Here is a 144,179-nt window from a genome sequence, read left to right as displayed (position 1 = left end):
GTCCCTGGAGCTGCCTGTGATAGCAGTCCCATACAAACCCTTAATCTTCTGGCTGCTACACAGTGGGAAACAGACTGGTATTGGGAGACAAACAAAACATCCATTTTAACCACCATCTATTGCCCCCATAAAACCGTGAGAGCCTGTAAGAGAGACAGTCTTGACATACCTCTGTGCCTTCAGATGTTACCTAGTGGCTGGCATAAAATCAAGATTGGATAGTTGCCTGAATGAATGAGCAAATAAAATAATAGTTGATTGCCTCAAACATGTATTTGTCACCAACCATTCCTGTAATTCTTAAAGCATAATGTAATTGTGACAGTATTTGCACAACACCTCATTTTCAACCCCATCCTGCATGATTGTAATTTTTACCTATTGCTTTCTGGGTCTTTCATTTGATTTCAACACATTGCCGATTATTTTTAGAGCTGCTATTAACACAGACTTCAATTGCTGTCCTGTTTTTCCCCTTGAGCAGTGAAGCAGTTGCTATGGAAACAGAATCCAATACCTCTGTCTCGAGCTTCACATCAATGCACTTTGATGAGAGAGATTCACACACCACCTCCTACCTCTTTTTTTTTTTAATAGATCTGAAGATATATTACCTCCGAAAGATGCAAATCATTACTGGGGTGAGGCACCCTTGATGAAGTGTGGGTTTGACAGCTTGTCCCAGAAGATGTATCAGAGCTCTCATCTGGAAATAATTCCCTAATCAGAATTAGAGAAAGGTTTGAATGCTTGACTTGTCAGAAAAAAAAAAAAAAATCCAAATCATGAGGTAGATTTTATATAAAGATGGGAGGAGGATCATTTTAATTGACAGCATGCAATCAGCACTAAGTCACAAAGTCACAGACCCACAACCTTTGCAGAGAACTATGTATGATGATTATACGACAGAAGCATCTTTCTTCTCAACTCCACCTAAGAGTGGAATGAGATTTGAAATCTGATCCAAGTGGGCTGCTAGGGGAGGGAGGAGTAAGGTCCTAAGCCTCTCTGGAAGGGTCAGGTTTTATCAGCCAAGGAAGGGTGAGGGCCATTCTCAGAGGGAAGCTGTAGTCTAGCTTGAGCTCCTCTACTCAAAGCAGCTGGGGGAGGGCACACCAGCTACAGGAACTCTGTGGGAACCAACAGCCTCAACTGCATACAAGCAGAAAAGATTCTTCACCAAGTCCTAAACTCTCAGCAGGAACAAATTTTCCAAGACAAAGCTTTGACCTTGTCAGCACTCCAGAATCTTTTATTTGATAGCTGGATGGGCTGTGATGGAATTTTCTATCCTGCAGTGAGATGTTTGCACAGAGTCTATCTCTGTGAATGTATCTCTGAGACAACCTGGATTAACCCAAGGACGTGATCTTGAAGAAACCAGGATGGGGTGGATGCGGGGGACAAAGGGGAGCAGGGGAAATGCAACAGGGGGGAAAGAGGCAGGGCACAACTTTTGAAAGAATGACATAGCCCCAGGACACAACATAAACCAATTAGAATCAAGTCAGCAAGTGAAATGACACACCCAGAGGTGACATGACAGTTCCGAGGTCTTCTGTTAAAAGACCAAGGAGTGGGTGGTGGCCCAAATCCTGGAAGTCTCCACCCCTTCCCCCAAATAGTTGGAATAGTCCTCCCACTCATTAGCATATGAAATTCCCCAGCCTATGAAGACCAACCATGCCACGTTCCGGGACTGCTATGCACTTACCCTCTGTGATGGCCCACACTGTCTGTGGAGTGCGCTTCTCTCTGAATCTGAATAAATCCCCTTTATACCTATCACTGTGTCTCTCACTGAATCCTTTCTGTGATAAGACATCAAGAACCTGAGCTTCACTAGGTCCTGAAACCAGGTACTGTGGATTTTGGCTGGGTTTGAGTCCCAGCCACATGGCTTCAAGTCCCAAACTGGGTTTTGGCTGGGTTTGAATCCAGCACATGGGTTCAAGTCCCAATCTGTGGTAAACGGTTTCAGAAGGATGACAACATGAGAGTCTCCTGTACCATTAGGTACCAAAAGCATAGGATCTAGCCAGCAGACAGACCACAGCCAAGTTATAATATGGGTATTGAGATATAGGCTAACAAGCAGCTCAGGGATCAGACACCGGCCAAAAAGGTGTGTGTCCAGACCAGAACAGAATCAATAGACCAGTACCAGAAAAGGAGAAAAGATAGAATATGAAGCCAGGCTGAGGACAACAGACAGGATCTCACCCTGATTCTTCTGTGAAATATGGTCGATTTTGTTGCAGGATCTTTTACTTAATACAGTGATGTTTTGGTTTGGGGGCTTTTCTAAGTTTCTTATTTTTTTTTAAGTCTTTATTGAATTTGTTACAGTATTGTTTTGTTTTATGTTTTGACTCTCTGGCCCCAAGGCATTCAAAATCTTAGCTCCTCTACCAGGGATTGAACCTGTACCTTATGCACTGGAAGGCAAAGTCTTGACCACTGGAACACCAGGGAAGTCCCAAGTGCAATGTTTTTAAACTGAACAAGCTAAATATCAGTTTTTATATTTGTTTTCTTTTTGATTATCTGCTTGTTTGGTTTGTAATCCCGACCTTATCAAGATGAGACTTTAAAGATAACAGTATATTTGCTCTTGGCCTGTGTTTTTTCTGCCTCAAGAAAAAGAAGATTATCCATGAGCTGGGCTGAGACTGATTCTCCCAAGTGCCTTTGTTTTGTTCTTTGCTGTGTTAACCCTCACCCTAACCCTAAACCCATCCCAGCGGCTCCCAAGGAACATTCAGTTCCTAGTTGCTTTTCTAGGAGAGAAGCAGGTCAATATTATTAGTGGAGCATGTTCTACATACCAACCGATTTGGAAATACTTTTTGTCCAGACGTGCACAGGCTTCCTAACTTTGAATACTCCACAACAAAGCCAGACCACACTTCGCCCACGCCTACCTAGGACTAAGGAGAATTGAAGGTTGCCAGGTTCTCTGCAGGTACTAGTTGGGGATATTTTCTTGCCTTCTTCATAGCAGGCCCATTTCCAAGGTACCCATTACAGATCATGCTTTCACTTGATTTGCTTTGGACAAAATACCAAATTCCAAAACTGGACCTGCTCCTCCTTTGCTTCTTACCACTTAAACCTGCCCACATGCCTGCATCCCCTGCATTCAGCCTCTCCATCTTCATTCTCACCTATTCTTGTTTTAACAGTTCTACTGTACTACCCACAGTCACTCCATTCTAGGCTGGCTAGGATGTTCAGTCTGGATTGACTGAGAGGAGAGCTCAGAACAAGGCCGAGCCACTATAAGAACACTGGCTTTTCCTCTAGAGAAATAGCCATTGAAGAGTTTTCAGCTGATAAGTGGACTTAGTCTAAAAATGATGGAAAAGGATCACTCTGGGGGTTGCTTTGGTTTTAATCTGCTAGATAAATGTTATTAGCATTCCCTTTTTATGAATGTGGAACTTGCTGTGCAGATCGCTTAAATGATGTGTGAATATGGTTGCCGTTAGCTGAGAGGGACCCATCTAGGAGGTGAACAGATCTGAAGCAATATGAGGGATTTACTTTTCTTCTTTCCAAGGCCTGGAGACCACTAACTGCCCACCTGTCTAGGCTCAGTACACCTGTTCTCTCATGGTACACACTTCTTTCTGCAAGAAACTTCAGGTTAACACCAGGACTCCCACTGCATGGTCTTGCTCTGAAAACAGGGGTATGCTGGAAAATGTTTCCCAGTCCCTTGGGGCTGGGGGGAAGAGCATTTTTTGAGTATTCGCTGATTTCTGTGGTTGGTATAAATATTCAAATTCAAGCTCAAACAATGTAATTTTACTGAATATGGAATTTGGGAGAGAAGTACAGTCTCCTGTCAGCTGAAGTTTACCTCTAACTTGAGCCTTTATGATAATTTTAAAGGGTTAGTGACAATCTGCGTATCTATCTAGTGTTTGCACCCCTGAGCTGTGCTTAGTCGCTCAGTCATGTCCGACTCTTTGGGACCCCTTGGACTGTAGCCTGCCAGGCTTCTCTGCTCGTGGGATTTTCCAAGGAAGAATACTAGAATGGGTTGCCATGCCCTCCTCCAGGGGATCTTCCTGACCCAAGGATCAAATGAAGATCTCCCGCATTACAGATGGATTCTTTACCATCTGACCCACCAGGATAGCCCAAGAATACTGGAGTGGGTAGCCTATCCCTTCTCTAGGGGAACTTCCTGACCCAGTAGTCGAACCGGGATCTCCTGCATTGCAAGTGAATTCTTTACCAGCTGAGCTATGAGGGAAGCCCATTTGGGCCCCTAAGTCAGAAGAAATTATGGCTGGAGATATGGCCAAAGGAGACAGGAAAAGTAACTTAGACATGAACTAGAGGTTGAAGGATGGATGATAAAGGAAAAATAGAATAAATCCAAGATTGTGGAATTATGACAGGCCACATAGCCAAAGGAGAGCTCAGTGGTTGAAATCACTGAGCCTTGGCTGATGGCTCTAGGGTCCAGAGCAGTGATGACTAGGATGTAAATCTGAAGAGATTTCAAAGTCAAGTCGGCCAGGCAGAGGTCTCAGGAGTAAGTAAAGGAGAAAAGCCAGTCAATGCAAAGAAGAGGCATCAGAGAACCGGACAGCAGGCAAAAGCAGACACTAAAGCATGGTGTTTGCCAAAGTCCTGCTTCTGCAAACCACCTGCTTCAGACTCTCCAGGAGTTCATTTCAAGAAATATTTCTGATGTAGAGTATCTGGGTTGAGTCAAGGAACTATGTGACTTTAAAAATCTTTCTAAGATTTTATAGAGAATATCATGCTTAGGAACATGGTAGATATCAAAGGCAGAAGGAGTCAGGTTATTGAGGAATCCCAAGAGTCAAAAAGAGATACTGGAAATCCCTACATGGTGATATTAGATTCTCATGATGAACAAAAAACCTTTTGTAAAATGAGTGCTTCATGTTGACAGTTATGGTGACCACGAAGGGACCCAGAGTGGACTTCCTTCCTTCAGCTGGACTCCATGAGGAACCAGAGCTTTGGTACCAGCAGTAGCCCCTTGCGCCCATCCACCTCCTCCAGGAATGCAGACAAATTTGGGACACTCTAGGGTTGTTTCTGAAGCTTTTCTCAGTAATCTGTCTTTGGATGAAGATCAGATGCTTCACATGTGACCTGCAACCAAGACTGGAAGACATAATTTAAGGAACTGTCTCCAACCTGGATGGAAGGATCTTTCTATCAGGTTCTCTTAACTAGCTCATGTCCAGTGAAATTGAAGGGAAATTGACTGTTGGGTTAAATCCCACTTCCAAAGGCCCCTAAGATGGGCTCGTCTATAGAGAGGGCTGCTGACCTCAAGCTCACCTTAAAACAATGCTCAAACAGAGGAAACTACACTACACTAGGACGAGAACACAACATCAGAAGTAGCTTGCTCAAGATGCCGATCTGACTTGTATTATCATTTATAACATTTTCTTGATTCCTTGGACCTATGTCTATCAATCAAATGTTTTCTATCATGGACATGATTCTATGCTAGTTTAAAACTCAATCCAATTGTTGGGTTGTCAATTACCTGTGTCTAGTACTTCTGGGTTACTTTGGTGGATTTCTGTTCTCTAGGGCTCTGATTTGATACCCCCTAGGAAATTTATTTTAGATGAATGTTCAGTCCTGTTCTATCTATTCATGATATTACTAGATGGGATCCTCTCACCTGGCCAATTAATAATACCTGCTTGGATGCTAGCCATAGATGTAAGTTTTCTCTTAGGGTCATTCAAACTCAGTTGGAGCGAAGAGCTAAGTCTCCATAAAAAAATTAACCTCTCATCTATTAAAAGGAAAAAAAAAAAAGAGATACTGAATTTTGAGATTAGAGTTTGGGGCCAAGGTAGTGATGCCTGAAAGGAATAAGACCAAGATAACAGGATAACACACCAGCCAAGGTACATATCTAGCTAGGAGCTGATGCTGAGACTTGAACACCAGGCCCATGTGAGGCATCCTCAATACAGGTTTATAGGGGTCCTGAATGTGTCACCAGGGAGTTTTTAACTTCTTGGCAATGGGTCCAAGAGAAAACTCTTTTCAGGAAGTGACATGATCATTTTACTTTCATAGTAAAATGGAGGATGGAAGGCAAAGAAACAAGATTAGAAGTAAAGAACTTCCCTAGTGGTCCAGTGGTTAAGACTCCACACTCCCAATGCAGGGGGCCCGGGTTAGATCCCGGGTCAGGGAAATAGATCCCACTGCCACAACTAAAAGAGTCCAGTGATGCAAGTAAGACCCAGTGCAGCCAAATAAATAAAAAATAAATTCACTATTTTTTTTTATTAAAAAGACTAGCAGTAAGGAAACCAATGAAAGGGGCAAATCTACTGAAAGATGATGAAGGCATGAACAGTAGCTGAGACTATAGGGATGGAACTTTGAGGTTAGTTTTAGAGACATTTAGAGAACTAGAAAGTTAGAGACATTTCAGAGCTAGAACTAATGTAGGATATTTGATTGAATATGGAGAGGGAAGGATAAGCAGAAATGGAGGATAATTCCCACATTTTTGGATAAAGGGAAGGAGGAATAGGAAGAAATGGAAGAAGATTCCCACATCTCCTGCTAGGGTGGCTTGGTAACAGCATCCTGCTGGGAGAGAGGCATGTGAGACGAAAAACAGGAGATCAGGATTCTTAATGGCAAATGAGATATCAACTGACTAAGACCCCCAAAAAAAGGCTTTTTCTGTTTAATGAAGTCAAAGAAAGCCTTGAACCAGCAATGGAGTAGTGGACAGTGGTACCTACAATTGTCTTCCCAGAATGCATTTTCATAACCCTTCTAATAAGTCTCCAGTTTTTAAGTACAGCAACATCTGATCTACTCACAGACACAGGAGCAGTGAAGGAGCCAGGGCTGGCCAGTCAGTGTGCCCACACTTTTTCCACAGTGATCAGTTCAGAGGTGGTCTGAAGACCTGAGCATGCCAATCAGGGCTTCATGCAACTCCTCCAGTACAGCCAGCAGGGACTTTCTCCTGGAGTTGTTGTCTTTGGGGAAATGTCCAGGAAGAAAAAACAACTACAGCAGCAAGCAACCTTCTTCCGCAACAACCGAGAAAAAAGGGTAATTGTATGAAGTTCAATTGAGACCAATTCAATTGCTGAGAGAAGCAGAGGTGCAAAATGAACAGTGTGAGTTCCAGGCATAAGCAGAGGTCTGGGTAATGAAGGTATTCCTTTGATCATATTAGCTCTTTCAACTCCCCTCCCAATCATATGAGGAAATAAAGGCCTTTTTCTCCCTTTGGCTAGTTAGCAATAAGACTCTGAAATAGAAAGACTGAGATTCTCCATGAATACTTGCTGAGAGGCCAGAGCTACAACTGGGCCTCAGGGAAAACTCAGTCCGGAGACTGGACTGTCACCGTCAGCAGAACCTGGCCCGCCTTTCCTCTGTGCGTCTCTGTGGATGCTGGTCTCCCTTTCTCTCGCTCCAGACTACTTTCCATCGTTGACAACGTGGCCCCCATACACTTCCCTGGGTTCACTCTTCATTGGTTCTGTCTCAATTTCTGAACAAGGTTCTGTCTCTATATTTGAACTTAAAAGTGCAGAGAGTAACAGGTAGGCAGTTTTACTCTCTCCTATTCTCTGTGCTTTTAAGTTCAAAGATTCCAAGGGAGGAATCTGATCTTGTGCCATACAATAGATCAAGCAGTCATTTCTAGAGTTTTGCAGTCCTACCCCTAGCTTAGGTTGGGCCAGGATGATACCCCTGAACCACCGAAATGAGGTCAGTGGGGCAGACTTGTGTAAGAGAACAGCCATGCTCACAGAAACCACAAGGTCAGAGAAGGGAGAGGAATAATTCCAAGAAGGACAGAAGCCCCCCCTAAAAAAAAAAAAAGTGAAGGTCACTCAGTTGTGTCCGACTCTTTGAGACCCCATGGATATAGTCCATGGAATTCTCTAGGCCAGAATACTGCAGTGGGTAGCCTTTCCCTTCTCCAGGGGATCTTCCCAACCAAGGCATAGAACCCAGGTCTCCCACATTGCAGGTGGATTATTTACCAGCTGAGCCACAAGGGAAGCCCAAGAATACTGGAGACGGTAGCCTATCTGAAGCCCCATGGATGATGCAAATGAGGCCACGGAAATGTGAACAGTTAACATTATTGCTCAGCATCTATAAGAGACAATTTATGCATGTTTTTGATTCTAATGAAACAGGTCATCTCAGCTGAAACTTCAAACTGTAAAGTGTGTGTAATTTTACCATGAGATTATCTAGAACTTTAGTTTTCAGAGGAATTTTTGCTCACTTTGAAATGGTTATGGGCTATAGTAGAGTAGGTGTTATAAGAGCAAAGAATGGGTCATAAGTCACAAAAAGGCAAGAGCTCAAGAGCAAAACATCCTGATTTGCATTTCTTCCTTCTGGGGCAGGAGATAAGGTCATGAGCTAGCAGAGTCTCAGAAGCCCAAGATTTTTGATCTGAGCAACTCGAACAATGGGGTTACCGCTGATGGAGAAGAGGAAGTTTATGAGCAGGTCAGGGCTAGGGTAAGTTTGAGCTTTCTCTCAGATACTTACAAGGAGAGGTCAAGGGAGCTATTAGCGGGACTTCCCTGGTTAAGTGGCTAAGATGTCGCCTTTCGATGCAGGAGGTGTGGATTCTATCCCTTGCCAGGGATCTTAATCCCACATGCCTCCTGGCCCCCAAAGCAAAACATAAAACAGGAGCAACATTGTAACAAATTTAATAAAAGACATTTTAAAAAAGGGTCCACATTAAAAAAAGTCTTGAAAAGAAAGGAAACTGTTGGAAATGTGGGACTGGATATCAGAAGAGCAATCTGGCCACTGCTGCATTTTTTTATTGAATTACTGGGGGTTTTTTGTGATTTCCTCTTTGCTTTTAATATTTGACTTTCAGGGTGGGTGGATTTCATGATTTCAACTTATATATCCTATTTACATTTCGGTGACTCTCCATTTTTGGTCATTTTTTTTTAATTGAAGTGTCTTTTGTTTACAAGTTTGTGCTAGTTTAAGGTGTACAGCAAATGATTTAGTTACATATACATTTATGTCTGTTCTTTTTCAGATTCTTTTCCCTTGTAGGTTATTACTCAGTGTTCGGTATAGTTCCCTGTGTTATTCAATGGGTCTGATATTAAGAGTTCAGGAATAAATGAGGAACCATCAAAGCATATTGAGGAAGCCTTCAGATTATGGGAGGAAAACCAGGAAGAGTGATGTTCTGAAGACATGTCAATGAAAAACATCAAAGAGAAGATCACTGTGACAGTACCGCTGAAGGGCCACAGAAAAAGTGACTAAGAATTAGTCATCCGATTTAGCAATGTGACTGACATCGGTGATGTTGACAGTTTCCATGAAGTGATGGCGCTCAAGGCAAAAGTCACATTTGAGCTGGGAGTGCCAGCACAGAAAACAGAGATTAAGTGGGACACTGTCCTGGAAACAGAGGATCCTCAGACACAACCCCTTAAGGCTCTGATTCCTCCAGGTCCCCAACATCTCATAAGCCGCACCTTCCCCCCAACCTCTGCATTGGAAGAAGAGGGGCTGGGAGGCTATTTGATAAACTGAGCACTGTTTGCACTGTTTTCTTATGTTATTAAGAGAATCTGAGCACTAAATAAAGCTTTTAACTTAAAAGAGCAGATCCCACTAAACCCTAAATCAAAGTTCATGTTCTCCCTTCTTACCAGCAGGTGGGGAGAAAGACCAAGTCAGAGACAGACAAAGCCAAAGGAACCACGTGGTGTCCTCGTCTTGGATTTGCCACCTCTGTTAATAAGTTTGTGCTCTAGTTGGAGTAGTTTCATGATAACTTTTTTCAACTTTATGAAGTTATAAAGAAAATCATACATATTTAAAGTCTACAATGTGGTGAGTTGATATACATACATTATGAAATGATCCACAATCAAGCTAATTAACACTTCATCACCTCCCACAGTTATATTTCTGTGTGTGGTAAGAATGATTAAGATCTACTCTTTCAGCAAATTTCAAATATACAATATTATAAGGATAGTCACGCTGCCATAATCAGATCTCAGAACTTATTCATCTTCAAACTGACACTACCAACCCTTTCACCAGCATCTCATTTCCCCCACCAACCCCCAGCCTCTAGCAACCACCACATTACTCTCTGCTTCGACTTTTTTAGATTTCACATAAAAGTGAGATTATGCCCTTTATTTCCTGCTGTGACTGGCCTATTTCAGTATGCATAATATCCTCCAGGTTCATCCCTGTTGCCTAATATTGCAAGATTTCCTTCTTTTTTATGGATAATAATATTCTAATATATGTATAGTAATGTTGTTATATCACATTTTCTTTCCCTATTCATCTGTTGATGGGCATGTAGGTTGTTTTCCTATCTTCACTACACTGAAGTGAACCCAAGTGGGCAGATATCTCTTTGTGATACAGATTTCATCTTCTAATACATGTCCAGAAATGGGCTTGCTATATCCATTATAAATTTCTTTTAATAAACTTCCCATATCAGTGAAAGTGTTAGCTGCTCAGTCGTGTGAGACTCTTTGTGACCCCATGGACTGCAGCCTGCCAGGATCCTCTGTCCATGGAATTCTCCAGGCAAGAATACTTGAGTGGGTTTCCATTCCCTTCTCTGGGACATCTTCCTGACCCAGGGATCAAACCCAGGTCTTCTGCACAGCAGGTGGATTCTTTACTGTCTGAGTTAGCAGACCCATAGCTTATTGTTGACAGTTCTTTTCAAATACATCTGGTCTCTTTCTTGTGATAATGTGAGCTGTAGAGCTGCCTCTTACTCTTGATTTTGGTCCCCAAAATTGAGTTATACCCAGATGAGATCCTACAGGGAGAAACTGATAAGTTTGAAAATAGGACATCCACCTGAAAAGTATAAAGACATTGGGAACAGAGTCAGATTAGCAGAGCTTTGAGGTCAGGAGCAAAGCAAATAAAGCTGTAGTCGATCAGCGGTGGATGAAGCCAGATTAGAGAATTTTTGTACATACATGTCAAGCTGTATAGATGCATTACAGTTTTTTACTTGCTCAGGTACTTAGATGCACGTTTCAGGTCTCTAGAGGTCAGAATGAGACATCCATGTCATAATATTTTAGAAAGCATATTAAGAATGAATAACCCAAGCAATGAAATCAGAGAGACTTTGACTTGAGAACTAGCACTGCCACTGATGCTCTGTGTGAATCTGAGTCCACTTTTCAAACTTTGCTCAGCATCCTCATCCATCAAATGGAGGCAGTAATGGCATCACCCAGTTGGTCTAAGAATTGAACAAGATAATGAAGAGAAGTGTCTATTGTAAACACCTATAGTAAATGCTCAGTACTTATTAGTTAGCATTAATGTAACTATCTACCATCCGGAAGGTTTCCTTTTAGGGCCCTTTAGTGACCTTCTCTGCTGCCTCCATATCTGACTCCATTTCTGCCACCCCCCACCCCCGCACCAGTTCTCACCAGCTGCCCCATGACCTTGCTCCTATGTCCTTCCACCACAGGTGTTGTTACCTCCTCTCACCCTGTGAATTTATCAACTGGAAACCATGTTGAGGAAAAATTACAGTCACACAGGACTTTGCTGGTGGTCCAGGGGTTAAGAATTTACCTTGCAATGCAGGGGAACTGGGTTTGATCCTTGGTCTGGGAACCAACATCCCGAGGGGCAACTAAAGCCTGCAAGCCACAGCTAGAGAGCTCATGCTCCACAACAAAAGATCCTGCATGACCCAGTGAAGATCCCGAGTGCTGCAACTAAGACCTGACACAGCCAAATAAATAAACATGAAAAAAAAATACGTTCACACTGACAAGCAAGCAAAAAGAGGCCATGTGGGTTCACCAGCAGCCAGTTAAAGATTACTCTATCCCAGATAAGATTGGACTCAGCAAACTTTATATTTTTGATGAGTAAAATCAAGTAAAAACTTTTAATTAAATGTGATACTAGAAGAAGATTTTGATCTCCAAACACAGAGTTTAAATTACCTGGACTGTGCCATTACCTTGTTTTTAGAAAGATCAGCAGACCAGCCCTTTGACTACACACTCAAGGCAAGTCCTTTGTTTCTGACAAAGATGAGGTGATCAGTAGGCTGAAGTTAGATGTTAAGGTTTGATCAGTCACCACGCAAGGTAGAATGAGCTGGATCTCTGGGAATATAGGCATCCTTTCTTTATCATTATTGTTGTAATTGGTTGATTTGTTCCTTTGATTTGTTTTATTTGCTTACTTGTTAAAAGCATTGAGGATTGTGGGCAGGTGATGAGGCCCAGAAGGCAGAAGCGGCTCGGCCAGGTGAATGAGATGGAGCAGAACTGCTTCAAGGCCCAGAGGACGTCCTGAGAGGAGGGACTTCCTCTGAGCTTCTTGAACCAACAGTGTCTTATGCCTGGGGACCTGCAGCTATGGGAGCACAGGTGTGGTGCCCATCCCATCTGTCACAGACACTGCAGGTCTTCCCCAGACAACTCGATGCTGGTAGCTGTTAGCCTGGGGAAACTGAACAAGAAAAGAAGATGAAAGTGTCACACGGGAGCTGTGACCACCTGGGAGGTCTCCTTTTAGGGACTGGCAGGTGCCGAGGGATGGTGTGGGAACTCAGATGCTGAGGGCTTGTAAACACACTGCAGGAGGCATCGTAACTTCAGTACTAAACATAAAAGGGGTCTAATTTCATAAACCAACTGGCAAGGAATTTCTTCAACCTCCTTATATTTCAAATTAAAAATATGAGATACAAACTCTAAGTGTCTTGACCAAGAGTATGCAGGGAGAATGACATTTGCACCAAGATTTTGAGCTTTACTTTACACATATTAATTCATTTAATCTGTGCAACAACCTTTACACATAGCGGAAGTGAAGCACATAAAGTTTTAATGGCTGCATAATATTTCATAACATAGATATAAAATTACTTAACCTTTTTCTATTGTTGAACATACAGGTTACTGCCATTTTTTATATCATTAAACTACATTTAACCATCAAAAAAAATTTTGAGATTAGGTAAATTATAATAATACAGAATATAGGGCTCCCCTGGCTGCTCAGATGGTAAAGAATCTGCCTGCAATGCAGGAGACCTGGGTTCCCTCCCTGGGTCAGGAAGATCCTCTGGAGAAAAGTAAAAATTGACTTTGACTAAGAATAAGCATCTTCCTTACAATTCACCAATCTAGGTTCTGAACTTCAGGTAAAGCCAGGTGCAAATTTATCAGAAAATGGTAATTCTACTACAGCCATAAAATGTTATAGCAACCCAATTCTTAAAGTGACCACAAATTTCATACTGAAAAATCTTACTTTCTGAAACCATGGACTATCAGGAACATTTCTGTTTGAAATTGTTTCAGTAAGATGAAATATCCAAGTCTGGTATGAAGAAGTTTAGTCATCGCATCATGGACTTTACTTGTAGTCCATGTGCAGAGTTTTGCATGGCAGTCTTGGACATAGCATTTGACATCTCTCTTAACTTCGTTTCCAAGGAAACAGATCCACAGGTCCATTTCACAGGCCATAACTGATGGTGACCCCTTTACACACAGCTCGACTTTGCTTGGAGCCATCAAAACAGTGCTTCAGGACTTCCCTGGAAGCCCAGTGGTTAAGACTCTGTGCTTCCACTGAATGAGTCTCAGATTTGATCCATTTGAAGAACTAAGATCCCATATGCTACACAGCACGGTCAAAGGAAAAGAAAATATACTGCTTCATTTACATCACACCTAAATGCCATTCTTGCAAAATCCCATAATTACTCTCTTTTTGTCTCATGAAATGTCCCCACAGGTTTATCTCTGGTGGTCTTAGGCTGATCAGGTAAGGAAAAGAATGTGTCTTAAATTTCAAATATCTACTTTTAATTATCTATGTTTACTCCATTCTGCAAGCAGGAATAACAAAATAATCTAATTTCACACCAAAGGATGTTTATAACTTAAAAGTTTCCATGCTATAAACATAGAAAATTCTTGAGATCAAAGAGGAAGAAAATTACTGTATTTAAAATGAAAAACAAATATGAAATGAAAACAAAAACCAATGAAAAAACTCCTTGGTTTTTCTTTTACTGTCCCCAAACCCAGCCCATTACTCATATAATACAACAATGATCAAAAATGGTGTTTTTCTTTCCTCCTTAGCAATATGACCAGGCAATGCTTAGTGACAACAACCACTGCATTGCTTGAGAGATACTGAAAAACTTGAGATACTGATGAATTTCCAAAACCTCCTTCCCAGTCCTCATTCTTGACGTATGACCTTGTTTTCTACTTCACTGAGAAGTAGGAAAAAAATCAGAAGTAGAATAACAACAATAACGACAAAAATAGCACATCTTCCCAACTTCTTGCAGCTGCACCTCTATGCTATCGCTGGTTGGGATGTTCCTGTTCACCCAACAGGGCTCCTCTCTCTCCTTCGTACTAGATCCCATTGTTTGGAAGGACATTGTTCCAGGAGTTCCCTCCTTTCTTTTCCCTGGTCATCCACCTCCAAGACAGTCCCTGATGAACCTCAGCCCTTGGTACCCACACTGTGCAGCAGTCCCCTCTCACACGGAGTCAGGGCTGAAGTATGTGATCAACAGAATTTGGCAGGTACCCCGTGTGTGACCTCAGATGCTAGGTCATAGAAGACAGTGGGGCTTCCACCCTCTTGGAGTTCTCACACTGGGGAAGCCACACTGCATCATGAGGACACTCAAACAGTCCTCTGATAAGGCCCATGAAGAGAAACTGAGGTCTCCCCCGAGAGACAGCCAGCGTGCCCATCCCATGATCAAGCCTCCTTGGAGGCGGAGTCTCAGGGCCCATCCACATCTTCAGATGCCAGGAACCGTAGCCAGCATCTCCATGCAGCTTCAGGAGAGACTCTGAGTGAGAACCCTACCCAAGATGCTCCCGAATTCCTGGCCCACAGAAACTGAGAGAGGACAAATGTCTAATGTTCCCCAAGATAATGTATTTGGGACAATTTGTTATGCAGCAATAAATAATTAATACATCTTCTGTGATCACAGGACTTGAACTTATCCCCACCTTCCCTAGAGGAAAAGCTGAGTCCTGTGGAGACCCCACAAGGACCCTCCTATCCTGCCTGTGTGCCAAGTCACTTCACTGTAACCAACTCTTTTCAACCCTATGGACTGTAGCCTGCCAGGCTCCTCTGCCCATAGGATTCTGCAGGCAAGTATACTGGAGTGGGTTGCCAAGCCCTCCTCCAGGGGATCTTCTCTACTCAGGGATTTAACCCACATCTCTTAAGGCTCTTGCATTGGCAGGCAGGTTCTTTACCACTAGTGCCACCTGGGAAGCCCCCTTCCTATGCTGCTTGCCTCCTATTTCCTCCCTGGCTCCACCCTCTTCTCACCACCCCAGGCCCACCCACAGTGACCCAGTTGCCTTCCTCAGGAGCATCAGGGCATCACTGTTCCCTCCCCTTTCCCCCTGTGAGCCCATCCCTCAGTGTTCCAATCCCTCAGTGTTCCACTCTCAGGGAGGCCTTCCCTGATGACCTTTCCAGAAACGCAGCTCCCCACGTAAACCCACACCCGCACACATTCTTCTTTCTGTTTCCTTTAGTTTTTCCTTCACACGCATTACTGTTTAGAAATGGCAACCCACTCCAGTGTTCTTGCCTGGAGAATCCCAGGGACGGGGGAGCCTGGTGGGCTGCCGTCTATGGGGTCGCACAGAGTCGGGGCACGACTGAAGTGACTTAGCAGCAGCAGCAGCAGACCTCATATATTATGGATGATGGGTTTTCCTGGTGGCTCAGACGGTAAAGCATCTGCCTGCAATGCAGGAGACCTGGGTTCAATCCCTGGGTCAGGAAGATCCCCTGGAGAAGGAAATGGCAACCCACTCCAGTACTCTTGCCTGGAAAATTCCATGGAGGGAGGAGCCTAGTGGGCTATAGTCCATGGGGTCGCAAAGGGTTGGACACGACTGAACAACTTCATTTTCACTTTCACTTTCATTATAGACGATGCCTCTGCACTGGGTAGTTGAGAGCTGAGTTGGTGCATGGATTGTTGTCTCGTCCCAATGCGGATACACTCTCCAGTTTATTGCATAACATTTCTTATGCAAATTGTGTACTTCTCTTTAGTTGAATCTTGGCACTTATATCTTTTCACGGATTGGGCCATTTAATCTAGGTTATCAAATGTATGGCCACAGGACTGTTTATAATATTTCTTTATTATCCTTTTAACATCCACAGGATAAGTAGTGATGTCCTCATTTTCCTTTCTAGTATCAGTAATTTGTGTATTTTTTTCTTTAGTTAGCTTAAGCTAGAGATTTATATATTTTATTTATCTTTTCAAATAAATAGTTGTTACCTTTATCTTCTCTAATGTTTTCCTGTTTTCAATTTCATTGATTTCTATTCTTCTTCTTCTTCTTACTTGGCACTTATTTTGCTCTTCTGTTTCTAGTTGCCTCTTATGGAAACTTAGATTGTTGATTTTAGATATTTCTTTTCTAATGTATGTATTCAGTTCAATTCAGTTCAGTCGCTCAGTCGTGTCCGACTCTTTGCGACCCCAGGTGCTATAAATTTTCTTCTATATATATTGCTTTCACTGCATCCCATAAGCTTGATAAGCAGCATTTTCATTTAGCTTGAAATGAATTTTATTTTGAGAGTACTTCTTTGATCTGTGAGTTATTTAGAACTGTGTTGTGCATTTTCCATATTTATTTGTAACTTAATTTTGTTGTGCTCTGAGAGCATACTGATAGCTTATGGTGAATGGTGCTGCTGGATTCATGGTCTCCGAAGGAGAAGATTTAACTCTGGGACCAAAGACGGGTCTCAGTCACTCAGAGCTTTGTGTGCGAAATTTTATTTAAAGTGACAGGGCAGAGAATTCTCTGACATAGACATCAGAAGGGGGCAGGAGCGCACCTGCCTCACTAGTTTAAGCACGACCTTATATACTTCTCAACTAGCTGCTGAGAATAGATAAAAAGAATACCTCAAGGTTCTAAGAGTTCCACCAGACCTTTTCCCAAGGCATACATCCTGAGATAACTTTGGCACAAGATTAGCCAGAGAGAACGGTTCTGGGCAACGTCTCTGGGTGAAATATACTATTGCTGTGCAATCAGGGGTACAAGTATCGAGAAACAGTTCCCAGGCAAGATCTGTTACAATTACAATCATTAACATAGAAAAGCATTTCCATGAATAAGACATTGTGTTGTGTGATCATTAGTTCCAGACCTAAAGAAAGGCCAGTACTCAGGCAAGATACCTTGTTGCACAAGGCTTAAGGAAAGCATGAGCAAGAATGTTCACCTCCTCCTTAAAGGGGCTTAAGCTTTAACTCTCTGGATACTTTGTGTGATACTTATTCTTTCAAATGTGTTGAGATGTGCTGTACAGCCTAGAATGTAGCCTATGCTGGTTAATGTTTTATGCGAGCTTGAAGAACTTTCTGTATAAAGTTAGTGTTTTATGCATCGTCTCGTCTGATTGGGTGAAATATACAACTGACAGTTAGACCCAGATGATGATGGCGGCATTCAATTCAACTATATCCTCATTGATTTTATGCCTGCTGAATCTGTCAATTACCGATAGAGGGGTTGCTGAAGACTCCACCTATAATAGTGCATTTAAGTCTGTTTCTCCCTGAGGTTTTTTCTGGCTTTGCCTCATAGACTTCAGTGCTGTCCTGTGAGATGCAGACACAGGATTGTCATGTCATCTTGGTGAGTTGACTCCGTATCATTATATATCCTTAAAAATTTCCTTGTTCTGAAGTCAGCTTTGTCAGAAATTAAAATGGTTAATCCAACTTTCTTCTGATCAGTGTTACCATGATGTATCTTTATCCTTTTTCATCTGTGTCTTTTAAGTTGGTTTCTTGTAAACAACATGCAATTGATTCCTATATTTTATTCACTCTGTCAGTCTTTAGTTTTTCATTGGTGTATTTAAACAATTCACATTTAAAGTGATTATTGATAGAGGTAGATTAATATCTACCATAAACTTTTTTTTTACTTATTGCCTTTCTGCTTTGTTTTCTTTTTTCTCCCCTCCCCCTTTCTGTTTTTTTCAGTTTTAATTAAGGATTTGTGTGATTCCATTTTCACTCCTCTCTTAGCATATTAATTATACTTTTTATAAAAGTAGGTTACCATTTCCTCCTCCAGGGGATCTTCCTGACCCAAGGACTGAACCCACATCTCTCAAGTTTTCTGCATTGGCAAGTGGGTACTTTACCACTAGTGCCACCTGGGAGGTCCATAAGGATTTATATGATTCCATTTTCTCTCCTCTCTTAGCATATTAATTATACTTTCTGCACAATTATTATAAGAATTATCTGAGTATACAGTACAATTATAACTAATCTAAATCCACTTTCAAATAACACTGTACCTCTTCACAGGTAATGCAATTTCTTTATTATAAACTATTTCCAGCTCCTCCTTCCTATCTGTTATAACACTCTGTCATTCATTTCACTTACCCATAAGCTATAATCACCCAATGTGTCATTTCAGGAGTGCTCCAAAGAACTTCGCTACCATAGTCCTTTATGGCTCAGTGTAAAGAATTCAGTGAGAGCAAAGTGGTAGATAAGAAGTGACATATTAGAATATGATGCTTATGAGGCTTACCAGCAGGTGGGCAAGAAATGCTATGCTCTGAGAACCTACTGGGCTACAATTTTATAATCAAAGGAAAAGTGGGGAGGGAGAAGAAGACCTTATTTGTCTCTCTTAAGTAGGCAGGTTCTCCTCCAGGTTGAGCAGGAAGTTTCCTTGCCCCTACATGGTCAAGCTAGTTCCAGAAATTATTGCTTTGTATGTGTGCAGAAAGCATGTCACAGAGATCATTAACTTACTGAGCACACTGGGCAGTGTGCAGTTCTCATGCACCATTGCTTTATTGTTTGGGGGCATGTCTCATGCTTCTACTGCATGGTTTTATTGCTAAGCAAATATGGTTGGTTTTGTGGTTTAGCAAACTTGTTTTCTTGAATAATCATTAACTTACAGAGGTCTTATATATATATATATATATATATTGTTGTTGTTGTTGTTGTTAAACTTACATCCCTCTAGTGGGATTAACAATATAGTCACCTATTTTGTCCCTTCACTATGTCCATATCAAATATATTGTTGCTATTATTATTTTGAAGTTATCTATTAGGGACGGGGGAGCCTGGTGGGCTTCTGTCTATGGGGTCACACAGAGTCGGACACGACTGAAGTGACTTAGCAGCAGCAGCAGCATTAGATCAATTAGGAATAAAAATCTTATTTTTACTTTTCTTTATTCTTTTTTTCACGTTCTACCTTTCTTCATGTAGATCAAAGTTTCCAACTATATCATTTTCCTGTCTATGAAGAACTTATTTTAACATTTCTTCCAAGGTAGATCTAGTAGGGAAAGATTCCTCCCTCCTTTTTTTTTTTTTTTGGTCTGAGAAAGTCTATTTCCTCTTCTCTTTAGAAGGATAATTAATTAACTGGATTCAGAGTTATGCGTTGGTGGGTTTTTCTTTCAGCACTCTAAATGTTCCATTCCACTCATTTGCCTGGTTTCTGAAGAGAGATATCTGATGAAATTCTATTCTTGATTTGCCATGGTAATTTTCTCCTCCAGCTTTTTTCAGTATTTTTTTTCTTTGTCTGACATTCTGAAATTTGAATATGATATACTGACATGTAGATAATTTTGTATTTATCCTATTTGGTGTTTTCTGAACTTCGTGAGTCTCTTGTTTGGTATCTGCCATCAATTCTGGAAAATTCTCAGGCATTATTACTTCAAATGTTTGTATCCTTTCTTTTCTGTTTGGTATTCACATTACCTATATTTTACACTTTTTGTGATTTTTCATAGTTCCTGAATATTGTTCCTTTTTTAAAAAAATCTGTTTTTATAATGAAATTTGAGATGTTTCTATTGACATATATTCAAGTTCATGGATTATTTCTCAGCTGTGAAAAGTGTTCTTCATTTCTGTTTCAGTGTTTTGTTTTCTAGCACTTTCTTCTGATTTTTAGAGTTTTCTATTTCTCTGCATATGTTACACATCTGTTCTTGTATGTTGTCTAATTTCTCCAGTAAACCTCTTAGCAAATTAACTGTAAGTATTTTCAGTTCCCACTCTGATAATTTCAAAACCTCTACCAGTTTCAAGTCTGCTTCTGATACTTGCTCTGGTTCTTCAGACTGCTCACCTTTCAGCATGTGTTGAAATTTTTTACAAGTCAGGCATAATGTATCAGGTAATAGGAACTGAGATAAGCAAGTCTTTAGTGTGAGCTTTTATGTTAAAATGGCCACGAGTTAAGCTGTGTTTAATATTTGCTGAGCAGAGGTTTCACTTTCCTTTAATGCCATTTGTCTTGTCTGCTCTTTTGTTTTCTTAGAAATTCCTTCCTGAACTGCGTCTGTGTCCTGCAGCTCTCAGTCATAATCCAGTGCTACTGTAACTGGAAAACTTTTAATACGATCATAAGGAATTGGGAAGGGGATGCTTTCTATAATCTTATGATTAAATCTCCATTTTTAGCAAGCTGGAAGCCCTGGGCTATGAATAGTTGTTCAGCTTTCTTGTGATGACAGGCATGACAACTTGCAAAATCTTCAAATAGCCAAGTGGGAACCAGCAGTTCTTTTTCTCCTCACGTGAGACAGGCTTGAAGGAGTAGAAGTTGTCTAATTATTCTCCCTCGAGGTCAGATAGAGCTCTGATACAAAAATGACCCTTGAGGACTAGCTTTGTTTCAACTTCCCAAGTGGTTCAGTGGTAAAGAATCCAGCTGCCACTGCAGGAGATGCAAGGGATGCCAGTTCGAGCCCTGGGTGGGGAAGATTCCCTGGAGAAGGAAATGGCAACCCACACCAGTATTCTTGCCTGGGAAATCCCACGGACAGAGGAGCCTGGTGGGCTACAGTTTATGGGGTCACAAAGAGTTGGACATGGCTGAGCGACTGAGTGTTCATGTAGCCTTTGTTTCAGGGACAGGAAGTTCGATGTGCATTTCAAAGCTATTGCTCCTCCTTCTTGCCAGACCCAAGAGGGAATTTCTCTCTTATCTTCACAGGAAAAACTGGTAGGGCTCCTCAAGGTAAAATCATGAAAGTGTGGGTGTTGACCTAAGCCTAAATCCTGCTGCCTCAGAGTTTTCCACTGTCATCAAGTACACACTTGCTGTCCTCCAATTACTGCCCCTATCCTTGACTGGCAATGGTGGCTTCTGCTCCTAGTCAGCTGGGATTGTCTGCTTCATTTCCAGAGAGGTGATTTGTCCGGTGACCTCAGTTCTCTGGTAGGTGTAAAAAGAATCCCTGATTTTCAGTTGGTTCAACTTTTTTCTTTTTGTGGTGGCAGTAGTGACAATTTTCAAGATCTTCATATGTCAGGGCAGAAACCAGAAGTCATAATAATAATATTTTTTATCCATTATATCTTTTGACCACACAAAAGGGTGTTGATGGAAAATCAATCAATCAAAGAAAGAAATGAAAATTTTTATTTGAGCCAAATTTGAGGATTATAACCAGGAAGAGCATCTCAGAAGTCAAGGCACAGTTATGTAATTTTTTTGAGACAGAGAGCTATATATCAAATAACATCTTATTGACAGTTTAGATAATCCAGACTAAACATCATCATAGTAGATTACGTGATCCTTTATAAATTCGAGAAGAATGTTATCTTTTACGGAGCTGTCTTATCAATGCTGGAAGAATGCTACTCTTTATGATTGAGCAAGTATTCCAAAGAATGCTCAAACTACTGCGCAACTACACTCATCTCACACGCTAGTAAAGTAATGCTCAAAATTCTCCAAGCCAGGCTTCAGCAGTACATGAACCGTGAACTTCCAGATGTTCAAGCTGGATTTAGAAAAGGCAGAGGAACCAGAGATCAAATTGCCAACATCCACTGGATCATCAAAAAAGCAAGAAAGTTTCAGAAAAACATCTGCTTTATTGACTACACCAACGCCTTTGACTGTGTGGATCACCACAAACTGTGGAAAATTCTGAAAGAGATGGGAATGCCAGACCACCTGACCTGCCTCTTGAGAAATCTGTATGCAGGCCAGGAAGCAACAGTTAGAACTGGACATGGAATAACAGACTGGTTCCAAATCGGGAAAGGAGTACATCAAGGCTGTATACTGTCACCCTGCTTATTTAACTTATATGCAGAGCACATCGTGAAAAACACTGGACTGGATGAAGCACAAGCTGGAATCAAGATTGCCAGGAGAAATATCAGTAACTTCAGACATGCAGATGACACCACCCTTATGGCAGAAAGAGAACTAAAGAAGCCTCTTGATGAAAGTGAAAGAGGAGAGTGAAAAGGGTGGCTTAAAACTCAATATACAGGAAAAGTAAAATCATGGCATCTGGTCCCATCACTTCATGGCAAATAGATGGGGAAACAGTGAAAAACTTTATTTTGGGGGGCTCCAAAATCACAGCAGATGGTGACTGCAGCCATGAAATTAAAAGATGCTTGCTTCTTGGAAGAAAAGTTACGACCAACCTAGATAGCTTATTAAAAAGCAGAGATATTACTCTGCCAACAAAAGTTTTTCTAGTCAAGGCTATGGTTTTTCCTGTAGTCATGTATGGGTGTGAAAGTTGGATTATAAAGAATGCTTAGTGCTAAAGAATTGATGCTTTTGAACTGTGGTGTTGGAGAAGACTCTTCAGAGTCCTTTGGACTGCAAGGATATCCAACCAGTCAATCCTAAAGGAAATCAGTTCTGAATACTAATTGGAAGGACTGATGCTGATGCTGAAGCTCCAATACTTTGGCCGCCTGATGCGAAGAACTGATTCATTTGAAAAGACCCTGATGCTGGGAAAGATTGAAGGTGGGAGGAGAAGGGGATGACAGTTGGATGGCATCACCAACTTGATGGACATGAGTCTGAGTGAACTCCAGGAGTTGGTGATGGACAGGGGGGCCTGGAGTGCTGCAGTCCATGGGGTCGCAAAGAGTTGGACACGACTGAGTGACTGAACTGAAGTATTCCTGCTGATTTGGGAAGTCTGGTCCATGCATAAATGCACATCCACAATGCAGAGTGCAGAGCAGTCAATGGTCAGAGGAGAAATTTTATGTTTAAATTTTTCTTGTCTTCCCATGTACATGTATGTGTGTGCAACTTAGTCATGTATGACTCTTTGTGACTTTATTGACTGTAGCCTGCTAGGTTCCTCAGTCCATGGGATTTTCCAGCAAGACTACTGGAGTGGGTTGCCATTTCCTTCTCCAGGGGATCTTCCTGGTCCAGGAATCGAACCCAGGTCTCCTGGGTCTCCTGCAATGGCAAGAGAATGGATTCTTTACCCCTAAGCTATCTGGGAATCCCTGTCTTGCCATAAAATATGAATTTTATTTCACAAGCGCAAAGTACACAGATCTTATTATTGGCATTTTACATACCAGAAAACTGAAGTTGAGAGAGAATGAATGACTTTGCCAAGATAAAGGGTCAGAAGGTGAAGATAACCCATATCTTCTAGAGGTTCCCAAGACTCCTTCAACACAAAACTTCATGCTCAGGCATTAATGCACATGGAACAACTTGAAAAAAAAACATTTGGCTTGTCCATGTTTCAGATGTCTCTGCAGCCTGACGTAAAAAGCCCTGGAGAGGGATATTCCATAATGTGTCCTCAAGCCTGACTCAGTCCCTAACTCATACTCAGATTTTAGGGAATTCACAATAATGGGAGTCTCAGTTTCTCAATGAATCTGGAGCAAGATCTAACCATGGATCATTCACTGAGGTCTTTTGTAATCACAAGAAGAAGCAATTCTAGGTTGTATTTAGGCTCTGTATTTTTGGAAGAGAGAGAGTTTGTGTATGTGTGTATCTGTGAGTATGGATATGTGGAAAGGGGAACTTATTTCTCCACAGTTTTTCTGAACTGTTAAATTTGTTCCTTCCCTGAAATGAAAAGCCTTAGCTTCTTTAAATGGGATGACGCTTTACCTTCCCATCTGCTTAATTACAATGATAGCTTATGAATGTGATTGATATTTAAAACAAGACTTCCTTCCAGGGTTTCCTTTGTCTTTGAACTGTCCTTAGGTTTTCTCATTGTAACTCCACAACCATTACCAGCCGTTGAAATGTCTCAGTGCAAAGTCACTTCCTCAGAGAGGCCTTCCTTAAACTTCCTCTTTCCGAATCTGTGTGTTCGTAACTCTGTCCCCTGCTATTCTGGAATCTTCACGAGGGTAGACTCTGCACAAGTCACGGCTGATCCCCAGGACAGGCAGTCCAGGATGGTGCTGTCTACTAGACCTTTCTGCAGGAATAGAAATGGTCTGTAATCCACACATGTGGCTACTTGTACTGAATTTTTTTATCTTAATTTAAATTTAAATAGCTAAATTCTCTTGACAGTGAGGGACAGGAGCTGTGTTTCTCAAAATCTAAATTAAGATGTCACTAAGGTGCTTAGTGACCCATTCTCTGAGTAATTCTTACCAGGAACAAAATTTCGCAACTATTGGTCTAGAATGGGATTCTCAATCCTGGCTTCACATTTGACTGACCTGAAGGAAGTTTTAGAAGAAAATATGTCCCAACCACACTTCTAAAGATTATATTTCAGTTGGCCTGGAGTGGGGTCCAGGTATTAGTGTTTTGTTGTGTTTTTTTTTAATTTGGCTGCCCTGGGTCTTTGTTGCTGCATGCAGCCTTTTTCTCTAGTTGCAGTGAGAGGGGGCTTCTTCTTGTAGTGGCTTCTCTTGTTGCAGAGTGCAGGCTGTAGGCTCAGGGCAGGCTTCAGTAGCTGCATCTCCCAGGCTTGAGAGTACAGGTTCAGTAGCTGTGGTGCACAGAATTAGCTGCTCCACGGCACGTGGGAGCTTCCCTCACCATGTCCCCTGCACTGGCAGGCGGACTCCTCTCCACTGAGCCACCAGGAAAACCCCCAGGTATTAGTCTTTCTAAAAAATGAAACCAAACAGAAAGTCTCCCCAGAGGACTGTGATGGGCAGCCCAGCTTGAGTCTAGAAGATTTGTTCTCACCTTCTCCTCAAAACAGACCAAATAAATATACAGATAAATGGTCCGGGAGCTTTTATAAAGGGTGGTGATGTCAAGTAAAATCTTGTGATGTTACAAAAGATATTAGTGACATTGGTGGTTCAGATGAATTTCTTCACATTCTGTAAAAAAGAAAACACAGCTTTAGATAATCTTTAACAGAAATTCCTTGCCCTTTTATCCATTAACAATACCAAGCATACCATGCTCTGGGAGATTTAGTGAGGGTGACACTTTGAGTTCCCTAAAACAATCACGTTTTAAAATACACAAAAGCCTTTCTAGTTTGCTGGTTGACTGACAAGGGGCCTGTTGACCGCACAACAAAGTCACGTGACCTGCACTGCCCGGCAGCTGGAGGAAGGTGTTTCCCAACCTGCCGCCCCGCAGGTCCGGGATCTGCTTTGTTAAGTTTTTCTCCGTCCTCTGCGGCTAGGTGGGCAGGTCATTACCTCCCGGGAAGGAAAGGAGCCCAAACGAGACTGGGAACGTGGGTGCAGGAGCCCTGTCCTCCCTTTCTTCAGGTGAACAGGTAAGGAAGGTCGCGCAGGAAATCCAGGCTGGTTGGGCGCCTGAAGAGTAAGGCGGTGCTGGTTCGGTGTCTGCGCTGGGGAGGCGGCTGAGCCGCTGCAGAGCGCCAGGGGGTTTCAGCCCAGCCCGGAGCACCGAGCAGCGTGGGGACAGCAACTTAAGGAAACCCGGGCAGCTGGGGAGGGGAGTGTCTGATGATTTTTCAGAACATGCTCCTGATTGAAATTTTAAAAAAATAAAAGTAAAAAACAAGTCTCAGAATAAGTAAATTCAAGAGTGCTAATGTTAGCCAAGAAACCTGCGCAGCCTGCCAGGAGATTTGAGGAAATTAACATGAAACTAAAACCGAAGTCTTAGGTGAAGTGCAGCAAGCAAAATTGATCAGAACGTACCAAAGACTAGCCAAAACAAAGGTCTCTATAGCGACTGAACTGAACTGAACTGATAGACGTTTAAATTGTTAGGAGAGAATTAAAGGAAAAGCTTTCAACTGCTAGGAGAGATTTAGAGGAAAAAGTTTCAATTACCACGAGAGATTTAAAGAAGTACTATTCAGTGAATCAAAAGTACTAGAACAAAAACAAATGAATATGGTTTAACAATATATCCGTAGCTAGTTAGCCATTTAAAAACTACTTTAGTCGAGAGTATGTTAATTTAAATATTTTCAGTTCTTTAAATTAAATTAAACGTTATAATTAAAAGTTTGAGCCTTGTTAACTCGATAGGTTTGCACCAAAAAAACCTGGGAGTAACGTGCTAGAGTGGCGTTTTCTTTTCCACAAAAATTTCATTTATTTAGAAAGAATAGAGTCTTCCTTAAAGATAATAAACATTGCCAACCCACGATGAAATTAGATCACATGCTTTCTGCAATGTACCAGAGGTGCAAGGAGTAAACTTCATTTGTCTGCATCTGCCTGTAATAACTAAGTAACTCCAGTTAATGTTCATCCAGCAGTCAAAATGCAGTGTATCCACTGTGATTAGCACACCAGGTTATTCTTTCAAAGAAATCTGAGAGGTTTTGGGCTTTCAATATTCTTCAATAGAATCATCTTTTTGCTCACTTTGCTATTTTTTAAGGGTGGGCATTATCTTTGCAATGTGCTTATCAAGGATTTTTTTTTTTTTTTTCCGCTTCCTTGAGTTTAGTTAAAATAGAAACAAAATTGCTTTCTTAGCTGAACCTAATCATGTGTCTTTAGTCCTGTGATATCCTTCCTGGATATCTCCTGTTTCTCTGAACTATTGCCTCTCTGAAATTTTAGCAACAATCCACCAACTTGATCTTTGAACAAAACTCATGTAAGCCACTGATGGAAGCCACGGGGCTGAAACTTTATTTGCATCTGACAATAAGATTTGTAGTATTTTTATTGAAGTTTTTTACTGTATCAGTGTTAAATATGTCAGCACCTTTTTCTCAACTACATCCTCATTGAGGATATTGTCTTACTGGCATTTTGTTTAATTTTAAGAAAGCACACAAAATTTCAAATAGCTTTCTTACTAAAATTTATTGATCAGTATTGAAGTTATCCCTGTTTGGGTTTAAACTATCTTTAATAATACCAAAGAAGATATATTGTAGATAGTTGTATATAAAATATTCTCTGCAAAGAGCATTGTTCTTTGACAATGAAAAAAATGAAACACCTTGAAAGTAAATGTTATTCAGTTCAGTTCAATCGCTCAGTCGTGTCCGACTCTTTACGACCCCAAGAATCGCAGCACACCAGGCCTCCCTGTCCATCACCAACTGCCAGAGTTCACTCAAACTCATGTCCACAGAGTCGGTGATGCCATCCAGCCATCTCATCCTCTGTCGTCCCCTTCTCCTCCTGCCCCCAATCCCTCCCAGCATCAGGGTCTTTTCCAATGAGTCAGCTTTTCGCATGAGGTGGCCAAAGTACTGGAATTTCAGCTTTAGCATCAGTCCTTCCAATGAACACCCAGGACTGATCTCCTTTAGAATGGACTGGTTGGACTTCCTTGTAGTCCAAGGGACTCTCAAGAGACTTTTCCAACACCGCAGTTCAAAAGCATCAGTTCTTCGGCACTCAGCTTTCTTCACAGTCCACTCTCACATCCATACATGACCACTGGAAAAACCATACCCTTGACTAGACGGACCTTTGTTGGCAAAGTAATGTCTCTGCTTTTTAATATGCTATCTAGGTTGATCATAATTTTCCTTCCAAGGAGTAAGCGTCTTTTAATTTCCTGGCTGCAATCACCATCTGCAGTGATTTTGGAGCCCAAAAAAATAAAGTCTGACACTGTTTCCACTGTTTTTCCATCTATTTCCCATGAAGTGATGGGACCAGATGCCATGATCTTTGTTTTCTGAATGTTGAGCTTTAAGCCAACTTTTTCACTCTCCTCTTTCACTTTCATCAAGAGGCTTTTTAGTTCCTCTTCACTTTCTGCCATAAGGGTGGTGTCATATGCATATCTGAGGTTATTGATACTGTAAAATAAAATAATAAATGTGATTTTAGATGTGTAAAATGTTTTATTCATTATATTTCCATAGGAAGATATCACTATAATATTAAATTTGGGGGTGAAAGAGCTGGATTATTTTAAATTACATTCCAGAGGATTTATATACAGAAGTGAGTGAAACAAAAGGTCAGTGTGCCAAATATGATTTCAGAGTGGTATTGTGGCCTGACTCTGGCTACCACTTGTGATAAAATGACTGTTGTATTTTTCTCATGTAGCTTTTACTGATAAAAAAGTGAATTATGTTCAATAAACTTTTCCAGATATTATCTTGTGAAAAATGTCTGGTTCTTGGCTTTTTGAGTTTTGGTCCTTTTTTTCATAGTAAACCAGAATTTTTTAATGAGCTTAGGAGTATTGTCCAGTAGAACTTTCTGCAGTGATCAGAATGTTCTGCATACAGTCTGCACTGTCCAGTGTGATAGCTACTGGCTCTATGTGGCCACTGAGCACTTGAAATGTAGTTAATTTAACTAAGGAATTGAATTTTTTTCGTTTGCTAAATTTAATTGATTTTTAATGAAAATGTAGTTATCCTTATGTGAGCCATGCCTACCGGATTGCACAGACAGCTAGTTAGTTGCTTCCTTTTATTCTAGTGGCTGGTTATAGTAGCTTGCAGGACACAACTGCTGACCTTGGACTTTCAGATAGTCCTGAAGGTATTTTTTCAAGAACATTGCTCTCGAAGGGATTTAAGAGATTAATTTTTTTCATTCTTAATGACATTGTTTTGTTTCTCATTTTATAAGCAATATATGTTCTACTATACCAATCAGTTGTGTCTGATTCTTTGTGACCCCATGGATTATAGAGTCCATGGAATTCTCTAGGCCAGAATACTGGAGTGGGTAGCTGTTCCCTTCTCCAAGGGATCTTGCCAACCCAGGGATCGAACCCAGGCCTCCTGCATTGCAGGGCGGATTCTTTACCAGCTCAGCCACCAGGGGAGCCCATATGTTCTACTAGAAACACATAAAAGCATTAAGTAAAAAATTTACGACTCACTTATAATCCCTACCCTCCAGTGGTGACTGTCTTTGCCTTTTTGACATATTTCCTCCCAGTGTCTAATTTTTTTTTAAATAGAGGTATAGTTGACCTATATCACTCTATTATTTCCAGGCACACAACACAGTTATTTGATATTTCTTTTTCACGTAGCTGTCCAGTTTACCCAACACCATTTATCAAAAAGGTTTTCTTTTCCCCATTGTATATTCTTGCCTCCTTTGTCATAAATTAGTTTACTATGTGTTTGTAGGTTTATTTCTGGGCTCTCTATTCTGTTCCATTGATCTGTGTGCCATTTTTGTGCCAGTACCATATGGTTTTGATTACTGTAGCTTAGTGGTATGAAATCAGGGAGCATAATAGCTCAAACTTTGTTCTTTCTCAAGATTGTTTTGGCTATTTGGGGTCTTTTGTGTTTACATACACATTTTAGAATTATTTGTTCCACTTCTGTGAAAACTGCCATACTGTTTTGACAGGAATTGTATGAAATTTGTAGATTGCCCTGGGTAGTATGGTCATTTTAACAACATTAAGTCTTTTAATACATGAGCATGGTATATACTTTATATACTTCCATTTGTGTCATCTTCAATTTTATCAGTGTCTTATAGTTTTTCAAGTACAGATCTTTTACCTCTATGGTTAGATTTATTCCCAGAGATTTTATTCTTTTTGATGCTATTGTAAATGGGATTGTTCAATTAATTTCTCTCTCTGATAGTTCATTACTGCTGCTACTGCTGCTAAGTCACTTCAGTCATGTCCAACTCTGTGTGACCCCATAGATGGAAGCCCACCAGGCTCCCCCGTCCCTGGGATTCTCCAGGCAAGAACACTGGAGTGGGTTGCCATTTCCTTCTCCAATGTGTGAAAGTGAAATCGCTCAGTCGTGTCCGACCCTTAGCGACCCCATGGACTACAGCCCACCAGGCTCCTCCATCCATGGGATTCTCCAAGCAAGAGTACTGGAGTGGCTTGCCATTGCCTTCTCTACTAGTGTACAGAAATGCAACAGATTTCTGTATTTTAATTTTGTACCCTACAACTTTACTGAATTCATATACTAGTACTCACGTTTTTGATGCATTTTTAGAGAAGGAAATGGCAACCCACTCCAGTATTCTTGCCTAGAGTATCCCGTGGACAGAGGAGCCTGGTGGGCTGCTGTCCATAGGGTCGCACAGAATCAGACACGACTGAAGCAACTTAGCAGCAGCAGCAGCAACAGCATAGATATTATCGTGTAATCTGCAAACAGTGACAGTTTTACATCTTTCTTTCCAATTTGAATTCCTTTCATTTCTTTTTTTGTCCACAGTGCCATGGCTAGGACTTCCAATACTGCATTCAATAAAAGTGATGAGAGTGGGCATCTTTTGTCTTGTTCCTATTCTTAGAGGAAATGATTTCAGCTTTTCGCTGCTGAGTGGTGTTAGCTGTAGGTCCCTCATGCCCATGCCTGCTGCACACACTGGCACCTAGTTGTGTGTGTAGGTGTGTGCAGTCGTGTTCAACTCTTTGCGATCCCATGGACTATAGCCAGGCTTCTCTATCGTGGAATTTTCCGGACAATGATACTGGAGTGGGTTGCCATTTCCTTCTCCAGGGGATCTTTGTGACCCAGGGATCAAACTCGCATCTCTTGTGTCTCCTGCACTGGCAGGTGGATCTTTACCACTGAGCCACCAGAGAAGCCCCAGGTTCATCATATGTGGCTGTTATTATGTTAAGGTTTGCTCCCTCTCTTATCCACTTTATTGGGAGTTTTTATCATAAATGGATACTGAATTTTGTCAAAAACTTTTTCTGCAGCTATTGAGATGATCATATGGTTTTTATGCTTCCATTTGTTAATGTGATGTATCACACTGATTGATTTGCAGATATTGAAATACGCTTGCATCCCTGGAATAAAGCCATCTTGGTTTTATCACTTAAAATACATCATGCCACTCCCTGTGGCCTGCAAAGTTCCTGCTGAAAAGTTAGCTTCCAGTCTTATGGGAGTTCTCTTGTATGTCACTAGTTGCTTTTTCCTTGCTGCTTTTAATATTCTCTCTTTATCTTTAATTCTTACGGTTTTGTTTATAATGTGTCTTAGTGTGGACCTCTCTGATTTGATCTTGTTTGGGATGTTTTTGTTTACTGGACCTGGATTCCTGTTTCTTTTCCAAGGTTATAGAAAGTTTCAGCTTTTATTATTATTCTTTATTTTTTTACAGTAGGCCCTTGTTGGTTATCTATCTTAAATGGAGCGGTGTATACCGATCAGTCTCAAACTCCCTAACTATTCCTCCTCTTCCACCTTCCTCCCTTGGTAACTATAAGTTTGTTCTCTAAGTCTGTGAGTCTCTCTCTGTTTTGTCAATAAGTTCATTTGTATCAGGTTTGTTTTTTTGATTGAGTATAAAAGCGATGTCATATGATATTTGTCTTTGTCTGATGAATTCACTTAGTGTGATAATCTCCAGGTCCATCCATGTTGCTGCAAATGCATTATTTCATTCTTTTTAAGGCTGAGTAATCTTCCATTGTATGTGCATATCATTCTTCTTTATCCTTTCATTTGTTGATGGTTGCTTCCACATCTTGACTTTTTTTTAAATTAATTTATTTATTTTTTATTGGAGGCTAATTATTTTACAGTATTATATTGGTTGGTTTTGCCAAACAATGACATGAATCAGAAATAGTGTTGTAGTGAACATTGCGGTGCATGTATACTTTTGAACCACATTTTTCTCTGTCCAGGATTGCTGGATCATATTATAGGTCTTCTGCCCATTTTTTGATTTTTTTGGGGGGGTTGCATATTGAGTTACATGAGCTGTTTGTAAATTTCAACTATTTTTTCAAAAAACTTTTCCTACCCTTTTCCTCTCTCTTCTCATTCTGGCACCGCTTAATGTGAATACTGGACTTCTCTGGTAGCTCAGAGGTAAAGAGTCTGCCTGCAATGCAGGAGACATAAGAGGTGCGGGTTTGATCCCTGGGTCAGGAAGATTCCCCTAGAGGATGGCATGGCAAGCCCCTCCAGTATTCTTGCTTGGAGAATCCCATGGACAGAGGAGCCTGGGGGTCTACAGTCGATAACGTTGCAAAGAGTCAGACACGACTGAAGTGACTGAGCCCAATGTGAATGTTAGATGCTTGATGTTGTCCCAAGGATCTCTTAAACCATCCTTAGTTTTTTATATATTTTCTTTCTGTTCAGCTTGGGTGATTTCCACTACTCTGTCTTCCAGTTAGCTGATCCCTTCCTGTGTATCATCTAATCATCAACTGTTACTTTTCTCTAGTGTACTTTTTATATCAATTGTTGGATTCTTCACCTCTCTTTGGTTCTGCATATTTTCTAGCTCACTGTTGCAATTCCTATTGTTTCATCCATTCTTAACTTCCTTGAGTGTCTTTATGATCATTGCCTGAACTCTTCATTGGGTAAATTTCTTTCTTCACTTCACTTAGCTTTTCTTGTTTAGTTTTATCTTGTTTTTTTATTCTGAAACTATCCCTCTGTCACCTCACTTTTCCAGTTCTTTGTTTTTTTTCCATATTAGGTAGGTTGGCTTTATTTTCTGATCTTGGAGAAGTAGCCATAAGTAGTAGACAGCCTGTGCATCCCAGCATAACACTCCTCTCTCATCACCAGAGCTCTAGTGGTGCCCCCTATATGGACTGCATGAGCCCTTCTGTTGTGTTAGAGCCAACTACTGTGGGTACACTGCTAGGTGTGGCTGGCCCTCAAATCAGTTGCTTGCCAGGCCCTGCCTAGTGCATGGACTGCTGGCCACTAGTAGGAGGGGCCAAGTCCCAGCATGACTGGCTATGGGGCCCAGGTCATCCCAGGGCTGCTGCCCACATGCTGGTTGGTGAGACCAGGTCCTAACACAGCTGACTGAAGTGGACCAAGAGATCATGGAGCTAGTGCTATGCACTGGTGGAAATAGACTTTGCTTTTTTTAAAAGGTGAATGCAAAATCTCATGTGTTCTACTGGTGGGCTCGGACTAGCTCTAGGATCCCCTAATGCTGAGTCAAGTCCTAGCTAGCTGCAAGTCAAAAGGTTCTGGAGCTAGTCTGGACTAGCCAGTGGGCAGGGCCAAGTCCTGGTGGTCCCAGTGCTGGTGTCAGTATGCAGAGTCAAGTCCTGGGAATACTGGGGACTAAGCAGGGGCCTACCTATGGCTGCTGCTGGTCTGCTAGTGGGTTAGGCTATGTCCCTGCCTTGCTGGTTGCTTGGCCTGGGTCATCACAGGAATGGTGCCAGCAAGCCTTTGGGTGAGGCCGGGTTAGTGGGAGGATTTCAAAATGGTGCTTTCCAGCATCTTCCTGGCAGACCGAGGTCCCAAAAATGGCTGTTGTCAATTTCTGCATCCCCAGGGTGAGCGTTAATTGCCTCCTTCCTCACCAGGCAACTTTTTAAGACTAGCAAGGGGTCTGACCCAGCTCCTTTCATATGACAACCTCTGCTCTGGGTCTTGGAGCATGTGAGATTTTGTGTGTGTCCTCTTAAGAGCAGGGTCTCTGTTTTCTGCAGCCCTCTGGGTTTCCCAAATGCAAGTCTCTCTGGCCTTCAAAGCTAGAAGGGTCCTCTTCAAAGCATGGGGCCCTCTTCCCCATGCAGTACCCCCCAGTCTGGGGAGCCCAGTATGGGACTTGGGCCCCTCACCTTGGCAGAATCCCAGCAATTGTGATTATCATACTCTTTGTTGGTCAACTACAAACAGGTATGGGTCTCAACTCTACTGTGTCTCCACCCTTCCTCCCATCCCTATGGGGTTCCTTTTTTTTTTTTTTTTGCTGCACTTCATGGTATGTGGGATCTTAGTTTCCTGACAAGGATCAAACCCATGCCCACTGCAGTGGATGCACAGAGTTTTAACCACTGGACCACCAGGAAATCCCCTTGTGGTTCCTTCTTTATTTTGTTAGTTGTAGAAGGTAATTTCTGCTAGTATTCAGGTCACTTTCATTGATAGTTTCTCTGTAAATAATTGTGAGTTTGGTGTGTCCATGGGAGGAGGTGAGTTCAGAAGTCTTCCCACTCCATCATGTTGGCCACCTTCAAGAGATTTAGGAGATTGTTGAAGAGGTCTGTAGGAGAGTCTTCTCTGTTCAGTTTTTTTTTTTTTTTTTAAGTCATTAACGATAGCTTCATGACCTAAGCTATTTGAACTATTACACACTGAAAGGGTGCTGAAAGAGGTAAAAATGACTTTACCTCTAGGGGATCCTGAGTATGTAGCAACAATACAACTTAAATATGCCCTTAAGCTTGTGTTTCAAATAGCAGAAGAGCTTGTGCTCAGAAGGTACTCAGAGTTCGGTCTTCACATGTGCTCAGTCACTTAATTGTCACAAGACCCAATTGAAATGAATAGAATTTTGGTCCACAAATCTTAATTATACCAGTCTACCCATATAGGAGAATTTCTCTAAAATATCGTACAAATTGTAGCCAGATCTTGGAAGAAGTTAGGTTTTTCAAACTCTGAAGACAAAGTTTGCTTGGTTTTTTTTTTTTTTTAGGTCGGTAGTCAGAAAATATTTGTTGGCAAAATAAATGAAGAAAATGAATTAACGTGGGGTGTGGACATAAATTCATAATGTCCTAAGTTTTTAATCTAGATAAAGGAATCTTACCATACTTTTGAAAAACTTAATAAGTATCATGTATTGATCATAACTTCCTCACAGATTCACAACTTCTTATTTCATTTTTATTTCTTTTATTTCAGAAGCTCCTGAAAAGAAGATCAAGTCAAAAGTGAATCAGCTTGCTCTTGGGCAGCCCCAGAGCCATGAGCAGTAATGGAACAGACCTCACCACTGGTTTCATCGCTTCTATTGTAGCCATCCTTTTATTCGGCTCAAACTTTGTACCACTTAAAAAATATGAGACTGGCGATGGTAATTATGTTTTCTTCATTGTTAACTTTAATTTTGAATGTGAAGTTCACTGTTTAGGTCTTCTTTAAATGATGACTGTAAAAATGAATTTTGCTGTGCCAGATGTCAAATGAATAGAGCTTAAAGCAGTTGATAATGCCCATGCCAGGTTATCTAAGTGCTAGTCAGTATAGGATAACCTTAATATTCTGTTTCATGGTAAAGCTAGGATGAAGGAAGCTTTTTAGCCATACCTGCTATGTTTATGGGCTTCACTGGTGGCTCGGTGGTAAAGAATCCGCCTGCCAAGGCAGGAGATGTGGATTTGACCCCTGGTCTGAGAAAATCTGCTGAAGAAGGAAATGGCGACCCACTGCAGTCTTCTTGCCTGGAGAATTCTGTGGCCAGAGGAGCTGAACAACTACAGCAACAAAAGCTATGTTTACAAAGGAAGAAAAGTAGTCAGTTCTGTAATAATACTTGCTTTTTAAAACACAACTTTCCAACACACGTGATATAAAAGGAAGCAATTTGCTCATAACACAAATTTTGTGCTTGCTTATACACAATTTTGACTGACAAACCTTATGTGAACATAGAAAACTGCACCCTGATGGATCAAGGTGCATAGCAATGCATAAAATGTGCTCACTGTCTGCCCCAAACCACCACACCCATCCACATCTGGTGGATCCACATCAAACCCTCCCAACCCTTGCAATAATGCATGGGCTGCAACACTTTTGACACTCATTTGCTTAAGTAAACTTCATGTCTTTTACAAAGTAAAGTGTCATATTTATTACAGAATTTGTGAATTTCTTAACCCCTTAACCAGTATAAAGCTGTACTACCTTTTCGGACATGACTGAGCAACTGAACTGAACTGAACCTTTTTTTATTAGGCTTTCTTTTTTAAAGAATAATTTTATCTATTTATTTTTGGCAGTACTGGATCTTTGCTGCTGGGTGGGTTTTTCTATAGTTGCAGCAAGCGGGAGCTACTCCTTGCTGTGGTGCGAGCACTTCTCATTGCAGTGTTCTCCTTTTGCGGAGCACAGGCTGCAGAGTGTGCAGGCTTCAGTAGTTGCAGCTCTTGGGCTCTGGAGCACAGTCTTAATAGTTGTGGAACACGGGCTACATTGCTCCAAAGCGTGTGGAGTCTTCCTGGACCAGGGATCAAACCTGTGTCTCTTGCATTGGCAGGCAGATTCTTTAGCACTGAACCACCAGGGAAGCTTTTTAGTACCTTTTTTAAATGAAGTTTTCAAGTGTTGTGTCCTCAGCTCCATTTCCCCCATGAGCTCTGTGGGTTTTATCACATTATTTTACCTAGCGCAATGATTTTTGAAACATACGTGTCACATTATCATAGAATTGACTGTAATATGAATTCAAGGAAGAAGTAATAGTTGTTTTATCCACTTGCTTTTCCTATTAAAGCCAGGAAAAGGAATTGGGGATGTTATGGTGAAAGTCTGGTGAGAAGCATTGTGTTATCACCCTAATTTCTTATGTCTTTATTCTACCTGGACAATAGAGTTACAGATTCTTTCCTTCCATAGCCTTTCTTCTTTTTCCCATTGGAGTTAGGACCGGAATGAAAAGTACTAAAAGAAGGACAAAAAAGATGCTAAAGGGTAGAGGACCTGGCTTTCGGGGTTTTACAAGAACCATGTGATCCCGGGAAGCCTGATCAGCTCGTTTGTTCTCAGTTTCTCATTTGTAAAATGAAGGGCTTATAAAATGAAGTTCCCTTTCATCTCTGTGTTCCTAATCTTAGAAGTTAACAGATGTTTTTCTCTCCTCCACCATGAGATTGAGTAGAAATAAGCAAAAATCTTCCAACAGAGTCTAAAGTGCTATAAATACGTTGAGTTATAACAACCTTAGTATTTCTTCCAATGTTGATGTTTCTGTGTCCTTTTAATCTCTGAACCTTCTTTCTGAGCCTCAGAAAGGTACAGATACACCCCATATCACCACATGACCTTCCAGTAGCTGGCAGATGGCAGTCGGGAGCATAGGAAGGGGAGTAACCCTGATGTAGAAAGGTCTGGAATGTCTGCCTTATCATAGACACTCGACTCCAAGTGCATGGATCCTACACGTGGCCATAAAAGACTTTATATTTATCTCAGAGTGATTCATATGATCACTAAAAGTTCAAATTACTACTGTGCTATTCTGAAATTCTTAATGTCATTCTCTTTGGTCAGAAATGGCACTAAGTATGACATCTGAATAAAAATATATTGACTTGGTCTTGCCCTTACTCTTTGGCAGAAAATTCTTGATCCCTGTTAAGCAGGAATAAACAATGTAGAGCAAGCTTTGGAGCCAAGTAAGGAATTCTAGTTTTACAAACTGTTAGCTATTTGGACAAGTTGCTTCATCTCAGATTTGTTTTCTCTGTCTTCGAACTAGGGTTAATTATGATGCCTCGTAGTTACAGGTGTTATAATAGAGGTGTAAAGTATCTGGAATATAGGTATTCAATAAATTGTGACTGTTATTATAACATCTCATTGATATTCCTAAGCACTAATTTTCTTATATCAGGTTGAACCCCTGACACTGAGTTTTTTTACTTCTAGGAATGTTTCTCCAGTGGGTACTTTGTGCTGCCATATGGTTGGTTGCCTTGGTGGTAAATCTGGTACTACATTGCCCTAAATTTTGGCCCTTTGCAATGGTTGGGGGCTGCATTTGGGCAACAGGTAATGTATGATATAACTTATACTTTAATCATTTGATACTATGATCATAATAGAAGGAAATGGCGATAGAGACTAGAAATTAATGATTTCGTTTCTTTCATTTATATGCTCCATAAATATTTTTGGTTCAGATTTTTGACTCAGATATTTTTCCTGACTCTTTCCTTTTAATGATTTCTTTCTTGTTCCTGCTAGAAAATTATTATAGCAAAATTATTATATTTATATTATTATATAAAATTATTATAGGAAAAATGTTTCACTTGCTATTTGTTCAAGCATAAGTGCTCTGCCCTTTCTCTAGCATGTTTATCAGAAAATACTTATTAAATAATCGTCTCTACTAATAGCATTTTTAGGGCTTGTCCTTAGAAGTAGACAAACACAAACACAGTATCATTTCAAAAGCACTGGCAGAAAAACAAGAACAAACAAAAATCTTCCTTCAGTTGCCTTATCACTGTTGCCTGAAATTTTATAGCCAGAGTTTATGCCTTTGCTTGGCCATTGAGGAATATTTTTCTTCTATTAATATAAATATATATCCCAGGAGAGTTTTCTTTTCTTTAACAAAGAAAATCAAGGATCTCTAGAGGTAATTTGATTAAAAGCAAATAGATATTTAAATGTTAAAAATTTATTGGGCACCTACTTAATTTGAATCTCTACAGAATTAAGTGATTTAGTGAAGATGATGAGTTGAAGGACAAAAGAGTTAAATCTGCACTAGAGTTGTAATTATTATACCTCATGTATACTTTAGTACAATTGTGATCACCATTTTGAATAGGAGAGGGGAACAGAGAGAGCAATCATTCATCCTGCAGATCTTGACAACCACTGCAGTATTTATGTTCAAATGGCTGTTCACACTAGGAGTTGGTTGTTATTGTTCAGTCGTTCAGTTGTGTCTGTTTTCAGCCCCATGGACTGCAGCACGCCAGGCTTCCCTGTCCTTCACCATCTCCTGGAGCTTGCTCAAACTCACGTCCATTGAGTTGGTGATGCCGTCCAACCATCTCATCCTCTGTTGTCCCCTTCTTCTCCTGCCTTCAATCTTTCCCAGCATCAGGGTCTTTTCTAATGAGTCAGCTCTTAGCATCAGGTGGCTATAGTATTGGAGCTTCAGCATCAGTCTTTCCAATGACTATTCAGTACTGATTTCCTTTAGGACGGACTGGTTTGATCTCCTTGAAGTCCAGGGAACTGTCAAGGGTCTTCTTCAATACCACAGTTCAAAAGCATCAGTCCTTCGATGTGCAGCCTTCTTTATGGTCCAGGGAGTTGGTGGGAAGAGTTTAATTTGAGAACTGCTGCAGACTGGGGTGATGTGGGTCACCATATTGTTCTTTGGTTGCTGTGTTGTGTCTGACTCTTTGGGACCCCATGAACTGCAGCCCGCCAGGCTCCTCTGTCCTCCACTATCTCCTGGAGTTTGCTCAGATTCATGTCCATTGATGCAGTGATGCTATCTAACCATTTCACAGTGTAGGGCACAGTAGCTGACCGGATATGGTTAGTAGAAGAAGGGGGAGAGTTAATGATGATGTAGGGATTTTATTGTAGGTGATTAGGAGAATGACAGTATCATTGACACGGATGAGGAGAAAAGGGAAAAAAACACGGATAAAAGGGAAAATGATGACTTCAGCTTGGGACCTTTTTAGTTTAAAGTTCCTAATATTCCCACAGTGGGGGACATCTGGTTGGTAATCTCTTATTGGCACTAAAGCTCTGGAGAAGGTCCAGGCTAGTGCTGGAAGCATGTGTCTCTAGCTCATAGCTGAAATCATGAAACTAGTCAAGTGCTCAAAGACTACAGCAAGAGGAGGAGTGTATTTTAGGGATAATTTTTAAAGGGTACCTCTATCCAGATGGTATGATGAGAAAGAACAGCTCAAGAATGAGAGACACAGGAGGGAAGCTGATGAGGAAGACATCTTGAAAACCAAGAGAGAAAACCTTCCAAGAGGATATTGACTGAATCAGATAGCAGGTCAGGAACTGGAAAAAAAAAAAAAATGACCATGAATTTGGTCCTGAGTGACCCTCAAGAGTACAAAGCACTGGGTGGAGCAGTCCAAAAGATAAGTAAATGAGCATGAGAGAGCAAAGTCTGGGGCCATATTGAGCCAAGGACATCTGCCAATGGTTGGTCCTAATTCCAGTCTAAGAGGATGGTCACTATTAATTTTATCACTGACCAACTTCTGCAAAAAAGTCATAAAATGGAGACGTATACTAAAGATGAAGAACATTGGTACAGTTAGGCAAAGACACTAATTTAACATTTTCTTTCTAGGATTTTGCCTTAAGCCTGGCTCTTTAAGCAATCATCACCATGAGGTTAATGCCAAACATTGGTTGTTTTATTTTTAAAATGAGGAATTAGACTGAGCGACTGAACTGAAGTTTGTCCAAATCCCATAAGCTTCATCTGAAATTAAAACTAATTTAATTTATAAATAGATTTTCTGTATTGAAAAATAACACCTTTCTTCTGTATATTTCATCTACAGGTAACATAGCTGTTGTCCCAATTATCAAAACCATTGGTTTGGGCCTTGGAATCTTAATCTGGGGATCATTTAATGCCTTAACTGGATGGGCAAGCTCAAGGTAACACAAAACAGGGTGTTTTCAACTCAGATTCTCTGCACTCACATTCTGTGTAAGGCAAACGCTGATTCCTGCCCTCACAAAGGTCACTTCTTGTAAGACATACACGTAACATGTACTACCTTGAATTATTTGCCTTAATTCTAAAGAAGTGATCTAACACGCCAATCAAGATAAATAATTTTCTTTAGAGAATGAAATAGGGAGAGAGAAAGGGCGTTGATATTTATTTTCCTTTTCTGTGTGTGACAGTTTTGTTTCACATGTTGTACACATACATCATCATTCTCATCTTATTTCCACAAATAAATGAGGTAGGTGCTGTCTTAGAAGATAACTGACACACAAAAAGATCACTGACTTGTTGAAGGTCACAGAGCTAATGAGCCAAGTTCAAACCTAGGTCTAATAGTTCTAGAGCCTATATTCTTCCCTGTAGGGTCTGAGCCAGGGTCAGCAAATCATTGCCCAGCTTTCACTTTGTAAATAAAATATTATTGGCACACAGCCAAACACATCCATTTTAGGAACATTTTTTTAGGAACATTTACAACATGGCTGTTTTTACCCCATAAAGGCAGGGGTGAGCAGTTACAAGAGGCCATCCAGTCCACAAAGCCTAAAATGTCTACTCTCTTGCCCTTTATGGGAAAGTTAGCCAACACCTCAGCTCTAGAGTTGAGCTGTCAGATGGGGTTGCCACAAAACATGTGGCTGTGTATATTTAAATTCATTAAAATGTGATAAAATTAAGCATTCAGTTCCTCAGTGGTACTGGCCACATCTCAAGTGCTCCATCACTGTATCTGGTTAGAAGCTGCCCTGTGCAACCATGGAACAGCCATGGAACATCAGAGAAGTCCTGTTGGACTGTACCACCCTCTGTCAGCATTAAGATGAACAGTCCAGTTGAGTTTGGGATGATAAATAGAAGGAGGATTTTATTCCAAGCTTACTTTTCCAGCTCCTCTTCCTACTCAAAGCACTATAGCAACCTCAGTTATAATGAAGCAAACTAACCTCCAAGACATTCTTTCCTGTCCTTTCTCCACCCCCAGTCTGCCTTTCACAAGTGCTGTTTTCTTCTTCTTGCCTCCATTTTTCTCATCCTTGGATGGTTCAGAGTGATTATTGGTAATGATCACTGCAAGATCAAGGGATTAAAACCAGAATTTAAAGGGATGCCAAAAAGTAGAGATCTTTAACCAAATAGTCACTGAAGTTTATTTCAAATTCTATACAAAATTGAAGTCAACTTATCAGCATTCAGTTAGCCACTTAACCTATTTTTTCTTCTTTATTTCTTAGTCTTAACGTGAAAGGGAGTTTTCTTTTAGACAAGTACTTTTACATATACTGACTCATTCAATCTTCATAAGAAACCTGTATATTAGGTATAATTATAAATATAATTATCCCCATTTTAAACGTGAGAAATTGAGACACAATAAAGGTAGTTAACTTATCCAAATCACAGTTAATAAATCATGGACCTGGGTTTTGAATCAGGAATCTGACCTTGAGTCCATGGCCTGAAACAGCATGATGCACACGTATTCAAAAATGTCTGCTTTTTTACAATTTATATATTTATTTTATTGGAATATAGTTGTTTCATAATGTTGTGTTAGTTTCTGCTGTACAGATAAGTGAATCAGTTATACATACACATATATCCACTTTTTTAAAAATCATTTTCCCATATAGGTCATTATAAAGCACTGAGTAGAGTTCCCTGTATACAGTAGGTTCTCATTAGTTACCTGTGTTATACCTAGTAGTTATATATGTCAGTCCCAGCCTCCCAATTCATCCCACCCCCCTTCCACCCCTTGGTGTCCACATGTTTGTTCTCTACACCTGTGTCTCTATTTCTGCTTTGCAAATAAGTTCATCTGTATTGTTTCTCTAGATTCCACATATGCGTTAATATGCGATATTTTATCATATATTACCTTCTGACTTACTTCACTCCATATGACAGTCTCCATATGACTCCATCCATGTCTCTGCAAACAGCACAACATCTGCTTTGATGTGACTTTCTCCATTTCCAGGTTTGGCTGGTTTGGAATGGATGCAGAAGAAGTGGCAAAACCACTGCTCAATTATATTGGAGCTGGGCTGTCTATAGTAAGGTATGTGACCATATATAATAATTTAATTCTTCTTCCCAACATCAAGAACCATTTTTAAAGATCCTGATGTGTTTACATTGTTTTACATCCACATGTCATCAATCAGCATGATTTTTTCCTCAGTTCCTTCATTTACATTGACAGCCATGACTTCAGAGGATAGAAAATGCCAGCTCTGGGGTTCAGAGCCCCAGTTTCACAGCTAGAAAGCTCTGAGACCCCAGGGAACTGTTCAGCTGTTGTCAAGCTGACTTTCATTATCTATATTATTCAGAAAGTCCTAAAACATGGCTCATAAATGAGGATCAAATGGCAGTTATTGAGTTGGCCAAAAAGTTCATTCTAATTTTTCTGTATGCACTTATGGAAAAACCCAAATGAACTTTTAGGCCAACCCAGTATTTTGCAAACTAGAAAATGCTATCTGAATCAGCGTTGTGCTGCCTTCCTGTTGCTCTGAAATAGCTACTGGCTCTCTCTTCTTATTTCTTACGGATTCTTTGCCACGCAGTTTCCACTTTCCCATGGCCTCACTCCCATCTCCTCAGCCTGCTCAGATAAGCACAGTCTCACCTGTGACAACACACACTCATGTAGCTACCTCTTTGGGGATGTCTAGTTACAGTCACTGTATGAACGAGGTTGAAAGTGACTCTGAATCTCTGCATGGCAGCGTTCAGTCCATAAGAATCATGGCTGAATTAGGTCACCTTTGATTCACTCCCTTCTCCTCCCTAGACTCCATCTATATTTCCTGTCAGCACCTCACATAATGGATAACACTGCCTGTGAAGATTTTAGTACTTTTTTATTCTTCAGGGAAAGAACACTATATTTCTCTTCCTCCTGTGGTGATGACTTTTCCCCAGTCACATTCAGGAACAATCTCTTTGTCACTGAAATGTTGCCTTCAAGAGTGGTTCCAGGCCACTCAGAGAGGAAATAACATAGATTATTCTACAATAGCAGATTCTTGACATTTTTGGTTAGAGGCAATTTTGTGCATTTTGTACAATTCACATAGCATTCGAGCTTTGAATAGCTCTCTCAGAAACCATTTCTTTACTCCCTAGAATTGGAATGTGGCATGCCTTTATCTTGACTTAATGGTAATTTAAGACCAATTTACCCAGTCCATCAGACATTGTTTTTTTTCCGTATTCCTTCTTCCTTTAGAAAGTGTACATTCTTTGAAATGACAGATTATTCATGATTTACCACTTCCGCCTGTGTGACCTTAATTTCTCTAAATCTTGTTTTATCTAGGGATAAAGTGTGGATAATAATTGCACCAGCCTTATATGACATTTTGAGCGTTGAATGAAATAAAATATGTTAGGCACATAGCTAATACTCTATATGTTGGGTAATTTTAATTGCAGTAGTCATTCTTTTGTTAGTAACTGTTCCATGCTCAGTTACTCTTTCCTCTTTGGACCTGTGGTGTCCATCCCTGCGGTCAGCTAGTCAGAGTGCCTGGGGAGTCTCCCAGTTTGGCCCGGAGCTTAATCTGAGGCAGGGAGGTGCAATGGTCTCTGCCTGTGGTGCATCCAGGTTCTCTTTTGTTGACCTAAAATAAATACTACACGGCCAGATAGTCCCCAGCAAAAATTGGTTTATTCGGGATCAACAGAGAATTGCCATTCGGGGTCTGCAGCCATGACGAGCCAGTACCAGTCTCCCACAGCAAGGGGAAGAGAACTTATCAAGGGGAGAAGGAAGCTGGGAAGGCTACAGTAAGCACAGAGTGCATGGATTTTCCCTGACTGAGTCCTGGCCGGGAAAGAAGAGGTGCCTTTTTCTATCTAGTAGCTCTACCATCCTCACAGGATGTGAGAAATTTCCTTTCTCTCTGTTTAATGAAAGGTTATGTTTATTTAAAAATTCTATGCTTTCCTAAGAAAAATTTATAAATTAGTTTATTCTGAGTGGAATTCACTGAAATACCTTGGAGTCTCACGGTCACTATAAGGAAACTTGACATATGGTCATCTTGCTTTAGAATGTTGCTTTTCTTCCTAAAATTGCAGTGATTGCTTCAGTCCTCCTGACCGCCATTTTTAAAGGGTTGCTTAGGTCATGTCTAGCATTATGTTTTTCCTGAATGATATCTATTGTAAGGATCAGTCAGTTTCCACATTCAGGACCACTCCAGGCATCCTAAACAGCAGAGGATTTAACAGAGGGAATTGTTGACAAAAGTGTTACAAGGGCCAAAGGAGCAAAGGGAGGAAAGTGGTCTTACCAGAAGGCCCAGAGCCCCTGTTCCTGCTGGCGCTGTGGGGACAGACTCCCCCACCCTGAGCTACTACCACCACTGGTGCCCCCACCAAGGCAATATAGCGCCTCCCTACTTTTGCCTTATTCATGTGTCTCCTGCTGGCAAAGCCAAGATGAAGCACAGTTTGGGAAAACATAGTTTTCAGTTTTCTGGATTCCATGGTTCAGGATAGAAGTGGAACTGATGCCAAGAAACAAAGTTCTAGACACTCTCTTAGACATGCTTTAGTGAAGATCCAGGAGTCAAATTCATAAAAAGACAGATTTCCTTTTCAGTTAAAAGCAGGCTCTGGATTATCCTTGAATCTGTCTCCATTCTTTACTTTCTTAACTTGTTTTCCTTGGAGAATGGTGCTGTGAGGAAACCAAGGTCTTGAACTCCAGCTGTTACCTTTCTTCAGAGCCACGGTCCTTACATGTAACTGTGGAACAGGCTAGTCATCTTGAGGTAGATGCTCTCTGGGCACCTCTTATTCCATTTCAGGTGGGGTTACCTGTGGAAGGGGACCCTGCCAGGTCAGGAACAAGGCCAGGACTGTGCAAACCCTGGGCTGTTGGTTCCTTTCTCTTTGCCTTCAACATTTTCAACCAGAATTACTTTTCTTAAGGCTTCCTTGGTGGTCCAGTGGTTAACACTCTGTTCTTCCAATGCAGGGTGCTCAGGTTCAATCCCTAGTCAGGGAGCTAAGATTCCCACAAGATGTATGTCCAAATAAACAAATTAATTTAAAAAGTACTACCCATTTTTTAAATGGGGAAAAGGAAATGGCAACCCACTCCAGTGTTCTTGCCCGGAGAATCCCAGGGACAGGGGAGCCTGGTGGGCTGCCGTCTATGGGGTCGCACAGAGTTGGACACGACTGAAGCGACTTAGCAGCATTTTTTAAAAATGAATGCTTTTCTTACTTTAGCCTTCCCTGAAAACTGATTTCTCTTCTTGTGTTTCTTCTCTGCATGGAAGATATCAGTCACAGTCATTCAAATTCAGAAACTCAGGCTTATTATTTTTTTTCCTTTATAACCCCCCAAATGTAATTCTGTAAAATTCTTTTTGAATGTTTCACAAGTCCTTCCGCTCCTTTCCCTTGGCCCCTTTCTGTCCACTCACCTGTATACAGTTGTAAAAATCTCCCATCTCATTTCCCTAGTTTTGTTCTTTCCTTTGTCAGAATGACTTGCTTGTATCTGCTCTCAAATCAGGACATCACTCTTCTATTTAAGAACCTCTGAAGGCTCCCCACTGGATAGAATAAATCTGTCTCCTTAGTCTGGCGTGTCCCCCATAATTACAGATCTAGTGCTTCTTCCTAGCACGGTTTCTCCTGTGTTGTCACCTCATTGACCTGAGCTTACTTATCACAGCATACCTGGCACTTCCCTGAGCCCCAAAAGCCCTTTCCTCTGCTTCATTGGCCACCCTGAAATTTCAGGTAAGATTTCCCATCTGATGATGTTTTCTTCTTCCTAAATTCCTACTGTATTTTGCACTTCCTCTGTTGATATTATCCACAACCTCCAGGTCTGTTTTGTATTATTCACACAACCATCTTTATCCTTAAACCACGGGATCCTAAAGGACAAAGTCTGCTCTTTGTGTACCATCTCCCCCCCATCACTATCAGACAGTGGTTGACTGAGAATAAATGCTTGTTGAAATCAATTGTCAGTGTAAACACACATGCACGTGAGTTTTCCTCATAGAAAGTTGCAGATCTATGGAAGTTGGAAAGGTTGAAAATGTAGAGAAGCAGCACCCTTGCCTGTAATATAATTGATTTTTTTTTTTCTTTTTCTTATTTTGCTTCCCATGCTTTTGACAAGATTTCTAGACTTTCTCATGGGACTTTGTGTTTGACAAACCGCACCAAGTTCTTTGCTTCTGTAGTCCAGAAGACCATGTGATCTATTTACCTTTATGTTCATATTAATATATTGACATATATAATATGTCTCATTACCTTGCCCTAACTTAGTGCCACCACATCCTCTCTTGACATAACTTAGCTGGGATTCTTCTTTCTGACTTACCCATTTTGTGTCTAGTCACACAGGCTCAGATGACTGACTTAGTCTTGATTTCTTTCATATGCTCAGCACCCTTCTCTTCAACCCAGTTTATAGTTAAGGTTCTCAATTGATTAACATATTTTGAGCTTTTATCATGTGCTAAAAAGTACCTTGAGAATTTTGTGACCATTTTTTGAATTGTTTTTAATTATCAAAGATTATAATTGTACACTATTGAGAAATATAGACCAAAACATAATTATTGGAGGACAGTTGCTCATCACAGCTCTGTACAGTGGGTCTCTCCCCATTTTTTAGATGAAAACAGTTGAAGGTCAGAGCGGTTAACTGATTTGTTGGAAAGTCATACAAGGGTTTGAAGAAGCGTTCAAGGACTTTTCTCTGGATCCTTCAAGTATTTTTTTTTTTTAATGTTAGCTCATATCTTTATTAACCAATATACAATTACTTGTTTTCTGGTTTGTTGAAACAATGGGTCAGACAACATTTGCCACAATAATGTCTGTCGAAATGACTGGCCATAAAAACTCCAGTACCACATTCATCTGAGGGACACTCCTGGCGAAGGTGACTGATTTTGCCATTCTCATCCACCTTCTAGTATTTCAGAACAGCCAGCTTAACCTTCTTTCTCTTATGCTTGTTCTTCTTGGGAGCGGTGTAAGACTTCTTCCTTTTCTTAGCACCACCACGAAGTCTCAACACAAGATGAAGAGTGGCTCCTTTTGAATGTTGTAATCAGACAAAGTACATCCACCTTTCAGTTGTTTGCCAGCAAAGATCAGTCTTTGCTGGTCAGGAGGAATTCCTTCCTATTCCTGGACCTTGACTTTTACATTTTCTATGATATCTGAGGGCTCAGCCTCGAGAGTGATGGTCTTCCCCATGAGGGTCTTCACGAAAATCTGCATCTTGGCAGAGGTTCCACCACAGATGGCGGATCCAAAGCTCCTTCAAGTATTTCTAAAATATCATTCCCTATTGTTATTAGAAAACAGACTGGTCAATACAAAGTAGCTGTATTCCCTGGTGGCTCAGATAGTAAAGCGTCTGCCTGCAATGCAGGAGGCCCGAGTTTGATCCCTGGGTCGGGAAGATCCCAGGAGAAGGAAATGGCAATCCACTCCAGTATCCTTGCCTGGAGAATCCCAAGGACAGAGGAGCCTGGTAGGCTACAGTCCATGGGGGTCACGAAGAGTCAGACACGACTGAGCTATTTCACTTTCACTTTCAATACAAAGTAGAAAGTTTTCATGGTAATTTTGAGGAGAAAATGCAAAGGTAGTGTCTAACATTAGCTTTGCGAATTAACGTATATATGGGCACACACACATGTTTACATATTTAACAATTAAGATAGACACATATAATCAGATTTTATGCATTCAGTTTTACTGAGTACCATTCACTCGAGTACTTTGAGGACCTTGAAAGAGATAAAATGTGGTTCCTATTCAATTTTCTATTGAATTGCAACATCTTTAGAGAAAAAAGATTGCATGGAAAATGGTCTGGATTGTGTGACGGCAGTTCTCAGTGTTGCAGGAATTCAGAAAAGAGGAGGATTGGGGGAGGATTGGCCTGGGGAGAGCTCCCCTCTCACAGTCAGTCGTGACCTCTTCTGTAGTTTGGATAAGAGGCGAGAGTATGGTATGTCCAGCTAAGGAAGGCTGGCGAGCAAGACATGAAAGCTTGGAGCAGTGACTGGTCAGAGAAAGAAGTCCATGGGGGAGTGATGTTCAGGAAGGTTGGGTGTGGCGTGAAGTTGAGAGCAATAAAAGGACTTCCCAGGTGGTTCATTGGTTGAGAATCTGCTTGCCAGTGCAAGGGACACGATTCCATCTGTGATCTGGGAAGATCCTACATGCCACAGGGCAAATAAGCCTATGCGTCAAAACTACTGAAGGCCAGGTACCTAGAGCCTGTGCTCTGCAACGAGAAGCCACTGTGATGAGAAACCTGCGCAGCGCAACTAGCGAGAATATCTCTCACTTGCCACAATTAGAGAAAGCCCACATGCAACAAAGACCCAGCACAGAAAGAAGATAAATAAATACATACATTTTTAAAAAATCAAAAGGAAACTTGAATTTCCAATGGGATGGAGTATGGAGTCAGTTAAATGTATAAAGCAAACACAAGATGAAGTCAGGAAGCCACTGCTGCTGCTGCTAAGTCGCTTCAGTCGTGTCCCAACTCTATGCGACCCCATAGATGGCAGCCCACCAGGCTCCCCCGTCCCTGAGATTCTCCAGACAAGAACACTGGAGTGGGTTGCCATTTCCTTCTCCAATGCATGAAAGTGAAGTCACTCAGTCATGTCTGACTCTTAGCAACCCCGTGGACTGCAGCCTACCAGGCTCCTCCCTCCATGGGATTTTCCAGGCAAGAGTACTGGAGTGGGGTGCCATTGCCTTCTCCAAAGGAAGCCACTAGACATTTTTAATTTTTGTACAAATGATAGCATATCTGGGTGCCCTAGTCTGCACCCAGCTATCTATACTATTTCAGTCTCATGTGTGCTTTGAAAACTTCTTATATTGCTTTCACTTTTGAGCAATGCAAATATTTTTAAAAAAGAAATAGAAAAAGAATACTAGAGTTGTAACTTTCCTTCAGTTGATTAAATACTTTAACACATTTTAACATTTCTGCATAGTTTAAAAGTCAAGGTCATTGAGGTATTTATTACAAAGATGCTGGACATGAATAGTTAGTAAATTAGGAGAGAGAGAGGTTCAAGTGCTTTTTTTGCTTCATTTGGCTTACATGTGTGTTTTTATCTCTTAAAATATAGTCTGGAGGTCTTTCCATATCAGAACATAGAGGGTATCCTCATTCCTTTTTTATGGCTGTGTTGTATTCCATCACATGACCATGAAGATCAGCTCACCTGAATATGGCTGTGCCTGTGTTATAGGGCCTGGAGCAGGATTGGTAAGGGCAGGAGTAGACGCACCTGCGCCCTTGGTACATGGCCCCAGAGTCTCCTCCACGGGGATCACACAGTCTGCACTCATATCAATGGTGCTTTTCTCCTCCAGGTTGTTCAAGCATGTTAAGCTTTTGGGGTTTTGTCAATAGAATAGGTGAGAAATATATTTCAATGTAGTTTTCATTTGTGTTTTTCTTACCATGCGATTCCAGGACTGAACAGGAATAAAAAGAAGGATGGGGTCATTGACTGAAACAAGGAAACTGGGAGAAAGAGCTGATTTGGGAGGGAAGCGTATGAGTTTAGCTTTTAAACTGTTGAAATTAAGGTTGAGGGGAGACATCAAAGAGAACGTCAGTGCTGGAGAAATGGCAGGATCCCTGCAAAAGGCAGTTTGGAAGCAATACCATTAGGTCTTCATTTTAGCTCTGTTTTCCTTTAAAATGCAGGCATGTTAATGTGAGCCAGGGTTATGATAAATGTCACTAAAATGTATTTTCTTTACAGTGCTTTCATATTTTTGTTCATCAAAAGTGAAATACCACATAACACATATTCTGCGGACACCACACCACTGATAGCAGAGCATGTGAGTACAGAATGAGAACCAGCTTGATCTGAAACAGGAAATTAGGATAAAAGGAAACTGCATGGATTTGAACTCAGATGAAAGGGTGGTGGGGTATGTTGTTAAATCAAGGATATCTGAAATATCTTAGCATATTTATCATGGGTAGGTTTATGTAGCAGTCAGTCCATATTTCCACAGTAAAATTTCTCAACGAACATAAGTCTAGTTGTTTTAATTAATGGTAGATCCCTAGTAGGAGATGTTCATACAAGCCCATATTTTGTAATAACTTAAGGATGTCGTGGTACAGGAATTCTAAATACTACAGAGGAGTATGAAAATTACTTAGAAAGGAGGAGGGAGAAGGTTTTAATAACTCCAGGGAGGGCAGCGGGTAACCGATCAGAGGAAGTTAATGAAAAGGTAAATCGGGTCGTATGAATGTAGGAATTAGACTTGGTTTTCTTCTCATTTTTCTGCTGTATCTCTTCCACTCAAAGGTGAAGACCGGAACTATGTAAGGAAAAATAGTTCTGACCTTAAAGACCCTAAATGAGTCTGAATGTAGCCAACCTGGAATAAGCAGGGACAGCCTTTACCAGACGGCCCACACAGCACCAGTGCCAGTGGCTCCATCCTACAGAAGCTATTTTAGGCAAACCCCCATGGCCATGAGCACAGACTCCTGTCCTCCTGTGGCACGCATCTTGTTCACCTGCCAGGGTCCAATGGTAGCAAGCTGGCCTCAATGCCGCATCCCACCCCCACATTCAGGCAGTGCCCCCCTGGAAGGCACAGCCTCTACTCCTTACTTCAGAATTAATCTTTCTTCCCCCTTTTATCTTTCCCATATCAAAACTCTTCTCAACTAAGGTGACAGAAACCTTAGTTAAATGGACACTAAGTATATTAGTCCCTCAGTCATGGCTGACTCTTTGTGACCACATGGACTGTAGCCCACCAGGCTCTTCTGTCCATGGGATTCTCCAGGCAAGAATACTGGAGTGGGTTGCCATTTCCTTCTCCAGGGGATCTTCCCAACCCAGGCATCAAACCTGGGTCTCCTACATTACAGGCAGAGTCTTTACCATCTGAGTCACCAGGGGAGTCAAGTTAAATAATAAGTAGCTTAGGTATAAGAGGAAAGAGACGTATTCATCCATGGGCATCTCTAATCAGGGAATTCTTTAGAGAGGATGGAGACCTGAGATGGGGAGAAGGTGTCTGGCATCCTTGTCTACTTTAGCGTTCCAGATACTGCCTAACCAACCTTCCTTCAAACAAAGAGAGGGGGGGAGGAAATAAATGCAACTTGGGGAAAGCTGCATAGGAGTCTAATTGCCTTAGAGTTTTCCACCAAGTTGGCAGTAGGTAAGCCAACTAAGATTAAAGATGCATAAACAGTGTTGATTATGATGCAGCCATACATCCGGAGGTCCTCGTGGGAGAAGAAAGCATCGTTGTCAGATGAAAGCTTGACCTAGCACATACCAAAGAATTCAGTTGTAATTTCTCATCTCTTACTATTAGGAGTATACCACCAAGGAAACCTCATCTAAGACACAAAGATGATTACTTTGATAGAAATATTATGAACTTGGGCAAAATTTTTCCTAAGTTAGAATATTAGCTAATCTTGAAACAAGGCTGGAAATGTTTAAGCAACCAATTTAGCTTTAAAAAATCTGTATAAAAATATGCCTGTTGATCTTAAGTACTGCATAGTAGAAGAGTCTTAAATTCTAATTTCTTGACAGATTATTAAAGTTTGCAAATAAAATGCAAGCACTAATAACCTCGTTAGTCTTGATAGGTGTACCAAAGTAGCCATTTATTAAACTGTGAAAAACATTTTAAAAGAGACCAGACCATTCTGAGTAAAAGAGGAACAGAATTGGAAACATGTGAGTCTAGTGATGCCCACAGAATCAGAATGCAGGGTGACATGGTTTTATTTTATTTTAAAGTGTATTTGAGACAGAAGAGAAAAACACTGAAAATCTTGTCACCAGTGTGGCTATTAATTGAATGCTTTTGGTTTTTGCCAATGTTTTCACTAGGTAATTAACAAAACTCAAGATGCTGATCCTGAATGTTCCTGGGTGGATAAACTCTCCACAGCACAAAGCCGCTTAGTGTAAGAAGAGGTTCTGTTATTCTGTTTCATATATGGTTACAGCAAGGATAAGCAGAGTGGAGCTGTATCCATTTGAGCTCAAGATAAAAATGGTAACACAAGCTTTGACTTCTTAACTTCACGGTAGAGAGACTTTCTGGTCCCTTGCTGAATTTTACAGCACAGAGGGCCTTGGTCTCAGTGCTTCAAAGAATTTCTAAGCCCCTGCAGTGTTTCTAGTCAATAAGTTGCTCACAGAAGCAATCTCATTTTGCAGGACTTTCATGCCTAAAGTAAAAGGAAAGATTTTTTAAAACAAGCAAAGTAAAGGAAAAGTATAGGCCACAGAGTGTAACAACCACTATGCTCCCAGCAATCACTGTCGAATTAGGCAATCCACATATCTAGCCAAGATGACCACTGTGCCCTAGGAATCCCTCCACTCATGTATCAGAGAGTTTTATAATCCTGAGGTATTTATTGTGAAATATGGTAGAATATTTTGTGTCCATATAGGTCCTAGTTCCCCCCCACCCCGCACTGTCTCTGTAAAGACTGAGAGACAGGCTCAACAATAGCTCCTATGTTTAGGGGTTTGGGCGGCTAGGAAAGAAATATGAGAATGATATGTTTTATGTATGAACCTTTATATGTTTATATAAGAAATATGAATACGTAATAGTATGTAGCTTGCGTTTTTCAATTGAGGGCTGTTTTAGACTTTATGTGGCGACACTTTAAGAACAGAAAGCATGTCCTGTTAGTATATACACTGTCTTCACAGTGGAAAGAGGCAGTGCTGGGCACATAACAGATGCTCAAAAAATATTTGAATCAATTAAATGAATGAAAGAATGAACTAACCTATAGGCTTTGGAAGAAATAAATATGTTATCTTTGCTTTGAAATAAAATAGATCTCTCCAACAAAACATTCTTCACGTAGCATTACCTTCATTAAGGAAATATTTGTTAAGCACTTTCTCAGTTGTCTCATTGGACAGTCTAGTCCATTAGTCTGGTCTGTGTTTGGGACCCTCCTCCAGGATTCGTGGTCTTTACCACGATGTAGAAGTTTCCATCATGAACAGAGCTTATTGCTCTTGTGAGTACCTACAGTCTCATATTCCTCAAAGCACCACTAAAATAGACTTTAAGAATTTATTTTAAGCTTAGAAAGGAATGGTTTTTGCCTAAAACTCTTTCCTGTGTCATGCCATTCTCCTTTATGTTAAGCTCAATGGAGTATTCTAAAATATTAATCATCTCCCACCAAAGTCAGTGAAGACTGTTGCTTCATGCAGATATAGCCCAAGTATGAAGGCCCAACATGACTCTACTGCTTAAGGCAAAACATTTTCTCTTTACAAAAGTAATGTTTTATCTGAAATATTCAAATTATTTTATTAAGGAATTTCCTGGCAGTCCATTGGTTAAAGCTTGGTGCTTTCGCTGCTGTGGACCCAGGTTCAATTCCTGGTCTGGGAAAATAAGATCCTACAAGTCACCCAGGATGGTCCAACTCTTTGGGACCCCATGGACTGCAACCCTCCAGGCTCCTCTGTCCATGGGATTCCCCTGGCAAGAATACTGGAGTGGGTTGCCATTTCCTACTACAGGAGATCTTCCCAACTCAGGGATCGAACAGGGGATCTTCCTGACTCAGGGATTAAACCTGAGTGTCCTGCATTGCAGGCAGATTCTTTACCACCGAGCCACCAGTGAAATCCTAATTTAGTTAGCCATGTTTTTTCATGTCCCTTGTAGACTATGATGGCAATATTCTCACCTATGTAGTGACAATTTATAATAGTAATCCTTTACAGTGTCTGTAAATCATGTCCTTCCACCATTAGATAGTGAAGGGCTGAAGCTGTGTCCCAGCAAGGTACCTGGATGCTGCAGGGCATTCCTGGGACTTTTGCTCATCACCCTGATTGAGAAAGATGGGTAATTGCTACATGATGCCTTGTGATTTACATTTTGAAGCATGCTTTAGGTATGATTCCATTTATGTTTGGCAGAAATATTGCTTTGGGCCAAGATGAATAGGAATGTATTTGTTTTTTAAGGGGCTGCAGTCTCGCAGTGATATCTGGAATTCTCTATGGATCTACATTTGTGCCCATCATTTACATCAAGGACCACAGCAAGAGAAATGATAGTCTATATGCAGGGGCAAGCCAGAATGGTGAGAGGAAAAAGTCATTTTACTTCATAAGTACACTCAATACCTGTGTTTCTACTTAAGACTATAAAAATAAACAGACTGTGGTAGATATTGGTACATAGATTGGTTGATGGAAATATAATGAAAAATCAAGTTAAGAAGGAAAAAAAGGAAATTTTATCTGAGCCAAACTGAGCATTATAACCCGGGAGACCCACTCTCTGAAGCTCTGAGAACAATTCCACCTGTTAAAAGTTGAAGGCACTTTTGAGACAAAGGTTGTACATCAAAATGACATACTGACATTTCACATGAAGTTCACCAAGGGTACATAGTCTAGGGAAGCATAGTACAAAGTGAACAGCGAGTCACCATGACCCCCTGTGGAGCTGTGAAAGAATGTTATTCTTTTAAAGTTATTAATACATCACTAGCATGAGAAGAAAGAAAGAAATTGATCTTTATGGTCAAGCAAGCACCCTCATCTTTGAGAAGCTCTGATTAAAGTAAAAGGGAGAGAGGGAGAAAGCCCAGACAGACACAGAAAGAATTTTATGCTTAAGCTTTCTCATCCCATCTTAAAGTATACATTTCCTTTCATCAGATTTGATCTTACTTTGTCATTGTAAGTGATGAATTAGAAGGGCCCTGGAAACTAAAAGAAATAAGGACTATTTCAGTATTTTCATATGATCTGCAACATATGAATGGAATCACTTTTAGTCGATTCATTTCAGCTACTTGGATCTTAACATATAGTTTCTGGCTTTGCTGCAAGATTTGGAGGTTATTTTCCAGTTTGATGATCTCTGGGAAAATGTGTGTTCTTTTTCTCTTTAAAAAAGAAACTGAAGTGTAGCATAGAGTGCTTTCACATCAAGTAAAGGTCAAAATATAGCCTGCTTAGGCTATTATATTTCAAGCACAAAGTAGTACCGTGAAAGACCCAATGTAATGCTTGCAAATTGTCTGTTTCTAGTGATAGAATTCATCTCTCGGATGTCACCTCCACACTACGTATAGCAGCCTTCTACAGGCTCAGAAGGTGATGAGAGGGTCTAGTTCAGGATCCTGTGTTTATATTGAAATGTGGCCCACATCTATGATGATAAAAGAAGGAGATCATGGTTAAGTCATTTCTACCTCAGTGGCATGGAAAATGAATGTCATCTGTGTTCAGATAAGGGAGAAGTTTGGAGGGCAAGTCATGAGGGGAAGATGGATGGAAAAACTGGGATCTGAATTCTAATTGAATGGATTGACTTTGAATAGATACCATGGTTTGTTTTTTCCCTTTTATGTTCAGCCCCACAAACAGTTCCCCAACTACTTTTATTACCTTTTGTGTTTTTTAAGATTTTATGCAAATATTTTTTGTATTTTTATTCTTTTTGTTTTAAAGGATAAAAACTAATAAAAATAGAATAACAGGAAAAATTATGAGGGAAGGGAAAATGAATGATAAAGTAAAATGTAACCATGAACGAGTCATAAAAACTGTACCGCACTTGTACCCTTGCTAGTAATGAGTCATAAATTTGGCTCGAAGATTCTTATAGCCACAAAGGAAATCAGATCAGTCCCAGAATTCATCAAACACACGATAAAAACAACTGATTGTTCAGAAGCACAGTTGTTCTTGGTCCTGGAGCATAATGAACAATGTCCTTAAGAATCTCTTCACATAAATAGTACAATCAGTTCTAAGGGATCTTTTTATAGCAACTCAAATGTAGTCTGATAGAAACACACTTTATTTTGATTCATTCAGAACTAATTCAAGGGGGCATAGTTTTTATTTCATTTATTTAATGATCACATAAATAGTATATGCTGTGTCTTGGGCACTCTTCTAATTACAATAATAACTTAATTGGCCCTCATAGCAGCTTTACTGTTTGGGTACCATTATTATCCTGGTTTTACAATAAGATGAGACAGAGAGATATGTTAATTTACCCAAGTCTCCAAGTTAGCAAATAGTGGATTCAGGAGTCTCACCAGGTGGTCTGTGTTTCTGATCACTAGATTAAGCTGCCTTTTGTGATGGTCTTTGGACAGACGTGTTGTGATATGACTCAGAAGTAGGATGTAAGACTTTAGAAGAATAGACAAACCCTTTGACTTTCAAGCTCTCCTCTCTAAGCATGGCTGCTCATCCTTCTCTAGATTTAGTTGAGAGAAACCCTAGGCCCAAAGTGACCTTCCCGGCCAAGAACCTGCTACACCCGTCTCTATGAAAAGGACCATCTGCTTTAGTCAGTGGAGTTGGGTTTCTCAGAATTTGGGCTACCATCTGTGTATTAACTTCCCCATGTAATTAGTTTTATAATAAATAATTAAATCCTCTGGAATAACTTCCTGAATATCCTTCTGTATTGCTGCAACTTGGACACTGGTTTCCAGATTGATCAATACAACCTGTAAAATCATCCCTGCCAAAATTTTTTACATACTACCCCCCAAATACCGTCTACTTGGAGATTTGCTACAGTTTCCGTAGCCATCAGTAATATTAAATCTGAATACCTGTTCTTAAAAAATGATATATTAATGTTATATTCACATAATGTTTGTCATTTCTTATTTAGCTTTCCAAGACAATATAAAAGCCAGCCTTTTAGATTTTATTATAGTAACTAACTTCTTAATATTTTAAATGTTAATTAAAATTCTATATAAATAGCATGTAGAAAAATAGTATGATTTTAATGCTTATTATATTATATATTATAAATATAACTTATATTTTATAAATATAGATATAAACATTATAAAATAATGTTTTATATAAGACATTATAAAATATAATAATGCTTTCTTTACAGTTAAGGTTAATTTTGGTGAGCTTGTTTTATTCTTAGAACCCTAAATATATTTGAAAGACTAAAATTATATGCTTGAGAGTTTTATAATCTGTACTTCCAGATTTAGACTACGTTTTTGCACACTTCAGCGGCATCTTCCTCACAAGTACAGTCTACTTTCTGGCCTACTGTGTAGCCATGAAAAATAATCCTAAACTACATCCTGAAGCAGTCTTGCCAGGTAAGAATCTTTACTACAGAAAATCTTCGTACTCTGAAAGCATCATTCCCTATTAATTTAGCTTGAATACTCATCTTCTGGAAATGAAGCCATTCTGTGTGTGTGTCTGTGTGTGTCTGTGTATTTGTGTTCCTTCTGTCAATTGCTCTGGCTCAGTTCACCAGCAAATATGGAGGATTTAAAAACTATAAAACTGGATTTGAAATGCAAAGTTATTAATACTAAACTCAGAACTGGACCAGTGAATGTGAGATTGTTTCCTCTGCTGATATGCTTTGTGTGATGAGCATGAGACTTTAGTATTTCTTCTTCACTCATGCAACGAGTTGACTCACTGGAAAAGAGTCTGATGCTGGGAGGGATTGGGGGTGGGAGGAGACGGGGACGACAGAGGATGAGATGGCTGGATGGCATCACCGACTCGATGGACGTGAGTTTGAGTGAACTCCGGGAGTTGGTGATGGACAGGGAGGCCTGGCGTGCTGTGATTCATAGGGTCGCAAAGAGTCGGACACGACTGAGCAACTGAACTGAACTGAAGGATACACATTAAAAGTCAGAGTGCTGGGGCCCTTTTATTCTTAAAGGTATCCACAAATACAAATCTGCAGTCACTTGGGAAAATAAGCATTTTCTCCAAAAATTTAGGAGAAATTATTTTAGAGTTTAAAAAAGGTATGTCAAATGAACATGCTATTGGATTTAACCAGTTAGGCATTGTTGGTTTTACACACACACACATACATATATGATGAAGAATTATAATTTCTCATTTATTTAGGTGTTTATTATAATTCAATTTGGAATATAGATCCACAAGTAAAATTTTTTAAAGAACAAAATAAAGCATGTGCCAGAGATTCACTTTGAGTGCCTGATTCATTTAAGCCACAGTGTGCCACTACACCATTGTACCATTTTATAGTAAAGAATGTTTACTATCATTCAGACATTACAGTAATAGTATAACGTGTATTAGTAGATGTAAAAACGGTAGAATGCTTACTGAATGTCTAACTAAAATATCCTGAAAATTTTAGCTAGTTATCTTTATTCAAATTCCAGAATTTTTCCCCTGAATTTTTTAGCTAAACATCATTCTGAATTTCACATATTTTTATGTTGTCACTAGGGAAAACAAGTATTTTTTTCCAAAAAGTTAGTAGAAATTATTTCAGAGTAAAAAATGTTATGTCAAATATACATGCTTTTGAATTTAATCTATTAGGCGTTGATGGTAACATATGTGTATATATATCAAACATGGATCTCCTGCATTTCAGGAGATTCTTTACCATCTAAGCCACCAGGGAAGCCCATATATGCTCATATATGTATGTATGTACAAACATATATATAATGAGAAATTATATATAAAAAGCATTATAAATAATATATAAATTATAAAAAGAAAATTATATATAATTATATATATATACTCTCGCATTGCAGGCAGATTCTTTACCATCTGAGCCACCACAGAAGCCCATTTAAGCCCATATATATATATATATGGAGAAGGAAATGGTGACCCACTCCAGTGTTCTTCCCTGGAGAATCCCAGGGACAGGGGAGCATGGTGGGCTTCCGTCTGTGGGGTCACACAGAGTCGGACACGACTGAAGTGACTTAGCAGCAGCATATATATATACCCACACATATACAATGAGAAATTGTGTATAAGAATTATAAATATATAAATTATAAAAATAAAGTTATATATAACTCATTTAACTATATTGTGTATTAAAAGATTAAAATTAATATATTTTAATTTAATTATAAAAATATATATAATAAGAAATTATAATTTCTCACTTAAGAGTTTACTATAAATCAATATGGAATATAGATCCACAAGTAAAATTTTTTAAAGAACAAAACAAAGCATGTATCAGATTCACTTTTGAGTGCTTGATTCATTTAAGCCAAAGTTAGAGTTAAGTCATGTCCAACTCTTTGCGACCCCGTGGACTGTAGCCCACCAAGCTCCTCTGTCCATGGGATTCTCCAGGCAAGAATAACTGGAGTGGGTTGCCATTTTCCTCTCCAATGTATCCCAAAATACAGTTTTAGAAAAATGGTAGAATATTTACTGAATGTCTAGCTAAAGTATCCTGAACATTTTAAGCTGGTATTTTTATTCAGATTCCAAGGTTTTTTTCTCCCCTTATTTAAGAATCATTCTGAATTTCACATATTTTTATGTGCATGGCTTAGAGTAAATGGTGTTTTTAGAAAACCATTTTCTGAACTGTGTTCAGACCCAGTACCTTCCCTGGGTCCCTCTCCATTACCCAATCTTTACTGCACCTATTCCTTTGGGTACTTGATTTAATGTCAATAAAGTAAAAGGTGATCCTTAATACCCAGTGCAGTCACAAAAAGAGAAATGATTTGGTTTCCAAAACGGTCATGGACATGACTCAAAAACCCATATTGGCTGTTGGTGTTGATAGGAGTGTGTGATATTTTCACTTTAGTAGTCCCGTTCCACCTGGAGTGTGGACTTTTCTGGAGAGGTATGTGGTTGGTGAACGTGTGCTGTCTGTGTGTTTCAGGGTTCCTGTCCGGAGTACTCTGGGCGATCGCCACCTGCTGTTGGTTTATAGCGAACCACTCTCTCAGTGCTGTGGTCAGTTTTCCAATCATCACTGCCGTAAGTAGCTGTATTGCATTTCCAAATTTTTGTTTTCCAAATGTAAATCACACCTTTCTGAAGCTTTCTTAGTGAATCACTGAAGTCTGTCATAGAGTTTGATTTTTAAGGAATATAGTCAGTGTAACAGATTCATGTGGACAAACTGACACCTTTAATCTCATGTCCTTGATTGCTAAGGAAATGTTGCTAACTTCATTTTAACAAGTTTGTTCATCTTTGATACCTTTGCAGTTTTTGTTTGGTCATTTTGCCTAATTTCTTTTGGGATACATTGTAATTTGCTATTAATAACAATGTGTGTGTTCAGTTGTGTCAGACTCTGTGACCCCATGGACTGTAGCCCACAAGGCTCCTCTGTCCATGGGATTTTCCAAGCAAGAATACTGGAGTGGTTTGCATTTCCTACTCCAAGGGATCTTCTTGACCCAGGGACCAAACCCACATCTCCTGTGTCTCATGCATTGGCAGGCAGATTCTTTACCACTGAGTCGCCTGGGAATCTGATTGATAACAATATTTATCTCTATGTAATAGTTTGCAGCCATGAAATTAAAAGACACTTACTCCTTGGAAGGAAAGTTATGACCAACCTAGATAGCATATTAAAAAGCAGGGACATTACTTTGCCAACAAAGGTCCGTCTAGTCAAGGCGATGGTTTTTACAGGGGTCATGTATGGATGTGAGAGTTGGACTGTGAAGAAAGCTGAGCCATGAAGAATTGATGCTTTTGAATTGTGGTGTTGGAAAAGACTCTTGAGAGTCCCTTGGGCTGCAAGGAGATCCAACCAGTCCATCCTAAAGGAGATCAGTCCTGGGTGTTCATTGGAAGGATTGATGCTGAGGCTGAAACTCCAATACTTTTGCCACCTCATGCGAAGAGCTGACTCATTGGAAAAGACTCTGATGCTGGGAAGGATTGGGGGCAGGTGGAGAAGGGGACGACAGAGGATGAGGTGGCTGGATGGCATCACCGACTCGATGGACATGAGTTTGAGTGAACTCTAGGAGTTGGTGATGGACAGGGAGGCCTGGTGTGCTGCAATTCATGGGGTCGCAAAGAGCTGGACACGACTGAGCGACTGAACTGAACTGAAGAGCTTTAAATTTTCAAATTGCAGAATCATCCTTTTTTCCATCTTATTTCTTCTCTTTTGTCCTATATTATTTCATTCCTGTCTTTCTCTCCTGCTCACTAACCCACTGTTTATTTTTCCATCGTGATTTTTCTATCTTGTCATAATACTATCCTTAGCATTCATTAGCGTGAAATGTGAGATATAGCTGATTACTGTCCAGTAATATCAGTTAAAGTGTTAATTGCTTAGTCGTGTCCTGCTCTTTTGCAAACCCATGGACTATACCTGCCAGGCTCCTGTGTCCATGAAATTCTCCAGGCAAGAATACTGGAGTGGGTTGCCATTTCCTTCTCCAGTTAAGGAAAACTTTAAAGTACGTGCTATATTTCAGGTCCAAAATAACATACTAGAATTTCTTCAGTTTTGAAATTATCTCATGCTAAAGGAAGTTATAGGTTTATTCATACACGTTTTCCTATTAAGCCCGTTTCTAGTATCTTGAGGAACTAGTGAAAAAGATTATCTATTTGCTTATGAAAATATTTTGTTATAAATAACATTGAAGAAAAACATTCTATGGTACACAGTATTCTATCATCATTGAAAAAATTAAAACGAAAACCATAAAGAAAAAAAGGAAAATAGTGTTCGTTTTTCTCCTAATGCTGCTTCAGTTCAGTTCAGTTCAGTCTCTCAGTCGTGTCCAACTCTTTGCGACCCCATGAATCACAGCACACCAGGCCTCCCTGTCCATCACCAACTCCAGGAGTTCACTTAAACTCATGTCCATCGAGTCGGTGATGCCATCCAGCCATCTCGTTCTCTGTAGTCCCCTTCTCCACCTGCCCCCAATCCTTCCCAGCATCAGAGTCTTTTCCAGTGAGTCAACTCATCGCATGAAGTGGCCAAAGTATTGGAGTTTCAGCTTTAGCATCAGGCTTAGTTTAATTTAGTGTTGAGTTTGAATTGCAATTCAATGTTGTTATATTGTTTTTACAATCAAAATTTATTTGATGAAATTGTCAGGTCAGCTCTCCAATTTACTGTTTTTGTGTAGAGTACAGTCACAGAAAAATAGACAATTTAATTATTTTTTTTTAATTTAAGGGTCCAGGATTTATAGCTGCAATGTGGGGTGTCTTCATGTTTAAGGAAATAAAGGTATGTACACAAAAGGTGTAGATCCAGTCAAGAAACATGTTTAATACTGTGTGTTATTTCTGAAAACTGCAACACCAAAGCCCAGGGCAGAAAACATGTGAATGAATTTTACAGGTCAGATATTCAAAGTGTTCTCATCTCTAATTAGAAAAGAAAATACTAACCATATGATATTATTATGGATATGTTTTTCTCCACCCCAACCTTAGAGGAAAAATGCTTTAGTTGACTTTTTTTTCCCTTAAGAGATTTTGGTTAAATCATCCAATAAAATAAGATAGATAGAAATTTTATCTAGTGACAATTGTTAGATAAACAAGATGAAAATTTTTACCCCCCAAATTAAAACATCTTTGAGGCAAATGCAATTTGAGAATAGATTTTTTTTAGTTGTTGAATCTCATCCCTTCCAAAGTTCTCCACATCCAACCAGCATCTTTATAGGAGAACACCCTCTCAAGTGTAAATGATGGTGACTTAAAATGCTTTTACCTAGTAGTTCTAGGATGTGTGTGTGTTTTCATTAAAAATTGTTTTTAAGATTTTCCCCTTTACCTTTATTTGTGGAAAAAACCTTCAGTTGAGGCTATGTGAATGATATTTTTAGTAGTTTTTACTGAAAACAACATAAATTAGAGACACTGTCAAGGCATTATGGATATAATATTTTTTTGTCTTAACAAGAAGCAAATAATTCTTATCTCTAAGAAGATCTGATGTTGCTAATCTCTGGGAGCCATAAAGTGAACATTTCCCTGGAAAATTCTTAAAATGATTACTCAATTTTGATTTAAAATGTCATTTCATTCATTTCAAATGAAATGTGTTGATTTAGAAAGTCATCAGATGTTAATACAAGTAAGATTTTCAGGTTAAAGAAGTAATAAATTTGTTTAGAAGATATTTGGATCACAATCTTGATTGCTGTGTTTTTAAATTTACAAGACAACTTAAAACATTTATAGACGTTATTCTTTTGAATATGTTTTTTATTTATTTTAGTTAAGATTGCTTTCCACAAAAAAATAATTTATGCCAAAGCACACTCTAAATCTCTTCACAACTATTTCATCTGCTTCATGAAGGATAATGATTCCTATTTAAGAACTGGGTATTATTCAGCATAACATGCTGAAGCCTTAGAAAAATCACAAGCCTATTTACAACTGTAGGTATAAATAACCATAAACTAAGAATAGATTTATTATGAGGCATGCAAAAATTATTTTACAGTATAACAATACTGAATTAAAAATCTTCTTCCTTAGAAGAACTCACTTGAGCAAGAGAATACCTAACCATTGGTCCTACTGTTAATTCTTGAGAGTCCTTTAAAGAGACACATAAAAGACAAAATGACTTTTTAAGATACCTGTAAAAAAAGCTCAGACCAAATAAAGTAGGGGCTTTTAAAAATGATAAAACATGACCAAGTAGGATTTAATTCAGGAATGCAATTTTGGATCATAATATGTATAATGTAATTTACTGTACTGTTTTTAGATAGAAAAGAAACTGTGTAATAGTAAATATTCAAAAAGTATTTACTAAAATTAAAAACCAGTTTTTAACTGAGAAAACAACCTTTAACAATAGAAAGAATAGGAAATAAGAGGAAACTTTAGTTGATATAAGATGTCTATCAAAAACTATGTAAATACATAACTAAAGTGAAACATAAGAATTCTCTGTCAATTATATCTCAATAAAACTGAAAAAATATGGATTTTCTAAAAGTCAAAGATCTTTCCATCATTGCTGTTACTCAGTATTTTCTGGAGATCATAGCCAGTGGGCTAAGATAAAATTAAGACATAAAAGAAAAATAAGAAAAAATATTGTTTGCATATAATATTCTCTTCTTTAAATTTAGAAGAATCAGCTGCAAATCTGGAGAACCAATAAGATCACTTTGTAAGGCACTGAAATATAGACATTAAATTAGTAACTTTCCCTTGCCCTTTAGATTGGTCTCAGTCTCTCCATCTGCACTTCATCCTCTCTTCCCAGGAGGACTGCAGTCACCTTCTCATTGGTCCCCTTGTATCCACTGTGGCCCCCTCCAATCTGTTCATCATCTGCAAAAGTGTGGGCTTTACAAAATGCAAGCCTGTCTTTTCAACATAATTGGTTCTGCCTGTTCCTCTCATGTCTTCCCATTGCTTGAAAAGTAAATCCAAAGTATAACATGGCCTCTCAGATACAGCCTGCTCAGGCACATGCGTAGCCTCCAGCCTCATCGAGCCTTACTTAATTCACTGCTGCACCCTCTCAGACCTTCTTTCAGTCCCTGGCAAGTACCATGTTTCTCTTACAATAGAGCTTTGCACACACATTCCTTCTACTCAGTATCTGCATCTGCTGCCCTCCTCTTCCCCCAATTCACTGATACTTAGGAGCTCAACTCAACTCTGGATCTGCCTCTTTAAGATTTCTTCATGATGCATTCACAACAGCCACCAGTGTTTGCATGTTACTCATTCCCATCTCCCACATGACATGAGTCACTGAATAGGGGCATGTTTTGCTTACCATGTTAATCCCAGAACATGTGGATGGGTAGTAGAGTGCACGTGTATTTATTAAATGTGTAATGACAGAGGACCTGAGAATCTGGAAGATTCATACAGAGGGATAATGGAAAAGCATACAGGAGGTAGACCAGATGGTTAGTAGGGTCCACAGAAATCTTGAGAGTTTGTGCTTTTTTACATATTTGATTCAGGTCTTCTTAATGGCAGTTATTCTTTTTATTACTCAGGGTCAAAAAAACTACCTGCTGATGATGCTTGCATTTTGCATCATCTTGACTGGAGCCTTATGCACAGCTTTTTCTAAAATTTGACAACCACAAGGCCAGCAGATGGCAGCAGCACCTGAGAACACTTTCCTGGACACAAGAGATTGTGCTCAGAACAGAGTTCATGTTCACACAGCAAGCGGATCTTCATTTGTCCTGGATTAGGGTAAATGATTTTCTTTCCCACAAATGTGACACTGAAGGAAAACCAGCTTTCAGTCAACTAAAAATGAGTTCTTCTAATGAACTGTTTATGAAGGTAGGACTTGACCTCATTGTATCTGAAGATGCTGCTTTGACCACAATATGTGTTTACTGGTGCATAATCTAGCAAACAGTGTGGCATTCATTTGTAAAGAATTTTGTTTGTATCCACATTTCCAAAATATAAGCCTCATTCATGAAGACAGGCATAAAAACGTGGGGGATGGAGCAGGAAGAAGACTTATATTATGATGGAATGAGGAGCCAAAGATACCTGGAGCCTTTGTGAGAAAAAGTAAATGTCAGAGTTGGCAAGTGAATGTTAAAAAGGCCATTTCATTATTTTCAGCCCAGACTTATTTTTACTTCAAATTAATGTTGCCCGATTTTCAGTCACCCACCCAGTTAGCTCAAAATACCTTTGATATCTCCTGATAAAATCCATCCTCAGAGAACAAAACCTTCCCACTGTTCAGAATATGCGTGTAACACATATACATATGTTTACAGTATACACCCGTAAACACACATGCATATATGAATGTTCTACTGTAAATTGGGGGTAAAATCTGGAATCGCTGAAGCAAGGGTCTAGCTTATTACACACCCATGAATACACACACATATATGTATGTACTCTAACTTGTGGATAAATTCTAGAATTGCTGAAGCAGGGTTCTAGCTAGCACAGTGAGAATTTTAAGGAACCAATACACTCCATTAGATGTATGATTTAGTTTTTTTCTGAAATATATTTTTTTCTAAAACCCCTCTTGTAACCAGTGGTTTTCTTCAATTTTTAAATATTGGTTTATACTAGGTCAAAGAAAATCACAGAACATGATAGCTGTCTTTAAGAAAATTGAAATGGAGCTGCTATTAAAATGTTTATTACAATGGTTCCCAAACTCTTAAAATAATAGTAAAAAAAACTGGAATAGTGCAGTGTAAGTTTCACCCACTCCCATTTGATGATATCACATTACTTTGCTACTTGGAGGGGCAAAATGTGTGTGACTCCCTAGCTGATCTGTGTGGGTTTAAATCCCACCTCTGCTTCATCTTAATTGTGTGACTTTGGATAAATGTTCCGAATCAGATTCCTCATCTGTAAACTGGGGCTGTTGCTAGCATCCGTCTCACATGGTTACCAGGAAGTTCAAATTAGTGAAAATCTATATTTTTGTGATTGTCTGGCACTTGGCAAACATTGCATAATTCTCAGTTATTATTATTACATCTTGTTTGAGGGGGAAAGCCTGTGTCTATAGATCAGAGAATACACTGTAAGAACTGCTTCCCTTAACACTCTCCCATGACCCAAACAACTACTTATACCTGTCTATGAGTGCAGTTTTAAAATGACTGCTTGATTGTTGAATTGCAAATATAAATAAATATTTGATTAGCATCTTCCAAAATTTAATTTAATTTTAACTTGAAATGTCACTAATTATACTGATAACTTTGAATAAATTGATATGAAGCAAAACTATTTTTCTCATTTAAATATATTTAAATTTTTTTCATATTAATTGCATTGAATTCCTTTTTAGTTGAAGTTGCAAATTTGTATGCAAAAATTTTAATGTGAAGTAAAACAGTTGCAGAGGAAAAATGAAAGAAAAAAAAAATCTCATTACCACTGTACAGTTTCTGCTACCAGGCAGTGCCTATAGCATTAGTGAGAGTAGTGTTAGTAAATGGCAACCCACTCCAGTGTTCTTGCCTGGAGAATCCCAGGGAAGGGGGAGCCTGGTGGGCTTCCGTCTATGGGGTCACACAGAGTCGGACACGACTGAAGTGACTTAGCAGCAGCAGTGTTAGTAAAAGTTAGACAAAAGCAGCTTTCTCAAAATGCTTACCAAACCAGCACCTTTTAAAATAGCTGCTGCTGCTGCTGCTAAGTCGCATCAGTCGTGTCCAACTCTGTGCAACCCCATAGATGGCAGCCCACCAGGCTCCTCTGTCCCTGGGATTCTCCAGGCAAGAACACTGGAGTAGGTTGCCATTTCCTTCTCCAATGTGTGAAAGTGAAGTCACTCAGTTGTGTCCAGCTCTTAGCAACCCCATGGACTGTAGCCTACCAGGCTTCTCTGTCCATGGGATTTCCCAGGCAAGAGTACTGGAGTGGGGTGCCATTGCCTTCTCCGTTTTTAGGTAGAAACTAGTCTAAATGGGCAGTTGTAGATCTCCACTTTCTTTGCCTGCCTTAGGAAGTTAATGCCCATGTCTTTTGAAGTTTGGGGCTCAGTTTAGTCAGATTCTTGTGTTTGCATTCACTGTGTCTTTGCTTTCTGTCTCTTTGTGCAGAGAGGCAGCACTTATTCCCAGTGAGACTGGCATCCAGAGTAAGAATTTTCTACTATCACAACAAAAATGCCTGATTACTAAAAATCCCTAACAAGTGTTAAAGAATGAATAATACAGCATTTCCTCTGAGCTATCAAATCTTCTTTTAGTCCCATTATACTGATTTATTTGTACTGATAGAGTTGCTACCTCTTAGCGTTGTGTGTATCAATATTGGGAGAGCTTCTGAAAAACACACTCAGTAAAAAGATGAGCTGTAGAACCATGTACATGGTATTGTGATACCATTTTTAAAAAATTATAAAAATCAAAGTAATATGTACATTTGCTATAAATTCATATGTATGCAACATGTTAGAAAAACATGACTTATACCAGACTCATAAGGTGTGCTTCTAATGAGGATAAATGAGATCAAAATGGCAGCACTGGGTCAGGGAAGCCTTGAGCATTGCCTGTAATACTCTGCTTTTTATGGCAATGAATTATCTATGTGTTTGTTAATATGTGTCAAAGAATCAACAGCAAAATAGTTCAGAAGCATATGTCTAAATGTTGAAGTAATTAAAACTAGGCAAAGAGAGTGTGGAGGAATGTTATTTTCCTCATTATCCATTTTGGTACTGGTTAAAATTTCAAAACAGGAATGCATACACACAGGTACACACAAATAAAAGCAGCAAAAATCAAGACAGTTGGGAAAATTTCCAGCTTGGGAATCCCACCTCCTAAAGGTGGACGCCGGACACTCACTTTCATGGCCTCCCTGCAGTAGGATCTAAGTCTAGCTCCATGGTCCTGCTTGAGATCCTGTGAGCTACCTAACATAGTTGTTTCAGAAATTTGGCCTCATTAAAAAAAAAAACACACACACAAATATCTTAGTCTGTTTATTAACTTTAATGAGGTATAATTTGCATCCAATAAAATTCTCTGATTTTAAGCGGCCAGTGCTATATGAACTTTAGCAAATACACCCTCATATAAGCACCACTACGCACAACATTTCCAGCAACCCCAAAGGTTCCCTTCTGCCTGTTTGGAGCTAACCTTATGCTCCTGGCCACGAATGATCTGATTACTTTTTGCCTATTCTAAAATTTCATATAAATGGAACCATATATAATGTACCCTTCAAATCTGATTTCTTTCATGCTCTAGCCATTTTTGAACAATTTTTCTTGATCTCAAACAATTAAAATTCATTCTCAACTATTTTCCCTAGTGGAAGAAAGCATATGTGTGTATTCAAAATAACAACAAAAGTAAAAATGACTAACATTTGAAATTATTATATTTAAGTGTGTGATGTATCCTGCTCCAGAAATTCAGTTTTAAATTAATAGTGTAATTAAAAAGAATTGTTAGCTACTCTTTGAGTCCATCCCCATTCTTTAATGTTCTCTTTTGAGGAGCTGCAAAATATTAAGCTGCTTAAACCAGATCACCTCCATTTTCTGCATGTTGAAAAAAAATGCATACTCTTGGGTTTCCTACAATGGCCTAATGGATTATTATCTCTGGGGCTGGAAAATATAAATTTGCACTGTTTACACGTGCTCTTAGTGATTCTTATCACACCTGAACTCTAAATTCTTTTGAATCTGTGACTTATACCTTGATGTTTAAAGGGTTTCAAAGTGCTGAATTCTTAGAAAATAAAGAATATTGTCTTCTACCTCTAGAATAAGAGAGAAAAGTTATTTTTAAAAAACAGGTATTCATTTAATTTTATGAAGGTTTGGGGGAGAAAAAATGAAATGCTTTCAACCATTCCATTTAAGTGATATTTTTAGCAAAAAATAACAATAATAATAACTGGGCATTGTATTATTATTTTTGATTCAAACACTTAATTTTCATATTTTGAATCATCTCCAGTTAGTGGCCACATCTATTTTTACTTCAGATTCTGCAAACTGACTCTTTCTTTCTTTAATAATAAAATCTCTTAACACAATTCATATTGACAAGATCTCATGGAAACAAACAAAAATCCCAACTTCCAAATGGATATTTTGCAGCAAGATCCAGTGAAACAAATCACTGGAAATGAACGGGAGAGGAAGGTGAGAATTGTTTCTTGTGTGGAGACAGCAGGCTGCAAGCCTGACCCCAACTTGCTACTTATTACAGGCATAAGTCGCAAATACAGCATTCCACGTGGAGAACCTCATAGAGTCTTCCAAGACACTGGCTGTTTTTTCTTTTTTATGTGCCTTTCTTTCTTCTTTAAAGACATTTTATTGGAGTGTAGTTGATTTACAGCATTGTGTTAGTTTCAGGTGTGCAGCAAACTGAATCAGTCATATAGTCATTCATTTTTGCTTCTTTTCCCATATAGGTCATTACAGAGTATTGAGTAGAGTTGCCTGTGCTACACAATAGGTTCTTACTAATTATCTAGTTTATGTATAGTAGTGTGTATATGTCAAGTTTATCCCTTTCTCCCCTTAGATAACCATAACCATAGTTTGTTTTCTATGTCTGTGAGTCTGTTTTTGTTTTGTAAATAAGTTCATTTGTATCATATTTTAGATACACATATAAGTGATATTATGTATCTGTTTTTCCTTATCTGACTTACTTCACTTAATTTGATAATCTCTATGTCCATCCAGTTCAGTTCAGTTGCTCGGTCGTGTGACTCTTTGCAACCCCGTGGACTGCAGCATGCTAGGCTTTCCTGTCCATCACCAACTCTCAAAGCTTGCTCAAACTTACGTGCATCAAGTCAGTGATGCTATCCAACCATTTCATCCTCTGTTGTTGCCTTCTCCTGCCTTCAATCTTTCCCAGCATCAAGGTCTTTTCCAATGAGTCAGTTCTTCACATCAGGAGGTCCAAGTATCAGAGTTTCAGCTTCAGCATCAGTCCTTCCAATGAATATTCAGGACTGATTTCCCTTAGGATTGACTATGTCCATCCACATTGCTGCAAATGGCATTATCTCATTCTTTTTAATGGCTGAGTAATATTCCATTGTATATATGTACCACATCTTCTTTATCCATTCCTCTGTTGATAGATGTTTAGGTTGTTTCCATGCCTTGGGTGTTGTGAACAGTGCTGCTATAAACATTGAGTTGTGTATATATTTTTAAATTAGAGTTTTCATCTTCTCTGGAAATATGCTCAGCAGTGGAATTGTTTTCAGTTTTTTAAGACATCTCCATACTGTTCTCCATAGTGAGTACACCAATTTGCATTTCTCCCAAAAGTGTAAGAGGGCTCCTTTCTCTCCAGATCCTCTCCAGTATTTATTATTTGTAGATACTTTGAGGGTGGCCATTCTGACCAGTGTGAGGTGACACAGCTAAGAGATCTATTTTTCCTTTTTCATTTACCAACAAGGTACTTGTAAGTACTCTAACTCATTCCTACTTTCCATAATTAAAGGGTTTACAAGTTTGCCTTTCACATATACCATAAAGTTCTGAATTATGAAACTCACCTCTAAGTTTTTCTGATGTAGAAAGCTGTTTTGTCTCCCTCTATTTGAGAATTATATGAGCTTTATAGGCAATTGATAGTAAAAAATTATTATAAAATGTGAATATTGTTTAATTAATCTTTATATCTCAAGAACATAACACAGTATAGACACATGGGGGGAAAAAAGTGACTTTTTTTTTTAGCATATACCCTGAAGAATATCTTTAAGTTATAGTTCAGAACATATTCTTCTTCTGTGTACTCTGATACTCAGATCCTTTTATATTATGAGAATTCTTGTGGTTTTGCTATTTGATTTTTTGTTTTTGTTAGGTTTTGTTTTTTGTATTGGGGGCGGTTGGTTTTTTGTTTAGTTTTGTTTAGTTTGGGCTTGGTGAACCTAAAATCTCCCAAACTCTAGGTCATTTGGAGGATTTTTTTTCCCACCTGTTTCTTCCCTTTTCTCTGGTTCTTTGCTCAGTCTCCAACACTTTAGTGACCTGAAGACTTGAGAAACTCCCTGGGTGTTGCTGGGTCTCTCAATCTCACACTCTCTCTTCCCCCACTTTAGTACTTAATCCTACTTATTGTACCCACCTTGACATTCCCAAAGTCTTAGCTCTGTCTCCTCAACTCAGAAAGATTGCTGGGGTCTGTTTGTTTTCCCCCTTACTGCACTGAAGCCTGTAAACTCTATCCAGGCTGTAAAATTAGAAAACTGTAGGACTCAACTTGTTTCCATTTATAACAGGTATCACAGTCTTGTCCTGCCTATGGCCGAATATTTTATGTATTTTACTCATGTTTAGATTTCTTTATAGTGGGAAGATTAATGTGACTTCAGTTACTCCATCTTTGCCAGAAGCAGAAGCCCTCTGGTGAGCATTCTGTCACTAAATGGTAGCAGGTTAAATTACTGAAACTTCTCTTCTGTCTCTCTTTGATAAACTGCAACATCAGATGATAATTAGGCATTATACCAGGTTGAATGTGACTACCCAAAAAGTATGTCCAAGTCCTAATTTTCAGTACCCATGAATGTGACCTTATTTGGTCTTTGCAGATTTAATTAAATTATGGATCTCAAAGTGAGGTCATCCTGGATTTAATATGGACTCTAACTCTTATAAGAGGAGGAGAGGGTTATTTGACATTCTCAGGAACACAGGAAAGAAAGATACTTTAAAAGGGAGGCAGAGATAAGAGAGACATAACTACAAGTCAAGAGATGACTTGGATTGCTGGAAGGCACTGGAAACAAAGAGACAGACATAGAAATGACTTCTTCCCCACACCCTCCAGGACACGGCCCTGCCAAGATCTTAATTTCAGACTTGATAGCCACCAGGAGTATGTGTAAGAGAGCACACACCCCTAAGCAACTAACTCAGTTATCTCTAACCATGAGCATACAAGATATTGCACAAAATAAGATGCACAAATGCAAACTGTGAGCTTTAACCCTGGCAATAATACTGCTAAGATAAAGATGTTGGTGAAACTGCAAGGCGAAAATTAAATTTTGTGAAGGTCTGAAAAAGTGGCTGTTTTTGCCTCGACAGAGTTGTGCATTTCATCTTAGTGTGAGAGGGGGCATACCTCTCTTCCTCTATGAGAAGAAAAAGTGTCAAGCGATTTTTCATTTGTTTGGTTTTCATTTTAAAAAAGGAAATAAGTCTGATGATCTGGAATGTTGTGTAAAGCATCTTAGGCAGATATCTCTGTATAGAAAACAGGAATTAGATAAGAAAAATAACAGAACTTTATGCCTATTAAAAATAGTCGAATTTTGTCTAAAGTTTGTTGATATTATGAGTAAGATCCTTCTAGCAAACAGGATATCAACATGAACTCAGTCGTTTTTTAGCTACTGATATATTCATGTGTGAACTATGTCATTTTCTTTTTCTTATTGAAGACAAACTGTCTCTCTGGAAGATCATTTTACTCCTTTTTAAGGATTCTGAGTAAAGTGAAAAATAAAATATAACGCAGAATTTTAATTATGTGAATTGTGACTCAGTCATCATTGTTTATACTGGTACTGGAGCTACCTGTACATAACTATGTAAAAGAGATTCCTTATAAGTAATTCGTTCACACGATTGTGAGGCTAAATCCCTGGTCTGCAGTTGGTGAGCTAGAGACCCTGAGGGCTTGTGTAATTCCAATCTGAGTCCAAAAGTCTGGAAAACAAAGGAGTTGATGGTGTCAAGCCCAGCCTGAGTTTGAAGGCCAGAGAACCAGGAAAACCAAGGCTCTAATACGTTCTGATCTGAGTCCAGGTCTGCCCAAGGCAGGAGAAGACCCCTGCCCCGACCCAGAGACAGGCAGAGGGAGTGTGGCTCCCCTCTTGTGCGCGTTAGGTCACTTCAGTCGTGTCCAACCCTGTGTGACACTAGGGGCTATAGCCTGTCAGGCTCCTCTGTCAGTGGGATTCCCCAGGCAAGAATACTGGAATGGGTTGTCATGCCCTCCCCTAGGGGATCTTCCCGACCCAGGGATCAAAACCACATCTGTCAAATCTGCACCGGCAGGTAAGTTCTTTACCACTAGCACTACCTGGGAAGCCCAGCTTCTTTCTTACTCAGCCTTTTATTCCGTTTAGGCCTTCAGTGGATGGAATAAGGCCCACCCAATCTGCCTCACTCATTCTGCCTTTCAAATGCCAATCTCATCCAGAAACACCCTCACAAGACACACCCAGAGTCATGTTCAAACAAATATCGGGGCACCCTGTGGCCCTGCCAAGTTGTCAAATAGCATTAACCATCACACATATGGGAGAATATTTTCTCATACTCAATCATATTTTACTCCTCAATCATAAAAAGAACTTGAGTTTAAATACTTGAATACACTGTTTGGTAATACTGATAGGTGGAGATTGCTTATGATATGTCTGAGACTATAGTTAAAATATGCTTATTATAAACACACAAAAGAATATGCAATTCTTAGGAAGTTTTCCTCTGGATCTTACCTGGTCTGATATTATTTCAAATTTCACTCACTTATATTAAAGTCAAATTCAACTCTGCAGAATTAAACGTGAAACCATGCAAAAAGGTTCAGCCTTTTAAGAAATTTGTGCAGTCTGAAAAAGGAAACAATATTTTCTCTGTGTGTCATTTATCTTTCAGCTAAAACCTGACATAAGACTGTTGAAATATAAAGGGGCAGAGTAAGTTGTCATTTACCTGAGTGGTCACAGCATTAGGAGGTTGGTGGTCAACTCATTCACAATTCAGTTCAGTTCAGTTCAGTAGCTCAGTCGTGTCCGACTCTTTGTGACCCCATGAATCACAGCACGCCAGGCCTCCCTGTCCATCACCAACTCCCGGAGTTCACTCAAACTCATGTCCATCAAGTCAGTGATGCCATCCAGCCATCTCATTCTCTGTCGTCCCCGTTTCCTCCCACCCTCAATCCCTCCCAGCATCAGAGTCTTTTCCAGTGAGTCAACTCATCGCATGAGGTGGCCAAAGTATTGGAGTTTCAGCTTTAGCATCAGTCCTTCCAGTGAACACCCAGGATCGATCTCCTTCAGAATGGACTGTTTCAAATACAAAAAAAACGTTTTAGTATGTGATAAAATTCCATAAATTTTGAGGGAGAAATTGTATTAAACCTATGTTCAAAATAGTGTTTCTATTTGGTCCAAAATATGATACAATAAGAGAAAGAGGCTTTGGGGTAACTTTGAAGACTACTCTTATTGAGGCAAATTGTGTACTTTGCAGGGTGATAGAACATGGCTAAGAAAAGTCAAATTCCTCTTCACTGAGGCATCAGCACAGTCCACACAGACCTACTTCTCTCTTATCCACATCCTAACAGAGTCTGTGGTGTGAGGAAGGGAGGTGGGCAGAGAGCAAGGGGGTAGTTGCCCTTGTCTGACCTTGCAGATAGTTCTCCACTGGTTTTCGGTGTATACACATGTACAGAGAAGCTTCTTCATCTGTCCTACAAGCTCCATTAAGAGTGTACACTCACTAGTGACCCCTGTGACATGCTGGGGAAGTGCAACCTTGAGAAACTGAGGCTTGAGGTCTAAAGCCCCATACCTGAGCACTCACCCCAAAGCGATTAGCATCTGAGATGTGACTGAAAGCAAATTGCAACAGCACATTTTAATGAAAAGCAGGTTCGGAGGAAATGTTACACTTTTGTTAGTAACAGAGAATATAGCATAATTTGAAGACTATAGAAGAAAACCCCTGGATGGTATCAGGACACCTACATATGACCAGCAGTGAAACTCTGAACATATCAACTGATTGCTCTTGATTTGACATTTTTCCTTTAAAAAAAATATTTTTTGGTACTTCCATAGTGGTCCAGTAGCTAAGACTCTGCCTCTCAATGCAAGGGGCCTGGGTTCAATCCCTGGTCTAGGAACTGGATCCCACATGCTCCAACCAAGACCTGGTGCAGCCTAGTGAATAAATAAATAACAAAAGTATTTTTTTAATATTTTAAGAACATTTTTTCTTGTGTAAGTAGTAAAAAATTTAAACTGTCAATCAGAAAAATTATCTAACATCAGAGAACACCAGGTTTGGTTGCTAGATTAAGTCTATGACCTGATATACCATGGTAATAATGTGTGTGTGTGTATTCCTAAAATATTCATTTTAATATGCATGATAAAATTAAGGCATTAAATAATTCATCATCTACGCTTTAAATAGTGTAACAAATTGAGGAAAATACTTTTCTTATTATTTCAGCATAACTTGTCACATGTATAAATACCTAAATCCTAAGTATATAAGTTCAGTTCAGTCGCTCAGTCGTGTCAAGTATATAAGTAGTATTACTCAAAACAATTTACTATGTAAACCTTCTGTCATGAAGTTTAAAAATAAGGAAGAATTGGGAAGTCTCCATAAAGAAGCCATTCAGCCTTGATAATTAGGGGAAATCGGGTCAGGTGAGTTGTTGAAAATGCAAAATGAGGCATCTGGTTGCCTTACCTTTAGTTGGTTTGCTATGTGTAAAATAATCATTCAATTCAACTGTGTAAATGTTTTAATATTTGACCACCAGAGGGCAGTGTAGGTTTAGTTATGATAGTCTATATTTTAAAAATGTAAATTTTATTTTTTTGGCTTCCCTGGTGGCTCAGTGGTAAAAAATCTGCCTGCCAATACAGGAGATGCGGGTTCAGCCTCTGGGTCAGGAAGATCCCCTGGAGAAGGAAATGGCAACCCACTCCAGTATTCTTGCCTGGGAAATCCCAAGGACAGAGGAGCCTGGCAGGCTACAGTCCATTGGGTCACAAAAGACATGACTTAGCGACTAAAGAGCAACAATCCTATATCTTATATGTATCAATCAAATCCTCACTGTAACATCTGCTTTCTTAAAGTTTTCACACCTTTATACCTTATTATTTGCACTGTATCATTTGGTTTCCTAGAAGTTTGAACACATCGCAGAATAAATCCACCCCTGCTGCTGCTGCTGCTGCTGCTGCTGCTAAGTCACTTCAATCGTATCCGACTCTGTGTGACCCCATAGACGGAAGCCCACCAGGCTCCCCTGTCCCTGGGATTTTCCAGGCAAGAGTACTGGAGTGGCTTGCCATTGCCTTCTCCGAAATCCACCCCTAGAGTTATTTAAAACAGAAGAATGTGTTACCTAAGAATATTAAGGACATAGAAGAATTCTCACAGCCAGTGCTGCCAATACGATGAGTGATGCTGAGCAAATACTGAACTGGAAGTCTCAACATTCTCTGCCCCAGTGACAGAAACATCATTATCAAAAATCATCAGGCTGAGTGGCCTCAGCGTTCTCTAAGTCCTAATAATTCCTGAGCTTCGTTAGACATTTTAGGTCAAAGAGACCTGAGACTACTTGCCCTACTGTTTTTGAAGAAACTTTTGCAACCAAAAGAGAGAAATGTTTTCCTAATAGGCTATTAAGTAATCATATGCTGAATTTGGATGGATTCTAAATATAGATTCTGAAGGGATTTGCCATCACTGGCTTCAGAAGGCATGTCCTCAGCTTCTATTTCCAGGGAACAGAACAGTGTCTTACTAAAGCAAATTATTTGACGTAAAATGGGTAGCAAATGAACATGATGTCTGCTTCAACTCCAAAATGCCTAATGGAAAATTACTGCGTAATATATTCCACGGAGATAGGGAAGTTGGACATGCCTCAAATCCTCAAATCAGAAACTGAGACATTTTCCAGCATCTTGGCACTTCCCTGGTGACTCAGATGGTAAAGTATCTGCCTGCAATGCGGGAGACCTGGGTTCAATCCCCTGTTTGGGAAGGTCCCCTGGAGGAGGGCATGGCAACCCACTCCAGTATTCTTGCCTGGAAAATCCCCTTGGACAGAGAGCCTGGCGGGCTACAGGTCCAAGGGGTCGCAAAGAGTCAGACACAACTGAGCACCAGCATCTTAATTTCTCCTCATTTATGCAATAAATGTCATTCAGAATCCTGTCTCTTCATTTACATCATCTTGTGTTGCTTCCTATAGAAGACTTCAAGTCTGAAATCCCAAAGTCACATATGTGTTGTCTTAGTAATAAGGCCTTCAGATTTAACATGGAACTATGATATATTTCTTATGTGGTTAGAAAAAATACATATAATTAACTGTCTCAATATATTCTAATAGGCTTTTCTACACTTTATTGGCAACTTGGTATTGGACACTTTTGCATAGGAAAGATTTTCTGCAGAAACCAGGCTGTCTCCACATGCTGTGCTGTTTTATGTTGACGGTGTCTTTTACTTGACTGCTGCAAAAATTCTAAGTGCCCTGCTGCTGCAGCTAAGTCGCTTCAGTTGTGTCTTACTCTGTGCGACCCCATAGACAGCAGCCCACTAGGCTCCTCCGTCCCTGGGATTCTCCAGGCAAGAATACTGGAGTGGGTTGCCATTTCCTTCTCCAATGCATGAAAGTGAAAGTGAAGTCGCTCCGTCGTGTCCGACTCTTCGAGAGCCCATGGACTGCAGCCCACCAGTCTCCTCCATCCATGGGATTTTCCAGGCAAGAGTACTGGAGTGGGTTGCCATTGCCTTCTCCCTCTAAGCGCCCAATCACTGCTTAATTTCGATGCTGTGCGGGATTGATTTCTCCTCCTGAGATGTTTCAAGTTCATGAATGAAAGGGGCAAAAATGAATTATCCTCAGGTGTTGTGTGATTAAAGCTGAAACTGCAATACTTTGGCCACCTCATGCGACGAGTTGACTAACTGGAAAAGACTCTGATGCTGGGAAAGGTTGGGGGCGGGAGGAGACGGGGACGACAGAGAATGAGACGGCTGGATGGCATCACTGACTCGATGGACATGAGTTTGAGTGAACTCCGGGAGTTGGTGATGGACAGGGAGGCCTGGCGTGCTGTGATTCATGGGGTCACAAAAAGTCAGACACGACTGAGCGACTGAAATGAACTGAACTGATAGCCCCAGTTGCTTGATTTACCATTTATTTAGGCAAACTTTTCAGAAAAGTCTCTGAAAGATCCAGCAGAGCCAGAACAGTCCATTCTGATTGCAATTGACCTGTCCAAGACAGAGAAGCACATCAACGTAAATTGCTATTCATATTGGTTGGAGTATAAAATTATATTTTAGGGGAGCATGGGAAGATGGCGGAGGAATAGAACGGGGCAACCACTTTCTCCCCCACAAAATCAACAAAAGAACATTTGAATGCTGAGTAAATCCCACAAAAAAACTTCTGAATACCGGCAGAGGACATCAGGCACTCAGAAAAGCAGCCCATAGTCGAGGAAAGGAGGTAGGAAATAGATAAAAAGAGAGACAAAAGAGGGAGGGACGGAGCTCCGTCCGGGGAAGGGAGGCTTAAAAAAAAAAGAAGTTTCCAAACACCTGGAAACACTGGCGAGTGAAATCTCAGAGGGCAGCATAACTGGGAGACAAAAGACATAAATAATTAAAACTCACAGACTAAGTGCCCAGAGGAAACTCTCAGCGGAGAAGTGGTGCAGACGCCGGCACCCTCCACTAGCAGGCGGGGGCTGGGCAGGGAGGTGCGGGCAGCTGAGCTTAGAGGGAGAACCGGGCTTGAACGCCCCAGGGCAAACTGAGGGCTCGAACTTAAGATACCCAAAGGCAAAAAGGCTAAGAAAAGCCTGCGAAAAGCCCCAAGCCAGGACTCCGCCAGCCCCGCCCACAGAACAGGGTGCTGAGCGGAGCGAGCCGGCAGCGGGCGGCCCTTCCCCCAACCCCCACCTAGCGGGCGGGGAGGGCAGCCAGCACTGGGGCGGGGGCAGTCACAGCCCCAGAGAGGCTTCCTGTGCCAAGCTGCAGGCAGGCTTCCTTGCTGGCCAGGACTTCTTGGGTTCGGGCCGGTCGATATCCGCCTGAGAAAGTGCACCGGTTATACTCCCAGAAAACCAGGTGGCAGGGACCGGGAAGGTGATAAGTGGCAGCGACTGCGTTCACCAAACGCCTGGTCACCTGAGCTGCTAGGACCGGGGAAGGCACAAAACGCAGGCCCAGCCAAGTCTGCGCCTTTGTCGAGTACCCGAAGACCTGAACCTGAGCCGCTCAGACCTGGGAAGTGCATGCAACCCAGCGCCAGCCGCGGACAGCTCCCGGCAGAGCAAACTAAAGCCTAAGCAGCATAAACAGGGAAAGCACACACGCCTCTGAGCGGGAGCATTCCCAGTGTAGCCGAGACACTGCAAGCACTCCCCACAGACGCCAGGGATATTTGTTAGCTGTTCCTCCCTCCCCATAGCAGGACTGAATAGGTGAGCCGGGGAAAAAAAAAAGTGTCCACCACTGCATCCTGGGTCAGGACGGGAATTAGACACTGAGGAGACCAGAAAACAGAAGAGCTTTTTCAACAGAAGGAACTGCCTTGGAAGTAACAGAGGGAGAAGCCTTGAGCCTCCCGCAAGAATAAGACTGAAAACCAGAGGCAGAGGCTTAAGGCCAAATCCTGAGAACACCAGAGATCTCCTGTTCCAGAGAACATCAATTGATAAGTACTCATCAAATGCCTCCATACATACGCTGAAACCAGGCACCACCCAAGGGTCAACAAGTTTCAGTGAAAGACATACTATGCAAACTATCCAGCAACACAGGAGAATAGCACTGAGCTTCAATATACAGGCTGCCCAAAGCCACCCCAAACCCACTGACATCTCAAACTCATTACTGGACACTTCATTGCACTCCAGAGAGAAGAAATCCAGCTCCACCCACCAGAACATCGACACAAGCTTCCCTAACCAGGGAACCTTGACAAGTCACCCATCCAACCCCACACACAATGAGGTAACTCATAATAAAGAGAATTCCACAAACTGCCAGAAGACGGAAAGGCCACCCCGAACACAGCAATATAAGCAAGATGAAGAGGCAGAGAAATACCCAAAAAGTAAAGGAACAGGATAAATGCCCACCAACACAAACAAAAGAGGAAGATATAGGGAACCTACCCGATAAAGAATTTCGAATTTTAATTGTGAAAATGATTCAAAATCTGGAAAGCAAAATGGAATTACAGATAAATAAACTGGAGAAAAGGATGGAGAAGATGGAAGAAATGTTCAATAAGGAATTAGAGGAAATAAAAAAGAGTCAATATATAACGAATAATACAATAGATGAGATCAGAAACACTCTCGAGGGCACAAACAGTAGAATAACGGAGGCAGAAGACAGGAAAAGTGAGCTAGAAGATAGAATTGTAGAAATAAATGAAACAGAGATGGAAAAAGAAAAAAGAATTAAAAGAAATGAGGACAATATTAGAGACATATGGGACAATATTAAACGCCCCAACATTCGAATCATAGGAGTCCCAGAAGAAGAAGACAAAAAGAAAGACCATGAGAGAATACTTGAGGAGATAAGAGTTGAAAATTTCCCTAAAATGGGGAAGGAAATAATCACCCAAGTCCAAGAAACACAGAGAGTCTCTAACAGGATAAACCCAAGGCGAAATACTCCAAGGAACATATTAATCAAATTAACAAAGATCAAACACAAAGAACAAATATTAAAAGCAGCAAGGGAAAAACAACAAATAACACACAAGGGGATCCCCATAAGGATAACAGCTGATCTTTCAGCAGAAACTCTTCAGGCCAGGAGGGAATGGCAAGACATACTTAAAGTGATGAAAGAAAATACACTACAGCCCAGATTAATGTACCCAGCAAGGATCTCATTCAAATATGAAGGAGAAATCAAAAGCTTTACAGACAAGCAGACAAACAAAAGCTGAGAGAATTCAGCATCACCAAACCAGCTCTCCAAGAAATACTAAAGGATCTTCTCTAGACTGGAAACACAGAAAGGGTATATAAACTTGAACCGAAAACGATAATGAAAATGGCAACGGGATCATACTTATCAATAATCACCTTAAACATAAATGGGTTGAATGCCCCAACCAAAAGACAAAGGCTGGCTGAATGGATACAAAAACAAGACCCCCATATATGTTGTCTGCAAGAGACCCACCTCAAATCGAGGGACACATACAGACTGAAAGTGAAGGGCTGGAAAAAGATATTCCACGCAAATAGAGACCAAAAGAAAGCAAGAGTAGCAATACTCATATCAGATAAAAGAGATTTTAAAACAAAGGCTGTGAAAAGAGACAAAGAAGGAAACTATATAATGATCAAAGGATCAATCCAAGAAGAAGATATAACAATTATAAATATTTATGCACCCAACATAGGAGCACCGCAATATGTAAGACAATTACTAACAAGTATGAAAGGGGAAATTAACAATAACACAATAATAGTGGGAGACTTTAATACCCCACTTACATCTATGGATAGATCAACTAAACAGAAAATTAACAAGGAAACACAAACTTTAAGTGATACAATAGACCAGTTAGACCTAATTGATAGCTATAGGACATTTCACCCCAAAGAAATGAATTTCACCTTTTTCTCAAGCACACAAGGAACCTTTTCCAGGATAGATCACATCCTGGGCCATAAATCTAGCCTTGGTAAATTCAAAAAAATTGAAATCATTCCAAGCATCTTTTCTGACCACAATGCAGTAAGATTAGATCTCAATTACAGGAGAAAAACTATTAAAAATGCCAACATATGGAGGCTGAACAACACGCTGCTGAATAATGAACAAATCATAGAAGAAATCAAAAAAGAAATCAAAATATGCATAGAAATGAATGAAAATGAAAACACAACAACCCAAAACCTCTGGGACACTGTAAAAGCAGTGCTAAGGGGGAAGTTCATAGCAATACAGGCACACCTCAAGAAACAAGAAAAAAGTCAACTAAATAACCTAACTCTACATCTAAAGAAACTAGAAAAGGAAGAAATGAAGAACCCCAGGGTTAATAGAAGGAAAGAAATCATAGAAATTAGGGCAGAGATAAATGCAAAAGAAACAAAAGAGACCATAGCAAAAATCAACAAAGCCAAAAGCTGGTTCTTTGAGAAGGTAAATAAAATTGACAAACCACTATCCAGACTCATCAAGAAACAAAGGGAGAAGAACCAAATCAATAAAATTAGAAGTGAAAATGGAGAGATCACAACTGACAACACAGAAATACAAAGGATTATTAGAGAATACTATCAGCAGTTATATGGCAATAAAATAAATAACTTGGAAGAAATGGACAAATTCCTAGAAAATACACCTTGCCAAAACTGAACCAGGGAGAAATAGAAAATCTGAACAGACCCATCACAAGCACGGAAATAGAGGACGTAATCGGAAATCTTCCAGCAAACAAAAGCCCAGGTCCAGACGGCTTCACAGCTGAATTCTACCAAAAATTTAGTGAAGAGCTAACACCTATTCTACTCAAACTCTTTCAGAAAATTGCTGAGGAAGGAAAACTTCCAAACTCATTCTATGAGGCCACCATCACCTTAATCCCAAAACCTGGTAAAGATCCCACAAAAAAAGAAAACTACAGGCCAATATCACTGATGAACACAGATGCAAAAATCCTTAACAAAATTCTAGCAATCAGAATCCAACAACACATTAAGAAGATCCTACATCATGACCAAGTGGGCTTTATCCCAGGAATGCAAGGATTCTTCAATATTCGCAAATCAATCAACATAATACACCACATTAACAAACTGAAAAATAAAAATCATATGATTATCTCAATAGATGCAGAGAAAGCCTTTGACAAAACACAACATCCATTTATGATAAAAACTCTCCAGAAAGTGGGAATAGAAGGAACATTCCTCAACATAATAAAAGCTATATATGGCAAACCCACAGCAAACATTATCCTCAATGGTGAAAAACTGAAAGCATTTCCCCTAAAGTCAGGAACAAGACAATGCCCACTCTAACCACTATTATTCAACATAGTTCTGGGAGTTTTGGCTATAGCAATCAGAGCAGAAAAAGACATAAAAGGAATACAAATTGGAAAAGAAGAAGTAAAACTTTCACTGTTCGCTGATGACATGATCCTCTACACAGAAAACCCTAGAGACTCTACCAGAAAAATACTAGAGATAATCAATGATTACAGTAACGTTGCAGGATATAAAATCAACACACAGAAATCCCTTGCATTCCTATATACTAATAATGAGAAAATAGAAAGAGAAATTAAGGAAACTATTCCATTCACTGTTGCAAAGAAAAGAATTAAATACTTAGGAATATATCTACCTAAGGAAACAAAAGACTTGTACATAGAAAACTATAAAACACTAGTGAAAGTAATCAAAGAGGACACTAATAGATGGAGAAATATACCGTGTTCATGGATTGGAAGAATAAATATTGTGAAAATGAGTATACTACCCAAAGTAATTTATACATTCAATACAATCCCTATCAAGCTACCAACGATATTTTTCACAGAACTAGAACAAATAATCTCACAATTTGTGTGGAAATACAAAAAACCTCGAATAGCCAAAGCAGTCTTGAAGAAGAAGAATGGAACTGGAGGAATTAACCTGCCAGACTTCAGGCTCTACTACAAAGCCACAGTCATCAAGACAGTATGGTACTGGCATAAAGACAGAAATATAGATCAATGGAACAAAATAGAAAGCCCAGAGATAAATCCACGCACCTATGGACACCTTATCTTCGACAAAGGAGGCAAGAATATAAAATGGACAAAAGACAGTCTCTTTAACAATGGTGCTGGGAAAACTGGTCAACCACTTGTAAAAGAATGAAACTAGAACACTTACTAACACCATACACCAAAATAAACTCAAAATGGATTAGAGAGCTAAATATAAGACCAGATACTATAAAACTCCTAGAGGAGAACTTAGGCAAAACACTCTCCGACATAAATCACAGCAGGATCCTCCAAGACCCACCTCCCAGAATATTGGAAATAAAAGCAAAAATAAACAAATGGGATCTAATTAAAATCAAAAGCTTTGGCACAGCAAAGGAAACTCTAAGCAAGGTGAAAAGACAGCCTTCAGAATGGGAGAAAATAATAGCAAATGAAGCAACTGATAAAGGATTAATCTCCAAAATATACAAGCAGCTCCTGCAGCTCAATTCCAGAAAAATAAGTGACCCAATCAAAAAATGGGCCAAAGAACTAAACAGACATTTCTCCAAAGAAGATATAAAGATGGCTAACAAACACATGAAAAGATGCTCAACATCCCTCATAATGAGAGAAATGCAAATCAAAACCACAATGAGATACCATTTCACACCAGTCAGAATGGCTGCTATCCAAAAGTCTACATGCAATAAATGCTGGAGAGGGTGTGGAGAAAAGGGAACCCTCTTACACTGTTGGTGGGAATGCAGACTGGTGCAGCCACTATGGAGAACAGTGTGGAGATTCCTCAAAAAACTGGAAATAGAACTGCCATATGATCCAGCAATCGCACTCCTGGGCATACACACCGAGGAAACCAGAATTGAAAGAGACACATGTACTCCAATGTTCATTGCAGCACTGTTTATAATAGCCAGGACATGGAAGCAACCTAGATGTCCATCTGCAGATGAATGGATAAGAAAGCTTTGGTACATATACACAATGGATTATTTTTCAGCCATCAAAAAGAATGCATTTGAATCAGTTTTAATGAGGTGGATGAAATTGGAGCCAATTATACAGAGTGAAGTAAGCCAGAAAGAAAAACATCAATACAGTATACTAACGCATATATATGGAATTTAGAAAGATGGTAACCTTAACCCTGTATCAGTTCAGTTCAGTTCAGTTCAGTCACTCAGTCGTGTCCGACTCTCCGCGACCCCATGAATTACAGCACGCCAGGCCTCCCTGTCCATCACCAACTCCCGGAGTACACTCAAACTCATGTCCACAGAGTCGGTGATGCCATCCAGCCATCTCATTCTCCGTCGTCCCCTTCTCCTCCCCCCCCCCCCCAAACCTTTCCCAGCATCAGAGTCTTTTCCAGTGAGTCAACTCGTCGCATGAGGTGGCCAAAGTATTGCAGCTTCAGCTTTAGCATCAGTCCCTCCAATGAACATCCAGGATTGATCTCCTTTAGAATGGACTGGTTGGATCTCCTTGCAGTATAAGGGACTCTCAAGAGTCTTCTCCAACACCACAGTTCAAAAGCACCGATTCTTCGGCGATCAGCTTTCTTCACAGTCCAACTCTCACATCCATACATGACCACGGGAAAAATCATTGCCTTGACTAGACGGACCTTGGTTGGCAAAGTAATGTCTCTGCTTTTTAATATACGAGACTGCAAAAGACACATAGGTATATAGAACAGTCTTTGGGACTCTGTGGGAGAGGGTGAAGGTGCGATGATTGGGGAGAACAGCATTGTAGCATGTATATTATCATAAGTGACCAGTCCAGGTTCGACGCATGATACAGGATGCTTGGGACTGGTGCACGGGGATAACCTGGACGGAGGATATGGGGAAGAGGGAGGTGGGAGGGGGGTTCAAGAAAGGGAACACATGTACACCCGGGGCGGATTCATGTCAATGTATGGCAAAACCAACCAATATATTAATGTAAGGTAATTTGCCTCCAATAAAATAAATTTTAAAAAAATATTTATTTATAGAACAAGATTCTGGTTCTTTTTTTTTCATGTAACTTATGCTGTCCATCTAAATTCTCTCTGAAATGAACATAGATATTGTTTAAGTGGGTTTGTTAATCAGTAAAACAAGTTTGTTCTTAAAGTAGTAAAAGATAAAAAGTACAGAATTGTAAATTAAATAGCACCTTTTTTCAGGCTTTAATTCTCTCCCAATCTCTCAATTTCTTTCTTACACACACACAGTGTCCTAGCATTTCCTGTTTGTTACTAGCAGATAAATTAAATGCTGCCATTACTATCTTTCCATATACACTGTATATTGTGATACACTTACATTTGTTTACAAGGCATATTCCCAGTAGAATTACTGTATCATGAGATAGTTACACACTTAAAATTTCTGTGTATATTTTCATAATACTTTGCAAAATGTTATAACTATATTTTAACACTGCTAAGATTCCCCATACACTTGCCAAAATGATTTTCTTTCTTATTTCCCAATGCAATGTGGTTAAAATGGCATCTAAACCACTAAATGTATCTAAGTGATCATTAGTATGTGGACAGAACTGATCAATCCTTTCTATGTGTATTGGCTACTTGTATTGCCTTTCTTGTGATTTCTTCTTGCTCCTGTTGTTGATTTTTTTCCTAGGCAGTTTTGGGGTCTAAACATAGTTTGTAGGATACCTTTGTTTAGTAAAAGAATTCATCTCTTTGGTATAATTGTTGACAAAACCATGGCCCCCTGTCCCCCAGCTAAAAATATATATATATATGGAGACAGAGTTTGGAGGAAATAGGAAAATGGCTTTATCTTTGCCTGGCAAAGGGGAGTATATAGCAGGCTAGCACCTCAAGACAGTAAAAAATCCGCCTGCAATGCAGGAGACCCGGGTTCGCTCCATGGGTCGCGAAGATTCCCCTGGAGAAGGAAAGGGCAACCCACTCCAGTATTCTTGCCTGCAGAATCCTATGGACAGAGGAGCCTGGGCGGGCTACAGTCCGTGGACTCGCAAAGAGTCTGACACCACTGAACAATTAACAGTGCCTCAAGAACTGTGCCCTGCTGCCCAGGGGGAATAGGGAGAGGTTTTATATCCTCATGAAGGGCTTGTATATATATTCTTTCCTACAAGTTTAGAGCCAAAAACTGGCATTAGGTGGCTCAGCAACTCTGTCTGTGTCCCTGAAGTTATTGGCTGAGCTGCTTCCTTTTGAGATGCAGAATCTTACAAAGGAGTGTAGACTTCCCAGGTGAGGCTAATGGTAAAGAACCCACTTGCCAATTCAGGAGACATAAGAAACATAGGTTTGATCCCTGGTTTTGGAAGATCCCCTGGAAGAGGGCATGGCAACCCACTCCAGTATTCTTGCCTGGAGAATCCCATGGACAGAAGAGCCTGGTGGGCTACAGTCCATAGGGTCGCAAAGAATGGGACACCATTAAAGCGACTTAGCACATGCACAAGGGAGTTAGGGGAGAAGAATGCTAGGTGCAGAGTATAATCTATTAATATATGGAGTCAGCGTAATTAGCCTTGTGAAGGACAAGTCCAGCTATCAGTGTTTGTTATTATTGACAGCTAAAGAATATCCAAAAATGTTTAATTTTTGCAGGCATATTTGGCTGGTATGTGCCAAAGACCAATCACGCATTTCTGTTTTTGCTGCAACATAATTAATCCCTGTGTTGTCATTTTTGATGAACATTTTCCCCAGTTTATTTTGGGTTTGTTGATATTTACCATACATTTAATTCTTATACGGTAAATGTATCAAATGTCTCCATTTAACGAGTTTTGGTCACACTCTCAGGATAATTTTTTTTTAATCTCTGTGATTCTTTTTCTTACACTTTCGTTTTGATGTTTCATATTTAAAATTTTAATCTACACATAGTCAATTTTAGAGTAAGGGATGAAGACTTACCTATATTATTTTTTCAAACACCTCATGAGTTATTTCAACACTGATTGCCAAATAATTCTCCTTTTATCCAGTGTTCAGAAATGTTTTTAGAAATGCAACTTGAATCAACCTCTGGATCATGTAATCATTTTTTGTGCTAGGACCACAGAATTGTAATTACTGTCTTAACAATATAGATTAAAGTTGTTTAGCTTGTCCATTATCTTTGTTATTCCCCTTCACATTATTCCAGGCTATTCTTGCATGTTTATTTTTATGGATGGATTTAGAATAAGTCTATAAAGTCAAGTAAACACATACAACAGTAATGAGATGTCTGCTGGTATATTTATTGGATAGTATCTGAATTTTCAGATTTAATTTTAATGTTAAATTTGAAAAATTCAGTACATAAACTTCAAATAGTGAGTCTTTCTATTCAAGAGCATTTAATATCTTTGCACATTTAGAAAACATTTTGGTTGTGCTACTGCATGATCTTGTATTTTATTCTTGTTTTAAACTATAATATCAGATATTGGTTTTATTAATGAATTCTACTTATCAACAGACTGGTTCCAAATAGGAAAAGGAGTACGTCAAGGTTGTATATTGTCACCCTGCTTATTTAACTTATATGCAGAGTACATCATGAGGAACGCTGGGCTGGAAGAAGCACAAACTGGAATCAAGATTGCTGGGAGAAATATCAATAATCTCAGATATGCAGATGACACCACCCTTATGGCAGAAAGTGAAGAGGAACTAAAAAGCCTCTTGATGAAAGTGAAAGAGAAGAGTGAAAAGGTTGGTTTGAAGCTCAACATTCAGAAAACAAAGATCATGGCATCTGGTCCCATCACTTCATGGGAAATAGATGGAAAAACAGTGGAAACAGTGTCAGACTTTATTTTTTGGGGCTCCAGAATCACTGCGGATGCTGATTGCAGCCATGAAATTAAAAGACGCTTACTCCTTGGAAGGAAAGTTATGACCAACCTAGATAGTATATTAAAAAGCAGAGACATTACTTTGCCAACAAAGGTCCATCTAGTCAGGGCTATGATTTTTCCCGTGGTCATGTATGGATGTGAGAGTTGGACTGTGAAGAAAGCTGAGTGCCGAAGAATTGATGCTTTTGAACTGTGATGCTGGAGAAGACTCTTGAGAGTCCCTTGGACTGCAAGGAGATCCAACCAGTCCATTCTAAAGGAGATCAATCCTGGGTGTTCATTGGAAGGACTGATGCTAAAGCTGAAACTCCAATACTTTGGCCACCTCATGAGACGAGCTGACTCACTGGAAAAGAGTCTGATGCTGGGAGGGATTGGGGGCAGGAGGAGAAGGGGACGACAGAGAATGAGATGGCTGGATGGCATCACCGACTCGATGGACATGAGTTTGAGTGAATTCCGGGATTTGGTGATGGACAGGGAGGCCTGGCGTGCTGTGATTCATGGGGTCGCAAAGAGTCAGACACGACTGAACGACTGAACTGAACTGAACTGAACGTATCTTTTATACTTCAGTTTTAATCATTTTAATTCTTTTCAATATTTTGAATCCCTCCAATTCAGTATGTTGTTCAATCCCTTTTAGTAAGTATAAGTTCCTAGGTCTACTAATTTTTTTAGTACATGGTTTTAGACAAGTCATGTAATTTTTGATATCTAGAGTTTTATTTTCATTCTAGAAATTGTGTACCATGAATTTTAGTATCCTGCTTTACACAACAATAATTAAGGTAGCATTTAAAAATTTCCAGGTGGTTAAAGCTTTTAATTTTTATAATTCCTATTTTTCAAAAAATTAAGGTAATCTATACCTTTTATATTTATTAAAATATATTTAAGAATTTTTGTGTGCTAAGATAGGATCTTATTTCTATAACTACTTAACAAAGTTTGAAAATAAGATGTCATAACTGTTCTAAAGGTATTAAATTCAGCATATACTTATTAAATCAACCTTATTATCTTTTTCATCATCTTTAAACAAGTCTGTTTTCTTAATTTAATCTGTCAGTTAATGTTCCCTGAAAGAATTATTTTTCTATTAATTTTCTTTTGTATTCCATGTAGGTTTGCTTCTTGAATTCTGATGTTATATTACTTAGTTCAGAGAGATTTATTAGTTAGCTAGATCTTCATTACAGAAGATAAAAGATGTTTTTATCTTTGAATACACTTTTTCACTTAACTTTAGGTGAATTGCAGATAAGCAGCATATAGTTGAATCTTGCTTTTTGATCCAGTATGAGTTGTTTTTTGTTTGTTTTTTTTTTTTACTTAAGAAATGAGTTTTATCCATTTATAGTTATCCTTTTGAACACAAGGTTTTATTTCAATTCTTTCATCTTATGTCTTTCATTTTTAGTAACTTCCTTTTTTCCAATCTTTTCCTACATAATCTGTATTCTCTGACCCTCTGGCCTCCTTGTAATTTAGAAAATATATGCTCCTCTCTTAGTTGTTCTGTATAAGGTAGTGTTTCTGAAAGTGTGGACCATGGAATCACAGAGTCACCTTACTCAGGCTGATCTCAGACCTACTGAACCCCAGATCGCGAAGATGGAAGAGAGGTATGCTTGGTCCACTCAAGCTTGCCAGGGCCTCTTTTTAATTCCTCCAAGTTTTACATTGCAGAATTTCAAGCCTACTGACAATCTGTACAGCAAACTCAAGTTTGAAATTTTGCAAAAATAGTATAAACAGCTATATGCCCCTCATCTAAGGCTAATAGTAGCCAGCATTTTGCTCCCTTGCGCTCTCTCTCCATCTTTCTTTATACTCCTCTCCCCACCTACCACTTCCCTCACTCCCTTCTTCCCTAAAGTAACTGAAAGTAAATTCCACCAGTCATGACATGAATCACTTCACACTACCTTTAATCCAGCTTTTTTTGCTTAAGACTAGGATATTGTGCTTCATGACAATGTGACTAATACATTCAGAAAATTTAACCTTGTCCCCAAACTGTTATCTACTATACCTTGTGCATTCCCTTTGGAAGGCTGCTGGGGCCACAGAGAGAGTCTGGTCCACCCTGCTTGAGGATAAAGGGCTTGTGGACAGAGGAGTCCATGACCCAGTGGTCCCTCCAGCTGCCTTCATGAGTGCAGACGATACCAACAGAGGAAATTCCCAACCCATCCACAGAAACTTGACAAATTACATTTTAAGTTACTGAGCTTGGATTGGTTGCACAGCAATAAATATATGATACTGTTACTGAGCCTCAACACATATGCTTCTGCCAATAAACTGAGAGATGAAGTGCTAGGGTAAGGAATAGGGAATCTATAAGGAAACCCCACAGAACAGCCTGAGATGGTGGAGTTATGTACCAAAAAATCACTTGAATTAGAATTCACTCTTCTTTTATGCTTAAAGGGGAGGTGCTTGGCTGGTGCTAACTTCTTGATGTTGGAATCCTTAGCTCGTGCAGCTGTCCTCATGGGTTAGGTCATGATGTTTCTGTAAATCTCCAACAAGACAAATGTTATTCTGTGTTCTGCAATTTTTTATCTCTATGTTATTGGAAGAGTATAAAACCTCTAAAGGTCAGAGCCTTGAGAATGGGCTTCCTGTATATCTCAGGCTGTAGGGCACATTCTTAACTTATAGCAAAAATAAAAGCTTAAAGTAAAAGAAACAGATCCAATATGGAGTCAGAGTTGGTCTTCCCTATTACAATTACTTAGTCTGAATTTAAGCTGCTGCTTGTCTGTCTAGTCAAGGCTATGGTTTTTCCTTTGGTCATGTATGGATGTGAGAGTTGGACTGTGAAGAAAGCTGAGCGCCAAAGAATTGATGCTTTTGAACTGTGGTGCTGGAGAAGACTCTTGAGAGTCCCTTGGACTGCAAGGAGATCCAACCAGTCCATTCTAGAGGAGATCAATCCTGGGTGTTCACTGGAAGGACTGATGCTAAAACTGAAACTGCAATATTTTGGCCACCTCATGCGACAAGTTGACTCACTGGAAAAGAGTCTGATGCTGGGAGGGATTGGGGGCAGGAGGAGACGGGGACGACAGAGAATGAGATGGATGGATGGCATCACCGACTCGATGGACATGAGTTTGAGTGAACTCCGGGAGTTGGTGATGGACAGGGAGGCCTGGCGTGCTGTAATTCATGGGGTCACAAAGAGTCGGACATGACTGAGCGACTGAACTGAACTGAACTGAAGTCACTTCAGTCGTGTTCGACTCTGTGCAACCCCATAGACAGAAGCCCACCAGGCTCTCCCGTCCCTGGGATTCTCCAGGCAAGAACACCGGAGCGGGCTGCCATTTCCTTCTCCAATGTGTGAAAGTGAAAAATGAAAGTGAAGTCCGACCCTTAGCGTCCCCACGGACTGCAGCCTACCAGGCTACTCCATCCTTGGGATTTTCTAGGCAAGAGTACTGGAGTGGCTTGCCATTGCCTTCTCCGGAATGTAAGCTACCTGACTCTTAAGATCCTAATGCTGCTTTCATTTTTTTGATCCAGGATTGATTCAGGACTCACACACTGAATTTAGTAATCGTGTTTCTTTAGTGCTTTCATTTATTGCATCTGCATCCCTAGTTTGTTTCTTGGTCTTTAATGACATTGACAGAGATGCTTCCTGCTTTCTCTGTGGCTGCGCTCACACTGTTATTCACTCCTCCTACTATAGGATTGTTAGTTGAAGCTGTAAAGACAATAACAAGAGGCCTCATTTGAGAAAGGAAAATGCAGAATCAGAAACACATCCTGTTCAAATGGAAATTAGCTAATAGCTGAAAGAAAAAAAAAAAAAACTATGATGAATAGCATTGGAACTTGGAATTAGATACTATATGGTGTTTGTCCCTCTGATCCATTTCACCTGGTCAGTTGCTGGAGCCAAAAGGAGGACAAGGGCCATGTAAGAACAAAATGTCTGTCCATTAAAATCCAAGTCAGACACTGGAGTAGCAGCCATTGTCTGTAACTGGTGTTACACAGAACTGAGGGGAGCAGGATGGTCCCCAACCTCCAAAAGGACAAATCACAGGCTCTGCTGTGTTTGTGGAGTGGATGGTATTGGCAGGTATGCACAGCAGGGGAACTTCTGCAGGGCTCCCCCTTTCACGCTTGTGTAGTAGTGAGGTGTCTCTGATTTCAAGGTACAAAAACCCAACACAGACTCAGCTCAAGATAAATAGAAGCTTTTCAGTTTATATCCATTGGAAGACAGTAGGGAGTGGCCTTAGGCATCACTCAGTTCAGAATGGTGGGTGTTCTGTTTTTCTCTCCCCATCTCCTGCCAGCTTAGTCCTTACTACCTCTGCTCGTATTTTCTGTCATTTACTCTCAGCTGTACTCTCTTTGGTTGGTTTCATTCCCTGCCCTCATCTAGGCTATCTCCACAAGGCGGTGAAGCTTCACAAGCAGCTCCAACTACCTCCCACATATCTTATGAAAAGCATCTTCCACATCAGCTAGAAACAAGAGCCCCAGAGAAGACTTTCATCGCATACTCACTCTTGGACTCACCACTGATCCCAGGGGGGAATGGAATACCGAATACCTTGAATGGGGGGCCCAGAAAGCTATTAGGGCCACCACCAGCAGAGCAACGTGATTGAAGAGAGACAGACAATGTCACAAAGGAAGGAGGCACCTCACAAAAATAGCACTAAACCATGCCCGCTCAGCCCAGAATTGTGCAGCAAGATGTTCAGGCGTGATTACAGGCAATCCAAATGTAGCAGCCCCAGCTGATTCAGGGTATCAGTGACTTTTCAAAACCATATGCAACTTTCATGACATCAGAGACTGACCAAGATGGAGAACTGGCATGGAAGAGAAAAAATGAAAAATACAGCTGCATCATCCAGTTTCCACTAAGTGAGGCTGCATTGCCAGCTAACGCTAGAGTGATAGTGCTTACTCAAAAAGACCCCTGTCTTGCTTGAAGTTTGGTGTGGCTTTGGTGCACATCCTCTTGTTTCCAGACCAAGGCTGAATCCAGGAGCATCTTCTATCTGGAGCATTCTGTGCCTGCAGCAGAGAGAACAGTGAGAAAGCAGGACTGCCCGATGGTTCTAAAGTGGCACTGGTACTTCCACTCACGCTCACCTGTCATGCAAGTGTCACAGCCAGTCTTCCATCAGTAGGGTGACACGTGTGTCTGCTCCACAGGTGGGTAGAGAGGCACCTGATAGCAAGTGTTTCTGTAGACACTGGAGGCAATCATATTTCCCGGTGATACAACATATCACAATAATGAAAAGGACACAGAAAGCTGTCTTTCTGAGCAAATATGACCTATCCCTAGAGACTCCTAGAAATAGTTTGTCAGTGAACCATGAGGGTCTCTCAGGGCTAGAGTTTTGGTGACACGCCTTCCATCAGAGTCAGTAAGATATGGTTTATAGGATTGGCCTAGGGGAAGATTGACTATACTGGGCTAAACCCACATGAAAGAAAGCAGAAGAAACTTTATCCTCTCCTGCTTTAATAAAGAATGAATTATTCTTAGGGTGGCCTTACTATTTATCATATAAACTGGGATACTTTTGTGAAGAAAGGGGGAAGTCTTGACAATTACATTGATCCACCTAGCAAGCCTCAGCCAATAAAAACCTGAAATTACTCTTATTTCAAGATTGCAGCCGATTATAATAATCTTTTAAAATATTTATTTTTGGAGACGCAAGAGATGCCCGGCTCCAGCGGCGCAGACGCGCGAGATGCCTGGCTCCGGCGCAACCGACCACGTGCAGAATCGTGGCCGAGAGGTGCTGCCCCGCGCCCAGGGTTAGGGCGGTGGCGGAGAGGAGCTGTACCACGTCCAAGAGGCAGTGGCTGCCTGGGCACCGGAGGGCCGAGAGGAGCTGCTCCACATTCAAAGCAGGAGGGGCGACCTTGAGGAGATACCCCTCGTCCAAGGTAAGGTACAGCGGCTGCACCTTGCTGGAGCAGCTGGGAAGAGATACTCCACGACCAAGTGGAATATAAGAATCCAGTGTTCTGGGGAAGAAGGAACAAGATGGTGGAGGGATAAGATGGCGAGACCACTCTCTCCCCCACAAATTCATCAAAAGAACATTTGAACGCGGAGTAAAGTCCACAAAACAACTTCTGAATACTGGCAGAGGACATCAGGCTCCCAGAAAAGCAGCCCATTGTCTTCTAAAGGAGAGAGAAGAAATCCAGCTCCACCCACCAGAACACTGACACATGCTTCCCTAACCAGGGAACCTGGACAAGTCACCCGTCCAACCCCACACACAGCGAAGAAACTACATAATAAAGAGAACTCCACAAACTGAAAGAAGAGGGAAAGGCCACCCCAAGCAAAGCAATATAAGCAAGATGAAGAGGCAGAGAAATACCCAGCAAGTAAAGGAACAAGATAATTGCTCACCAACACAAACAAAAGAAGAAGATATAGGGAATCTACCTGATAAAGAATTTCAAATTTTGATGGTGAAAATGATTCAAAATCTTGAAAGCAAAATGGAGTTACAGATAAATAACCTGGAGAAAAGGATTGAGAAGATGGAAGAAAGATTTAATAAGGACTTAGAAGAAATAAAAAAGAGTCAATATACAATGAATAATGCAATAGATGAGATCAGAAACACTGTGGAGGGAACAAACAGTAGAATAACAGAGGCAGAAGACAGGATAAGTGAACTAGAAGATAGAATTGTAGAAATAAATGAAACAGAGGAAAAAAGAAAAACGAATTAAAACAAATGAGGACAATATTAGAGACCTCTGGGACAATGTTAAACACTCCAACATTCGAATCATAGGAGTCCCAGAAGAAGAAGACAAAAAGAAAGACCGTGAGAGAATACTTGAGGAGATAATAGTTGAAAACTTCCCTAAAATAGGGAAAGAAATAATCACCTAAGTCCAAGAAACCCAGAGAGTCCCCAACAGGATAAACCCAAGGCGAAATACTCCAAGACACATATTAATCAGATTAACAAAGATCAAACACAAAGAACAAATATTAAAAGCAGCAAGGGAAAAGCAGCAAATAACACATAAGGGGATTCCCATAAGGATAACAGCTGATCTTTCAACAGAAACTCTTCAGGCCAGAAGGGAGTGGCAAGACATACTTAAAGTGATGAAAGAAAATACCCTACAGCCCAGATTACTATACCCAGCAAGGATCTCATTCAAATATGAAGGAGAAATCAAAAGCTTTACAGACAAGCAAAAGCTGAGGGAATTCAGCATCACCAAACCAGCTCTCCAACAAATGCTAAAGGATCTTCTATAGACAGGATACACAGAAAGAGTGTATAAACTTGAACCCAAAGCAATAAAGAAAATGGCTACGGGATCGTACTTATCAATAATTACCTTAAACGTAAATGGGTTGAAATTTTCAAAAAGGCTAGGAAACAATTCTCATAGCCATCAATAGTTCAGTGTTGAGTTCATGAATAGTTTTTAAAGTTTGGGACAAACTGTAGTATTTGCTATTTGAAGTACTATTTGTAATTGGCATATTACGATGTAACATTGGTCTTCATTTCCAACTTAAAACGCCTAAAAATGCCTAACAGGTTTTTAGATTTGTGAATTTTAGTTGAAATGTATTTTATGATGTTACGCAGAGAGTCGGACACGACTGAGCGACTGAACTGAACTGAACTGAACTGAACTAAACCTGCAGAAATATTGAAATATTTCAGAGAACTTATTCACTGTACATTTAATTTATTTTATTTATAAAAGTTATGAACTGTAGAAAGTTTTACTTGTTGGGTCAAATGCTTGTTGCTTCAAATGCTTGTTGCATTTGAAGTGCTAGTTACAAGAAAATCAAATACCTTCAATGTATAAATGCTATTAAGTTTTTAAAGGACTCTGGAGTATAAGTAAGTTTGTTTAAAGAAATTTAGTCTGTTCAACTTGAATCAGCTCTGTCAAACATTAATTAAAAGCCTCATTTAAAAATAAAATAAAATAAAGATTAAAAAAATAAAATAAAATAAAAATAATAAATAAATAAAATTTTATCCAAAAAAATAAAAAGAAATTAAAAAATAATATTTATTTTTGGTCATGCTGGGTCTTCATTGCCGCGTGGGCTTTCTCTAGTTGCAGGGAGTGGGGGCTACTCTCTAGTTGAGGTGCAGGGGCTTCTCATTGCGGTGGCCTCTCATTGTGGAGCAGGGGCTCTGTGGCATGCAGACTTCAGTAGTGGCAGCCTCAAGGCACGGGCTCAGTAGTTGTGGCACTCGGGCTTAGTTGCCCTGTGGCATGTGAGATCTTCCTAGGCCAGGGATCAAACCAGTGTCCCCTGCATTGCAAGGCAGATTCTTAATCACTGGACTACCAAGGAAGCCCTGTAATAACTTTTATACTCTAATTATTTATTCCTAAACCTGGGTCCATTCATTGAACTCATAAAAATTCTGAAGACCACTGTTCAAAGTTCAACTTCCTGAGACTTATCAGTAGAATTAAAATCTCCACTGCTGGGTGTAATGAATGTGCCAACTTCAAGGTGGTCCAGGCTTCTCCAGATCAATCACCTCCATCTCCAGCCTCTCCTGCAGAAATATTGTACCCCTCACCCCACTGACATGAAGCTTACCTCTGTAATTTGCACTGGCCAATGAAACAGAAAGGGTGTGAAGCTCTGTCATAGCAGAAGCTACATCATTATGGGCTCCATCTTCCCTTTTTTCCCTACACCATGTTTAGGTCAGCAATGTTCCAGTTAGGGGCTGCTCTGTTAGCCTTGGTCTCCCCAGTAAAGAGGACATGAATCCCAGCCACAGCCACCCCTTAAGGAACAAGTAACATCAACAAAAATAAATCTGTTCTGTGTGTGACTTTGGTGCCAGGTGCATTTGTTTCTATGGCATAACCTAGTAGGATTTGCCAATATTGTAGATGAAAACCTTAATCAGATTACTAATTCATGCTAATGTAATTTTATTTAATGTCCAGTTCTATTTTTTAAACTAAGCATCTCAAGCAGGACATAGTACAGAGGATGTGCCCAATAAATAGTTATTGACTATTTTAAACTTTCATCTGATTGATTGTATTTATGGTACTATTAGATTCACTTTCAACTATCTGCATTAAACATTTTCCATGTATTATTGTAATTTTGTTCCCTGATGACAAAAGCACCACATGTATACTGTAGACAACTTCAAAGTACAAAAGAATATAAAAAAATAAATTACACACCATCCCTTAAAACTTTATCACTATCAATATTTTATTACTATTAAAATATTATCACTATTAATATTTTAGTTTATTTTCAAGCATTTCCTAAAGATATTTTATTTAAAAGTGCTATGCATTACTAAATATTATTCTTCATTGATTTCTACATGAGTATGTCCTATGTTTTAAAACAAGAACATTTTCATTAACATCAACATTTCAATGGATATACAGCATCCCAATATATCCAAGTCATAACTGACCTAACTCTATTCCTATTGTAAGACACCTGGGTTGTTTCCAACTGCTGTTATAATTAATGTTGTTGTGAGAACGTCTGTGTTGAATCTTGCAAGTATGTCTATCTTTTTATATTAAAGTCCTGGGAAGTGCAATTATAGGGCCAGATAATATAGACAATTTTAAGCCTTTTAATATGCATTGATAAATTACTTGGCAGATAAATTTTACCAAAATATACACCCACAAATTGTTGCTTCACTGAGCATTTACCAGCATTGAACCTGACACTATTTTAATCTTTTTAGTTGGATAATCAAAAGTAAGTCCATTGTCTTAACTTCTGTTTCTAATAAGCTTGAATATTCTCACATGTGTGTTAGTGACTGATCTTTTCATAGAATTTATGTTGCCATAATCTTGATATAATGGGTCCATAGGGACTGATTCAAAATTCCAACCAATTTTTCAAATGAGTTTTCAGTGTGCATCTTATTTGTAAGTAGAAGCTATTTATATCAGCTGCAGGCCGGGATGGAGCAAGAGAGCTGGTACACTTCCAAACTCTATCAGGACTACCCATCAGAACTTTCTGCGAAGTTGGAAATGCTCAATATTTGTACTATCCACCGTGTAACCACATCTGGGCATTGAGCTCTGGAAGTGTGGCTAACTGACTGAAGAACTGAATTTTGCTTTATTCCATTTCCTTTAAAATAAATTTTAATTTTAATTAATAGCCACGTATGGTTAGTGGTGATTACATTTGACATCACAGCTCTCAGCAATTTGCCCATCTTAGAGAATGGGTCAGTCTAGGCTCTGTACTTGGCCTACAGATTTATGTAAGCAAGAGGGAAAAAAAGACAAGAACAAGTGGCAAATTCCAGAGTGTGAGTAAAAATCAGTAAATGTAGCATAGGTTCACCATGTTTTTATTGGTTTTGTTGACCATGATAACCTAGCACAGTCATCTATAACAGTAATTAACATTTCTTGAGTGTTCACCCATGCACCTATCTGGGTCCCAAATGCTTTTCACATATCTTCACGATGAGTCTAAAGCTGCTATCCGTTTCTCCATTTTACAGATTAAACAACTGAGGCATAAAGATGCAGCTTGCCAAGGAACATACAGCTCGTAAGTGCCAGATCCAGGATTTAAGCTCAGCTGGTCTGACTCCAGAATGCATGCCTTTAACTGCTGCTTTATTTGCCTATTGGTACCTAATCACTATGGGTACATGATGCCTATTGCACTTCAGTTCAGTTCAGTTCATTCGCTCAGTCGTGTCCAACTCTTTGCAACCCCATGAATCACAGCACACCAGGCCTCCCTGTCCATCACCAACTCCCGGAGTTCACTCAAACTCATGTCCATCGAGTCGGTGATGCCATCCAGCCATCTCATTCTCTGTCGTCCCCATCTCATCCCACCCCCAATCCCTCCCAGCATCAAAGTCTTTTCCAGTGAGTCAACTCGTCGCATGAGGTGGCCAAAGTATTGGAGCTTTAGCATTAGTCCTTCCAATGAACACCCAGGATTGATCTCCTTTAGAATGGACTGGTTGGATCTCCTTGCAGTCCAAGGGACTCTCAAGAGTCTTCTCCAGCACCACAGTTCAAAAGCATCAATTCTTTGGTGATCAGCTTTCTTCACAGTCCAACTCTCACATGACCACTGGAAAAACCATAGCCTTGACTAGATGGACCTTTGTTGGCAAAGTAATGTCTCTGCTTTTTAATATGCTATCTAGATTGGTCATAACTTTCCTTCCAAAGAGTAAGTGTCTTTTAATTTCATGGCTGCAATCAGCATCCGCAGTGATTCTGGAGCCCCAAAAAATAAAGTCTGACACTGTTTCCACTGTTTCCTCATCTATTTCCCATGAAGTGATGGGACCAGATGCCATGATCTTAGTTTTCTGAATGTTGAGCTGCAAGCCAATGTTTTCACTCTCCTCTTTCACTTTCATCAAGAGGCTTTTTAGTTCCTCTTCACTTTCTGCCATAAGGGTGGTGTCATCTGTATATCTGAGGTTATTGATATTTCTCCCAGCAATCTTGATTCCAGCTCGTGCTTCTTCCAGCCCAGCGTTCCTCATGATGTACTCTGCATAGAAGTTAAATAAGCAGGGTGACAATATACAACCTTGACGTACTCCTTTTCCTATTTGGAACCAGTCTGTTGTTCCATGTCCAGTTCTAACTGTTGCTTCTTGACCTGCATACAGGTTTCTCAAGAGGCAGGTCAGGTGGTCTGGTATTTCCATCTCTTGAAGAATTTTCCACAGTTTGTGGTTATCCACACAGTCAAAGATTTTTGTGTAGTCAATAAAGCAGAAGTAGATATTTTCTGGAACTCCCTTACTTTTTTGATGATCCAACAGATGTTGGCAATTTGATATCTGGTTCCTCTGCTTTTTCTAAATCAAGTTTGAACATTTGGAAGTTCACAGTTCACATACTGTTGAAGCCTGGCTTGGAGAATTTTGAGCATTACTTTGCTGACATGTGAGATGAGTGCAATTGTGTGATAGTCTGAGCATTCTTTGGCATTGCTTTTCTTTAGGATTGGAATGAAAACTGACCTTCTCCACTCCAGTGTCTATTGCTGAATTTTCCAAATTTGCTGACATTTTGAGTGCAACACTTTCACAGTATCATCTTTTAGTGCCCTAATCATGTATATTAGTAGAGAGGTTTTACTTACTTCATTATCCTAAGAAATATAAATGTAAGTAGTAATCAAATTAACAGTCATTCTAAGAGGCTCTCTTTGCTACATAAATTAAATAGGATTAAAACATGAAATCTTAGCACTTGCTTTTTATTTAGGACTTTTATGTATTCTACTTTCTCTGATGGATATTTACTTTGTCAGGAAAGGGAAGATTTCCCCAAGCCCCTCTTGAGTTCTTGTGGCAGGACTAGTAAGAAAATGGACACAAGACAGATTAACAGGAAAAATAGAAACAAATTTTCATTTGTATGCATGAAAAGTGTTAGGTGGTCAGTCGTGTCTGACTCTTTGTGACCCCATGGACTGTAGCCCACCATGCTCCTCTGTCCGTGGGATTTCCCAGGGAAGAATACTGGAGTGGGTAGCCATTCCCTCTTCTAGGGGATGTTCCTGGCCCAGGGATTGAACCCAGGTCTCCTGCATTATAGGCAGATTCTTTACTGTATGAGACATCAGGGAAGCCCAAGGTCTCACAGAAATGGGATAAAAGAAGTGGCCAAAACAGGCACATTTTATCTCTTTTAGACAATACATTTGTGACGAATTGACAGGACAAAGAACTGTAGGCTTTGGGTGCTCAATTAGTGACGAATCTAAGCAAACTTTGGGCTTGTAGTAGTAAATCTAAAAATGAAGTACGGTTTGTTTACACAGGCTTCTCTGCTCAAATTCTCTGTCTCCAACCACAATGCTGTCCTTTGACCTCCAGATGCAGGGGGTGCACCTTTCTCAGGGGAGGTTTATTTCCTCTACTTCTGGGAGACATGGAAGGGTCATTTTTCCTCTTGCATCAACTGCTTCTCCAGAAACTTCTACTCAAAGTAGTGAAGTGAAAGTCACTCAGTCATGTCCAACTCTTTGAGACCCCATGGACTAGCCAGGCCAGGATACTGGAGTGGGTGGCCTTTCCCTTCTCCAGGGGATCTTCCCAAACAAAGGATCAAATGCAGGCCTCCTACACTGCAGGCAAATTTTTTACCAGCTGAGCCACAAGGGAAGCCCCTACTCAAAGTAATCCATATGAAATTGGGCCATATTTGGGGACATCCTGCACAAGCCCCAGCACTTTGTTTTTTAATATATAGCAATCGAGTTGATTTTATATTAGATCATGGGTCAGCAATCATTTATGACAAATTTGGCCACAGAGAATAATGATTTGTTGTGGGATGGGGCTGTTTACTGCTTCCAGATACAACAGCACCACTTATGAAAGGATGATCAATGCAATGATCGATAAGAACAGACTGGCAGTTTATTGACCTGAGTTAACCTCTAGCTTCATTTGTTATCTAGGTAAACTCCGGCGTATTATGCCTTCTCAGCTTCAATTTCTTCTTCATTTGTAAAATGGAGAAATAAATCCCTACAGAAGTTCAAAGAATGAATGAAATTAAAGAAGCTCTCACTAGGTCAGTACTCACTAGCTTCATCCCCTGATGGGATGAAGTACCCTTGATCTCAGTTAGTTGGGACCTGGATTTGGTCCTGAAAACTCAGAAACTGAAAATCATAGGGACCCAGAGTACACTGGTCACAGCCATTCTGAGTCAAGCTATCAAAACTCAGAAGAGACAAGAATACACTTTTGTACATTAGTCGGTTGGTTTTAATGAGGGAGCACTCTGAAAAGTGATCTGCATGTAAAAGCAACTGAACAGGAAGTTCTTTCTGTGGGAGGAATTAGAACAAGAAAACTGATGATTTGATTTGGGTGTATAACATAACTGCTGGGATTTCTCTCCATCATCTGGTGATGAAAAGGATCAGAACATACCACCCACTTTGGCATATTTATTTTGAGCCTAAGGCAATTGAGAAAAAGCAGATGTAGGAAGGGATCTCTGACCTTACATAAATTATGACCAGGGCATACATTTCCCACAAGAAGGGGAAGACAAAAACATTCTCATCACTGGTGATGTGGAGTTGACTCTCTAGAAACAAACCTCAAAAATGAGCCTCATTGTTATGGAGTCCAAGCTTACTGTGCTCATCACAGGACAGGCCAATAAATCAGAGATGAAGTGTTGAAGCAAGGAATTTTATTTTACTTGGAAAGCTGGAAGACCAAGAGGATGGCAGACTAATGTCTCAAAATTACTATCTTATCGGGCTCTGGATGCTAGGTTCTTTTATAGAGCAGAGGGGGAGGAGGTGAGGAAGTAAAGTAAAAAGGCAATTAATCTTGCAAATATCTCCTGGAATGGCCAACCTGGGGGAGAGGATGTATTAATTTCTTCCTTTCTGAAGCCATCCACAGGTGGGAAGAGTCCTGAACAAAGGCATTTTGGTTTAACATCCAAGCAGAGAGGCAGGGTTCCCTGAGGCAGGCCATTATGTATAAACAGAATCCTTTTAGTGAACAAAAGCAATGGGAAGCAAAGGTTAAAGTAAAAGAAACAGATCCAATATGGAATCATATTTTGATCTTCCCTATAACAATATCTTCCATTAGTTTTCTCCTTAAATTTCCTACTTGGTTCCCCACAACTTACTGCCTCTAATCCAAATCCCTTTTATCTTTGTCTTGTCACCTCTGCACAAGTCATCACTCTTTGTTAGAATGATATCTAAACCTTCAGGATCATTTGCCTCTTTGGGTCTTCACTTCTTATATATGAAAGTCTCTGAGAACAAGGAAAATATTAACATCAAATTCAAAGTGTATTCTTTTCTCCTTGTAACTTGTCTCTGTCAGTTTAATTCTCAGGCTCAGCCACAGAATTTTAGAGGGTAGAGGAAATCTTTCCTATGGCTATATCTGTCATGTTGACATACCATTCCCTAATACTGCCGCCACTCTAGTGGGCTCCTGCTCCATACTTACGTCGAGGGAGTGTGCAATTTCCTCGGTTCTGTTTCATCACAAAAATAATTTGAAGTGACGAACCAGTGTTAAAGCCCTCAGACAGACCATGTTAGAGCTCTCAGTGACAGATCAGTGTTTCAGCTCCATACAGCTCAGTTTTATTTAGAAAATAAAGGAAAACACTTCCTCAAGGCGTGAGGGCATACCAACCCAAAAGACATGAAGAGAAGAGACTCCCAGCCCTTTGACTCCTCTTTTTATATGTTTTTTATCCTCCCCCGGGCCTGCCCTATGTAAATTGGGCTAGCCAGGAGTGCTGTTTGTTCTACCTGAGGACCTCACTCTGGTCCTCCAACCTTCCTTTGTTCTGTTTTCACAGGCTTTTTTTTCCCTTCCTTGTCCTTTAGCCACTGCCATTCTGGACTCCTTTTTCCTATTCTAACTACCTAATACTTAGAAACACTTAGATGGGCACTCACAATATTTATCCTTCTGACTTGGTCTTTTTGTTGTTGTTCAGTCACTCAGTCTGTCTGACTCTTTGCAACCCCGAAGACTGTAGCACGCCAGGCCTCCCTGTCCATCACCAACTCCCGTATCTTGCTCAGACTCATGTCCATTGAGTCAGTGATACCATCCAACCATCTCATCCTCTATCTCATCCTCATCCTCTGTCTTCTCCTCCTGCTTTCAATCTTTCCCAGCATCAGGGCCTTTCCCAATAAATTGGTTCTTCATATCAGGCAGCCAAAGTATTGGAACTTCAGTTTCAGTATCAGTCCTTCCAAAGAATATTTAGGGTTGATTTCCTTTAGGATTGATGGTTGGATCTCATTGCAGTCCAAGGGACTCTCAAGAGTCTTCTCCAGCACCACAGTTTGAAAGCATCAATTGTTTGATGCTCAGCTTTCTTTATGATCCAACTGTCACATCTGTACATGACTACTGGAAAAATCATATCTTTGACCAAATGGATTTTGTCAGCAAAGTGATGTCTCCAATTTTTAATATGCTGTCTAGATTTGTCATAACTTTTCTTTCAAGGGGCAAGCATCTTTTAATTTCATGGCTGCAGTCACCATCTGCAGTGATTTTGGTCTAAGCCTCTGTTTCTAATTGGCTTCTCTTCTTACTGATACAAAATACAAAGAAAAGCATGTGTACCTTTAACTATTTCATAATCAAGTCTTGTAGGGCTAAGACAAATTTTTCTGATTTTGCAGCTTAACTCTCAAAAGACAGTCTAATTTCCTTCCCTTGATAGGTTTCAGTGCACTCCTTAGTGAAATGATCAAGCATTGGCTAACATACTTGCTCATACTACCTGGCATCTAGTATTTGATAAAATTTAGTTTATTGATTTTTTTTCCCCCACCAAGCCTCCAGATGAGTATTCATCAATGAGTTTATCTTCACCTTTATCCCTACTCTATACCAGAGAAATGAAAGTCAAGTTTTGTCTAGTCTCATTGTAGTCTCTTAACTGAGTTTAGTTACCACTAAATCTACCTTCAACCTTCTTTATGATCCACTCTCACATCAGTACATGACTACTAGAAAAAACAAATTGCCTTGTAGCTGCTTCTTAGCCAGTTGAACAGACAAACTTCCTTAATGTTGAGAGCATATTGAAATAGTCCCAGTGATTATAGAATTAGGAATGTGGAGAAGACTATTTTCTTTACTTTTTATCAAAGTATAGTTGATATACAATGTTGTATTAATTTCAGTGTACAGCACAGTGATCTAGTTGTACATATATATATTATATATATATATAATATATATATATATTCTTTTTACAGATTCTTTCCCCTTATAGATTATTACAAGATATTGAATACAGCTTTATGAGAAGAATATTTTCAAAAGAGGTTTATTTTGGAAGGGCTGCAGGGGAGAAATCAGGAGCAGTTAGATTCATCATATTCATTAATAGTGATTTCTTTTTCTCTACTGCTTATATTAAAAAAGAGAAAACAAGAGTAGGGTATGGACAGATTGAGATACAAATAAAAAGGCATTTTTAAAATTTCAAAGTCATAGGTAAAAAATATGTATCTTTTCCCTCTGCAAACAGTCTCCCAGCTCTAATAAAGGGCTCTGCTACCATCCCCGCCCACCTCCACAGCTGCTGTAACACCTTTGCACTTGTGCCTACACACAAATTGTGCCTCTTAACTTTTTCAGTCTTCAAAGTGAGAACATGTTCTTTTTTCAGCCTTCAATGTATTAGTTAATTAATGAGAAATCCAGAGGCTGGTATAGAGGCAAAGAACTCTGTGAACAGAACAGATACATCAACAGAGGGATAAGCTGCCAGGTAAGTGGGCATCTGATTCCCACTGCAAATACTCTGCCTGAGAATGCCTCAGGCAAAGGACTGAGAACACTAGGCTAGGACTCAAAGACAAACTAATTATGCCCAAATCAGTAGTCTGAAGCACTGACACTAGTGATGAGTGGCAAACAGGTGATCTCACTGGAGTGAAACAAACGACAATCAGCAGAGAAGGCCCACACGTGCCTTTAGAAGTACAAAATCCTTCTTCATGCAAGGTCACTGGAGATTACTCATGAGGAAACCTGATGAGGCAGCGCTCTCCCTACTGGGCCAACTTTGAGCCTCTTTGTAAGAAAAAGCAATTTCTGATAGCTAATAAGCACGTACTGTGTAGGAACTCTACTCAATACTCTGTAATGATTTATATGGGAAAAGAATCTAAAAAGAGCGGATATATGTAGATGTATAACTGATTAATTTTGCTGTACAGCAGAGGCTAACATAACATTGTAAATCAACTGTCAGTTCAGTTCAGTCTCTCAGTCATGTCTGACTCTTTGCGACCCCATGGCACACCAGGCTTCCCTGTACATCACCAACCCCCTGAGCTTGCTCAGACTCATGTCCATTGAGTCAGTGACGCCATCCAACCATCTCATCCTCTGTCATTCCCTTCTCCTCCCACCTTCAATCTTTCTCAGCAGCAGTGTCTTTTCCAATGAGTCAGTTCTTTTCATCACGTGGCCAAAGTACTGGAGCTTCAGCTTCAGCATCAGTCCTTTCAATGAATATTCAGGACTGATTTATTTTATGACTGACAGGTCTGATCTCCTTGCAGTCCAAGGAATTCTCAAGAGTCTTCTCCAACACCACAGTTCAAAAGCATTGATTCTTTGGTGCTCAGCTTTCTTTATAGTCCAACTCTCACAACCATCCATGCATGACTACTGGAAAAAGCATAGCTTTGACCAGATGGACCTTCGTTGGCAAAGTAATGTCTCTTCTTTTTAATATGCTGTCTAGGTTGGTCATAGCTTTTCTTCCAAGGATTTCATGGCTGCAGTCACCATCTTCAGTGATTTTGGAACCCAAGAAAATCAACTATAAACCAATGAAAATTAATTTAACAAAAGAAAAGAAAGGGCATTTTCTAAAGTGATATAGAGGCTTAACCTTTTGCAGTTCTTTGGGGGGGAATGTCAATTATTCATTCTATCCTATAAATATAAATTCCTGGATTATAAACTAACTCTGAAATACTTATTGTATTTCCCCTGTGGGGGCATTTATGTAGATTCCAATGGACAAGAACCCAGAGACTTTCATCTTTTACTTTCAAATGAAATTTGTTTCCATTAGAAAGATTGGGTTTGTCTTTGTCTCTCCAGATGGGTCAGGGCAGATGTTGCTTCCTGTGTAGCTCCCAGATTCTGAATTTTGGGACTCACTCTCTGTATGAAGAAATAGCCTTTTGCATATACAAGCCTATCCCTCCAGCTCTCACCTCATTGCACAGAAAGGAAAAGAATTGGTGCAAATGTACATGATGCAGTTGTTGCTCTAAGTAATAAGAATTGCCTTGATCCAGAAATGCAACATATCAGGACATCTCTGGTGCTTCCACTGTAGGGGCTGCAGCTTCAATCCCTGGTTGGTGAACTAAGATCCCACATGTCACATGGCCTGACAAAAAAAAAAATGCAATGTATGTAGATATTAAAACATACCATATGTGTGCTAGATGGATAGATAATCTAGAAATATATGTACAGATATTGTTGTTGTTGTTCAGTCTCTAAGTCATGCTGACTCTTTGCAACCCCACAAACTACAGCGTGCCAGCCTTCCGTGTCCTTCACTATCTCCCAGAGTTTGATCAAACTCATGTCCATTGAATCAATGATGCCATCCAACTATCTCAGTCCTCTGTCACTCGCTTCTCTTACCCTCAGTCTTTCTCAGAATCATGGTCTTGTCCAATGAGTTTATTCTTTGCATCGGGTGGACAAATTATTGGACCTTCAGCTTTAGCACCAGTTCTTCTGATGAACATTAAGGGTTGGTTTCCTTTAGGACTGACTGGTTTGATCTCCTTGTGGTCCAAGGGACTCTCAAGAGTCTTCTCCAACACCACAGTTCAAAAACATCAGTCAGCTCTTCTGCGCTCAGCCTTCTTTATAGTTCAACTCTCACACCCATAACTGGAAAAACCATAGTTTTGATTATACAGACCTTTATCATTAAAGTGCTTTATCTGCTTTTTAATATGCTGTCTAGGTTTGTCAGAGCTTTTCTCCCAAGGAGCAAATATCTTTTAATTTCATGGCTTCAGTCATCATCCACAGTGATTTTTGAGCCCAAGTAAATGAAAGCTGTCACTGTTTCCACTTTTTCCCCATCATTTTGCTATGAAGTGATGGGACCAGATGCCATGATCTTCATTTTTTGAATGCTGAATTTTAAACCAGCTTTTTCACTTTCCTCTTTCACCTTCATCAAGAGGCCTCATTAGTTCCTCTTCACTTTCTGCCATTAAAGTGGTATCATCTGCATATCTGAGGTTGTTGACATATCTCTCAGTCAGCTATAGATAGGTGTATAAAATGGTTATATTATATGTTACCATATAGTATTGCACTAATATTCTTTATTCATACTACGTGAACATGTGCAGTTTTCAGTGATTGAATTGATGGCTATTTGATTGGCTGAAGTATCAAATATTCATGATTTTCTGGACAAAACATCAACTTGGGAGACCACAAACTGGACTATGACATACTTGGTGTAGCAGCATATTTTGGAGAATTTTTTCACTATAGGCCAACCAAAATTCAGAGAGCATCAATTTCCTGTGGGCAGCACAAAGTGGATGTGATGATAACAAAATAAATAAAGTAGAAACATAGTTCCTGATAATGCTGTGGTGAATTCTTCCTGTTTTGTAAATGACTGGTCAAGAACAATTTTAAGTAATTGCTTAAGGCAATTTTGAATATTAAGAACACTTAAAAAAATAATCCAAGATCTTTATAAAGTGTTTCCTTAATTGGAAAGCAGCAGTGGGTAGAAAGATAAAATTTTTTCCATCACCTTCAGTATATTTCCAAATAAAATGATCATTTCACAATGTTGCATTACAGACCATACTTTAGCGGTGTTCTTGAAACAAAAATTTGTTGTTTTTCTTCAGATTTATGCCCAGGAGTGGGATTGCAGGGTCATATGCCACCTGACCTGCCTCTTGATAAACCTGTATGCAGGTCAGGAAGCAACAGTTAGAACTGGACATGGAATAACAGACTGGTTCCAAATAGGAAAAGGTGTACGTCAGGGTTGTATATTGTCACCTTGCTTATTTAACTTATATGCAGAGTACATCATGAGGAACGCTGGGCTGGAAGAAGCACAAGCTGGAATCAAGATTGCTGGGAGAAATATCAATAACCTCAGATATGCAGATGACACTACCCTTATGGCATAAAGTGAAGAGGAACTCAAAAGCCTCTTGATGAAAGTGAAAGAGGAGAGTGAAAAGGTTGGCTTGAAGCTCAACATTCAGAAAACAAAGATCATGGCATCTGGTCCTATCACTTCATGGGAAATAGATGGAAAAACAGTGGAAACAGTGTCAGACTTTGTTTTTTTGGGCTCCAAAATCACTGCAGATGCTGATTGCAGCCATGAAATTAAAAGACGCTTGCTCCTTGGAAGGAAAGTTATGACCAACCTAGATAGTATATTAAAAAGCAGAGACATTACTTTGCCAACCAAGGTCCGTCTAGTCAAGGCAATGGTTTTTCCCGTGGTCATGTATGGATGTGAGAGTTGGACTGTGAGGAAGGCTGATCGCCGAAGAATTGATGCTTTTGAACTGTGGTGTTGGAAGACTCTTGAGAGTCCCTTATACTTCAAGGAGATCCAACCAGTCCATTCTAAAGGAGATCAATCCTGGATGTCCATTGGAGGGACTGATGCTAAAGCTGAAACTGCAATACTTTGGCCACCTCATGTGACGAGTTGACTCCCTGGAAAAGACTCTGATGCTGGGAAAGGTTGGGGGCGGGAGGAGAAGGGGACGACGGAGAATGAGATGGCTGGATGGCATCACCAACTCTGTGGACATGAGTTTGAGTGTACTCCGGGAGTTGGTGATGGACAGGGAGGCCTGGCGTGCTGTAATTCATGGGGTCGCGGAGAGTCGGACACGACTGAGCGACTGAACTGAACTGAACTGATGGTAGCTCTATTTTTAGTTTCTTTAAGGAACATCCATACTGTTCTCCATAGTGGCTGTACCAATTTACATTCCCACCAACAATGTAGGAGGGTTCCCTTTTTTCCACACCCTCTCCATCATTTATTTTTTGTGAATTTTTAAAAATTTATTTATTTTAATTGGAGGCTAGTTACTTTACATTATTGTATTGGTTTTGCCATACATTGACATGAATCTGCCCCGGGTGCACATGTATTCCCCATCTTGAACCCCCCCTCCCACCTTCCTCCCCATCCCATCGCTCTGGTTCATCCCAGTGCACCAGCCCCGAGCATCAAACCTGGACTGGTGATTCGTTTCACATATGATAATATACATGTTTCAATGTCATTCTCCCAAATCATCCCACTCTTGCCCTCTCCCACAGAGTCCAAAAGACTATTCTATACACCTGTGTCTCTTTTGCCATCTCGTATACAGGGTTATTGTTACCACCTTTCTAAATTCCATATATATGCATTAGTATACTGTATTGGTGTTTTTCTTTCTGGCTTACTTCACTCTGTATAATAGGCTCCAGTTTCATCCACCTCATTAGAACTGATTCAAATGCATTCTTTTTAATAGCTGAGTAATACTCCATTGTGTATGTGATTCATGGGGTCACAAAGAGTCAGACACGACTGAGAGACCAAACTGAACTGAGCTGAATTGAACCACAGCTTTCTTATCCATTCATCTGCAGATTGACCTCTAGGTTGCTTCCAAGTCCTGGCTATTATAAACAGTGCTGCAATGAACATTGGAGTACATGTGTCTCTTTCAATTCTGGTTTCCTCTGTGTATATGCCCAGGAGTGGGATTCCTGGGTCGTATGGGAGTTCTATTTCCAGTTTTTTAAGGAATCTCCACACTGTTCTCCATAGTGGCTGTACTGAGTTGCATTCCCACCAACAGTGTAAGAGGGTTCCCTGTTCTCCACACCCTCTCCAGAATTTATTGCTTGTAGATTTTTGGATAGCAGCCATTCTGACTGGTGTGAAATGGTACCTCATTGTGGCTTTGATTTGCATTTCTCCGATTATGAGTGATGTTGAGCATCTTTTCAAGTGTTTGTTAGCCATCTGTATGTCTTCTTTGGAGAAATGTCTGTTTAGTTCTTTGGCCAAGTTTTTGATTGGGTCATTTATTTTTCTGGAATTGAGCGGCAGGAGTATATTTTGGAGATTAATTCTTCACCAGTTGTTTCATTTGTTATTATTTTCTCCCATTCTGAAGGCTGTCTTTTCACATTGCTTATAGTTTCCTTTGCTGTGCAGAAGGTTTTAATTTTAATTAGGTCCCATTTGTTTATTTTTGCCTTTATTACTAGTATTCTGGGTGGTGGGTCATGGAGGATCCTGCTGTGATTTATGTCGGAGAGTGTTTTGCCTACGTTCTCCTCTAGGAGTTTTATAGTTTCTGGTCTTACGTTTAGATCTTTAATCCATTTTGAGTTTATTTTTGTGTATGGTGTTAGGGAGTGTTCTAGTTTCATTCTTTTACAAGTGGTTGACCAGTTTTCCCAGTACCACTTGTTAAAGAGATTGTCTTTTTTCCATTGAATATTCTTGCCTCCCTTGTCAAAGATAAGGTGTCCATAGTGCGTGGATTTATCTCTGGGCTTTCTATTTTGTTCCACTGATCTATATTTCTGTCTTTATGCCAGTACCATACTATCTTGATGATTGTGGATTTGTAGTAGAGCCTGAAGTCCGGCAGGTTGATTCCCCTAGTTCCATTCTTCTTTCTCAAGATTGCTTTGGCTATTCGAGACTTTTTGTATTTCCATACAAATTGTGAAATTATTTGTTCTAGCTCTGTGAAAAATACCATTGGTAGCTTGATTTGGATTGCATTGAACTCATAAATTACTTTGGGTAATATATTCATTTTCACAATATTTATTCTTCCAATCCACGAACACGGTATATTTCTCCATCTATTAGTGTCCTCTCTGATTTCTTTCACCAGTGTTTTATAGTTTTCTATATATAGGTCTTTTGTTTCTTTAGGTACATATATTCCTAAGTATTTTATTCTTTTCATTGCAATGGTGAATGGAATTGTTTCCTTAATTTCTCTTTCTATTTTCTCATTATTAGTGTATAGGAATGCAAGGGATTTCTGTGTGTTGATTTTATATCCTGCCACTTTACTACATTCATTGATTAGCTCTAGTAATTTTCTGGTGGAGTCTTTAGGGTTTTCTGTGTAGAGGATCATGTCATCTGCAAACAGTGAGAGTTTTACTTCTTCTTTTCCAATTTGTATTCCTTTTATGTCTTTTTCTGCTCTGATTGCTGTGGCCAAAACTTCCAGAACTATGTTGAATAGTAGTGGTGAGAGTGGGCACCCTTGTCTTGTTCCTGACTTTAGGGGAAACGCTTTCAATTTTTCACCATTGAGGATAATGTTTGCTGTGGGTTTGTCATATATAGCTTTTATTACATTGAGGAATGTTCCTTCTATTCCCACCTTGTGGAGGGTTTTTATCATAAATGGGTGTTGAATTTTGTCAAAGGCTTTCTCTGCATCTATTGAGATAATCATATGATTTTTATTTTTCAGTTTGTTAATGTGGTGTATTACATTGATTGATTTGCGGATATTGAAGAATCCTTGCATTCCTGGGATAAAACCCACTTGGTCATGATGTATGATCTTTTTAATGTGTTGTTGGATTCTGATTGCTTGAATTTTGTTAAGTATTTTTGCATCAGGGATATTGGCCTGTAGTTCTCTTTTTTTGTGGCATCTTTGTCAGGTTTTGGTATTAGGGTGATGGTGGCCTCATAGAATGAGTTTGGAAGTTTACCTTCCTCTGCAATTTTCTGGAAGAGTTTGAGTAAGATAGGTGTTAGCTCTTCTCTAAATTTTTGGTAGAATTCAGCTGTGAAGCTGTCTGGACCTGGGCTTTTGTTTGCTGGAAGATTTCTGATTACAGTTTCAATTTCTGTGCTTGTGATGGGTCTGTTATGATTTTCTATTTCTTCCTGGTTCAGTTTTGGAAAGTTGTGTTTTTCTAAGAATTTGTCCATTTCTTCCAAGTTGTCCATTTTATTGGCATATAATTACTGATATAGTCTCTTATGATCCTTTGTATTTCTGTGTTGTCGGTTGTGATCTCTTCATTTTCGTTTCTGATTTTATTGATTTGGTTCTTTTCCCTTTGTTTCTTGATGAATCTGGCTAGTGGTTTGTCAGTTTTATTTACCTTCTCAAAGAACCAGCTTTTGGCTTTGTTGATTTTTTCTTGGTCTCTTTTCTTTTGCATTTATGTCTTCCCTAATTTTTAAGATTTCTTTCTTTCTACTAACCCTAGGGGTCTTTGTTTCTTCCTTTTCTAGTTGCTTTAGGTGTAGGGTTAGGTTATTTAGCTGACTTTTTTCTTGTTTCTTGAGGTATGCCTGTGTTGCTATGAACCTTCCCCTTAGCACTGCTTTTACAATGTCCCACGGGTTTTGGGTTGTTGTGTTTTGATTTTCATTTGTTTCTATGCATTTTTTTATTTCTTTTTTGATTTCTTCTATGATTTGTTGGTTATTCAGCAGCGTGTTGTTCAGCCTCCATATGTTGGAATTTTTAATAGTTTTTCTCCTTTAATTGAGATCTAGTCTTACTGCATTGTGGTAAGAAAAGATGCTTGGAATGATTTCAATTTTTTTGAATTTACCAAGGCTAGATTTATGGCCCAGGATGTGAATTGTCCTGTAGAAGGTTCCATGTGTGCTTAAGAAAAAGGTGAAATTCATTGTTTTGGGGTGAAATGTCCTATAGATATCAATTAGGTCTAACTGGTCTATTGTATCATTTAACGTTTGTGTTTCCTTGTTAATTTTCTATTTAGTTGATATATCCATAGGTGTGAGTATGGTATTAAAGTCTCCCACTATTATTGCATTATTGTTCATTTCCCCTTTCATATTTGCTAGCATTTGTCTTATATATTGTGGTGCTCCTATGTTGGGTGCATATATATTTATAATTGTTATATCTTCTTCTTGGATTGATCCTTCCACCCACCAGAACACCGACACAAGCTTCCCTAACCAGGAAACCTTGACAAGCCACCCGTCCAACCCCACCCACAGCGAGGAAACTCCACAGTAAAGAGAACTCCACAAACTGCCAGAACATGGAAAGGCCACCCCAAACACAGCAATATAAGCAAGATGAAGAGGCAGAGAAATACTCAGCAAGTAAAGGAACAGAATAAATGCCCACCAACCCGAACAAAAGAGGAAGATATAGGGGAATCTACCTGATAAAGAACTCTGAATAATGATAGTGAAAATGATCCAAAATCTTGAAAACAAACTGGAGTTACAGATAAATAACCTGGAGACAAGGATCAAGAAGATGCAAGAAAGGTTTAACAAGGATCTAGAAGAAATAAAAAAGAGTCAATATACAATGAATAATGCAATAGGTGAGATCAAAAACACTCTGAAGGGAACCAACAGTAAAATAAGGGAGGCAGAAGATAGGATAAGTGAGCTCGAAGATAGAATGATAGAAATAAATGAAACAGAGGAAAAAAGAAAAATGAATTAAAAGAAATGAGAACAATTTCAGAGACTTCTGGGACACTGTTAAACACCCCAACATTTGAATCATAGGAGTCCCAGAAGAAGAAGACAAAAAGAAAGACCATGAGAAAATACTTGAGGAGATAATACTTGAAAACTTCCCTAAAATGGGGAAGGAAATAATCACCCAAGTCCAAGAAACACAGAGAGTCCCAAACAGGATAAACCCAAGTCAAAACACCCCAAGACACATATTAATCAAATTAACAAAGATCAAACACAAAGAACAAATATTAAAAGCAGCAAGGGAAAAGCAACAAATAACACACAAGGGGATTCCCATAAGGATAAGAGCTGATCTTTCAATAGAAACTCTTCAGGCCAGGAGGGAATGGCAGGACATATTTAAAGTAATGGAAGAAAATAACCTACAGCCCAGATTACTGTACCCAGCAAAGATCTCATTCAAATATGAAGGAGAACTCAAAAGCTTTACAGACAAGCAGACAAGCAAAAGCTGAGAGAATTCAGCACCACCAAACCAGCTCTCCAACAAATGCTAAAGGACCTCTATAGACAGGAATCACAGAAAGGGTGTATAAACTCGAACCCAAAACAACAAAGTAAATGGCAACGGGATCATACTTATCAATAATCACCTTAAACGTAAATGGGTTGAATGCCCCAACCAAAACACAAAGACTGGCTGAATGGATACAAAAACAAGACCCCTATATATGTTGTCTACAAGAGACCCACCGCAAAACGAGGGACACATACAGACTGAAAGTGAAGGGCTGGAAAAAGATATTCCACACAAATAGAGACCAAAAGAAAGCAGGAGTAGCAATACTCAGATAAAATAGACTTTAAAACAAAGGTTGTGAAAAGAGACAAAGAAGAACACTACTTATTTAACTTCTATGCAGCATACATCATGAGAAATGCTGGACTGGATGAAGCACAAGCTGGAATCAAGATTGCCAGGAGAAATATCAATAACCTCAGATATGCAGTTGACACCACCCTTATGGCAGAAAGCGAAGAAGACCTAAAGAGCCTCTTGATGAAAGTGAAAGAGGAGAGTGAAAAAGTTGGCTTAAAGCTCAATATTCAGAAAACTAAGATCATGGCATCCGGCCCCATCATGGCAAATAGATGGGGAAACAGTGGAAATAGTGAGAGACTTTATTTTTGTGGGCTCCAAAATCACTGCAGATGGTGACTGTAGCCATGAAGTTAAAAGATGCTTGCTCCTTGGAAGAAAAGTTATGACCAACCTAGATAGCTTATCAAAAAAGCAGAGATATTACTTTGTCGGCAAAGTTTTGTCTAGTCAAAGCTATGGTTTTTCCAGTAGCCATGTATGAATGTGAGAGTTGGACTAGAAAGAAAGCTGAGTGTGAAGAATTGATGCTTTTGAACTGTGGTGCTGGAGAAGACTCTTGAGAGTCGCTTGGACAGCAATGAGATCCAAACAGCCCATCCTAAAGGAAATCAATCCTGAATATTCATTGGAAGGACTGATGCTGAAGCTGAAGGTCCAGTACTTTGGCCACCTGATGCGAAGAACTGACTCATTGGAAAAGACCCTGATGCTGGGAAAGATATAAGGCAGGAGGACAAGGGGATGACAGAGGATGAGATGGTTGGATGGCATCACCAACTCGATAGACATGAGTTTGAGTAAGCTCCAGGAGTTAGTAATGGACAGGGAAGCCTGGCATGTTGCTGTCCATGGGGTCACAAAGAGTCAGACACAACTGAGTGACTGAAGTTTTTTTTTTTTCTTTTTAAATTAACATAGAACCTTACTTCAAAATATAAGCAAGAAACAGTACAACACACTGTGCTGTTATATACATGTTTAAATCTAGTGAAACATGCTCTGGCCAGTTAGTAGAGTACAGAAGAGAAGGAGAAAAGGCGTCTCAGTCTTCACATGGCAAAAAAAAAATGTGCTAATTTTCCCTTCACTCTCAGGTTAGAGTTTGGCTGTATAGAATTCTAAATCAACAGTGATTTTTACATCAGAACATTGAAATTATAATTTCACTGAATTGTAGCATTGATTGCCACCCCTGAGAAATCTGTCATCCGTCTAATCAGCCTTCCTTTATAAGTTAGCTGATTTTTCTCTCTGGCAAATGAAGTTTTTCTCTTCTTATTTGGTTCTGCAATTTCCCTGTGGCTTTTCTAGATATAATTTATTGTTCTCTTTCATATTAGATCTCGGTGTACCCCTTCAGCCTGAGAACAAATTGCAGTTCTAGGAAGTCCTCAGCCATCATCTCTTCTAATGTCCTTTGTCCTACCCTCCAGTTTTGTTCTGTTTTCCTGGATTTTATCAGCTTATGTTGGTAGATGCTTTTATTTTCTCTTCTCTGAATCTTAGAGTCTCTTTCATATTTTTCATCTCTTTATTTCTATACTTAATGTTTCTCTGGGGTTTTTTAATTAACCTCTCAATTATTATGCTGTTCACACTTTTAGTTGCATTGTTAAAACTTCAGTCTCAGTAAATGTAACTATTCTTAACATTGAGCAGGTGAGGGGGTGTGTGTTCCAAAGTTACCTGTTCTCTCTGTGACTAGTTGTGACCCCATAATTGCTCATATGTTTTAGGCCTAAGTATTTATGCATATAAATGCTCCCATTTATTGCATTTATGAGTGTTGTTAAAGTCACTTATTCCCACTTGCTGTTTGCCATTTTTATTATAATATAAGGGAGGTGCTTATTTTCCAAAGTAGTTCAGAGTTAAATCTGCTTTGAGGCAACTTAAAACCAATACTCTGCTTTCTATTTTCTTATAAACATTTCCATTATTGTGAAAGGAAAAAATGAAACAAAAATGAAAAACTTCAAACTGCAGAGATAAACGGGTATATAGTGGAAATTGAAACATATAAATCAACTATTCTTTAATAAAAACATTTTTTAAAAAGAGAAAAAAAAAAAAGGTTATTTTTAGTTGGAAAAAAAAAAGTAACTCAGTGTTTCCTGGGTCGTGGGAGAACCTCTACAAAGTAATTTTGAGTTTCTTCTTCCAAGAGCCCTGTGGATTTCACAAGTCCAGGACCAACTCTGTGCAAAGTTTCACCTCTAGATCCTATTCCCTTGGCAAGCCCTCATATCTCAGCTAATTCACTGACCTGGATGGGAATTCCCCCTTCATTATTTTACCTGATGGTTCTCCTTGCTTTGAAGTTCAAGTATTATATATATATATTTGAGGGGATGGTTGTTCTATGTATTTATTTATTTTAATTGGAGGATAATTACTTTGTATTTTGTGATAATTGCTCTATAATATTTTGCCATACATCAGTATGAATCAACCATAGGTATACATGTGTCCCCTCCATTCTGAGCACCTCCTCCCATATCCCTCTCTCCCCCCTCCTTCCCAGTTGTCACAAAGCACCGGCTTTGAGTGCCCTGCTTTATGCATTGAACTCACACTGGTTGTCTATTTTATATATGGTAATATACATGCTGTGCTTAGTCTCTCAGTCATGTCTGACTCTTCAAAAGCCCATGGACTGTGGCCTGCCAGTCTTCTCTGTCCATGGGGATTCTCCAGGCAAGAATACTAGATTGGGTTGCCATGCCCCCCTCCATGGGATCTCCCCAACCCAGGGATCAAACCCCTTGGTCTCCTGCATTGCAGGCAGATCCTTTACCAGCTGAGCTACAAGGGAAACCCCATGATAAGGTATATATTCTATTTATTTTTTGTAATTTTTATATATGGAAACTTGCAAAGGATTTCCCATAACAGTCTGTCCCAGCTATCAAATGTATTTTCAATGATTGGTTGTCTTTCACCCAGGCATTGTGTAGGTTTTCTGAAACTGAGAGTGCAGCCATCCCAGCTGGGCACAAACATTTCTGTCATGTAGAAACCCTTGGAAGAGGGCCTGTGGCAGTTCTCTCCACCATATGACTACAGTGAGTCCTTTTAAAACGAAGGAATAATCCATCCTTTCTACCATTTATCCATGTGTCTGCAGCAAGTTACATATTCAGTTCAGTTCAGTTCAGTCACTCAGTTGTGTCCGACTCCTTGCGACCCCATGAATCACAGCACGCCAGGCCTCCCTGTCCATCACCAACTCCCAGAGTTCACTCAAACTCATGTCTATCAAGTCGGTGATGCCATCCAGCCATCTCATTCTCTGTCGTCCCCTTCTCCTCCCGCCCCCAATCCTTCCCAGCATCAGAGTCTTTTCCAGTGAGTCAGCTCGTCGCATGAGGTGGCCAAAGTATTAGAGTTTCAGCTTTAGCATCAGTCCTTCCAGTAAACACCCAGGACTGATCTCCTTTAGAATGGACTGGTTGGATCTCCTTGCAGTCCAAGGGACTCTCAAGAGTCTTCTCCAGCACCATAGTTCAAAAGCATCGATTCTTCAGCGATCAACTTTCTTCACAGTCCAACTCTCACATCCATATATGACCACTGGAAAAACCATAGCCTTGACTAGACAGACCTTTGTTGGCAAAGTAATGTCTCTGCATTTTAATATGCCATCTAGGTTGGTCATAACTTTCCTTCCAAGGAGTAAGCGTCTTTTTATTTCATGGCTGCAATCAGCATCTGCAGTGATTTTCCATCTATTTCCCATGAAGTGATGGGACCAGATGCCATGATCTTTGTTTTCTGAATGTTGAGCTTCAAGCCAAACTTTTCACTCTTCTCTTTCACTTTCATCAAGAGGCTTTTGAGTTCCTCTTCACTTTCTGCCATAAGGGTGGTGTCACCTGCATATCTGAGGTTATTGATATTTCTCCCGGCAATCTTGATTCCAGCTTGTGCTTCTTCCAGCCCAGCGTTCCTCATGATGTGCTCTGCATAGAAGCTAAATAAGCAGGGTGACAATATACAACCTTGACATACTCCTTTTCCTATTTGGAACCAGTCTGTTGTTCCATGTCCAGTTCTGACTGTTGCTTCCTGACCTGCATACAGGTTTCTCAAGAGGCAGGTCAGGTGGTCTGGTATTCCCATCTCTTTCAGAATTTTCCCCACTTTATTGTGATCCACACAGTCAAAGGCTTTGGCATAGTCAATGAAGCAGAAATAAATGTTTTTCTGGAACTCTCTTGCTTTCTCCATGATCCAGCAGATGTAAATTACAGATTTTTTTTCTCATTTTCTATTCTGAGTTTGTTTTGTTGTTCTTCTTCGTTTCATTCTTTGTAGACATTAGCTCACTCTTTCTTCTTTGGTCTTCTAAAAATGCTAGGATCAAGTAAAACAGGATGGACAGGGAAACTGGAGAATTTTTTCCCCAAAATTAGTTTCTTTGTTTTGACATTAACCAGCTACAGGTCCATTGACAGGTGTGCTGACAGTCTAAAAAATGTTGGCAGATATACTTTAGCCACCTTTATGTAAAGCTAAATTAAGGAATACACCACTAACACAAATGCTTTCAAAGTTAAAATAGTATTTGTTCTTGCTGCTGTTCTTAATACCAGCCAATATATAAAGAACTAAGCAATTTTTTTTTTAAGCAACTAAATTTGAGGGTGATTTGTTAAGCAGCAATAGATAAATTATAAAATTGGTTAGATTTTCCATTTCCTAGTCAGATTCTTTTGGGTAAACTTGGGGCTGGCTATGACACTACATTTTGCTCTCCCTTTTTAAAATATGCAACTTAAATTAGCCAAAATACACCTCTGAAGTTAATGCTTTTGTCTTGAACATGGCACAACATGCTAAACTTTGCTTTTTACTCCTTTCTATTGCACATAAGTCATAAGGGACCTGGGGGATCTTTCATCATTTTATTTCCTGGACGACAGTGAAGAGGGAAGCTATCCAGTCTGCTTTTTCCCTTCTCATTTTATCTATAGAGAGAACAAGGTTGCAGGTTAACGTTTTTTTTTTTTTTTTGAACAGAGGAAAATTTATGCGTCGAACCTGGACTGGTCACTTATGATAATATACATGCTACAATTCCATTCTCCCAATCATTCCACCTTCACCCTCTCCCACAGAGTCCCAAAGACTGTTCTAAATGCCTATGTCTCTTTTGCAGTCTCTTATACAGGGTTCAGGTTACCATTTTTCTAAATTCCATATATATGCGTTAATATACGGTATTGATGTTCTTCTTTCTGGCTTACTTCACTCTGTATAATTGGCTCCAATTTCATCCACCTCATTAAAACTGATTCAAATGCATTCTTTTTGATGGCTGAGAAATACTCCATTGTGTATATGTACCAAAGCTTTCTTATCCATTCATCTGCAGATGGACATCTAGGTTGCTTCCATGTCCTGGCTATTATAAACAGTGCTGCAATGAACATTGGAGTACATGTGTCTCTTTCAATTCTGGTTTCCTCGGTGTGTATGCCCAGGAGTGCGATCGCTGGATCATATGGCAGTTCTATTTCCAGTTTTCTGAGGAATCTCCACACTGTTCTCCATAGTGGCTGTACTAGTTTGCATTCCCACCAACAGTGTAAGAGGGTTCCCTTCTCTCCACACCCTCTCCAGCACTTATTGCATGTAGACTTTTGGATAGCAGCCATTCTGACTGGTGTGAAATGGTATCTCATTGTGGTTTTGATTTGCATTTCTCTGATGATGAGGGATGTTGAGCATTTTTTCATGTGTTTATTAGCCATCTTTATGTCTTCTTTGGAGAAATGTCTGTTTAGTTCTTTGGCCCATTTTTTGATTGGGTCACTTAGTTTTCTGGAATTAAGCTGCAGGAGCTGCTTGTATAATTTGGAGATTAATCCTTTATCAGTTGCTTCATTTGCTATTATTTTCTCCCATTCTGAAGGCTGTCTTCTCACCTTGCTTAGAGTTTCCTTTGCTGTGCAGAAGCTTTTGATTTTAATTAGGTCCCATTTGTTTATTTTTGCTTTTATTTCCAATATTCTGGGAGGTGGGTCTTGGAGGATCCTGCTGTGATTTATGTCGGAGAGTGTTTTGCCTACGTTCTCCTCTAGGAGTTTTATAGTTTCTGGTCTTACATTTAGATCTTTAATCCATTTTGAGTTTATTTTGGTGTATGGTGTTAGGAAGTGTTCTAGTTTCATTCTTTTACAAGTGGCTGACCAGTTTTCCCAGCACCACTTGTTAAAGAGACTGTCTTTTGTCCATTTTATATTCTTGCCTCCTTTGTCGAAGATAAGGTGTCCATAGGAGCGTGGGTTTATCTCTGGGCTTTCTATTTTGTTCCATTGATCTATATTTCTGTCTTTATGCCAGTACCATACTGTCTTGATGACTGTGGCTTTGTAATAGAGCCTGAAGTCCGGCAGGTTAATTCCCCCAGTTCCATTCTTCTTCCTCAAGATTGCTTTGGCTATTCGAGGTTTTTTGTATTTCCATACAAATTGTGAGATTATTTGTTCTAGTTCTGTGAAAAATATCATTGGTAGCTTGATAGGGATTGCATTGAATGTATAAATTACTTTGGGTAGTATACTCATTTTTACAATATTTATTCTTCCAATCCACGAACACGGTATATTTCTCCATCTATTCATGTCCTCTTTGATTACTTTCACTAGTGTTTTATAGTTTTCTATGTACAAGTCTTTTGTTTCCTTAGGTAGATATATTCCTAAGTATTTAATTGTTTTCATTGCAACAGTGAATGGAATACTTTCCTTAATTTCTCTTTCTATTTTCTCATTATTAGTGTATAGGAATGCAAGGGATTTCTGTGTGTTGATTTTATATCCTGCAACTTTGCTGTAATCATTGATTAGCTCTAGTAGTTTTCTGGTAGAGTCTTTAGGGTTTTCTGTGTAGAGGATCATGTCATCAGCGAACAGTGAAAGCTTTACTTCTTCTTTTCCAATTTGTATTCCTTTTATGTCTTTTTCTGCTCTGATTGCTGTGGCCAAAACTTCCAGAACTATGTTGAATAGTAGTGGTGAGAGTGGGCACCCTTGTCTTGTTCCTGACTTTAGGGGAAATGCTTTCAGTTTTTCACCATTGAGGATAATGTTTGCTGTGGGTTTGTCATATATAGCTTTTATTATGTTGAGGTATGTCCCTTCAATTCCCACTTTCTGGAGAGTTTTTATCAAAAATGGATGTTGAATTTTGTCGAAGGCTTTCTCTGCATCTATTGAGATAATCATATGATTTTTATTTTTCAGTTTGTTAATGTGGTGTATTACGTTGATTGATTTGCGTATATTGAAGAATCCTTGCATTCCTGGGATAAAGCCCACTTGGTCATGATGTATGATCTTCTTAATGTGTTGTTGGATTCTGATTGCTAGAATTTTGTTAAGGATTTTTGCATCTATGTTCATCAGTGATATTGGCCTATAGTTTTCTTTTTTTGTGGGGTCTTTACCAGGTTTTGGGATTAGGGTGATGGTGGCCTCATAGAATGAGTTTGGAAGTTTCCCTTCCTCAGCTATTTTCTGGAAGAGTTTGAGTAGAATAGGTGTTAGCTCTTCTCTAAATTTTTGGTAGAATTCAGCTGTGAAGCCGTCTGGACCTGGGCTTTTGTTTGCTGGGAGATTTTTGATTACAGTTTCAATTTCCGTGCTTGTGATGGGTTTGTTCAGATTTTCTATTTCTTCCTGGTTCAGTTTTGGAAAGTTGTACTTTTCTAGGAATTTGTCCATTTCTTCCAGGTTATTCATTTTATTGCCATATAATTGCTGATAGTATTCTCTAATAATCCTTTGTATTTCTGTGTTGTCAGTTGTGATCTCTCCATTTTCATTTCTAATTTTATTGATTTGGTTCTTCTCCCTTTGTTTCTTGATGAGTCTGGCTAGTGGTTTGTCAATTTTATTCACCTTCTCAAAGAACCAGCTTTTGGCTTTGTTGATTTTTGCTATGGTCTCTTTTGTTTCTTTTGCATTTATCTCTGCCCTAATTTTTATGATTTCTTTCCTTCTACTGACCCTGGGGTTCTTCATTTCTTCCTTTTCTAGTTGCTTTAGATGTAGAGTTAAGTTATTTAGTTGACTTTTTTCTTGTTTCTTGAGGTATGCCTGTATTGTTATGAACTTCCCCCTTAGCACTGCTTTTACAGTGTCCCAGAGGTTTTGGGTTGTTGTGTTTTCATTTTCATTCATTTCTATGCATATTTTGATGTCTCTTTTGATTTCTTCTATGATTAGTTCATTATTCAGCAGCGTGTTGTTCAGTCTCCATATGTTGGCACTTTTAACAGTTATTCTCCTGTAATTGAGATCTAATCTTACTGCATTGTGGTCAGAAAAGATGCTTGGAATGATTTCAATTTTTTTGAATTTACCTAGGCTAGATTTATGTCCCAGGATGTGATCTATCCTGGAAAAAGTTCCGTGTGCGCTTGAGAAAAAGGTGAAATTCATTGTTTTGGGGTGAAATGTCCTATAGATATCTATTAGGTCTAACTCTTCTATTATATCATTTAAAGATTGTGTTTCCTTGTTAATTTTCTGTTTAGTTGATCTATCCATAGATGTAAGTGGGGTGTTAAAATCTCCCACTATTATTGTGTTATTGTTAATTTCCCCTTTCATACTTGTTAGTAATTGTCTTACATATTGCGGTGCTCCTATGTTAGGTGCATAAATATTTATAATTGTTATATCTTCTTCTTGGATTGATCCTTTGATCATTATGTAGTTTCCTTCTTTGTCTCGTTTCACAGCCTTTGTTTTAAAGTCTATTTTATCTGATATGAGTATTGCTACTCCTGCTTTCTTTTGGTCTCTATTTGCATGGACTATCTTTTTCCAGCCCTTCACTTTCAGTCTGTATGCGTCCCTCGTTTTGAGGTGGGTCTCTTGTAGACAACATATATGGGGGTTTTGTTTTTGTATCCATTCAGCCAGCCTTTGTCTTTTGGTTGGGGCATTCAACCCATTTACGTTTAAGGTAATTATTGAAAAGTAGGATCCCGTAGCCATTTTCTTTATTGCTTTGGGTTCAAGTTTATACACTCTTTCTGTGTATCCTGTCTATAGAAGATCCTTTAGCATTTGTTGGAGAGCTGGTTTGGTGATGCTGAATTCCCTCAGCTTTTGCTTGTCTGTAAAGCTTTTGATTTCTCCTTCATATTTGAATGAGATCCTTGCTGGGTATAGTAATCTGGGCTGTAGGGTATTTTCTTTCATCACTTTAAGTATATCTTGCCACTCCCTTCTGGCCTGAAGAGTTTCTGTTGAAAGATCAGCTGTTATCCTTATGGGAATCCCCTTGAGTGTTATTTGCTGCTTTTCCTTTGCTGCTTTTAATATTTGTTCTTTGTGTTTGATCTTTGTTAATTTGATTAATATGTGTCTTGGAGTATTTCGCCTTGGGTTTATCCTGTTGGGGACTCTCTGGATTTCTTGGACTTGGGTGATTATTTCTTTCCCTATTTTAGGGAAGTTTTCAACTATTATCTCCTCAAGTATTCTCTCACGGTCTTTCTTTTTGTCTTCTTCTTCTGGGATTCCTATGATTCGAATGTTGGAGCATTTAACATTGTCCCGGAGGTCTCTAATATTGTCCTCATTTCTTTTAATTTGTTTTTCTTTTTTCCTCTCTGTTTCATTTATTTCTACAATTCTATCTTCTAGTTCGCTTATCCTGTCTTCTGCCTCTGTTATTCTACTGTTTGTTCCCTCCAGAGTGTTTCTGATCTCATCTATTGCATTATTCATTGTATATTGACTCTTTTTTATTTCCTCTAAGTCCTTATTAAATCTTTCTTCCATCTTCTCAATCCTTTTCTCCAGGTTATTTATCTGTAACTCCATTTTACTTTCAAGATTTTGAATCATTTTCACCATCAAAATTCGAAATTCTTTATCAGGTAGATTCCCTATATCTTCTTCTTTTGTTTGTGTTGATGGGCAATTATCTTGTTCCTTTACTTGCTGGGTATTTCTCTGCCTCTTCATCTTGCTTATATTGCTTTGCTTGGGGTGTCCTTTCCCTCTTCTTGCAGTTTGTGGAGTTCTCTTTATTATGTAGTTTCTTCGCTGTGTGTGGGGTTGGACAGGTGACTTGTCCAGGTTCCCTGGTTAGGGAAGCATGTGTCAGTGTTCTGGTGGGTGGAGCTGGATTTCTTCTCTTTCCTTTAGAAGACAATGGGCTACTTTTCTGGGAGTCTGATGTCCTCTGCCAGTATTCAGAAGTTGTTTTGTGGACTTTACTCCATGTTCAAATGTTCTTCTGATGAATTTGTGGGGAAGAAAGTGGTCTCGCCGTCTTGTTCCTTCCTCCCCAGAACACTGGATTCTTATATTCCACTTGGTCGTGGAGTATCTCTTCCCAGCTGCTCCAGCAAGGCGCAGCCGCTGCACCTTACCTTGGACGAGGGGTATCTCCTCAAGGCCGCCCCTCCTGCTTTGAATGTGGATCAGCTCCTCCCAGCCCTCCAGTGCCCAAGCAGCCACCGCCTCCTGGACGTGGCACAGCTCCTCTCGGCCACCGCCCCAACCCTGGGCGCGGGGCAGCTCCTCTCAGCCACGATTCTGCACGTGGTCGGTTGCACCGGGAGCCGGGCGTCTCTCGCGTCTGCGCCGCCGGGAGCCGGGCGTCTCTCGTGTTTGCGCCGCCGGGAGCCGGGCGTCTCTCGCGTCTAAGCAATTTTTTTTTTTGAGAAATTAGCATGTCCTGCTGTAGAGCAAACTGTTGGAATTTTTCATATGAAGTTTTTTTCTATATTTTAAGGTTAAGCTCCGAATGTAATTCCCTTGCTCGGTTTTGGGAAGACAGACTAGAACCTGAAATGAGATGCTTTTGAGTGTTCTTTTTGAAAGTGTAATTTGAATGTATGTGTTAACCACATTATAACTCTTCTGCTTGTTCTGGAGATTGCCTTTCTTGAGTGGATTTAGCGCTACTTGGATTCTACACTAAATTTCATCTCCTAGAAATGTGATTATGTGACTGGCCAAGAAGTTATCAATTGATATCAGTCAGAAGCTGAATCTCCTCCTTGATTATTGATGCAAGCTGGATGTTAAACTTCAAGAAAGCATTGGCCAAGTTTGGCTACACCTAGCATATGTGGCTCAGAGACAGTTCTAGATAGAGTCATAAAAATATTCACATATCAAATGCTATTCTAGGTTCTTGGGTAAATGTTGTGGTCTCATACTTATTCTCATGAAACCTACCTTCCAGGAACAGAGACAGAAACAAGAAAGCAAAGGAGTGTGCACGTGCACACACACACACACACACACACAAGAATGTCAAATAGTCCCAAGATCAATGGAGAAGATGAAACAGGTAATGTGATGGTGAAAAGGCAGGTGGAAATAAGGGGAAATTTAAGCTGGGTAACTAGGGGAGGACTTTATGCAGAGGTGCTACTGTGCAGAGGCCTGCTATCAAGAAGAGTCCGGCCATGAAAAAAACTGGAACACATCCAAGCAGAGGGAACCACAGGAACAGAGGCCCTAAACAGAAACAAGCCAGGAGAGGTGAGAGATGCAAAGGTGACCCGTGTGGATAAAGTATGTGACCCAGGGAGGAGGTGGTTCTAAGCAGAGATTGGGCAGGTCAGCTGCAGCAGAGTCATGCAGAGCCTTGCACCTATCCATAAGCACTTGGCACTTGATTTAAAATGTGACAGCACAGAGAGCATGTGGAGAAAGGGAACCCTCCCACGTTGTTGGCAGGAATGTAAGTTGATGCAGCCACTGAGGAAAATGGATGATGGTTCCTCAAAAAAAGCAAAAACAGATACTGTAAGATCCAGGAATTCCACTTTTGGGGATATACCCAGACAAAATATAATTCAAAAAGATACATGTAGCCTAATGTGCAGCCCTGTTTGTAATAGACAGGACATGGAAGCAACCTAAATTTCTGTCAACAGATGAATGGATAAAGAAGACATGGCACATATATACTGTGGAATATTACTCAGCCATAAAAATGAATGAAATAATGCCATTTGCAGCATCATGGATGTGAGTAGAGATTATCATATTAAGTGAAGTAAGTCAAAAAGAGAAAGATAAATACCGTATTATATCACTTATATGTGGAACCTAAAATATGACAGAAATGAATCTATCTATGAAACAAACAGAATCAGGGAAACAGAAAAAAGAATGATGGCTACCAAGAGGGTAGAGGTGGGGGTGGGGGAAGGATGGAGTGGGTAGTTTGAGTTAGCAGATGTAAGCTTGTATATATTGAGTGGATAAACAACAAGGTCCTTTGTATAACACAGACTATATTCAGTATCCTATGATAAGCCATAATGGAACAGAATATTCTAACAAAAAGATTGTATATGTATGTATAACTGAATTACTTTGTTATATAGCTGTAATTAACACAACATTGTAAATCAACTATATGTCAATTAAATAAATAAGCAAATGTGACATCATATGGTTTGGGGGTTTTAAGGAAGACGTTTCCATGACTGTACTTACAGGATCCCAATATATTTGAGAATCAACTCTAATATTTTTATATTTGTATCTTCTTCATTTGTTGCTGTTTTTCAGTCACTCAGTTGTGTCTGACTCCTTGTGACCCCATGGACTGCAGCACGACAGGCTTCCCTGTTTTTTACCATCTCCTGGAGCCTGCTCAAACTCATACCCATTGAGTTGGTGATGCCGTCCAACCATCTCATCCTCTGTCATCCCCCTTTCCTGCTGCCTTCAATCTTTCCCAGCGCCAAGGTCTTTTCTAATGCTCTTCACATCAGGTGGCCGAAGTATTGGAGCTTCAGTCCTTCCAATGAATGTTCAGAATTGATTTCCTTTAGGACAGACTGATTTGATCTCCTTGCAGTCCAAGGGACTCTCAAGAATCTTAAGCATCAATTCTTCAATGCTCAGCGTTTTTTATGGTCCAACTATCACATCCATACATGACTACTGGAAAAACCATAGCTTTGACTAGATGGACCTTTGACTATATGGATCTTCTTCATAGTATTTATTATACACTTTATTATAAACTTTATCTGCCAGTGGGAGTCTTTTTTACATCTGCCTTTTCCCTGGAAGCCTGTGAAGGTAAGAAAGAGACTATCTTATCTACCACTGAGTATCTGGAAGTTAAGCAAGATCTACACATACATCATGAGTGCTCACCCAATATATGCTGGTGGATGAATGACTAGATGTTCTCAGATGTCTATTTCCAGTTCTTAAGGTCACAGGACTCTGAAATCACCCTCTTCAAGATAACTACAAGACAGCTTCACCAGTGAATCGATTCTAGGCACCGCTGCAATGTTCTCGGCAAGACTGCACCTGCTGAGCCCAGAAAGTACATACTTTTATGTACTTTCAATTTTTGAAATCAATGTACTCGTTTCTGATAAAACACAGAGAGCTCAAAGAGCAGACAATATTCCCAACACAGAAAGAAAATAAAATAGGAGCTCAACAGGTCAAATTTTCATAGCTATTATTTCAAACAATGGAAGCTCTATAATGGTTTCTGTCATAAACTGCAGTTCAGTGAATTGAACAGACCAAAACTGCATCGCTAAATAAAGTGCTGAAAAGGATTTTATGACCATTTCCTTCCAGAAATTCTGCCCTAGAGGGAGCCATTATAGTCTAAAACTTTGAAACAATAAACCCACAGTAGTTTTGTTCAAGGAGAGACTGAATCTTTCATCTCTAAAAATATTTAGAATCATTTCAGTAAATCAAACCTGTGTACATCTTCCTAAAAAAAGATAATTATAGTAACTTATAGTAACGATTTTTATGACCACCGCCAGCCTCTCTCCTTCAGTGGCTACATTCTGCCTCCACCCAAGCCTCCACTTCTCATGTGTATGTCTCTGCATTTCAGTGTTGAGATGGAGTAGGCTTTTTTAGTTCTTTAATTTTTTAGGTGCCACCAGCCACCAACTCAAGGCACTTAGCAGCAGCAGCAGCCACCAACTCATATTCAAAATTGCCAAGAGCAACCACTAAAATCAAATAGCAGGCAAGTCCTAAGCATGTGTGTGTCAGCATTTATCTTCTGTAGTTTCAGGAAAGTAGGGAGAATATTTATCAAGATTCACATCCCATTCATTGGTTGAAAGTATCTTAGAATCACAGCTTTCCATCTGTCCACTAGAACAAAGGCAAGTTCAGTGAAAGAGGTGACATACTTTAGTATACTCACAAATTCTCATTGAGCTGTGAATAATCAGCTGGTATAAAAATGTCAGAGTTTTCTCTAAAAGCAAATCTAGCTATGGAGGAAAGGGTATACTGGTCTCTAAAAGACATCTTGCCTTGAATAGAGGGGAGTTTGAAGATGTGCAAGATAAAATTTGTTCCTTCATGGTTTTCCTGAGACCATCTCTGCTTAGAAGTTCTACTTCTTCCTAGAAATAGCAGCTGCTGCTGCTGCTGCTGCTAAGTCGCTTCAGTCGTGGCCAACTCTGTGCGACCCCATAGACGGCAGCCGACCAGGCTCCGCCATCCCTGGGATTCTCCAGGCAAGAACACTGGAGTGGGTTGCCATTTCCTTCTCCAATGTGTGAAAGTGAAAAGTGAAAGTGAAGTTGCTCAGTCGTCTCTGACTAGTAGCGACCCCATGGACTGCAGCCTACCAGGCTCCTCTGTCCATGCGATTTTCTAGGCAAGAGTACTGGAGTGGCTTGCCATTGCCTTCTCTGAGAAATAGCAGCATGATGCATGAATTATTCTGGACAGGAGATAAAGTAATATAAATGCAAAGACAGAAAAATAGCATGTAGAGATTGATTTAGGGTAAGCGATCATTGAAATATTGTATTACTTTCATGTTAAAAGGAAATCTTTGAAACAAGGATTTTGAAACAAAGCCTATCCTTTGACATTTACTACATTTCTCTTGGATTAAACTTCTTTGGAAACTAATTCAAGGTTATTCATTAAGGAGTCATAAACAGCTGTTCAGTTCCTGCTGTGTGCCAAAGAATACAAGGATATTTGAGATAGGGTCCTGCTCTCAGATTGTATATTGACCAGAGGCAGGACAGAGGACAAATAATCATTGCAAGTATAGTTTACCTTCTCAAGGTCAGGAACTTCTGCTATGTTTTACTTAATTCTCTATCCCTAGTGTCTGAAATACTGCCAGGCATACAGTATATGCTCAATAAACATATGAAGACTGTCAAATGAATATGATAAGTACTGTCAGGGAGATAAGATCAAACTGCCGCAGGGACTCCTTACCACTGCATACAGAAGATGGTATTTGGATGGATAGCTATAGTTCTCCTGGCCCACACTCTACTTTTAGGGTGAGCCTCTGTATGTGCACTAAGTCACTTCAGTCATGTCCAACTCTTTGTGACCCTATGGACTGTAGCCTGCCAGGCTCCTCTGTCCATGTGATTCTCCAGGCAAGAATACCAGAGTGGGTGGCCATGCCCTCTTCCAGGGGATCTTCTCGACCCAGGGATCAAACTCAATTCTCCTGTGAGTCCTGCATTGCAAGCAGATTCTTTATCCACTGAGCCACCTGGGAAGGCCGCCTGCTTCTCAGAAGACCTTATATTTGTCTTTTATGCTCATTAAAATCACTAACTGATCACGCAGAATGTGCTGCTGGGGGTGGCAGGGTCCATCCCGCCATTGCTTCTTCTCTACTTCACTCTAACTGCAGAGGGCAGCAGTTCAGCAGGAATTGAGTATGCTTTCACCAAGGCTGCCGTCACTGTGTGGGGTACATTATTTTGAGTCTAATTCATAGACTTAATCCCAAGTGAGCCGTTAGTCTTTGTTTTGCTCGCTGATGTCAAACCCCACCAGCTTTCTTTCCTGCACAGACACCTCAAGAAGCAGGCAAGAATAGGTGAATGAAGGTTGGAAAAGTCATGCCCATTGCTCCTTGTTGTTATTGTTAAGTGGCCAAATAGTATCTGACTCTTCGCGATCCCATGGACTGCAGCATGCCAGGCCTCCCTGTCCCTCACCATTTCCCGGAGTTTACCCAAGTTCATGTCCATTGTGCCCACCAAACAGCACCATCCTCCAAAAGGAAGATGGATGGTTTTTCACGGTTCATTTGAAGAGTGTTAAAAAGAAAGAGCAAGTATTACTTCTTCCTTGGGTCTTCTAAAGGAAGCTAAAGGAAGAAGATTATTATTGCTTTTTTTCTTCCTGTTAAATATGCCTCAGGATGCCCACTACTGCTGGAGCTGCTATTTAATCTTAGCTCCTAAGAGGTCTATGGGTTTGTCCTGCCAGAGATGTCATTCAAGGTGGCTTTATTAACTTTTACATTTCTTGATGATGTCATCACTGAATAACCCTTTTCACATTACATAAACATTTTAGTTAAAAAGTCACTAAGCAACTTGGTCCACTTTTTCAAGACCAACCAATTTGGAATGCCTTTAATGTATCATTTGTTTTGCTTTATTGTGATTTTTTTAAACTGGTAAGTAATTCCTGGCCTATTGCTTCAGTCTGGTTGTAATAAGGACTTGTACTTGACATGTGTGTGTGCTTAGTTTGCACAAAACAAAACAGCCACTCCAGATTTTATTGCTGGAAGACACTGGAATTACTGGGCTAACCCCACTTCCGTTTGTTTTCATAAATCACAACATAGATGAATGTGCCTGGACTGGTCACAGTGTCATTAACAGGCCCCAGCCTAGAATGATTTATGTTAGCTGTCAAACCAATGCTTTCACCTAAAAGTACATAAACTCTGATGCAAATACTTTGGCCAATGCTGTCCCAGACTAAAAGCAAAAGATCTTAATTCCCTGGTTAATTTCACAAAATCAGAACACCTGGTCCAAAAACAAGTGAACTCAAAAAGACTTAATGTTGCTCAAAAATTATAGAATTAATACAATACAGATGAAGCTTTGCTGCCACGTTGTTGTTGTTCTGTTCTAATGAATCTTTTTAAATATTTATTTTATTTATTTATTTTTGGTTGCTGAGTCTTCATTGCTGTGCAAGCTTTCTCTCATTGCAGTGAGCAAGTCGACTCTTTGTTGCTGTGTACAGGCTTCTCATTGTAGCGGCTTGTCTTGTTGTGGAGCACAGACTGTAGGCACTTGGACTCCAGTAGTCGGAGCATGCGGGCTCAGTAGTTGTGGCACACAGGCTTAGTTGTTCTGTGGCATGTAATCTTCCTTTGACCAGGGATCAAACTCATGTCCCCTGCATTGGCAGGCAGATTCTTATCCACTGTGCCACCAGGGAAGTTCCCTAATAAATCTTTAAGTCATAACCCTGCTCTGATCCTGAACACAACACTCTTATACATCAGAAGTCAATTACCCCATTTAGCACACAAGCTCATCAGGTTAGTCTAGGGCATCCGTGAGAGGCTTGCGGGGGTCCACAGTGGCTCTGTTACCCACCTCATGAGTCAAGGTGCACACTTCAAAGTTTGTTTTACATAGTTAATAATTTGCTTCATTGGTGGCAGAGTTCTAAGTATTTTCAAGTGCAATGTGACACCAAGAGATATCTTTGACAGCCATTGCCTGCCTCAGTGAAATTAAAAGACTGTATTCACAGAGAAGAAAGCATTTAAATAAGAAATTAATATTAAAAATACTTTAAAAATCCCATGTATTTGAATATTAAATGTCCACTTTTAAATGATTGGTGTATCTAAGAAGCCATAACAAGGAAAATTATAAAATATTTGTGACATAGTAAAAATGAAAAGAGAATTTATCATAATTTGTTGCATGCAGCTGAAGCTGTGCAATGCAACAAAATACAATGTGGAATCTTGAATAAGGTACTAAGATAAATAATGGGCACTAGCATAAAATCTTGTGAGATTTGAACAAAATCTGTACTTAATATTACTGTGGGTGTATGCTAAGTTGCTTCAGTTGTGTCTGACTCTATGCAACCCCATGGACTATAGCCCGTAGGTTCCTCTGTCCTTGGGATTCTCCAGGCAAAGATACTGTAGTGGGTTGCCATTTCTTCCTCCAGAGGATCTTCCCAACCCAGGGATTAAACCTGTATCTCTTGTGTCTCCTGCTTTGGCAGGTGCATTCTTTACTACTAGCAGTACCATACTGTATCACATGTTAATTTCCTGAGGTTTTTTTCAACATAGTATTTCTTTATTCTCAGAATTGGATAGACATTTCAAGTTTCATTCAATTTTTTTTAATCACTAAGATAATAAGTTCTCTAGACTTATAGCCGTAATACTAGATATCAGAATAAATGGAACTATATCAAAGTTTTGAGTGCATGTAAATTGAAAATCTAGCATTCTATTCATAAAAAGGCAGAGGAACCAGAGATCAACTTGCCAACATTCACTGGATGCTAAAGAAAGCAAGAAAATTCCAGAAAAATTTCTGCTTCACTGACACTAAAGCTTTTAACCATTGTGGATCACAACAAGCTGTGGAAATTAGAGATGACAATGCCAGACCACCTTATCTGTCCCTGAGAAACCTGTATGCAGGTCAAGAAGCAACAGTTAGAATCAGATATGGAACAAGGGACTGGTTCAAAATTGGGAAAGGAGTATATCAAGGCTGTATATTGTCACCTTACTTATTTACTTGTAAGCAGAGTACCTTATGTGAAATGCCAGGCTGGATGAATCACAGGCTGGAATCAAGATTGCCAAGAGAGATATCAACAACCTCAGATATGCAGATAATACAATTCTAATGGCAGAAAATGAACAGAAAGAAGGAGCCTCTTGATGAGAGTGAAAGAGGAGAGTCAAACAGCTGGCTTAAAACCCAGTATTCAAAAAACAAAGATCATGGCATCTGGTCCCATCACTTTATAGCAAATAGATGGGGAAACAATGGAAACAGTGACAGACTATCTTCTTGGGCTCCAAAATCATTGTGAATGGTGTTGCAGCCATGAAATTAGAAGACATTTGTTTCTTAGAAGGAAAGATACAACAAACCTAGACAGCATATTAAAAAGCAGAGACATCACTGAAAACAAGGATCCATATAGTCAAAGCTATGGTCTTTCCAGTAGTCATGTACAGGTGTGAGAGTTAGACCATAAAGAAGGATGAGCACTGAAGAACTGATGCTTTCAAATTGTGTTGCTGGAGAAGACTTTTGAGAGTCCCTTGGACTTCAAGGAAATAAAACTAGTCAATCCTAAAGGAAATCAATCCTGAATATTAATTGGAAGGACTGATGCTAAAGTTGAAGCTCCAATAATTTGGCCACCTAATGCGAAGAGCCCACTCATTAGAAAAGACCCTGATGCTAGGAAACATTGAAGGCAAAAGGAGAAGAGGGCAGAAGAGGATGAGATGGTTGGATAGCATCACTGATTCAGTGGACATGAACTTGGGCAAAGTCCAGGAGATAGTGAGGGACAGGGAGGCCTGGCATGCTGTAAACCATAGGGGTCACAAAGAGTTGAACTTGACTTAGCGATTGAACAACAACATGAACCAAAGTCCATTCATTTACACACAGATGTCCAATTGTTCCAACACTACTTGTTGAAAAGACTATTTTTTTTCCATTGAAATTGTCTTGACGCTTTTGTCAATACTCAAATAACCTTATGTGAGTCTATTTCTGTAATCTTCTTTATGGTCTATGTTTCACCATGACTATAGTGTCTTGATTACTATAGACTTATAATAGTTTTAAAGTCAAGTAGTATGTCTTCCAACTTTATCATTCTTTCCTACACGATTTGACCTATTCTAGTCCTTTGCTTCCAGAAAACCATCTATTTCTGCTTCATTGACTATGCCAAAGCCTTTGACTGTGTGGATCACAATAAACTGTGGAAAATTCTGAAAGAGATGGGAATACCAGATCACCTGACCTGCCTTTTGAGAAACCTGTATGCAGGTCAGGAAGCAACAGTCAGAACTGTACATGTAACAACAGACTGGTTCCAAATAGGAAAAGGAGTATGTCAAGGTTGTATATTGTCACCCTGCTTATTTAACTTAGATGCAGAGTACATCATGAGGAACGCTGGGCTGGAAGAAGCACAAGCTGGAATCAAGATTGCTGGGAGAAATATCAATAACCTCAGATATGCAGATGACACCACCCTTATGGCAGAAAGTGAAGAGGAACTCAAAAGCCTCTTGATGAAAGTGAAAGAGGAGAGTGAAAAGTTTGGCTTGAAGCTCAACATTCAGAAAACAAAGATCATGGCATCTGGTCCCATCACTTCATGGGAAATAGATGGAAAAACAGTGGAGACAGTGTCAGATTTTATTTTTTTGGGCTCCAAAATCACTGCAGATGCTGATTGCAACCATGAAATTAAAAGACGCTTACTCCTTGGAAGGAAAGTTATGACCAACCTGGATAGTATATTGAAAAGCAGAGACATTACTTTGCCAACCAAGGTCTGTCTAGTCAAGGCAATGGTTTTTCCCGTGGTCATGTATGGATGTGAGAGTTGGACTATAAAGAAGGCTGATCAGCGAAGAATTGATGCTTTTGAACTGCGGTGCTGGAGAAGACTCTTGAGAGTCCCTTGGACTGCAAGGAGATCCAATCAGTCCATTCTAGAGGAGATCAATCCTGGGTGTTCATTGGAGGGACTGATGCTAAAGCTGAAACTGCAATACTTTGGCCACCTCATGCGACGAGTTGATTCACTGGAAAAGACTCTGATGCTGGGAAAGGTTGGGGGCGGGAGGAGAAGGGGATGAAAGAGAATGAGATGGCTGTATGGCATGGCCGACTCTGTGGACATGAGTTTGAGTGAACTCCGGGAGTTGGTGATGGACAGGGAGGCCTGGCGTGCTGTGATTCATGGGGTTGAAGAGTCAGACACGACTGAGCGACTGAACTGAACTGAACTGAGTTCTTTGCATTTCAGTATGTTTCAGAATGAGTTTGTCAGTTTCTACAAAAATGTCTCCCAGAATTTTAATCAAAATTGCCATGAATCTAAAGATCATTTGGGGGACGGGGGAAATTACAATAAATTAACAATATTAACAACAAATTAACAGTATTGAATCTCTGATCCATGAACATGGCAAATCTCTTCATTTATTTGAGTCTTCCTTAATTTTCTTCATCTATGTTTTGTATTTCTAATGGCATTGCCATGTCTGGAACCCAATGGTGATTCTGTCATCTTTTATTAAACTGAACTGAAATAAACCTATTATGAGAAAAATCAAGCCTTATATTCAACTTTTAACAAAAAAATACAAAGTACAAAAAGCTGTGCAAAAATTATCCTAATTATTAATATATATTAGTAAGAATGCCATTTAGAATGTTACACAACTTTGGACTACTGAGTAGATAACATTTGATTACACAGTCTTGGTAAATTCCCAACTCAAAATCCGTTGATCTTTGGCATAGTTGCTAAACAGATGAATGTTTTAAGCTTCCCTTTGATTTTATTCCATTTTCCTTCTTCTCTTTCCCTGGAGGGGCTGGTGTGGAGTTAGTCTTTCTGCATATGTATGTTATTGTTAATTTTATTTTTGTGTATTCTGATAATCAATACCCACACTCTGCCCCATTCCTTGTCTTCTGTCCCAGCTTCAGGAATAAATGACTCAGTAACTATAACCAGGGCTTCTCTGGTGGTTTGGTGGTAAAGAATCTACTTGCCAATGCAGGAGATGTGGGTTTGACACCTGGGTCAGGAAGATTCCCTGGAGGAGAGCATGGCAACTCACTCCAGTAGTCTTGTCTGGGAAATCCAATGGACAGAGGAACCTGGGGGGCTACAGTCCATGGGGTCGCAAAGAGTTGGACGCAACTTAGCAATTAAACAACTATGACCAGACTGTCTTACTCAGCACACCCCATACTCATGAAGCATAGAACTGAATCTATTTCTGCCATACTGCAATTAACATCCAATACCTGAAACAAACATCATAGATCTTTTTTCCCGTCTCTCGTTCCAAGATTACACAAGAAGCATTTATACGTATTTTAACTGGCTCAGACCCTTTCTTTCCTTAAATAAATTCCATCTTGAAATCATTAACTTCTTTCTTTCACCTGAATACAAATTATACCTGTATCTTTACATTTTAATTTTTAAATGCCTTAGTTAGGGATAAAAATATAACCTATAGGACCATATAATAAGAGAAATGGAAAAAAGCAAAGCTTAAATCATTAAGTTATGGTGCTACTATCTACTAGAAGAGAACAGAGAAATTTGAAAAAAATTTATATCAAAAATGTTTTCAGTTCAGTTCAGCCGCTCAGTCATATCCGACTCTTTGTGACCCCATGAATCACAGCATGCCAGGCCTCCCTGTCCATCACCAAATTTACTATAAAAACCTTAAGCTCTGAAATTAAGTTCTGAATTAAGGATCAGAAAGAAAAAAAGCTACAGGGTGCTTGTATGCCTTTTGCTGACAGAAACATCTAAAGTTAGAACTGAAGTATATAGATTACACTGAAGAACAGGTCATCTGAAATCGTTATTTTAAAGAAATATGCTGTAGTATATTATAGCCAAGTTTTCATAATGGAAAGAAGAAAGAAACAGACCAGAAGCTATTAAGCACATACTGAAGGCTCAATTTGAGTCTATTAAGTGGAAAATTAGCCTGATTTTATGGAGTTTCCAGTTTTTTGCCTTTTAAAGATTTTTCCCTTCCACTTTGCTGTTTTCCTTCAGCTAGTTTGAGCTAGTCTGCTGAAGAGCTATTTTCATGAAATAGAATCTTAATCAACAAGGCAGGCATCATCTAGGGTCAGAAGAATTTATTCCCATCCAGGACTGGAAAACTTGTCATATAGAGATAATGTGACATAATATAGAAGAGAAAGAAGAAATATTTCAACACATTTGTTGAAAGTTATTTGACAGCAGATAGAGTTGACTCTAAAATAGCATTATCTTTTATAATCGAAAGAGGCATCTAGTTTATCTGGAAACCAATGATTTTCACTCCCGATCAGCAGCACCTCTGAGATTCCAAAACCATGTGAGAATCAATACTTAGTTATTCACCAGTAGAGGTCAAGACTTGTCTTTATCAACCAATCATCCAACTCAGGGAAGATGAGAAGATGATGTAATATTTCATTTATCCTAAAAAGAATGAATAAATATAGCTTTATGTGTTAAAAAAACTAAAACAGTATTTCTCCTTCCACAAGCGCCTTCAACAGAAGTATCTGAGGAGATTCTAGAAGTTGCATCTTCGTCAAGCCCCCAAAGTATCTGTCATGCACATTAAAATTTGAGGATCTCAGTTAAACTGTTAGCAGATAGGAAAAGTACCAGATGCTTCTTGTAAGTACACACAGTGCACAATAAGCAAGAAGTAAGTTAAGGGAGGACACATCGGTATGGGCTGCTAGCGGGGTTCAAGATGGGGAACACATGTACACCCAGGGCGGATTCATGTCAGTGTATGGCAAAACCAATACAATAGTGCAAAGCAATTGGCCTCCAATTAAAATTTTAAAAACTAAAAAATTTTTTAAAAAAAGAAGTTTCCAATGAAAACAGAGAACTTAAGTTGAAACTTCAGACAGAAGAGGATACTCCTTTTAGATTTTAGAAGCAAAATGATAGAAGACAAAAAGAAGGCACAAGCCTGCAATGTGAAAAGTCTGGAAAGAGAATGGCCAGGATCTTGTAGGAACATTGACTGGGTGATAAGTGAGGTAAAATCATAGATCGTGGAGGGTTTGATATAGTGTTTATCTTCTTAAATTTGATAAGAAGATTTTCAAAAGCAGGTAAGGAATTAGATCTAGCAATGATACAGATTATTATATATACATTGAGTATGTATTAATATATATAACATATATTATAATATACATTATATATTAACAATAATATATACAATATTATATATCATATATAATATATTGATATAGAATATATTATATATGACATAATATATTATATATACTATATATAATAATAAAATATATAATAATATATATTATATATTATATATAATTTATTATATATATTATATATAATTATATATTTAAATATATATTTCTATATAATTATATAATTTATTATATATAATATTGTATACATTATATATAATTATATATATTATAATATATATGTAATATTATATATAATTTATTAATTATAATTTATAAATTATATAATTAATATATATTATATCGGAGAAGGCAATGGCAAGCCACTCCAGTACTATTGCCTAGAAAATCCCATGGATGGAGGAGCCTGGTAGGCTGCAGTCCATGGGGTCGCTAAGGGTCGGACACGACTGAGCGACTTCACTTTCACTTTTCACTTTCCACTTTCACACATTGGAGAAGGAAATGGCAACCCACTCCAGTGTTCTTGCCTGGAGAATCCCAGGGACGGGGGAGCCTGGTTGGGCTTCCGTCTATGGGGTCACACAGAGTCGGACACGACTGAAGTGACTTAGCAGCAGCAGCAGCATATATTATATAATTATATTATGATTAATATATTTAATTATATTATGTTAATGTATTATTATAATATATTAGTATTATATAATATATGTAATCACATATAATATAGTATATGTAATTATATTTGGGTTTCTCTTACCTTGGTCGTGGAAAATCTCTTCACAGCCGCTCCAGCAAAGTGCAGCCGCTGTACCTTACCTTGGACGAGGGGTATCTCCTCAAGGCCGCCCCTCCTGACCTTGAACGTGGAGTAGCTCCTCTTGGCCCTCCTGTGCCTGTGCAGCCACCGCCTGTTGGACATGGGGCAGCTCCTCTCCGCTGGGCCTCTTTGCCTGATCGGTTGCGCCAGGGCGGGTGTCTCTCGCGTCTGTGCCGCCGGGGGCGGCGACCAAGGTAAGAGAAACCCAGATAAGACGGTAGGTATTGGGAGCGGGCATCAGAGGGCAGACACACTGAAATCATAATCACAGGAAACTAGCCAATCTGATCACATGGACCACAGCCGAATGTGGTCCTCTGGAGAAGGGAATGGCAAACCACTTCAGTATACTTGCCTTGAGAACCCCATGAACAGTATCAAAGGGCAAAATGATAGGATACTGAATGAGGAATTCCCCAGGTCGGTAGGTGCCCAGTATGCTAATGGAGATCAGTGGAGAAATAACTCTAGAAGGAATGAAGGGATGGAGCAAAAGCAAAACCAATACCCAGTTGTGTATGTGACCGATGATAGAAGCAAGGTCCGGTGCTGTAAAGAGCAATATTGCATAGGAACCTGGAATGTTAGGTCCATGAATCAAGGCAAATTGGAAGTGGTCAAACAGGAGATGGCAAGAGTGAACATAGACATTCTAGGAATCAGTGAATTAAAATGGACTGGAATGGGTGAATTTAACTCAGATGACCATTATATCTACTACTGTGGGCAGGAACCCCTTAGAAGAAATGGAGTAGCCATCATGGTCAACAAAAGAGTCCGAAATGCAGTACTTGGATGCAATCTTAAAAACTACAGAATGATTTCTGTTCGTTTCAAGGCAAACCATTCAATATTACAGTAATCCAGGCCTATGCCCCAACGAAGTTGAACAGTTCTATGAAGACCTACAAGACCTTTTAGAACTAACACCCAAGAAAGATGTCCTTTTCATTATAGGGGACTGGAATGTAAAAGTAGGAAGTCAAGAAACACCTGGAGTAACAGGCAAATTTGGCCTTGGAGCAAGGAATGAAGCAGGGCAAAGGTTAATAGAGTTTTGTCAAGAGAACGCACTGGTCATAACAAACACCCTCTTCCAACAACACAAGAGAAGACTCTACACATGGACATCACCAGATGGTCAACACTGAAATCAGACTGATTATATTCTTTGCAGCCAAAGATGGAGAAGCTGTATACAGTTAGCAAAAACAAGACCAGGAGCTGACTGGGGCTCAGATCATGAACTCCTTATTGCCAAATTCAGACTTAAATTGAAGAAAGTAGGGAAAACCACTAGACCATTCAGATATGACCTCAATCAAATCCCTTATGATTATAAGGGATTATGATTATCCCTTATGAAAGTGAGAAATAGATTTAAGGGACGAGATCTGATAGAGTGCCTGATGAACTCTGGACGGAGGTTCGTGACATTGTATAGGAGACAGGGACCAAGACCATCCCCATGGAAAAGAAATGCAAAAAAGCAAAATGGCTGTCTGAGGAGGCCTTACAAATAGCTGTGAAAAGAAGAGAAGTAAAAAGCAAAGGAGAAAGGGAAAGATATAAGCATCTGAATGCAGAGTTCCAAAGAATAGCAAGGAGAGATAAGAAAGCCTTCCTCAGTGATCAATGCAAAGAAACAGAGGAAAACAACAGAATAGGAAAAACAAGAGATCTCTTCAAGAAAATTAGAGATTCCAAGGGAACATTTCATGCAAAGATGGGCTCGATAAAGGACAGAAATGGTATGGACCTAACAGAAGCAGAAGATATTAAGAGGTGGCAAGAATACACAGAAGAACTGTGCAAAAAAGATCTTCACGACCAAGATAGTCACGATAACGTGATCACTGACCTAGAGCCAGACATCTTGGAATGTGAAGTCAAGTGGGCCTTAGAAAGCATCACTACGAACAAAGCTAGTGGTGGTGATGGAATTCTAGTTGAGCTATTTCAAGTCTTGAAAGATGATGCTGTGAAAGTGCTGCCCTCAGTATGCCAGCAAATTTGGAAAACTCAGCAGTGGCCACAGGACTGGAAAAGGTCACTCTTCATTCCAATCCCAAAGAAAGGCAATGCCAAAGAATGCTCAAACTACCGCACGATTGCACTCATCTCACACGCTAGTAAAGTCATGCTCAAAATTCTGCAAGCCAGGTTTCAGCGGTATGTAAACCATGAACTCCCAGATGTTCAAGCAGGTTTCAGAAAAGGCAGAGGCACCAGAGATCAAATTGCCAACATCCGCTGGATCATGGAGAAAGCAAGAGAGTTCCAGAAAAACATCTATTTCTGCTTCATTGACTATGCCAAAGCCTTTGACTGTGTGGATCACAATAAACTGTGGAACATTCTGAAAGAGATGGGAATCCCAGACCACCTGACCTGCCTCTTGAGAAACCTGTATGCAGGTCAGGAAGCAACAGTCAGAACTTTACATGGAACAACAGACTGATTCCAAATAGGAAAAGGAGTGCGTCAAGGCTGTATACTGTCACCTTGCTTATTTAACTTATATGCAGAGTACATCATGAGGAACGCTGGGCTGGAAGAAGCACAAGCTGGAATCAAGATTGCTGGGAGAAATATCAAGATTTCAGATATGCAGATGACACCACCCTTATGGCAGAAAGTGAAGAGGAACTAAAAAGCCTCTTGATGAAAGTAAAAGAGGACAGTGAAAAGGTTGGCTTGAAGCTCAACATTCAGAAAACAAAGATCATGGCATCTGGTCCCATCACTTCATGGGAAATAGATGGGGAAACAGTGGAAACAGTGTCAGACTTTATTTTTTTGGGCTCCAAAATCACTGCAGATGCTGATTGCAGCCATGAAATTAAAAGACGCTTACTCCTTGGAAGGAAAGTTATGATCAACCTTGATAATATATTAAAAAGCAGAGACATTACTTTGCCAACAAAGGTCCATCTAGTCAAGGCTATGGTTTTTCCCGTGGTCATGTATGGATGTGAGTGTTGGACTGTGAAGAAGGCTGATCGCCGAAGAATTGATGCTTTTGAACTGTGGTGTTGGAGAAGACTCTTGAGAGTCCGTTGTACCGCAAGGAGATCCAACCAGTCCATTCTAAGGGAGATCGATCCTGGGTGTTCATTGGAAGGACTGATGCTAAAGCTGAAACTGCAATACTTTGGCCACCTCATGTGACGAGTTGACTCACTGGTAAAGACTCTGATGCTGGGAAGTGTTGGGGGCGGGAGGAGAAGGGGACGACCGAGAATGAGATGCCTGGATGGCATCACCGACTCTGTGGACATGAGTTTGAGTGAACTCCGGGAGTTGGTGATGGACAGGTAGGCCTGGCGTGCTGTGATTCATGGGGTCGTGGAGAGTCGGACACAACTGAGCAACTGAACTGAA

The 144,179-nt window shown here is 39.8% G+C and overlaps 1 protein-coding gene and 1 pseudogene across 2 annotated transcripts; one reads left to right on the top strand and one right to left on the bottom strand.

Moving 5' to 3' along the window:
- Window positions 1-25,471: 25,471 nt before the first annotated feature.
- Window positions 25,472-67,416, top strand: TMEM144 (transmembrane protein 144). Of its 2 annotated transcripts, none has more exons than XM_088828050.1 (12): window positions 25,472-25,650; window positions 34,921-35,089; window positions 37,666-37,788; window positions 40,308-40,407; window positions 42,465-42,545; window positions 50,296-50,377; window positions 52,420-52,496; window positions 54,547-54,665; window positions 57,573-57,692; window positions 60,254-60,351; window positions 62,540-62,593; window positions 65,355-67,416. In XM_088828050.1, exons 2-12 carry the CDS (start codon window positions 34,981-34,983, stop codon window positions 65,436-65,438), a joined length of 1,047 nt encoding a protein of 348 aa, XP_088684176.1. In that variant the 5' UTR covers window positions 25,472-25,650; window positions 34,921-34,980; the 3' UTR covers window positions 65,439-67,416. The 2 variants fall into 2 exon arrangements, with proteins under 2 accessions (XP_088684176.1, XP_055261215.2); XM_055405240.2 differs by having other exon boundaries at window positions 34,918-35,089.
- On the bottom strand, window positions 47,298-47,764 carry LOC129542637 (ubiquitin-ribosomal protein eS31 fusion protein pseudogene; annotated as a pseudogene).
- Window positions 67,417-144,179: the final 76,763 nt, after the last annotated feature.

The sequence above is a fragment of the Moschus berezovskii genome, chromosome 19 (assembly GCF_049115385.1).
Source record: "Moschus berezovskii isolate FMDL1 chromosome 19, NW_MosBer_1.0, whole genome shotgun sequence".
NCBI lineage: Eukaryota > Metazoa > Chordata > Mammalia > Artiodactyla > Moschidae > Moschus > Moschus berezovskii.
Note: the sequence above shows the minus strand (reverse complement) of the source record. Positions and strands in the feature narration are given on the sequence as shown.

Bases quoted from the DNA above. Each gene is read 5' to 3' on its own strand.
- TMEM144 (XM_088828050.1), top strand. From the start codon at position 34,981: ATGAGCAGTAATGGAACAGACCTCACCACTGGTTTCATCGCTTCTATT. The intron at 42,546-50,295 runs GTATGTGACCAT...TTTTCTTTACAG, and splicing joins GCTGGGCTGTCTATAGTAAG to TGCTTTCATATTTTTGTTCA. The intron at 62,594-65,354 runs GTATGTACACAA...TTTATTACTCAG, and splicing joins TCATGTTTAAGGAAATAAAG to GGTCAAAAAAACTACCTGCT.